General features: G+C 40.9%; 2 protein-coding genes across 2 annotated transcripts; both read right to left on the reverse strand.

Annotated features, from left to right (window-relative positions):
- Positions 1 to 10,822: 10,822 nt before the first annotated feature.
- On the reverse strand, positions 10,823 to 111,036 carry TNNI3K (TNNI3 interacting kinase). Its single transcript, XM_075710823.1, has 25 exons — positions 110,997 to 111,036; positions 110,268 to 110,376; positions 105,024 to 105,109; positions 103,383 to 103,480; positions 99,757 to 99,867; positions 88,115 to 88,213; positions 86,486 to 86,624; positions 78,602 to 78,746; positions 78,406 to 78,510; positions 77,649 to 77,743; positions 76,849 to 76,998; positions 74,653 to 74,739; positions 73,349 to 73,405; positions 72,216 to 72,308; positions 72,073 to 72,130; positions 71,763 to 71,957; positions 71,306 to 71,410; positions 48,992 to 49,044; positions 47,507 to 47,559; positions 46,168 to 46,300; positions 40,399 to 40,508; positions 25,424 to 25,483; positions 23,628 to 23,797; positions 16,149 to 16,228; positions 10,823 to 10,899 (listed from the first exon to the last, which is right to left on the reverse strand). Exons 1-25 carry the CDS (start codon positions 111,034 to 111,036, stop codon positions 10,823 to 10,825), a joined length of 2,508 nt encoding a protein of 835 aa, XP_075566938.1.
- A 12,995-nt stretch (positions 111,037 to 124,031) lies between these two features.
- Positions 124,032 to 128,718, reverse strand: FPGT (fucose-1-phosphate guanylyltransferase). The gene is made up of 4 exons (XM_075710824.1): positions 128,640 to 128,718; positions 128,266 to 128,433; positions 126,322 to 126,414; positions 124,032 to 125,476 (listed from the first exon to the last, which is right to left on the reverse strand). Exons 1-4 carry the CDS (start codon positions 128,716 to 128,718, stop codon positions 124,032 to 124,034), a joined length of 1,785 nt encoding a protein of 594 aa, XP_075566939.1.
- Positions 128,719 to 144,179: the final 15,461 nt, after the last annotated feature.

The following is a 144,179-nucleotide window of genomic DNA, read 5'->3' on the forward strand; positions in this document are numbered from 1 at the left end:
TTGAGGAAAACACAACCTGTGCTCCCGATCCTGCGACCAATCGCCCCAGTGCCCTGAAGTCCCTCTTCATTGCCTTAGGACTTCTCTCTGTAATCTCATCACTGCCCACCTGTACAACCAGCAGCGGGTAATAATCGGAGGGCCTCACGAGGTCGGGGAGTTTCCTCGTAACGTCCCTAACCTGGGCCCCAGGGAGGCAGCAGACTTCCCTGTGGGATGGGTCCGGGCGGCAGATCGGGCCCTCAGTTGCCCGCCGGAGGGAATCGCCCACCACAATTACCCTCCTTTTTTTCTTAACAGGGGCAGTCGTAATCCGTGGGGGTGACTGACTGGCCCTCAGCAACCCCCTGGCTGGACCTTCCCCTTCACCTCCCTCCCGGCTTGCCTGGCCCTCAACCTCCAGAGCCCCATATCTGTTGTGTAAGGGCAGCTGGGAAGGTGAGGGAGGCCGGGAGGGGATTCGCCTGCCTCCCCGGGCAGGGACCTGTTTCCATTCCCCCCGGTCTCTTGGATCCCCTCCTTCTGCTTGCCGGTCAGAGGGCAGGGGATCCTCCGCTGCTTGTGGGGCCTCCGCCTGCTGCCCTGGCCCCAGGGACGGCAGGGTGCGGCTCCACCGGTCTATCTCCCTCTCGCACTCCCTGATGCTCCTCAGCCTTTCCACCTCCTCCTTCAGCTCTGCCGCCAGGCTGAGCAGATCATCCACCTGCTCACACCGAAGACATTTGCCGTCCCCGCTGCCGTCTGGCACAAGCGACAGGCTCAGGCACTCCCTGCAGCCGGCGACCTGGACGGCCGCGTGTTTGGGCGGGAGCTCCCTCTGGGTCGCCGCATTCCTTTTGGCGGCGGCTTTCGGGCGGGCGGTGACCATCGCTGCCAGGTGTTCTCCTGGGAGGACGGTGACCACTGCCTGGGTTCCCCTTTGGAACTTGGAGGGGGGACACTCAGCCTTCCACACGCTCCCTGACACGCGCAAACTGACGCGCCACGTCCTGGTCGCTCGCGCTCCCTGGGGGCTGCTTTTATAGGTGGGGGGGTTTGGCCGCCGTCACTCCTGGCCCCGCCCACGCTGCGTCAGAGCTGCCGCACGTCAGCAGCTCGCCCTTTCCCGCTCTGGGAGGGGGGCTGGACTGCCCGTTCCCGCCCTTCGCGCTTTTGTTTTGCCGCCTCAGCAAGGGTGTTCCGGCACGAGCGTCCGCTCCGGAGCCCTTCGCCTCGGTGACTGCGCCCAAGTGGGCAGTTACACCGGTTTTAAACTGCCGCCGTCACTCCTGGCCCCGCCCACGCCGCGTCAGAGCTGCCGCACGTCAGCAGCTCGCCCCTTCCCGCTCTTTCCCGCTCTGGGAGGGGGGCTGGGCTGCCCGCTCCTCAGCCTGGCGCTAGTGGCAGCGGGTGAGCCTCGGCAGCACCCGCTGGCTCTGACGCTCCAGGTCAACGGCAGCACTCGGCTTCTCTGGTTACTCTGGCAGCTGCCTGTAGGAAATCTGTTAGAGCGTCATCTCAGTAGCTCAAAGCTTAGCACGTTTTCTGTAAAGCTAATGTTTTTCTTGTTTCGTAGGATGTTGTAAACCCAGACGAGGTTGTCGTGTCCCCGGTACAGCTCCAGGATGGGGAAGAAACTCTCCTCTAAGCTTTTTCTGCAGCTCCTTCAGTGCTGTGTCCTGCAACAGTTACACAAATCACTGTGGATTTTTGCCAGTTGGGATGTTCACTCCTTTATTTTACTCCACGAGTACCACAACCATCTGTCACATTTTACTAGCGCAGCTTCTCCGTGTGCAGCAGACAAATGAAATAAGCCTGTACATGCCATCCCAGGAAACAGCACTCCTTCGTAGTTACGAAGACAATAATTGCAAGGATTGTTCCACAGCTGTCAAGCTTATTTTTCCCAAAACACGGAGAAATATTGGACTGGCTGAACCTCTGCTCCTCCCCCAGGCACCACTTGCTTGGTCTACTGTTCAGGCAATGTGTGGTCTGGTGGGAGGAAACAACCTGCTGTGCTCTCTCCTCTCCTACCACAACCTTAATTCTCTCTCTGGAAACTCTCTTCTCAGCCTGTCCTTTCTTCTTCTGGCTCCTTGACTGTCTGCAGCTGCTTGAGCTGCCTTGTGCACCTTCTGCTTTCCTCTGCAGCAGACCTGCCCCCTGAGTGAATCAAGTCCAGCGCTGAAGGACCGGAAGGGCAGAGTGGCAGTGGGGAGCAGCAAGGCCAGTGGAAGGGTTGTGGGAAACTGGACACAAGCTCCACTCTGCTGGCAGAGGCAGGCTGGACAAAGAGTGTCCTCCAGGCCTGTTTGTCTCCTGGAGTCTTCTCTGGCTGCTGTTCTAGAGATGGGGTCTAGTTGCACAGGCAGTTGCCCAACCAGGCAGCAAAAAGCAGTAATTCTGGAGTGCAGCAGTAGTGCAAGATGGTAAAATAAGTCAAAACCAATGGGAGATGATTTGGGGCGAGACAGCCTTTGCCCAGTTTGAGAAAGGGTAGCTTGGGAAAGACATTGCTCCTTGCTCCTTTCAGTGGTACAAAACTTCTCATTTTCTGAAGAATAGGAACCTGCCATGGTTGTACAAAACACCAGTGCAGCAGCACAGACTGCTGGGGGTGCCTGCCCAGGGACAGATCTGGCAGCACCGAATTCAATGAGGGCATTGCCGTTAAATTCCCAGGGGGCTGGAATTGACCCTGTGTTATTCCCCTGGTGTAATTACAGAATCCATGGGAAGCAATTACCCATTTTACATGAACAGCTGAGTATTCTTCTTCCTGTGTGTGCATATTTTACATAAGAAATTTACCACCTATTTCTGAATTTTTGTGTGTTGTTGTCAAGCTTATAGCTATTTCATACACACACCTTCAGCTCCCTGCTAGGCAGGTGAAGGAAGGAGGGAGAGTAGGCAGGGAAGGGAGAACTTGTCAGAGTTGAAATCTGGTCATGCATTAACATTTTTGCTTAAATTAGTTATGCCAGATGCCAGAAAAGCAGCACTGGAAACATAGTCAGAGCACAGGTGTGTGATGAGAAGCAGCACAGCAAGTTTTCTTCTCATCACCATGCTGATGTCCCTTCATTGCTTGGGAGAGATAGCATCTTTAATAATAACCCTGTAAAACAGCCTTAACACTAACACAGTTCTCAATAAAACTAATGTTTTGATTATTTCTTAATAGCACCAGATGGAGCTTTCTTGGCAGAAGGAACAAGAACACTTGATGTGCAGAAGACAGCAGAACAAGTGGTACAAGAAGGGCAGATGGTAGGGGAGAGACAAGCACTTGAGAAGGAAGATTTTGTTGCTGAGGGAGGAGATGCTTGCACCGAAGAGTCAGGAGAAGAAACGGCATGGGTGGGAGATTTGCTACCCAAGGAAGACACAGTGGGTAGGCTGCAGGCGGAGGGTCAGCTTGCAGTGGAGGAACCTGCACCTGAGGAGAGGGAGGAGGAGGAGGAGGAGGACGAGGAGAAGGAGCAGCTTCTGCTGGCTGGTGGGAGGGAGGGCTGAGGGTAGATATGCTGTATATATTTCTGTAGGTATATATTTCTGTTGGTATATATTTCTGTATATATTACAGTTGAATACACCTGGTATGTGAAGTGTTCAGAATTTAAATTCATGCCAAGGACCTTCTCCAGTGGTCTGGTTTTTTTGTATACGTATGCACACCTGCACATTTACTTAGGTCTGTAACAAAACCTGTACCAGCCTATGTAGTTCCTTGAATTTTTGCAAATGATTTCATTGTAAGAATAATACTCGCCAATCAAGTAGGGCCTGGTCTTTGTTATTTATCTCTGCTCTCTAACTGAATGACTAATGTTGAGTATTTATGCCACTAAAACTGTATCTTGCAGATACCCAGGCAAAGCAAATGCCTGTGTCTTGAGAGCATGACAGTACCAAAGCCATTTGCAAATGCACGTTCATACACATGGGTTGCGATTCAAATGTTATAGATGAACAAAGGCAGAGGGAGGAGTGCAGGGAATTGCCTTAGCAGGGATTCCCTGGAAGGGTCAGGATTAAAACTAAGGCTGTACTTGGGCAGATCATGAACGACACCGGCTGATTTAGCTGCTTTACTGAGCACAGAATGAAAATGCGAGAGGTAAGAGGTTTGATTCTTTTGTCGTAGGCAAGTGCTGGAGTGATCTGCAGACCATCTCAAAATACTCTTAAATAATACTCTTGCTTTGCAAATCGAGAGCACCAGGAGTGGGGTGCCCACTCCAGCACTGGCTCTGTGTCATGCTAAGGGAGCTGCAGCTGTGCAGGACCCCCAAGCAGCCCTGTTCTGCCCGAGGGACAGGTTGCCTCTGGACTATGGCCCTGACCGAGTGCTTCCTTTTGAGGGGCTGCTCTAACGCATGTGCTGAGCAATGGGAGGGCAACGCAGAGGTGGGACGGCTGAGCACGCCGGGCAGCCCTGCGACTGGGGCCGCCCGGGGGACAGGTAGTCCTCACGGCTGGCAGCAGTCTCTGAAGCAGGTTTCTCCTCTTGGTGCAGCTTCTCGCCAGCCTCCACTCCCAACACTGCAGCCAGGAGGGAGGGTTCTTTCCTTGTGGGTAGAAGCTTCTTTTAAAGAATTCCGGCAATCAGAGCATGCTGAGATGATTAAGTGGCGGTATGAGTTGGCAGCAGCGGCAGATGACTTAACTAGATCCACTTCAGCCTTTTAGAAAAGAAGGCAACTGTTGGTAACCAAGAGGCACCTGAACTCCCAAGGCACTCTTGGGCTGCAGAAGACCCGGGGCATCAGGGAAGTCCCAGACGAACAATACAGTAGTGATTGTAAGGAACTGGAAAGCTGACAATTCATTATTTAAAAGAGTTAAAATATTTATAAATGGCACTTGTGTGTATGATTTTAACAATCGGGGAAATGAATCCTTTGGTTAGGAACATGCCGACTCATACAAGTTCTTGTATTGCTCTAAAAAAACCCACACTTCAAATACTCTGGTTTTATATACTGACAGGAAAAAAAAAAAAGATTTCCCAAAAACACTCCATAATTTCTGAGCTTATATCATATTGATGAGATCACCTGCTTTCTCTCACGCTTCTTGCCAACAGCTATATTTACAGGACAGATACAGGCGAGGTTTGATCTGTGGTAAGGAAACAGCCTTTACCCCATCCTGACTGCTCACCCCCCACGAGATACCGGACGGTTTCCTCCCGCTTGCATACTCACCTTTTCCCTCACTTGTTTTGCACACTGGCAGTGCCGCAGGCAGCTGGTTGGTACAACACGGCCGTGGTTGCTGTGTCCCACATTTGTGCCTGGGGCAATGCATTACTCCTCATGTGTCTGGCTCCTTTAAGGCAACTGATTTCTAAAATGGTCAGAGGACTTGAACCAGGTGGGGAATTAAGTTAATATGGCAATTTCAGCTTCAGAGAGCTGCTCTACTACTGTTGGTGTGGCTGTTAAAGATGTACCATTTGCATACTTTCAAAACATGGGTATGCCAGTAATCTGAGCAGGTTGAATTTTGGTAAGAACCAAAACCATCAAAATGGACAATTTTATGGTTTTGGAAATGCTACTCATGGTAATTTCTGCTCTCCTAGCCATTGCTAATTAGTAATTAACTTCAGAGTGAAAAGATGTAGGTAGCACTTAGAGAAAAACAAGATGTGCACCAAAAAAAAAAAAAGGAGACTGATTATTAAACTGAACATATGTGAGAAAAGCAAATTATCTAACAGTGTTGCTGCCGGCAAAACTCATTTTTGGCTCATCACAAAGGCTTTTTTTAACTCCCTAAGCTGTCAGGTATTCTCAGGAGCTTGTCACTGGATGCTGATGCTTGTGCATCAAATGTATCATTACTGGCTTACACAGCTGAAATCATACCTTGTGACATTTCACAGGCTAAATAGAAGCATTTCACCAGTTGCAAAAAAAATGCCAACTGTGTGCTATGGACATGGTATGAGAAAGACTGTTTGAAGTCCAGCTCCTGGAACCCGCTACCAAGCCTCTGGCATTGCTAGCAGGGATGTAAGATGGTGATCTTCACAGCTGTTGCCTGGAAAGTTTGCAGCAGGGAGCACCTTGCAGGTGGTGCATGCATCTGTCTTAAACAAGTGCTCATGCCACAAGGTGCGTTTCTCTGGCTGGGCATTTTCTGTAGTGTTTTGCGGGTTCAGCTGTACAAATCAAGCGCGACCGACCCCTCTGCCTGCCTGGAGGGGCTGTGCCAGCCGAGCCTCCCAGGTGGTCCCGCCGTGCCGCCCGGGAAGCTGGCACGGACCACCCTGCAAGGAAAACACCTCCAGCCCCGTGGGCTGCCCCCAGGCCAGGTCTCTGCTGGCACAGCCTTGCTGCACTCCAGGTTGAGGTGCAAGCACTTGTTTGGTTGGACATCAGTTTATTTTAGTCTAGATCATCTATTACTGATATGTTAAACAATTCATAATATTGCCACAGCTACCAGGCACTGGCTGGTCTTAAAAGCAGGGTAAGAATCCTTGGAGTGTCTCATTCTTCATAAATATTTCAGTGTGCTGGGCTCCTTGGGCTTCTCTGGGAACGGTACAAACTAGTTTCATTCCCGCAAACAACTTTAGAGGATGTTCTATCCAGTAATTTACATTTTTCAGAGTTTTCATTTGTATTAAAAACTGACCACTCCTATGAAACACACTTTCCCCCTAAGCCTGATGTTTCTTCTATAGAGACCAATTAACTAAGACATTGTTTTCTTCAAGGAGACAGTAATTTTAATTAGTAGTAAAGTTATCTGCAAGCAGTTGGCCTTGTAAAGAGCTTTCTAAACTATAAAATTTTTGCCTTCAAAAGCTTTCTGATTTTTTAAAACTGTTTCCACGTGTCCACTTCTGACACTTTCCAAGGAAGTGCTCAGAGATCATAGCAAGCAGCTCTGGTATAAGCGAGTACATAGAGCTGTTCATGCAAATGAAGCCTACTTTCCTTGCTCTATTTTCTGTTTTCTAATCCAGTTTAGTTTCTGGTTTTCAAGTACAGCTACTGTGTTAATGAAGAGTCATCACATGATTGTTTTAAGCAGGGGAAAAAGACATAGTGCAGAGGTATTTGTAAGAAAAAATTCCTGTTGAAAAGGAAACTTAATGCTGGAGCTGGTTTTTCAGATATGACAACTGATCCTTTCTGCCCTGTTAGTGTCTCATACACTGGCCAGTGCAAAAATCAAGGAATGAGATCTAATCTCTGTCCACCCCTCCCTTCTTCAGTTTATTCCCTGCCTGTGCTTTGGTAGCTCTACCCTATGAAACATCTGGTCAATTAGATAGTCAGGTAGGGAATTTTCATCAGCATCCCAACTGCACCTTCTCCCATCTGCTCTGCGCGTCTTTTCTCAAAGCATGCCAATTTCCAGTGTTGCTTTTAGAAAGAATACGACGTATCTCCTCCAGTTGCAAAGAAACCTGGATGTTGTTTTCTTGCGGTTTGCAGTGTGGACATTGGATTGTTACAGTGGAAGGACAACAGAATGGCTGAGTTCAGTGTGTGTTGGCAACGTCATGTTTGACCTGGAGGGTGTTAGCACCAACGTCAGAACTGTTTGTTGGCAATGAACTGGAATTTGTTCAGGGGACACCTCCTTTTTTCCCCCCAGTGACTTATCCAAGTGGGCAAAATACTAATTTCAGTGTGTTTTACGCTCTTTTTCTGCTTTCAGGAACGAAAAATGGGAAATGATCAAGGAGGATGTTTTTAACCTGAACAAATTCTGGCTGTTTGCATTTTGACCTGCAGATGTGCCTGCCCCTCAGCTCGGATGCTGCAGGGTTAGTGGACTCCTTGTGCAGGGGCATCTCCTGTCTCATTGGCTAATCCTGTTTCAAGCCATAAGCTCTACAAATTCTATAGCTATAATGGGAAATATTCCTGCCAAACAACCATTTGCAAAATAACAAAGCTAATCATTGGTTTGAAAAGTTATCATGATGATTGATGATCTCCTTTGATCCACGGGTAAGACTGAATCTTCCCCTTGCTTGTTTTTATTAAAGCTCTTAGTGATTTGACATAGCATTGCCCATGTCGTGACACTGACTTATTGCTAAAGCTTTGCAAAGATGGGGTGGAGAATTCTCTATGGATTTTTCCAGAGGCATGCTCAAAGCAAATGCTCATCATGTCTGAAAGTCATGACAGTATCCAGGGAAGTACAACAGGCAGTCAGCAGCTCCCTTCCAGTGGTAAGCAGTGTTTAGTCCCCTGAAGCACTGGTCTGCAGCCGGGGTGCTGCGCTGACGCTTTCTTTTTTTGCTGCACTGAATTCCTCAGTTTCACAACATTTAGGCGTTAACCTGAGAGGGCTATCTGGTCACAAAAAGCGCTCTCAGCCTCAGGGAGGAAGAGGCTGCCATGGTGTGTGTTGGTGGGATTCAGAGGTAATGACAATATTTTGTGAACATGAGTGTCAGGGCTTTCTGAGTTCTGCCATGAACAGGAAGAAGCATGAGTCAGAAAGAAAGAGCTGAAAGCAAAAGGAGTGCCTTGCAAGACCCCCTACATGAAACTCAACGTAAAAATATGTTTCTGTCAGTAGGTTGGAAGAGGTGGCTCTCTGCCTTAGCGTGCAGACCACAGCGAGGGCGCAGAGGCTGGCGCTGGACCAGGGGAGCTGGTGCTGACAGCCGTCAGTCCTTCCTAGCCAGGTGCTGAGGCAGCCTGCTCTTCTGCTCCTGCCCGCGCGGAGCGGGATGGGGTGCTCACTAAGCGGCCGCTCGCAGCGATGGGATGGTTTTCCCAGTTGTACTTCTTATGGGGGTTAGGGGATTTCATACAAAGTCCGACAAGTCCTCTAGTGAGCTGCATCCCAGAGCTTTCTGTGTATTTCTTCTAACATTTACATTAGCTCAGCAGGCTGTTGGTGTAAATGGGACTGCAACTGAAACACGAACCAAACAGAAGAGAAAGTAACTGCTGGGCAGTACCAGGGGCTGACAGCAGATCTGCAACACTTGACGTACAACTTTATTTCCCTTTCTCCCCCATTGAATTTTTCTGAAAGTGAAACAAAAGAAATGAAAAAACACCTGTAAACCTTGCTAAGTGAAATCTTCCCCATTTTTATTGCTTCAGGATTGTGAAATTCATGACATGGATGGAAGATATGAGCCGGTAGAGCGCATTACACACTTATAGTTCATGTGTGTTGCACTGCACGACGCCTCATCACAGACCTTCAGGGATCATAATTGTAAGAAACCAGCATCCTGAATAACATCCACAGAGCAACACTCAGCAATTGTGAACACTGATTTCTACTCAGCCAATAAGACAGTTGTGTCTTTGAATTCAGATAAGGAATAATATTACAGCAGGATCGCTTGCAGCTAAATTTTGCTAATTTGAAAAAGGACCCCAGAAAATAATAGCATAATTAACTCAGTAATTGCTTCTAGAAGAAGAGTTCAAGTTCTCCTACCCTACCGTTTTTTTTCTGTTGTTTGGGTTTTTTTTTTTGGTGGCTTTTTTTTTTTTTTTTTTAATTTCCAGTGATCAGAGTTGCTGTTGCAAAGCCGGTCGTGGCACTCCTCATCTAGCTCAGCATGCGCTAGATGGCACTCTGCTGCAGTTTTGCTTCAAGTCAAAAATGCAACTTTGCGCTGTGTTAAGATTATCATATTTGTGACACATTTTTGCATATTTTCCTTCTGGTTTAAAGTTTGTTTTGGAGTACCTGTGTTGCTTTTTGTAAGCAAATGTCTGAATGAAAGCTTACACTCTTTGGGAAAAACACTCAAACCAAAACAAGAAAGCAGATAAGAAAACACAAATGTCTGGAAGAGTACAGCTAAGATGGCCACCCAAATATCTCTTTATTCTCAGCAAGCAGGAAAGCATCCAAAGATCAGGGTTCTGAAGAGCTGCAGCCACGGGGCTGCTGTGCTGGGGACCTGCGTGAACCCATGATGATGAAAATGAGACATAGGACGTGCCTGGGACTGCGAGGAACTCAAAAAAGAAACTAGATCTGGTTCAGAAGCTGGGAGCAGGAACAACTTTGCCTCCACAGTGACCTGGATGGTGGTGAGGAGTGACAGGCTGCTCCTCTTCTTGATGCTAGCAGCTCCCTGGCACCTACCAGTCAGGGAGGGGCTGATAGCTCCATGCTGAAAGGAGGTTGTAGTGAGGTGGGTGGTGGTCTCTTCTCCCATGTGGTTAAGATAGGATGAGAGGAAATGGGCTCAAGCTGCACCAGGGGAGGTTTAGGTTGGAAATTAGGAAAAATTTCTTCACGGAAAGGGTTGTCAAGCATTGGAACAGGCTGCCCAGAGAGGTGGTGGAGTCACCATCCCTGGAAGTGTTCAAAAAACGGGTAGATGTGGCACTTTGGGATATGGTTTAGTCTAGTCTACCCTTGATTGGTTTAGTGTGGACTTGGTAGTGTAGGTTAATGGTTGGACTGGATGATCTTAAAGGTCTTTTCCAACCTAAACGATTCTATGATTCTATGCATTAGTGTAGTCCAAGGTAACAACAACTTGCCCTGAAGCTCTGAAATGATAACAGATGCATTTTTACTTTCATCTTTTCAAATTATTAATGCTCAAGATGAAAGTGCAGCATTCCTTGTGGACATTCACTTCGTTAAAGAATAGATGCACACCACCAAAAAAGACCCAAGCCTCAAGCAGATTAGCAGAGAAAGATGCTAGAGCAGAACTTATGACAGGGACACTTGCCATCAACAAATAAGCTTTTCAGTTTAGGGATCTTCAGTGTAACACATGATGCCTAGGAGTTAGGCTGATATGGTGAGAACTGTTGCTGCCGGTTGATGGTGAGTCTCTGCAGGCGGATGGTTCGTGCTGTCAGCTGCTTTCTTCAAAGCTGCCACTGCTGCTGCAGGAATGAAACCTCATGGTGCTCATGGGATCCGACACGTAGCCTGCAAGATGCAGAGAGAAGTTCATGTGTGGGTCAATGTAACAGCAGTTCTCCCCCACATTTCCCTGCAGTGACAATGTCAACAAAATAATGCGCATATCATTTTGAGATAAATGGGCACAGATCATGCTGATACCTTTTTGCTGTCTGCAAATCTCCATTCAATATCATCTGCTGAGGAAAAATTTAGATAGGAAGTAAACAGACCCTGTCATTCATGCAACGAATTCTCAATAATCAAGCACAAAGAGTCTTTGGGGACTGACATAAAAACATGAATCTCAATGTTTTAATAACACAGTGGAAGTCTGCCATTAAAGAACACTTTTTGCCCTTTCAACTAGAGCTTCAGAGGGATCAAAATGAGCATTTTGGTAAGTGTTTTTAAAATATTTTAATTCTTGACACTACAAAACAGAAAGCAACTGCTCTTGCCAGCACTGCATTGCCAATGAGCTGCTCCAACAATGCCAAAGAAATCGTTTCTCCCTTTACATGGTGTCATTGGTCAGCTGGTCCCACGTTTCTTATTTTACTGTACTAACATGAAAAATCCAGTGGAGCCAACTCAAATTGCTTGATAACTAGGCACTATACAGAGATACTCAGATGCTCGGGAAACAAGAGAGCAGAGAAACTAGAACACGAAAACTTTCTGGGGTGCAGGGTGGGGTGGGAGAAGGGTTAGAAAACATTGCTAAGGCTCCTGTGTGCCAAATTCCTATTGCCAAACATAACAGACACACAGATGCACAAAATTAAGACTCTGGTGATTACAACAGTACTGACCACGGCATCCCTAAGCTGTAATCCCTAAGCTGTAATCCACAAGCAACCTTGGTTTATCTCCTAATCATGACACACTATGCTTTGGAAGCTGGCAGCAAAGCTTTCCTTAAGGGAATCTCACTCATATCTTAAATATGCTGGGCCTCAATGCTGCAACTGTTCTGGCACATGCTGAACATGCCCTGTGAGGTGAAGGCAGCGTGTGTCATTGCTGAAGCCAGAGCCATGGTGCGTCACTACGTATGTGAGAGGCAACGGTCTGCAATGGGGCACGTGACAAGAGGAGGACATCCTTTTGAGAACCTCTCCAGCTGTGGTGACAATACTTTGCACTGTGCCATGGTACACTGATCACGCTGGGTGGGAGACTGTCCACATGCTCCACCATCGCTTCCATCTGCCTTACTGCTGCTACAGAGTGGAGAACCTTCGCTTTGATAAATGCTTTCATGTTTCCAGCCCCCTTGACCATATCCTATGTTTCTTTCTTTTCCTTGTAGTGCCTGTGAGTTTCATACCAGCCAGGATTAAGGCCACGAGGATGCTTGGCTTGCCTCACTCCCAGGGGCCCCTTCTTGCCTGCCAGTGATGCGTCTCTTCTCAGATGGATGGTGCCCTTTCCAAGTGCCAAGAGAGATGATGCTATGCTACGCCACGCCACAGCCTGGGCTTGCACTGTCGCGTAACTACTCGGTGAGTGCATGCACTTCTGTGTGTTGCAGGACAGCGGCTGTGCTGCAAGCCTTGCCAGGGCCGCCTTTGCAGTTGGGAAACTTTTGTGACTGGTGCAGCAGCATCGTGAGCTTGTCTGCCAGCGTCTGAGAGCTGGAGTGAGCAAGGAGAAGCCAAAGTCAAAGTTAAACTCCATGTTTACACCTATCTTAAATTTTAGAGGATATAGTTTTCTTTGGGCATTGTGTATCACCTTGTGTAATTTCACTGCTTTCAACGCACTGTTTAACTCACAATTTGTGAAACTTTCCATGAAGAGCAGGTCCTTTGCTTTCACTGAAGAAGTCAGGGCTGTGTTTATTGGTAGAGTTCCTATTTTCAAATACACTCAATGAAGAAAATTGTTCAGTCAGAAAGGCTCTTGCAGGAATGGGAGCAGGGTGTTTTGGGGGCTTTTATTGAGAAAGGAAAACAGTGAATGTATTCTTTATTGTTTATAGACTGCAAGTGCAAATGAGGATAATGGAAAACATTAGGCAAAAAGCAAATAGAAAGAAAAAAGATCAAAATGGACATGAATGGAGAGAGACAGCAGTGAAATTGGTTTATGTGGCATAAATAAAGAGTGCAAATATTTGCAATCATTAGACCAAGCACTCTAATAAAAAAGGGCTCAGGGCTTTCTATCTTCTGGTGTGCTGCTATGCATTGCAATGGCTTGATCACTCTACTTGGATCTTGAAGCATGGGATGCAGTCAGAGCAAGGGGTGGCTGGGCTGCAAAGTGCTGTGGTGGGCCTCCAGAGCAGCTGGGTTTGGTGCTTTGTAACAAGGGATGGTGATTCTGCTGTTCTTCGAGATACATATCCCAGTGATGCTGCAGGACCTAACTTTCAGTTGCATAAGCCTGCTGAAATGAAGTATGTGGCAAGGAGTAGCTTTTCCAGTCCTGTTGCGTCTAGCAGCCAGGATCTTCACTTTCCTCTGTACCATCCTGGCTTTTTCCATTGTTATCTGAGTTAGTGCAAGGCTCAGCTTGGCCAGCTCTTGGCTGTGATCAAGCTGTGCTGCACCATGGTCCTGGTATCCTGACCAGCAGTGTGGAGGTCTGGCTGGGGCCACCTCCCTTCCCACTCATATGCTTTGTTTCCCTTCTGTGGAAACAATAATTCAAGGAACAGGTATATTTGAAAATAAAGCTTGAGGTCTCGTGAGTGGAGTCTGAAATCACTCCTTAATCCCACAGTTTAAATGCAGCCATGGAGAGTCTCTTCTCCACCAGCCCTTTATTCCCTTGTGTGCCTTTTTAATACAGACTTGAGAAACCCTCTCCAGTCTTGCCTGGATGGTCTTACTCCAGGAGTTCAGTAAACATTTCTTCCTCCTTGAGTTTTCCAGTTGCCAGGTACCTGATGAAAGCTGTGCCCTGAGGAACTGCTCTCTGCAGCTGTGGAATCCACATATGACAAATAATTACAAAGTTTTTGTTCTTTTTTCAGTTTCAAAGGTCATTACTTCACTACTTGTTATGACAACAACACTGCTGTTAGTGTTGTATTCAGTAAATATTTACATGACCCGGTTTTCTCTTTTTCTTGCCCAATGTGCTCAGTTCAGAGGAGAGGAGGGAGTGCAAGAGTCATGCTGAGGCCAGTAAAAAGCAGCAAAGATGATGAGTTGATGAGCTTCTGATATATGCTTCAGGCAGAATAAACCACTGGATTCTCCTGGTGACAAAACAGGTTGGAAAGTGGCAGGAAAGGGAGCAGGTGCCAGGAGAGGAGTGAGAAGACTCCAGGGCAGGGGACAGCAGCAAACTCTGAATGAAGATTGGATTGTAAAGTCAATGGGTCCACTCAACACAGTTGCCATTTGAACATACAGAGAAACGTATGTAAGCATAAAGCATACAGAAACCCCATATGTTTTCCTTGTACCTACTCAGCAGGTGTGCCTCAGAAAGGCAGAGATTTTATGCAGCACAGGACAACTCTGCTCACAGCAAACGCAGAGACACCTTCCTGCTGGGCACTCCTGGGTGGCAGTGACCGTGGTATACATGTGTCCTTAGAAGTCTATGTTGTCCATCAAAGCCCAGCCCCTCTCCTTGGTACTGAGGATGTCACTGTCATTCTCTGCCATGTCAGCCTCATGGCTCCTGCCATTTTTGTTTGCCTCCTTTGTCCATCACATACCAATGTCTGATATGAGTATTGACGAAAATAACTTCTAGGCAGCTTTCAGAACAGAGGTGGCTGGCACGGGCAGTGCCAAAGTCTCATTCTCTGCCTGGCCTGTGGTGCTGTTGTAAGAGAGAATCGCAGTATTGTTTTGCATCTGGGTGCACTGCAGGGTGTACTGTAGTGGTCTGGTATGGTGATCCCTCTAGCAACCGTTTCAGAAGACACCTTCTTTGCATTGCTCTGTCTCCAGCGCTCCCTAGACTTTCACACCTGTCCAGGGGGTGACAAGATCCAGAATACCTGCATGGCTCCGGGCAGATGGTGGAAGCATGGTCTGTGGTGCTGTCGTCAGGCAAAGTTAACTGCGGATGCTGTGCTGACGTTTGCTCAGCAAACACAGCAGCCACAGAGGACAGGCCCTGGCCATGTGTCAGCACTGAAATGGGGCAGTGATGTCCTGTTGACATGGCCCTGGAGCAGCTTAGGACATTCAGGTAAACAGATCAGCTGGTGCTGGTGAAAGGAGCAGCACCGTGGGACAGCAGCTGGAGGCTTTCCGAAATCATGCACTCAGTAGGTGTAGTCCCACTTCAGTACTGCTGCACAGAAAGTTGCTGGGATGGGCTGTACTGTTGTTTCATACCTGAGCATAAAACACGTTCTACCCTGATGGCATGTACTGAAAGCGGTTTCACACCAGTGGCAGGTCTTTCTAGGACACAGCAGCTGAGCCTAGTGTGAACGAAGATTGGCACGAAGGTGAGATTAAGAGTCTGACCTTCAGATCCACACCAAGAAAGAAAGATTTACCCAAGATGTCTGAATCCAGTCTGCTTGATACCACCCTAATGCCATGTTCTTTATTTTAAGGTTTTATTTATACATTATGCTGCTGGGTTAAAAAGTGCTCTGAGCTGATAATGGTTCTATGCATGGGAAACCATAAAGAACCAGGAAGTGAGTTTGTGAGACGTTTAGAAAGGGTGGGCGGGAAACAGAGTCCCAAGAAGCTACCTGCAAGACAAGACCGGAGCAAAGGCTGTTTAGCAAGAGAGGTTTACTGGGGATGATTGCAAACACAGGGGCTAGGAAATGCTGGAAAGCTGTGTGGCAATGCATGAATACACACTGAAATGTGGTAGGACAGAAAGCCAGGAAGGCAAGAGGAAGAAGCAGTCAGGGCATCTCTGTTCTGGAGGGGAGCAGAATGATGGGATGCCCTTGAAGAGAGCAGTGCGAATGGTGAAAAGGATATGTTGTGTCATTTTATGCTCCCGTGGTACTCCAGAAATAGGACTGTCTTGTCCACTTTTTGCAGAAGCAGCCTTGAGGATATAATGCTACATCTTCTCCTTATTTGCAGATCCATGCATGTAGACAGAAAGGACCATCCCAGCCCTGAAGTGCTTGGGGCGCACATACAGTGCAAGCAACCATGAGCTGCAAGGAGCACAGGGTGAGACCTCGCCAGCTCTGGCTGACCATAACCAGCAGCCTCCACTGTATGTTAGTTTTCTCATGAGACTTTTTGGTACCTCAGGAGACTGTAGCTCTGCACCAGTTAACCACACCAAGATGCTCAGAGGAGTATCCTCCATTAACTCACCGTTTTTGTCGATTGGTGGGTACTGGAAGTTTCTTCTCATGTCATCCAAAGACAGACCCTGAGAAGGGTGTTGCCCAGTGCTGCAAATTAGATAGGAGGTGTCAGTTTAGCTAAGACTGATAAAGTCACATCTCCAGACCAACAGAACTTTTTCTGCAGAGTTGGAAGGAAAGACAGTAACATGAAATACATCAGCCTGATGCTCAGCCACTGGCATTTGCAGTAAACAAAAAGCAAGAAAAAGTTATGAAGGAAGAACATGAATCACATGCATGCTCACATTTCATCCATTCTCAGAGCAACTTCCCTCAAATATACTGTTTGGGACTTCACAATTGCTTGTACATTGCTATTTTAGAAGCAATTCTAGGCATCAATCCAGGATCATTGTAATGTATTTTATGCATCACTGCTAACAGATTCCTGCAAATAAGTTTCTCTGGTAAGTAAGATAGCTGAATTATCTTCCAGTCATTGATGAAAACCATTGTCCTGCCAACAGGTTGTTTATCCCTCATCCTAAGGAGCTATCACATAGAGCACTGTCCTCTACCAGCTCTTCTCAGATTACAGACAGACAGAAACCAAGTGCACACAAAAAAAAGAAGCCCAAACCATTGTCATTTAGCCTTTAGTTCATTTATTTCCAAGGAGCTGCTGAAAGAATAAAGCAAAGGATAATGGTTACAGTGACACAGCCGATGGCACAGGGAAGCAGAGTAATGCACAGAGGTGCCTCAGAACAGTTTAGATACGATGGAGAGCACACATCTATCTGACCATATCTGATACTTGATTGGGGGACTAAAGAAGACTTACAGGATTTATGTGTGCCATGAAAATAACATGAGTATTGTGCTTTAGAAAGAGGCTCTTTCATTTGGCCTCCCTTCACTGAGCATGCTCATGTAAACCTTGAGAAGCTTTTTAATTGAAAATATCGTCAGCCACGGATCTTGGGCTTTGACACTTTTCGCGGTGCAGGCAGAAGGCACAGTACTGAACAGAACTTTATATCAACTTAATTAGATGCTGTGGTTATTATTTATCTCACAATATATAAAAAAAACCAAAGGTCTGTCACCACTAGACTATCTAAACTCAACAGTGTATTCATGGCTTCTGGCTTCTACTGAGGAGTCACTAAGATATTCTTTCTGGTGATCTCTTTGCACAGTTTTGACAGGACAATAGGATTAGGTTTGCCAAATTCCACTAACTGCAAAGTAATGTGACATCACCTTCACTTGCTCTTCAAATATTTTCACTGGCAAAAATGATCAATCTAGCTTTTCAACCTATAAAATGTGAAGTCATGAAATGGAAAGGGTGACTCAGTGAATTGCCCAAGTGGCAGAACATGAAATGTTGACACCAGCTGGCAATGGCAGGACACAGGCTGGTTGTTTCAGGTTTCCTTGGGGCTTGTCTGCTTTTCTACCTGGAACACAACTACTACTCTACCACTGATGCAAGTGCTGGGAGGCTCAGGAGAGGTCCTGCGGCTCTAGCTTTCCCAGATATCTTTAAGATACATCTTTAAGAAGGATGGACGGACGTGGGTTCCCTGTAGTGACACTGCTTGTCGATGCCTGGAGTGGCACTGTGTCCTTCAGGAGGAGGCTGGGCAGCTGCCTGGCAGGCTGGAGGTAGAGTTTAACGGGATCCGGTGTACCCTGAAGGAGCAGGGAAAGCTCATCCCAACTCGGCCACTACCTCAGGAATACTGTTTCTACCCACCTTTTCACTATCCTGTCCTTCTGCATGCTGCTTCTGACTTCCCTCTCGCTAGACCATTCACCTCCTTCCCCACTCTGCTCCCTGCCATCCCAAAGATCTGTCCCTCCTCTGTGCCACACAGGTCCTCCACCACCCACCCACCCAGCCAGCCGCTCGCCCTGCTGCCAGCACAGCCGCCTTCTCCCCTGACCCCTCGCCTGTGTGCCTGGGAATGGAAAGCCCTTTGAGGGCTGACCCACAATGGGATAGAACGTGTATACATTTACTGTATCACTTGCATTATTGAAGCTCATTCATAATTAAGGACAAGAAGCCCTTCTTTGGGCAGAGGAAAACAAGGAGGTCTATTTTGGGAAAACACTGTCCAGTCAGAGGCTGAAGCAAAAAGCCAGTGAATGACTGGCTGGCAAATCTGCATCTGAAAGGACTGCAGAAAGCTATTGCAGCATCCGCAGGCTGTGGGAAGAGCCAGGAGGTCTCCAGGGGAAGAAATAAAACATACACTTTGCTTGAATTCTTAGCGCAGCATTCACAGAGTAACTCCTGACATGTTAGACAAGAGAGATGGGCCTGAGGCCAGCCACGCTGCAGAACGGGAGGATGGCAGCGCCGGCTGTGCCAGGGACACCTGCCTGGAGCTACAGAGGAACCACAGTGGTGGTCTGTCCTATGCGAGGATTTCCTCAGAAAGGAGAAACTCTTAAGGGAGTTATTTGGCCTCTTTGCCTTTGGAACAGCTAAGAGCAAAAACAGCAGACAGGAATCCTCTGGTTTTGTAAACATAATAAGGTGGAGAGAATTGCTGCTGCTGATCAGCAGTTGGGAGGAGAACTATAATACAAATCTGTGATAAATAACACATCCCACTCTGCCATGACCCTGACTTTAGGAGAAGGCAGAAAATCTTGAAATCTCATTATTATCAGAACAGCTAACTGAACCTCATTCACTCGGTCACTTTGCTATATGGTTTTTTTTTTTTAATTTCTTGTCAGTTGGGTAAGGGTTTATGTTAACTAACCAGAAGAGCTGAAACCATCTTCAGTAAATTGTTTAGCAGCCTAGCTAGGTATTAAGACTGGAAGGGGAAGAAATAGCTGCTTGGAAAGAACCTGAAAAAAGCTTGGAAAGAGTGGATTTTCCCTTGACAACAAATTTAAAACTTTTGTCTAAGGGATAACTCGGCTTTTCTCTTCTTGTGCTCCGTTCTGTGAGAAAAGGTGGTTTGTAAGGGACCGGGAACTTGTCATCAGTCCAAGAGGACAGCTGCCCGGCAGAAAGTACACTAGCGTGAAAGGTGGAGAGAAACCACATGGGTGACAGTGTCTGCTGCGAGTGCCTGCGGGACTGTTGTTTAGCCTGGAGAAAGAGAGCTGTTAGCAGGGGAGAAGAGAAGGACGTCTTTCAGCTAGAGGAAATAAGCCCATCAAAATGCCTTGATTTTCTGCAGCTGCTTCCTGAACAGACCAAGTCTCCCTTGCAAATCTGCCCATGCATGTATGCACATCAGTGAGAACTGATCCACACGTGACACAAAAGCTTCTTGGTTCAGCAATGGCAGTGCTGCTTTCGTAGGCTTTGCACCTAAGCCTCAGAGCTGGAGCACAGCAGAGCTCTGCAATCCTGCCTGTTGCTAATTACAGACCAGCACCTGGCGACAGAGATCTGAGCGTGTCAGTCTCTGCAGGATGAGACCCAACACGGGATTGATCCCAGGGAGGAACCGTCTCTCCTGCTGGCCTGGAGAGATGGCACCTAGCTCAGGACGGTGCCTTTCCAGGGCATACCTGTGGCACTGCTCGCGGTTCCAGGCTGAGCTGTGAAATCCCACCCAGCTGGATGCAGCTTCGCAGCCCCTGCAGCGCTGCCCTGGGGCCCTCTCCTGCACGCAGGACAGGAGCTGGTGTGCACTGGAGTAGGGGAACTGAGCTGCCTGCGTGGTGGAGGTCTGCGCAATGCAGCCAAGCCAGGGCACCTACAGCAAGCGCTGCTCAGCAAGACGTTACTTCTGCGTGCAGGACAGGTGTGCACAGAGCTCCCGACGGCAGCACGTGGAGGTATGTCCAGCTGGTGAGCCAGGCTCTGCCTGCACGCACCCAACAACTGTTTCACAGCAGACAGAGCAACATGTTTCCTGCATGATTCCTCTATTCCACACAGACAGGGAATTCTTTCAGAATATTACAGCATACCATGCTATGCAGACATGTATTTGCTATTTGAGGCAGCCTGTAGTATAGGTGAAAGACCAGCCCTTGCCAAGCCTGTCAGACATGTTAATAATATCACTGTGCAAAGATACAAAGAAAGGACACCCCTAATGTTTCTGACTTGGGTTAATTGAGAGCTATTTAAACAAGAAAAAAAGACTATTCTTTTGCAGATGTTGTCATCGAACTCTGTGGGAAATGCTAAAGGTGTAAAGAAGTAGAAAATCAACAGTTAAAGCTTCTATACAGTGATGAGTTGACATGTTAAGCTGTCCTGTCAGACAGACAATTAAACTGCATTGCTATTGCATCCAATTCATTAGGAGACTCCTGCATCCTGCCATGCTGGAGAGTGATCTGCTAAACAGACGCTAAAGTTACAGGACAAGAAACAAACAAATAACTTCAGTGCCATGGCTGTTTAACTCCATGAACGGTACACGGAGATTTCACCAGATGAATTGTTTCTGCCGTGGTGTGGAGTTGCATGCTGTAGTGTTTCACAGGACATGAAGTTGTTGGAGCAGATGGAAACTGGAGGCAGCCCAGGAAATATAGTCCATCTGGGAAAAAACCAGTGTGACCCCTTCCCTCTGAAAATGCCTAGGCTTACAAAAATGAAACCCTAAGAAACAACTGTCATTAAGAAGTGAAGTCATTAATCATCTCAGTGTGTTATATAATTGAAAAACTACAGAAACTGTGGAAACCATTCCCTTTTAGTCATGTGTTGTGCCTCTGGGTGAATCTTTCTGGGTTCTATTTACAGATTTGAATGTTATTAGTTTGTATGGCAGAGCATTTGATAAAAGAATCCGCCTTTAAATAACCACTGGGGTTACAGAGGAGCCCATTTTGGTTGGCTAATGAGCCTCTGTGCTGCACTGGCAACACTGAATTACAGGACAAGGGGGCACTTGCAGGTGCCCCTTCTCTCTCTCTCACGTCTACACTAACCTAGATATGTCACTTTCTTATTCCTTTCATGCGAATCTATTACACTCAACAGCAAAATCTGGTCCTTTACAGAAAATAAAATTCTAGCTGACATTGCCTTCATCCTGACCTCAGTGCCCACCTCCATGTCCTGCTCCAGCAGCATGTGACAAAAGCAATGCAATTTATAGGGTATCACATTTTGCCAGATGAATGTTTCGGGTCTGATTTATATTTTCATGTAAAAGATTTCAGTATCTGTCTGCAGGCGTTTGCCTTCTGCCTCTCCATACAAGCCCCCGAACAGGCAAAGGATTGATTCATTTTGCTCCTCTATTCCAAGCTCCCCATTTTAGCTGATTGTATTTCTGACTCTCCACATCCCAGTTAACAGGAACGTACCACGAGGGCAGGGCTTGCTCTGCTATTACTGTTTCTGACTGCTAAGTGGTGCTAAAGGGTAAAGTTTAGACTAAGTGCACCACTCTTCCGGCAGAGATTAAGAGCATCATTTCATTTTCACAGTACTCGCACCACCCATGGGATAGAGATGGGAGACTGCTAAATTTGTCCTGAAACCCATGTCTCCCAGGTGGTAGGGTAGACTGCCTCAGATATTAACTTAGTGGTACAATAACATAGAGAACCCACGTGTGACTTTGCCTTAAAAAAAATATTGGGAGGTTTTCTTATCCTTTTATGGTCATAAATTGAATGATATATAATTTTTAGGATGTAGTCCTGTAGGAGCAGCCCCAGCAGTGCTGACTCCCACAAGTCTCTGCGAGGCTGAGATCCTTTTCCTCTTCCTTAAGGAAAAGGGACTTGGCATTTGTATCTCCTGCCTCTGTACCTGCTGGGACAGTCTGGTTTCTGTCTGTCTGTCCCTGCTCTTCTTGGCATGGACACCTCCACAGACAGCAGCCTGGGATTTGTGATGAGCTCAGGTGATAGCACCAGTCTGGCAGTGCTCTCTCCTGGTACTGCAACACCATCTTCCAGTAGCACAGCCCACTTCATTCATTTAATCATATCACAATTTGAGATCAAGATGAAAAAAACGAAAACTAAAATCCAGTCCTGAGAAACACAACATCAAAAAATGGCACCTCTTCAATTACTTTGCTTTTCTACCATAGCTGCTCTCGGGGATCACTAGTCTTTCCCCATGTTTTATCTTCATCACAGGCTCTTATGATCAGGGAACTGGGTGTTCTTCCTGCCTGTAAAACTCCCTCTCATTAAATAAACTCCAGTAATACTAAGAATCTAACAGAGGTGAGGGCACGTTAGAAAACAGTTTTCAGAGACTTGGTCAGACACAAGCTATGCACTCCATAAAAGGCACATATACCTATAAATGTAACAGGAAACAAACTTTCTTGTACATAATAATCATAATGGCTTTTCAGTGTGACTTTTCTTCCCAAATTTGCTTATTTCTAGGATTTTCATCTGGGTTTTCCCAAGTGTGCCCTATTCCTCCTGATCAGAAGGACATGTCTGCCTTGTATTTTGGCAGAGATAACAAGCTATGCTTGTGATACGAGTCAGCAAATACACTTATCACATTTCTGCAGGGCTTAGATTTCTGCTGAGAGGTGAGCTCACGGGATAACTCTGGCCCCTTACGAGGACTAGCAAACCCTGCCCTCCTATTTTGGTGTGACACACTAACACAGCCTTCTCTATTTTTCAGACAATATGTAGAGGTTACACTGCCTCCAGTATAGCAAACTGTTCTGTCAACCACAAAAAAGCTCCTTCAGGAGTCAGCTCGCCTAAATGGCATTACTTCACGGAAGTAACTATATGAGCAGCTCTCCAAAATGTGAACAGTGCCCAGTTCATAGTGAACAGTGAACTGTGAAGGAGGCTTATAAGGCTCTGTGCTACAGTGCCACCCGATGCCTCCAGCCACATCATTTGGGACTGAAATGTTGCCCATGGTCTAACCTGAGTTTTCCATCTTGTCACTGATGCCACACAGTGGAATATTTTTTTCTTTTTTTTTTCCCCAAAGAAAAATGTGTCTTTTAGCTTTTCTTTGGTGAAATTTTTCAAATTGAAACCACATTGTTATATAAAACACTGGACTTCCCAGACCTGCTGGCAGGTAGTGAAGGTATATCCATCTAATGACCACTCGTCTCCATCCCCTTGGATGGGCAGTCATCGGTCTTTTGTTTCATGTGATAAAGCAGTGGTATTGTGTGTAGAGCCTGTACACGGCAGGACTTGATTTTCTACTGTTTTTATGTTACTCATAGTGAAAAATGCAAATGCTTAGCTGTTGTCTTGGCAGCAGGATGGCTTCCACAGCATTCAGATAACCCAAACACCCTGTGCTACAGCAGTTACAGGAGAAGATGAGGCTGCAGAAGTGCTTTCCCTGGCTGGCCCTGGCAGTGGATCAGCCCTGGGGTGTGCTTCTACCACTGACTTCCCATGCAGCCCCATCCCCTAGTTGAGCACAATCCCTGCTTCAGGGAATTCCTGTTTTAGGCATGTGAGCCACACAGTCTTGGGGAGGACTCTTTCTATCCCTTTCAGAGTAAGTGCTCTCCTTGGCCCTGCGATGACTGGTACGTACCTCTGTGACCAGACAGCATAAGCTCGCGCATTCAAGGCATATTCCAATTCAAACCGACTACGTAGCGCTGCAACGTGACTACGGCCAGGACCTCCTCGTGCAACGAGACAGTCCGAAGATGAGGAGGGAGACAGAGAACCACTGCTGTTGCTGGAGGCTGGAGACATTAACTGGATTTAAAAAAAAAAAAAAAAGGCACCGCTATTACATATTTACAAGTCTTTCCTCAGCTCTTTCTTGTAAGTTGTGTGTCCCACATTTCCTTTGTAGTTTGGTTGAAAAAAGCAGTGCCTCCTGACTTTAATCAACTGAGGAGAACTGGATGCTGCCTGCCAAATAAAGCGGTCAATTCATCGTCACCTGGGGTTTTCAAGCTGGGTTGGATGGCTTTCCAGAAGACATGTTTAATTCAGCCATGAGTTATTTGGCTTGAGAGCATCCGCTGTCCAATGGGGAGACATCACTGCCTCCCTGGCAGGAGCCACTGGCTGAGACTTTCCCATCTGTACTAGAAAGGTGGCAGTGCTGCCTGATCACAGCAGTCCTAAGTGTCCCAGGACAGGAATTCAGACTGACAGGGCAATGTAAATGCAGGGCTAGCACATCAATATATGTGTTTATACATACGGACCAACCATACCACACAGGTACCTGCAGCAGCAGGGACCTCGACTTGCTGGCACAAAAGGTCCCTGCCCTCCTGATTTCAGAGATAAAAGGAGCAGAAATTATTTGCTGAGAGAGGAGAAGAAAAAAGAGAGGAAACAGAGGGAGGTGGTGAGAGAAAACTCTCCATCCTTCATCAGCTGCAATACTTAACTTACTAGAGATCTTGTTCCTTAGAACTCCTCTCAAAGAAGGCTTTGCCCTGGACACAGTGGAACTTAGGTCGAACTCCCCATCTAAATAATGCTTTATTTTTTTCTTTTTGTATATAAGCTCTTGCCCCACATTTCTTCCTGCATGCACTGCTGCCTATGTATTATAGAAGTCAGGTCTCCCATGAGATGACACAGTTTATTGTGATATAGTGCTTCACTTTTTTTTTTTTTTTTTACACTTAAAAGCTTCCACCTACGTATAGAGCAACCAGCTGCAGTCAGAGCATGAAGCAATGTAATAGATTATGGCTGTCTTTTCTGACCCTGAAGCTCAAGAGCAGCGATCCATTTTAAAAGGAGGTTGGTTTTTTGTTTTTTTTAAACTCTTACATGCATACACACAAACAAACACACAGAGAAAATATAATTTCACAAATTGCAGCCCTGAATCATTTACTTTCTGTTTGACCACTTCTTACACCAGGCTGAAGGCTGATACATCCATCTGTGTCATAGCCACAGTCCAAAGCTGGAATTGCCTTTGAATTTATCCTTCTTATGTTTTCTCTTTTTGCCTTTCTCCCAGGGGTCTTGGCCAGTTTGTCTTTTCTTCTTTTTAAATCAAACCATCTTGAATGGGATGAATGGGAGTAAAAAATTCTGCCCAGGACTACTGTGAAGTGCATCCCCCCCAGCACTGGTCACACTCTCTCTTCAGTGTACCTCTCCAAGTAGCTCCTGACAGTCGCAGCAATAGCTGGTCCCTGCCTCTTCCTCCTGGCACCCATATAAACCACTATTGACAATGTGCCTTAAAAATACAGTGTGCTGGCTAGCAACAGGATGAAGCAGCTCAAGCAGCTTGCAGGCTCCAAAGCCACCACTTTCGTCGGCTGCTGCTGCTGCTCTCCCCACTTGTACTCCCAACCACGCAGCACACGCACAGACACTCTGCAGTGGAAATAAGGTCCTTACCTCAATATTGCACAGACATTCTTCTAATTTTGTGACTACTTCTGAAAACTCTGGTCTCCCCTGTGAACACAATAGAAAAAGCAGAGCTGTGTTAAAAATAGGAAGGGGACATATCTTCTGTGATTAAACTGACTCATAGATACGTGATAAATCACAGCTCCCCTCCAATTCCCTTTCTCTGAATTTCATGGCATCGCTTTCAGTCTGCTTGGGAACCTGATGGGAACCGCAAATTCAGTACTAAGCTATGAAACTAAAAGGAGTGTGTATAACAACTTTAACTGCGTTATTCTTCTCTTTTACTGTAACAATTAGATTTGAGATAATAATTACTAGATCATAAGATTACAAAAATACTAACAATAAATTCTTGGCTCTGCTTATATATTAGGTATTCTTCCTCTTTGCCTATAAACAAGACTTTGAACACAGCAACAGATGTGAAGAGCAGCGGACAAGCTCCTGACCTATACTGCACTTATGGTCACCCTCTTCCTTCCCTTGTTGGTGTACTTGCATCACTCCACTTGCACTGTCTCCACAGCTGCTCCCCACCGCCTGCCTGGCCCACTCCTGGACAAATGTCTCCATCTCCATCCACATGTGCTTTATGTGGCACAAGAGCTTGTGGAGTCCATCGTAGGGACAAGATCAGGCAACTGAGGGGAATGACAAATATACCTCCTTGTTATTGCCGATCAATACCCTGTTCCAGTTTACAGCACAGTCTTCCCAGGGAAGTTCAGGCTTAACTGAAGTTCAGGCATTGCATACAATGGAGTCTGACAGAGGAAGACTGGGAATATCTTGATTAAGTAACTGGTAAACAAGCTCCTCTTTCCCACCACCACATCTTCCTCAACAAAATTGCCTGCAAAAGGTAGGCATAATTTAAAAGCCTTAGGACAAAGCCCTGCAGCCCTCACATCTATGAGCAATAGCAGAGGGATAACATGCACAAATTAAGACTTTGGGTTTTAGCCCTTTGTGAGAAAGTACAGGAACTAAATGGGTGTTAAATGCTTTTCTTTCTCAAAAGGGCAGTGTCCTCGCTGATGTGTGCTCCTTGTGGTAGTGGCTTAAGGCAGTGAGCCAGTCCACATCCTCCTCCTGCCTCTGGCCACCAGCCCTCCCCCGGAGCAGCAGGATTGCTCCCCCTGCGTGTCCCTGCAGGTCAGCTGCAGCGTGCTGGCTGACAGAGGAGCTGTGATGGGCTGCTCTGCAGAGAGCTGGGGTGCAGACCTTGGCCAATATCTCCTGACTTCTCCGACCAGCCTTTCTACGAGGGTGACAAGCTGTGGCAGAGGGACAGGATTTCTCCAGTGACATTTGACAGTCCCCTGGGTGCTTCCTTCCTCAGCCAGTCTTTAAAGTCTTCTGCTCTTCTGACTACTTCAATCATTCTGCCAAATGATGCCAACTGCCACACTGACATACTCCACTTGAAAAAAACCTTTGGAAAAAAACTGTTCCTACAAGAATCTCAGGCTCCAATAAGCACTGCTATGGGTAACTTATGCCTAACTTAACTTATTTCTCACTCTTACTCCTCCGATTCCCCCATCCCACCGGGGCAGGGGGAGCGAGTGAGCAGCTGCGTGGTGCTTAGTTGCTGGCTGGTGTTAAACCACAGCATGAACACAAGAGTCCTTCACAGGGACAAGGAGTCCTCAGAGTTGGCTCTTTAGCTGGGTGAAGGCTGGTGGGAAGAAGGGAGATCCCATCCGATGACTGGACAGAAACTTGATTGTGAGGTGATTTCAGTGGTTCCTTTTATAAAGGATCTTGTTCTAAAGCAGTATATGACCACATAAGAGTATCCCTGAGCTCTAGTCTATGAAGTGTTCAAGAAATACTGCATTTATTGCATGTGATAAGCTCTATCACCTTCAATGGAACTTGATCAGAGCCCATTGGATTCACCCATTGGAGACAATGGAAGAACTGACTGTAGCATTAGAGTTGTACTTAATAAAACTAAAACAATGTTTATTTTCTTTACGGAACTAAGCCCCAGGTACTATGGCAAATACTTTGACTCTAATTAAAGGTTACAAATTAAAATAGCTAATGAAAAAAGCTGCTTAAGAGACACTGTCTAATTTTCTAGTCATCAGTTTGCCTTTGGAAACAACTACTGTCAAAAGTTTCTGGAAAACAGATGTTCAAGTACCTGATAAATAGCAACAGTGACATGACACATGGGAACTAATTTTCAGTTGGGATGAACCTTGAATGAAATTAAAGACAAATAAAAGGATACATTTTCAAATTTGGAGGCATTTCATAGACATCCAGAAAAACCCATACAGGTATTTTCTGCCTGATTTGTTTTTCTTTTTTATTTATTTATTTTTTAAACTGAGCAAGCCTCTTGGAGAATTATGACCTGTGAACACTCATTGAGCCCCAAAATTCACCATTTCCCGCTAACAAATAATTTCTCTTTTAAGTAAATGTCTTTGTTTATGCATCTACAGTGAGACGCTGTAAAATGGATATTGATATGATGATGCTTTTTAGCTTTTAGGTATTTTGCTCATTCTGCTTGTTATGGTGTTTCAGGAATAGCATTCAGTCCCTCCTCTTGAGTGGTATGCTCAGGAGACATCACTGTGTCAAGGATTATTATATATACTAGATAACTAAGTGAGACAGTTTGAAAGAATTTCTCGTTAATCTCTGCAGTGAATTTACAGCAGTACTGTAGATTTGTATTGACCATTTTAGTATAGGCTGTTGACTGCACAGCAAACCTTGCAAATGCTGACGAGAGGGTGATAACACTGCTTTATTTTTTGCTGCGCAGTGGCCCGGCCCTCATGAAACCATTCCAAGGCCCTCACAAGTAACTCAAAACCTTTGTTACTAAGAACGGTAGCAAAACACCTTTAATAAACCTCATTTTAATAAGTTTTGCCTGCATCCTGTGCAAACTTCAAGCTATCCACTGGATGACTGAGCTATCAATTGCCTTATAATTCTATCATGCAGCTCTAAAACATTAGCAAGATTAAGTGATGTTGGAGTGATACTGATGAGTAACAAAGTGCGTTAGGATTCTGAAAAGATGGTTTCTTTTTATTGGGGCTAAATGAGCTGTGGAAATGCTAACAAGGTACAGTGACTATATCCATTACATAGTGCTTGCTTAAGTCAACAATTTAATATGGCATCTTACTGATAAATTTAAACAGAATGTGAGTTACATGCTGATGATTATTAGCAGCTACTTTATAGTTATATGGAAAACAAACCAACCCCCCCATCCCACCATTACCTCATAAAGTACAAAGACAAGAGCATATTCAAGAATCTAGGAAACACTAATAACAATAAATGAACTACTGGTGAAATAAACTAGCTATGCCCTGCACCGCAAATACATTTTATCTGCAATTTTCTCACCTATATATTATGTACATAACCAGTAAGGAATACAGTAAGGGGGCAAAGCTCACTGCAGTCAATCAGTTGCCCAAAGTCAGATAAACCTCCCTCTTCCCCTGTCTTGGTAGAGCACATGAGCATGTGCTTCAGATCACTAAACCAGGTAAGAAAGCTCTCAAGTATCCAGGACAAGGACAGGTTTAGGCACGTGATAACCTGTCTTTCTAAGCTAGGCTAACTAGAAAAGGGACTCCAGGGCACAAATCCAGGACTCTCTTTCCAGCAGTAAATTCAAAGTCAGAGTATCTGGTTCAGTAATATGAAGCTGTAACACCAGAAAATTAGGTTCCAAAATCCACTCCCATTCATCAGAAATGAAACTTCCACACTGTTCAACGAAGACCTCAAATGCCAGAATAGCACCAGAAAACAAACCAACCAACCAACCAACCAACCAAAGTTTCCAAACCCAAAGCCTAACCCTGCAATGTGTTTCCTAAACAGTTAACCCACTTTGTGGAACATTTTCTAAGCAAACTGAATTTCCAGTCTCTAGTTTATATTTCTTGACTTTTCAGACAGTTTAGACCCATGTGCAAGAATACCTGTGCAATTGCTGCAGCGGCATATGCAAAGATGGCATTGTAGAGCACACAGGGTCCCTTGCCTGGCTGTCACACAGAAGCATATAAAGGACCTACCCATCTCCGTAGTTCTCTGTGTGAGAAAAGCTTCAGAGAGATGGCATTCATCTGGCTGCTTTCTATTTTCCATCACCAAGGAACACTGTCAAAGCCCAGAAGTTATGAACAAACCCATCATTCTTATGCTCTACAAATGCCAGAACTGTAACACTGTCAATAAGACAGCCCTGACTCATCTGAGCCAGCATAGGTGCCCACACACTCCAATATCTGCATCTGCATTTTCATGAACAAATACAGAGATCTGCATATAATCCATACAGTCAGGAGATACAGCTGGGATGTAGCATCAGAAAAGTGCTGGTTATCAACTCCACTTTGGAAGATTTGACCAATATAAGGACAGAGATATAAAGACTAGTTAGGGGAGGGTCACTGTTGTCCCTCTACCATGGATGGTCTCAAGCACTGTTAAATCCTGCTGTGGCCCTAAAGTCTACCAGTCTGAGGATGACAGTGTTTTTGCAATCTTGCTTTAGTTAGTTCACATTCCCTTTAGTGCAGAAATATCAACAGACTGCAAAAGCCAACATAAACCAATCTTTCTTTAACCACCATTTTATAATCTCAGAAGGGAACACTTGTGTATTTTATTTTCTTTAATGCTGTTGCTATTGAGTTAATTGGAATAATCAGACGGACTTCTCCAAACATTAAAAACCAGTCACAATTGCAGCATGTGAGAAAGGTGCCGTAGCTACTTCAATAACTGCTTGTTAAATCAGACTCCTATCCTGCAGACATTGCTCCAAAAGACAGTAATTACAGCAGATGCAACACACATTTTTGAAATTCACTGTATAGTTACTTTTGATCCTAAAGAAGAGTTTATTAATTGTAACACATATCTGAGGTTTGATTTTATCAGCATTAATCAGAGACCCACATGAAAATTCCCAGTGTATCAGCTGGGGAAAAAGTATTAATTGTGTTTACTATTTTAAGCCTCTGAAAATTAAATTCAGTATCATATAGGGGGAAAATTGAAATAATAGGAAGACCCATAAAGAGTTTAGACAGCCCATTTTAGGACTAGTAGTGATGTAGCTGATGAGAATGGGCCACTCTGGGCAAGCTGTGCATGTGAAATGCATACATCATTGGCTTGTACCCTGCCTGGCTTTAAGTGTTGTTGCTTTCTCACTTCCCTAAGCAATGAAAAATGCATCCCAAAACAACAACAATGATAATAGGAAGCAATGTAGTAATTTTGAAATATAATAGAACATATACCTTATCGCTCTCTACAACTACCTGAAAGGAGGTTGTAGTGAGGTGGGTGTTGGTCTCTTCTGCGAAGTAGCTAGCGATAGGACGAGAGGAAATGGGCTCAAGCTGCGCCAGGGGAGGTTTAGGCTGGAAATTAGGAAAAATTTCTTTACGGAAAGGGTGGTCAAGCATTGGAACAGGCTGCCCAGAGAGGTGGTGGAGTCACCATCCCTGGAAGTGTTCAAAAAACAGGTAGATGTGGCACTTTGGGACATGGTTTAGTCTATTCTACCCTTGATTGGTTTAGGTGGGCTTGGTAGTGTAGGTTAATGGTTGGACTGGATGATCTTAAAGGTCTTTTCCAACCTAGACGATTCTATGATTCTATGATTCTATGATTCTATGATTCTATATGGCTTTCAGTTTTTCAAACGAGTATGTCATGTCATGGCATAGCAAAAAAAAAAAAAATCTAATCATTAGATGCACAGGAGAATTACATGATGCTTCTGATAAATGATTGAGTGCCTGGATGAAGCAGGAGGCTTCATGGAGGAGGGCTGGGTCCCTACAATTCAATCCAGGCAAGATGGAGGTTATGGCAGGGAGCTGGGTGATGCAGCCGGGCAGACTGAAAGAACTGCACACTGACGGAGAGGTTGCAGCTCAGCATGAAGAGAGGGAGCCACCGGGGAACAGCATTAGCTCCTGCACTGCTCCCTCATGGACAGTGGCAAACAGCATTTTCACCATCTGAGGCTGGCAAAGGAGCGTGTGTGTGAACTTTGTCAGTGCTACCCCTTCTCACCTTCCCACACTGCAGGATCCTCTCCACTGGACTGTCCTTATGATTGCTTGGAGTCTTGCCATGTACTCCTGAAGTCTCATCCTGGGACCAGGCTACACCATTATCAATCACAGCTGTTGGTAGGTTTTGGGGGGAAATGCAAGGAGCTGGCGTAACCTCTGGAGCTGTTAATGCTTTGACACATGGTTCTCTGAGAGACCCTCCGCATGCTCGTGCACTTATGTCCCCCATTCCCCAGTCCACAGCTGGAATGGCCCTGCTGTGGAGAGGGGTCCTGTAATTGACCCCTCATCTGTCTGAGCAGACACTGAAACAGAGGGCACCAGACTGTGACTTCTGCAAAGCACAGCTGTCCCCAGGCCTTTGGGAAAGATTTACAGCTGACTATATTTGTTCTGTTTTAGTACCCAAAATATATTTGCCACTGGATATTTAGAGAACCGTCAACATAGTATGAGTAGTCCTTGAATAGAGCAATATTAATTAAAGGAACAGACACCTTCCTAGGATTTCAGAAACTAAAAAGCAACGAGTAATTTTTTTTTCCCCCAATAATCCAAAAAAACCAGGTTCTTTGCATTGTAACAAGTGAAAAACATGGTTTGCCAGCTCCAAAGATCATAAATATGATCTTGTTAGGATTAAAGCTACAATAGGAAACAGAGATCAAGAGCCAGAATATTTCTACAACTTGTAATCATGTTTCTGTTTCTCTTTTACAGCTGCTCCTGTAAAAACTAATGCCTTAAGGATCCCTTATGGGATGCTTACGACAAGTCAGAGGTGTTTCATATGTTCTGTGCCCCAGACAAAAGGAGAAATTCCAGGAAATGGGAAGACCCTGCAGGATGAAGAAAAAGGGCTGGACTCCTGGCAGTGGTGGTTTCCCTGCTTGGAGCTCAGTGCGACTGCCTGGTCAGTGCATTGGCCATCTGAGCCACTGGTGAATATTCAGCACTGGTTTTAATGTGACACCCCAGGCAGTGTACGTAGCTGTCACTGTCACATCTTTTAGCTTTTTGAGGTGGCTGCAGTGTTTTCTTTCCTCAAATCTCATGTAACACTTCACACTTGTCACCTACATTTCCCTCTCCTGCTGAAGTGCAGGAACACTTGTTCCTGTCTGTGCTGACCCTCATTTCTGTACAGCTGCCAAAAGCCATCCTTGAACATACTCTCATCTTACAGCTTAAAATTTTGCCTGCAGCCATACCGCTGCCTGCAGTCAAATCACCTAAGGCTGAGATCTCAATGTGAGCTCTCAGGCTCAGAAAGGTTAGGCATAGTCCGTGCTTGGACAAAGATTGCTGGAAAGCAAAACAAAACATGACAGCCCATCTTGGAGCCCAATGGTTCTTTTCTTAGCTTCTTTTAAGTCTTCCTATTGCTTGGGTTAATCATGGCTTTGCATTTGTTATTGCTGCCCATGCAGCCTTTGACCCCTGAGGCTTGCTCCCTCTCTCCCTGCAGACTGCAGGACCTGTTCTGAGTCTTCAAAAGGCACAGTATTTTATCTTTTATCTTCTACACTGTCTTCTGTGAATGAGCTCTGTCTTCTGTGGATGTGGCTTCTCTGTCTTTGGTTAGACCAGTTCTACTAAGCCATGCATTTGTAATCAAAACTATCATCTTTACAAGATAGTGAAGAAATTTTCTGGTGGAGCGATTCTTCAAAACAGCAGAGAAATTCTGGTCCACTGTTATGGCATCTACAATGCTAACAGCCTTGCCAGGAGGCAGAGATACATTAGTGATAAACTCAGCTCAGCATAAATGTGAAGCTTGGGAAAGTCTACATGGCCTGAATTACATGTGAACAAACTTGTCCTCACATGCAGTTACTCAGAAAGCATCATCATCTGAAGAAAGCCTGAGGGCTTATCATCAGGTGATTAACTGTAGGGACTAACAGGATCTCTGCATTGCTGCAGACTAGCCTGCAGAGCTGCCACTGCTCTGCATCTAACAGGTTGCTCTGCCAAATCTTACCCAGTGTTGCAAGATGTTATGTGTGTATTGTACTACCTGTGAGATGATATGGCAGAAGACTTTAATTGATATTATTATCCTCTCTCAATTTCCAGCCACTGTAGAGTGCAAGAAAACTACCAGAGTATTTTCAAATTTATATTTTCCTAACAGTATGCTTATGTATGTGATTTTGTCTTTTACACTTATTTGTTACAGGAGTTGTTGGTCTCTCTTGTCTTGGCCTTCCTTACCTGGAACTTGAACAAGGTAGAGCAAATGAACGCGCATCAGAAAAATCCAGATGCATCCCAGTGTGAAGAGAAGCCAAGAAATTATCTCACTGTGGGATCCTGTAACCACTGCTTAGATCAGGAGAATGAAATAGTAGTCTTGTTGGGTCTGACAAAGAATTGTGCCACTTTCTACAGGAACATAGGCCTCATGCAATGCAAAGGCAAATAGAAAGTCCACATGCCTACAGACATCACTTAGGAGCATTCAGAGGGACACTGATCACAAGACGAATGGCTCATTCTCATGCCTCAAGCGCAGGTTGATGGAGTTGCACTCTCAAGAGCTTTACAGAAATGTGCCTGTGAACAGTGAAGCAGAGGACCTGAAAGAGTATTTCTGTGGAGCTGTTACTAACTCAAGCAGTCTGGGCCAGTAGGAAGATTTACAGACTACAGCACTGCATGACCTTTCAAGGATTGATAAAGGTGGATTTTCTTTTAGAAGAGAACAGAGGGGACTGTAAAGTGAGAATCAGAATGAAATTCAAAATCCAGAAGGAAAAATAGAGTTTGATTTTCCATTGTCATGCATTTAATGAGGACATATCTGAGTAAATCAGTTGCCATAAGCAAAATTCAGGGACATGTTATATCTCCTGTATGCTGGTATATGTGGCTATAAAAAAACGAAGTACTGATGACCAGGTCCAAGCAGGAGATTGTCATGGTTTCCTAGCCTTGCAGTCAGTTTAAAAGTAAAACTTGTGGAGGATAGTAATGGACTAATATGAGGTAGGGACAGGAAAGTAGTGTATTTGGTTTGACTGAAAAGCAGAGGAATGGTACAAACCTCAAGGTTTTCCTACACTATCATTCAGAAAGCTGATGAATATTTTTAATCAGCAACAAAGTTATCTTTAAAATCCCACTCACTCAAATTACTCACACATGCACAGTACTCCAGAGTGACAGTATGCCACTGAGGACAGTGGCATCTGAATAACTTTAACACTAGAAGGATTATCTTTAGAATAATACAATATTATCACAGCATTCTGCAATACTCTCTGTGGGAGGGATCATGAAGGGGATCCTCTGCCTTCTTAAGAACAAAAGCAAGAAACATGCCCTTTTTTTGTAACTGGGATGATGGAGTAGATCAGAAACTTCTGCCAGAGAGATGCAAAATTTTTTTAAAGTGTTTTTAAAAGGAACTTAGATAATACACTGAACCACATTACTTTGAATCAGAAGACAGTTTAAAAATCAAGGTTTTATGTTTGGGAAATCCATTTCTGCTAGAGAAAAGTATCTGGTTTGCATCACTATCTCAGAAGCAAGACTTTCTTCCATTCCACATCCCTCTTCCTGTCATCCTCCTTAGTTCTTCTCTTGTGCTCCCCAGACAGAAGGCTTCTGTCTTCTCTGAGCAAATCCCCCCTGAAAGTTCCCTTCTCAAGAAAATCGTACCAATGTTAAACCATTCTTAAAAGTTTGTATCTTTCTACCACATAAAAAGAAGAGAGCTAGACAGGCTGTTCTTGCAGCCTTTTTACTGCATTGCATGTTTTTTTCTGAGTGCCACAGAAAACTGACTGTCGTCTGTTATCCTTCAGCACTCCCAGACTACCCATTCTGTTTTCACAGAGCAGCACAACAGCATCCAGCCCACGACCACCACTTCCTTGGGACCACCACCACCAGCTCTTTCATCTTGGCTCTCCAGTCTATGTGCAGGCCAGAGGAAGAGGACAGGGCGTCCCTCCCTCCCGGAGCTACATCAGCAGAGGCAGAGGGGAAACGTGCCTAGTGCTGTACCCTGCCTGAGTCACCAGTGGCCACTCATCTGCAACGAGAGCTGTGCTTCCAAAAGCACTTATGCTGCAGTACCTTGTCAAAAACATCCTTAACATTTACAATGAAATTTTTTTAAAAAGAACGTAAATGCCTTGTTCCATCCAGCCTCAAACTAGAGGTATTTTACAAATCTGGTGCTTGTAAGACCAAGTCCTTTCAATCAGATTATGCTCCCAAATATTTTTTTTTTTTATGATGAGACACAGCCCTTTCTGAAAATGTTGCTCTTGATGTCATTCCCCTTCTTTCCAAAGACCATACTAGGTTGGTCCAATCCATCACTCCAAGACTGTGGGCTGGTGCAAGTAGGAAAAACTTACAGAGAAAAAAACACAACCCAACCCCCAAATACAGATGCCAAAGGAGCTATATGGAAGATAGAACAGCACCTGCTCTGACATAGTTTATCTGTCCTCCATTCAGGCCATCTCATGGAATAAACTTTATTATTTGATTTAAATAACTACATCAAGCAAATATTTAGCCAAAGCTTTCTCATGAGCTTGAATCTTCATAGGTTTCCCTATGCAGTACCTTTGTCCAGGACTGTTGGAGAACACCTAATATTCTCACAGTCATAGTGAGAACCATTATGAGCTAGCAGAATCATGATGCATCCTTACACAGTCCTCTATACATTGGGCAGCAATGGGATTAAAATGCTGCATTCCTGTACCTGCCTCACCCCCAGTCCTGGCTCCTGGTGATGTTGGTGTCTCTGTATTGCAGGAAAGGCTTTAAAATTAAATCAGTTAATTTTATTGGGCATTATAAAATGTGGCCGTAACACAAGAATGTTGTCTCCATAGTGCTCTAAGGTGATAATGTCTTACCCTTCCTGGGTTAAGATGTTAGCTAAATAGTTGATGTTATGCTGCAACTAGGAAGGCTTTTTTGCACTACCTAGATAAGCATCCCAAACAGTTATTTAATTGGTATACTCCTCCTCCTCCTCCTTGTGCTAAATTCCATTTTGTTGTTTAGCAGACATTGGGAATGACACTTTTAGCAGAATATGTGAAATACTTGCAAAGGAGAAAGTTCAAAAGTGTTTAACAATTGAAGCATGGCAGTCTCCACCAAAACCAGAAGACAGCTTAAAACTTCACAGGCAAAAACGTTTCATTGCAAGCCACTGCCAGTATCTCTGGTGCAATGGAATCAAAGGAATGTGGTGTGCAAAAGATGTTACCAGTGTTCAGATCACAATATGGTGATCAATGTGGACTGCCAGTAAAAGGCAAAAATGTTTCTTTGCTACTAAGAAACAGTCTTACCTGCAAACACAGTAACCATGGTAAGTTCCAGAAAACTACAGGGAAAAAAACCATAAAGGTGGAGAAAGACAAGAACAAAAATCAGTAGCAGAATAACAGAAGAGTACTTAAAGACAAAGAGCTACCCTTATCAGCTGAGGTCAAGAGAAGATGAATGACAAAAAATGGTAGCTTTTATGTGCCTGAGCTAGCAAAGGGGATGGGTATTACAGCTGGCTCCTATGAGACAGGATCACAGGAAAAGCAACTGCAAAACATTGGCATCAAACCCAAAATGGTTGCTTGTGAAACTAGAAGACACAAGAGTTCAGAAACAATAATGGGAAAGGTAAATGGTTTCCATTCAGGATCTTCCTGGAAATCAAAACTCGATGAGATAAGATGAAGCCAAATGGAAAAGTAAAATGAAAATAAGGGGAGAGTACTTGTTGAATATAAAGTTTAATTTGCATCCATGGTTAGAATCCAGTGAGGTGGACTGTCCTGTTGTGAACAGCTGGAATAGAAAAATCAGTCACCAGTGCAAGGAATTGCTGAATGAAATCCTGAGAAAACTGACAGCGGCTTTGGAAATACAGCTGATGAAAGCAGAATGAAAAATAAAGCAGATATCTTGTGCAACCACCAATAAGCACATTAATACTCATGAAGAAAAAGAGATTTGCTCCAAAAGCATTGCTCTGCATGTTGTGACAAGCAGCCATCAGCTGGGAGCAAGACCACAGAAAGTGCAGTTGTTACAGCAAATAATGTTAGATGCTAGAAAATTGTCAGAAGTCTGCAGTGTCTCGGTAGTGGATGTTTATCATCCTTCCCATAATATTTCCGACATAAGGAGGACTAAGGGTCCGAAGGCAGAAGTCCTATTCTTCAGGTCTCACTAATGAGACAGGAGTGGTAAAGAACTCAGAAGAAAAAATTCTAGCATTGAACTGGGTAGAGAGCAAGGACTAGTTTTTGAAAATACAGCAACAATACTTCAGCCAAAGCCAGGCATGCAAAATCCAGAGAAAAAATGTAACTGGTAGAAATGTCAAGGATTTGGGAAGCACATGAAAACATTCACAGGGAGGCCTGCCTGTTCTGAATCTTTTAATTCACCTGCTGTGGCCCAGGTTTCTGCAAAGAATGGTGCAATTTCAACACAAATGATCACTGTTCCCTGTTAGTGTCGTCAAGTTTAAACTTGAGTATTCTGGTTAACTGGCAGTTAACTAGAAGTAAAAAGAAGAAACCGATATTGCAGACAACCTGAGCAGGACTGATAACACTGGAGAAGATAGAACAAAACTAGAGAAAAGAGGAAATACAATGCCACTTAATTAAAATGAGTTGAAGTTGAAAACATTATTTTTCAGACACACAAATAATCTCAAATACCAAAACAGAAAATACGCTACAAATTTTGGATAATGTGAAGAGCAAAACATGCCAAGACTATAAAAAAAGTGCCAAGTTACACCTAGTACAGCTAGTATCCAGTCCTACAGAAAATGGAAATACAGTACTGGGCAGTGATACCAGTCTTCAAATTAACAGCAATGTGCATACAGAAGACATGCAGGATTTGCAAGATTTTAAAACCAATCAGCCTTATCAAGACAGCCATGAACTGGAAGAATATGAAGAGGCTTTGTTACCAGAATTAGGAGATGGTAGTTTTGAGGCAGCAAGTGAGGTGCCTTTAATTCCTTGCAGAATAAATGAAGCTGGAAACTCCACTACAAAAGCTATATGTTGTACCCACCATCTGTGAAATACACTAGTGCATCACCTTTGGAGGCAAAAGAAAGTGAGGAAAAAACCCATCATGACAGTGCTATTTTTCTTTCTTCAAATCTACAGACAAACTGCCTCAGCTTTTCTGAAAGTTATTAGCATCATTGTGGTGGGAAATTTCAACAATTCCAAAAACATAAAATAGCTTTTGATTGAAGTATCAAAAAAAAAAAAAAAAAGGTAATTCAGCTCAAGTAATTTTACTCAATTAATTGAATAGTGGTTTTGGTAATGGGAATACTCAGACAGGAACCACATCTGGTTGTGTCAGAGCCAAACAGAACAACATAGAATATAATTGAGAGGAAGATAAACCAGGAAAAGTTCACTGACCGGAGCAGCCAGTGGAGTTTATGACCTGGAACATAGAGCATAAATTTAATTTAGTGTAAAAATTTACATTTACATCTCTCAAAACCATGTCTGCCCTCTGTAATGTACAAGTTGCATTACTTGAAACATTTTTGTTCTTGGCTTATTACTGTTTGCTTGGAAGTACAAAATCTTTTTTTATACCTGCATCTATTAAATTCTGTCTTAAATTCACATTGCTCAGTAAGTTTTCTGGTCTTCTTTCCCTCATAAAGCACAGGTGCCTGCTAAGTTCCTGGCAGGGACTGACTTTTGGCTCTCTCCAGGACAGGTGCCCTTCCATTCACAGCCTGGTAGACTGCTTTCAAGATCCCTGGGGTGGCAATCCCATAACCACTCACTGCATGCTCTCCAAACAGTTAGCTAGAGCTGCTGCTTGGAAACTAAATTTTAATGCAGAAGGAGTTCTGAGCAGATCCAAAATATTCTTAACTCTTTATTTCCTTAACTTCCAAACTTGTGGGTCTGAAAATGTATCACTAAAAGATCACCTTATAAGGACTAGTCTTGTGGACCAGGCAAGGTGTCCTCATTGGTCTTATCTACCCTGCATTTGACAGGAGAAGAATATATTGCTTTAAAAGCAAGAAACACAGCAATAAGTAAATATATTTAGTGGTTTGTCATGGAACGCAAATACAGAAGATCAGTATACAGAGTTTATCTTCTAGCAGCTTAAGAAAAAACCCACAAAACAGTGAGAAGTTTGGGTATTATGAACTGAGAGCAGCTGCCATGAAGACAGAGGCCCAAGACTGATCCCTGTTTCTCTCAGAAACAAGATTTCTCATAACTTCTGACTGTGTGTCCTATGCCCAACTGTTCTCAGAACAGGGACTGCAGCAATGTGCCAGAAATGCCAGGGAGAGGACTTCTGACTGTCTTCAGGTCATTCTGTCTTCTACACATCTCCTGTGCTTGTATCCTATTAGTGTATCAGGGAATAGCCTCAGGACATGGCATAAAAGCAGTCAGAAGTTTATACGCTGCCAGGGTAACTTGGCTCCTCTTTGCGATGGCATGGATTTTATTTTTCACATGGAAAAAGTCAAGAATTCCTAGAAACTACCCACAAAAGTCTGAGAGCAGCAAGTATTTTTCTACTCACTCAATAATAACTTGTCATAATCAAAGTTACATAGTTACTTAAAGTTTAATTGAATGGCTAAATGTCAATTTACTTTCCACCGCAATTCACCAACTCTTCTGTATTTCTTGACATACACCACTGTCTGTCTCAGGGCTTTCTGCAATGACACTTGCCTCGCAAAATGGGGCTTTTGGGGAAGCCATGTGAAGTCAGACAGGTGGTTGCCAAAGCAGAAATACCTGTTTTCCTGCTGCCTTTCTGGCTGCGCGAGGCGGGGGCACTCACCTCGGGACAGGCGTTCCAGCCCCTCATCAGCAGGGCGGAGATGGGCTTGGGGATGGAGTACCCGATGGGTGGGCGGATGTGGTGGTACGCCATGTCCGCCGCCGCTGCTGCTGCAAGCGAACAGCCGGACAGAAACCCATTAGCACCCAGCAATGGCACATGTTCCCAGGAAAACACAACCTCTTTCCTACTGAAGTACACCCCGGCAGATACAGAAACGCTGAACCATCAAACCTGTAGATAGAGGCTTGTAGCTTAAAAGAGGCCTTCCAATCCATACTGCTTGTAAATATAGTTAAGGCAGTCCATAATGCTGAACAGAAACACATTGTTGTTAAGACTGAGCAGGGGTGAAGACAACCTAACCTATCTTAAACCCTAAAAAAAAAAGAAAAAAAAAAAAAAAAGAAAAGGTCTTTGGGGGAAAAATGAGTTAACTTTCAACTCACTTTTTAAAAAATGTATTATCTTCATTATTAAGACAGGGTGACAAGTATGCTCCAGTGGCAGATAAATTGGTAACAGGCTCAGGTCTCTTAAAATAACCCATGGCTAGTTCTGTTACAGTCTAAGACAAAAATTAATTCTAAGTGTTTCTTTAGTAAAAATCTAGTGAGTGCCTTTTTATAAGTGCAAGCCACTACTGACTGCGATGAAATTGCCAAAATGTTTTCCTAATTAGGTTTACATGTTTAGTGAATCCAAATACATGGTTAATCCCTCTCATTCCTTTTGAGCAAATTTTTTTCAAGTCAAAACAAATGTATTTTGAACTCATATCAAAAGCTAAGTAAAATCCTTCATTTGCCTGACACTTTAAAATGATGTTATCAGAATATAGGGGATATGCAGGGAACTGTAAAATTGCAACCATGAGATTGTAACAAGAATGGTCTGATTTTTTTTAACCATATCCCATTCTCATCACAGTATTCATCATCAGAATAGATTAATTTCAGCCATTGTCTGTCCTCATTGCAGCTTTTGTCTGCATAATGATGTTTCAGAATGTTAATATCACATAAATCCTGTGACATTTTAACTATATGTAGACAGAAGGGGCAAACACTGTTTGTCTAATTTTGATTCTACTCTAACAAGGTTTTGAAGGCATGACTCAGGTACTACCAGATTCATCTTTTGCCTAGCAGGCACTATGAAAAGAGGGCAAATGCAAATCAGATTAAGATAGTAATGAAAAATGCTCCTTTTTTTTCTGCCAAAGGTAAGGTAAATGATATATTAGCTATTGACAAAATCTTGTCTTACCAAAGTTATAGGATTTATTCCACCAGTTTAATGGTGTCAGGATTATAAAAAGAAAGGGAGAAACACACTGTGTACCTCTGCATACTTCTAGAATACTTTACAAAGTTTGTTTGTGTCACTATTTTTTGGGCTCTTCTTTCACTGTCAGTAGGCTTTTTCTTCAGCTAAAAAAATCTATCTGTTAAAAAGTACCTCAGAACTGTTGAATTAAATGACAAGGATCTATTATTCTCAAAAGTGAGCAAAACAAAAAATAGTTGGGTTGTTCCCCAAAACTGTGAACTTAATGATGCTTTCCAGCTCTACAATGTGATATCCTTGAACATCTGAGTATTTTCTGATTTGACCGTTTGGTCAGATCCTGCCTTTCTTCTGGGTCAGAGCAACTATAAGTCATGAGAGAAATCAATGGCAACCTACCTACAAAATGTTATTTCAATTTGTTCTTTTTTATGGATCAGAGGAACAACTGTAGTAACTGCAAAATGTTAATCAACATCTCCTACATTGGATACCTGTATGTTTATAATCATAACATGCCATTTCCTTGTGCAAATGTCATCTTTGCATAATTTTTGCTATGTGCGATGCAATGGTTCAGTTTCTGAATCTAGTTTCCCACCTGTAATTTCCAGACATCTATATTCCTGTGTTTCCCCACAAAATGCTACCCAAAGCTTACATGCTGACAGTTTTACAGGTGTGAATTGAATGCCATCTGTGGATAACTGCCAAGGAAGAGGGTCTTCAGGTATCAGAGGGTGTCCTTTTGCCCCCCAGGCCTCCCAAAATGTCTTTTAAATGGAAGATTGTACACCAGGTAACTGCCAACATCTACTTCCACAGGAAGACTGTGCCTAGAGCACAGAAGGATGCCTTTGCAGTCATGCCTTGTGCAAGCACATGAGAGATATACATAATGCACAAATAGAGAACTGAGCCACAGTTCTCAGGAAAACAGGATGGGATCGACTTGGGAACCATTCATGAGTTTCTAACTTGATGACAGACCCAGTCATCTCAACTCCAGCTCAAGCAAGTGGGCAACAAACACATCAGTGCATCTGCTGAAGAACCTGCATCCCAGCCACACAATCCCCAAAGGAAAACAGTGACAACAAAGACAAAGCTCAAATGCATCATCCACCTGCACTGATCTGCAAAACCACTCTCTATTTGCTTCTGTAAGCACAATCCTGCTGAGGTGATACAGTGTTTGTGAAATACAGCTCTTGTACACTTCTGTGCACATATATTTGTGCTCCATGCTCACACAGTCTCAGCCTGCTTGTGAATCCCAGCTGTTTCCTAAACTGGCTACAAACCTGAACAGCACTTGTAGTGTAGCCTGTGCCTTAATAATATAATGATCTGATAATGACACAATTAATTATCAACTGGTTGCCTAATTGCTATATTTGAAGTATATGCAAGCTCTCAGACTATGAAACCCTCAGCAAAGTAGTAATCTCTATATTTAATAAATATTAAGGTTTGCATTCACCAGTTACTTCTCAGAACCATCATTCTTTATGTTTTTTTCACCTTATCTATTTTACAGGTGACTGTTGAGCACATTAATATATTTCCTTACTAACCAGAAGACATGCTGCAGGCTTTGGTCCCATAGGACTGCGTAATGTGGGCCTCAACAAGCATCAGGTTTGACTAAATGGTGAAGCAATTTAATTGGGGAATGTACCTGTTTTAATTTATCATACAGAACTTCTATTAAGTAGTGACTTGGATTCAATATCTATAAAAAATGTTTATTCATATTCATCAAATAGAAATCTGATGAATGGATATCTTATTCAGTATAGAGCATACCCTTATATAATTGGTTACTGTACCAGATTCAGTAGAGAACATGGAATTGCTTTTGATGGGGTGACTACTTTTATTTCAATGGTGTCATCTAGTTGTCATTATAATAAAATTTTATAATCATATATTCTTTTAAACAGCTAATTATTTCAATGAACTTCACCAGAATGGCTTCCTGAACCTTTAAGCCTGCACAAAGGTAACTATAAACCAGAAAAAAAGTCAGTGATGCATAATTAGAGTTAGTGTTCTGCAGATAACATACAAAATTTACATAAAGAAAATCCCTCACCTTGAAATACATACTTTGAGAAAAATATGGGATTTGTATTTAACCGAATAGGTGTTATCTGAACATATATCTTAAATATGGGACTTCTATATAGACTGTAAAATATACAATGCCCTCAAAGCTGCTTTTTGGAGAATATATATATAAATCAGATGTGCACATTCAGTATCTTTTTTTGTGTGTAAATGTATCTTTCACAAGCAGAACAGTTTGAGGTACCACAGAGACTAGGAACTAGTTGTAAACCATGACTGTTGCATCTGAAAAATCACCTGCTTTGTGACCTTGTACAAAGTCTCACTTCTCCTTATCCATGGAAGGGGGAAAATTACACTTAAGTAGGCCACTGAGAGGACCAAAATTAGGTGCTAGGTGGGCTCACTTTAAGGAGAAGAGACCTAGATCAAACCTGAGCATTTTGGGAAAACTGTATCCCCACGTTTGTGGGCACCAACATGGTCTTTGGAAAGTGTGTTTAATAATAGGATTAAAACAAACCGTTGGTGATCTGGAGATAAGGAAGGACTCATCACTACAGTGGAGCACAAGGAAAGAGCCCTTCCCTAGGCCCCCCCCCTAGAAAATGCTTCTCTTTAAAGCTGCAGAAACAAAAAGCCAACAAGCCCACGGAAGTCAGGATAAAGGGACCTTATCATTCACTTAATGCAATACATTTTAAAAAATGGGGGGAGAGGGAGAGAGAAACACTACTCCTATACCTTTTTTAAATGCCTTTTATTTAATTTATGATGCTCCTAGTGAGCTTTAACTCCTCTCAAGTCTTCTAGTCCTGTCTAGACCATAATTTGAACATAGTAAAATGATTAATTCAGAATTAACTGAGATAAATGTTAGAAATGGTAACATTATAGAAGGCTTTGATAATATGGATGATGGTGTACTAGAACTGCACCTAGGAATGTATGGTTTGATCTTCATTTAAATGGCCATGAAACAAGGACCAGTGGAAAACAAACACTAAGAGGATTCAGAACTGCAACTCAGGTTCACAGCTAAAGGTATTTTATTTCTAGAACCTGAAGTGGAATTGAGTCAGATGTTTGGCTTCTGCCTCACTTTAGCAGTTAGAAACAGAGATATGAAAACCAGCGAATACAGTGTAGAAGGTCATATACAAATCTTGCACACTAATTGCCAGTGATATTTTGTGACAGCTGCCTTTTGCATGCGATAGGCTGACCTTCTGAACATCACAAAGGCATCCAGAGGAGTTTAATGGAGAGTAGAAAAGTGAATATTTAATGATTCACCCAACAGAAGCAAAAAAACAAAGAAAGGAATCAGTAAATAAAACTTGCATGTATCAAAAATGACTTTGAAAAGGTAAGAGCAATGCCCTAATGAGAAAAATACATTAGATTTCATTTAGTATTTGAGTAATTTATAAAGCAGTTGACCTGATAAGGGACTAGCATATTGATAGGCACCTAAGAAACAGAATTAGACATACAGATATACACAGACACATAGATATATGAGCACCAGAGGACTATACATTGTTACCAATATTTATATTCTGCTTGAGCATAAACATTTGCATGAATTAAGAGAAATTCACCTTTTTCAAGATCAAAATGCTGCCTTAGGCCATGCTTTCTCCAAACATCAAAAAACCTATTTGAAATCCATCTGACAAACTTTGCACATCTCTTCCCCCAGCAACTGTTCTCTTTGTACCCTAAACCCAGTTAAAACACACCAAAAGATCCTCCGTGTTTCACAGCTGTTTCGGCTGCTGGAGTGAAATGTCTCAGTAAGGTTCCTCCAGGCTTTCTCCTGTGTGGAGAGAGCTGCACAACAGCATGGCCACAGATCCACCTCTGGCCAGCCACAGGACAGACTGTAGCGGGTGGTGTTGATGGCATGGGGGGTGTCCAAAACCTCTCTCACTACCCATGCTGGCTTTTACCACACCCTGTGGCACTCTCAACCTCCAACAATTCCTGGCAGACATCAAGGGGTCAAAATCTCAGGGAGTGTGAAGTGTCGTCCTGGAAATGTTGATTTGCTGTTGCTACCCCACCACTGTTGGCAGGTGCTTTCTTAAGCTACATGAGCATACGCTCAAGGAGGAGATGTATCAAGGAATGGCTTTACAATCCCAACACCAATGTGAGAGACAAAAGGCCTACAATTAGCGTGACTTGATCATAATCCTAGAACTGGATAAGGAATTTTAAGTTATGTAGATCTGTAGTGAGTAATATATGTGATTATAGCAGGATAGTTCTAAGCTTTTCACTTAATGCATAATCTTAGCACTTAATAACAAACTTCAGTAAAATATTACTTAATATCATACAGTGTAGCTACTTCTCTAGTTCTGAGAAATTTAAATATTAATTCAGTGAGCATCTTACCTGGTTTCAGGTGAGCAAATGGAATTTCACCTGTTAACAGCTCCCAGAGACACAAAGCATAGCTGAAAACATCGGCTTTTATGGTGTACCTTGTACACTGGGTGAACACCTCAGGGGCCATCCAGCGTAGGTTCTGCACATGAGGAAACATCAATAATACGTTAACAGTGCTTACTTCCTCATATATGCATCTTTTCCTGTATTTCTATGTTTGTTTTCCTTTCTTTTCTTATTTACTTGCCTCCTCTGCTCCATAAAATAACTGGTAAATTTGCTAGGAAAAAAATTCACCTGGCTTGCGAAATCTAGGCAGCATATTATTGCACATTATATGTAACAGCATTAGTATTGTAGCTGTCTCAACCCCATAAAGCCAGGCTGATCAGGCTTTAAACATGAAAGTAGTGCTAGAATAAAAGCAGAACACCCAGCCTCAAAGTCTGGAGATGACATCATAAGGTCCGAGCATGCTGTATAATACCCATTAACTACTACTCCAGCTGGCAGATGGAAAAACTGATGACAGCTGTATTGGGTTGGTGCCTTCTCTCTTGGGATCTCACTGCTTTGTGCAGAAGCCCAATTCTGCAGCTGCAACCAGCCTCTCACTGGAGTGATGAATTCAGGGTGTTTTTTCAGATTCCTTGAACCTCAGTAACTTAATCTACATTCTTTACAAGACAGCCCTTCTCACTGAGACGTCATCCAACCCCAGCAGGAGCCAAGTCTGCAGCAGCACTACGCGCTCCTCACACAGTGAGTGCATATTACAATTTGTTAAAAAGATGATTGCCAAACCCTGGTTTTAGCATCACCCATCCTATTCCACAATTAGTCGTTATGATGATGCAAAATTTCATGACCATGGAGTGACACACAGAATGCATCTGGACTAAAACTTATGAAGACAACAATACTGTCTTGTAAAGCTGACTTTCTGTGAGCAATAGGCTTGTAATGGAGAAAAGAACTCTGAAAGAAAATCAGTGTTGAACAACTAACTCCCTATTAGAAATAGGAACCACCTGCCAACAACGTGTGTATGTGAGTGGGGAAGGGTGGATTAAAAAAATGACACTTTACTAAGGATTTTGGGGGCAATAGAGCTCCAAAGACAACCTTATAAAACATTATTTTCTGTTGCAGATATTATATATTCACTCATCTCTGCTACTAAAGAGGCTTAAATTTAACTCCCCCCAAAACAATCATTAAGACAGTTAAAATACTATACCAGTTCATCTTTAAAAAAAAAAAAAATTTTGAATGTCATTTTCTCCTAACGTGAGTTTGCCTGTATGTTTTATACTAATTATGTGGAACAAAACAAGAAACAAACCCCAGGTTGTTTTGTCATGTTGTCTTCATCCAGGGATTGCAAAAATCTAGATTCTGAAACAAACAGAACAAAAAAAAAAAAAAATAATGTCAAGCCAATAGAGATACCCACCTTATTATACAAAAGTCTTGGTACAAAGTGTTGGGTGTGGTGGTGGGGTTGTTTTTTGTGGGTTTTTTTTTTTTTTTAAATAACTCTGGGGTTTTGAGAGTCCAGGAGAACTGTGATAGCTGTTTTTCAACAAGGACGTGTACAGACAATGAGGCTTCTGAAACCTGCATGCCAAATTCAGCACTGGCATAAATCTACAAAGCTCCATCAACATTAATAGAGTTTACAGGAGCTGAGGATCCAGCTCAGAATTTGTGACCTCATGGTTATTTGTACTGATTAATATAACTGTATCTAGATTTACAACGAACAGTCACTGAGCCCTGCATTAAAATGCAATCCCACAGAAGCCTGTCAGTCTTATTTAGTGTCAAAAAAGCAGCCCACCTAAAAATGGCAAGATCTTGCGTGAATATAGTGAAGGTGGTATATACTACATTTTGTGAGACATAAGTAAGTCCCCAAGCAGGACGTAGATGCCTTTGACATATCAGAAAAATACACTTAAGTGTGCATCTGTATGAGTAAGAGTATTGTCAGCAACGCCCAGACAAGTAGCTACTCCCATGTGGTCCAAGCCTTGTGCTATCTCCTTGCTTCAGCAGGCTGGATAACAGCAGGTCTGGGTCAGCACTGGGTCCCTCACAGATACGGTCATGCTGCCATCACCCTCCTCCTATGTTAAGACGATGTTCGTGCATCTCTATTGAGCACATCTGTGGTCATATTGCACAGTGACAATGGCCACGTCTTAAGTCGAGTGGTTCCTGAGGAGTTAGGTCAAACCCAGCTCCCTGAACTCCACCCTTGCACCAACAAGAATGCATTCCCATGGAGCTTGACTGATAAACACCAAGACAATGCATGAAATATGGACTCATAAAGTATATCCTTGTCTAATTTTGAGCACAAAGTTACTAAGGTCCATAGCTGAAATAACGAGCTACATTCTCCTCTTTTAACTGAAAGAAACCTGTCCCATTGCCATGGGGCTTGGTTGCCAACAGACAGACTTGCACAATAACACCATCCTCAGATCTTGAGCACTTGCCATGAAAGAGGAGGGCGCATCTTCTATTACAGGCATTTTCACTCAACTTCTTCCTCTAACCTACCGCTAGAACTTCCTCAAACTGAGATGCATCCACCTCACTATCATCTGGGCTTCCTTCTCAGATAAACAGTGGGGTACTCCACAGCACCTGCTAAATTAGATGAGACAAAAACCAGGGGTATTCTCATTCCTAAAAGCCTTTTGTGTCCTCTCATAATAACAAAATGAAGGGTAACCTCCTCAGCATTTTCTTAATCAGCAGATGTTTAGTTTTAGAGAATTTGAGGTTAATTTATAAACGTTTCATAAAAACTCCTTACCTCCAAAATCAGCAACAACTGCATGACCATCCTCATACAGGAGAATATTGTGACTGGGGAAAAATATATTATTATAGGTAATTGTTTAATAGTGTCTTAAAGATGGTAAAAATTTTACAGTTTTTGGTTCATAGCTAAACTCTTGAGGAGTTCAAATCACCTGTTTAAGCAGATAAATGTCTATAGATAAACCACTTTTAGCTACATCTCAAATTTATTGTTATAAAGTACACATTAACTCTGAGAAGGCAAATGCAATAGCTTCATAAATGAGAATGGCAGCTTCTAATCAATACTAGAGCAAAACAATTTCTGTAATTAGTTACAGATCAAGTATAATAGCTTTATTCAATATGTACACTAAATCGCAGTGATGAAGTGAAAAAGATGATGTTTGAATATAAACACGGTGACAGCCTTTAAATAAAATTACATGGACTGATTCTTTTCTCTTTTAAGGCTTGCATAAGTGTAAATTCACAGTGGTAATTCCTAATTTATGTCTATATACAGAAGGGAAGGAACAGATCTGAAGAGTCCGTATAGAATGGATCACTAGAAGCCGTAAGAAATCCATTAAGCTGGGGAAAAAAAAATGATGACACAATGGTAAGTCCTATTCAATTTAGTAACCACACTTAAAAACACATATGTTACTTTCATGAGTTGAAGTACTTTATTTCTTAAAACATCTCCATTTGTTTATGAAAAGAAGACACGTCATTCATCCTGTAGCTTATCTCAGCGTGTAGGTTGAAAGCTTCTCTTTGCTTGCACGAATGGAGATTTGTCAGTTTTCTAGAGATAAGGTTTCAGTCCTACCCTCCATTCGTGTTGCAGTTCTACAGTGTCCCTTTTATAACGTCTTTGAGAGCTAGCAGAGTACAACTGATGATGTGTGCTAAGTTACTTTGGACCTGAACTGAGTCTCAGGTAAAGTGCCAGATTTCTGTCTGCTTAATACATCAGGAGCACTTACTGATTTTTTACTGTTTCACCTTATTTTCCGTGAAATGTATATTCCTTGTCATTGTTTGATAGGCATAATCACAAGAATAAAGTATTGTTCATTATTGGACATCAAAAAAACCCACATTTTGCCTCTATCTTTAAAAATTACACTTGCAAAAATTACAGTGCATTTTCACTGTGGTAGTGGAACCTCTTGGTGGCATCTCCTTCCAAAGCTCCCTAGGCAAACTGGTCCATACAGTGAAATTAGCATCCCTGGAGACTGTTGGTTGCAACTATGAACAAGGAAGTATTTGGGGTGATGGCTAGTGCCCTGTAGAGAGTGGAGCCTGCGCTGCTCAGGACTGTGGTCGGGGCTGTGGTTTAACCAAGCAGGATTTTGCAGACAGGAACACTGTACAGCCCAACGCTTCTGGGAAATGCTGGAGTTACTGTGCGAGGGCTGCAGAGCTGACCTGTGTCTCTTCCCTACCTCTGCTCACCCCAACTCCAGGTGCTACAGCTAGAACTGCCTGTGCACCGTGGAAAATGCCCTGGATTTCAGGTGCACTGCTGCCTGCTTGAGGCTCACATTCACATCACTGAATTGCAGACAGCAAGAAATCCCAGGAAAATTTGATATTCATGTTAGACATATACGTTAGATTTTTAATTCAATATAAAATCTTCACCTTTGCCCCAGACAGTTTCTGGAGTTAGGAATAAAGGAATAAATGCAGGAAAATTCTTGTTTGCTCAGCGCATGTATGGGGCAACCGCTGTCAGGACATCTAGAGATCAGAGAAATCATTTATCAAAGATAGTTACATGTACTGACACCCTATTAAAGTGTTTTGATTTCTGTGAAATCTTTGAAACCATAGCAACTGCAGGCCTCAGTGAATGTAAAGGATTGGATAACCAGAACTTTACCTTAGATTGTCAGCAGAGATATTTGGAGGCTTAAAGTTAAATCTACTGGATTTGTTCTAAAACTACTAGAACCAAAGAGGTGAATTATGAGATTTGTGTGGTGGTTTAAACCCATTTATTGAAGGTAATGTGAAGAAAATTTAGCTTTCTTTACATATTATTTGTTCAAAGACAGTGAGGGATATGGATAATGTCTGGGAGGAAATCTAACCCCACGTATTCATCCTTTCTATTAATTAGAGGATTTAAAAAAATAAGCTTCCAAGTATGAACACAACTACAGAAAGATTTCTACCTAATACTATAAATATTTCTTATCCATTTTATGAAAGTGTTCACCTTGTGAGCAGGTAGGCAGGAGAACTGCAAACCAAACCAAACCAAAATAGTGTATTTTGGCTATCGCTCTCTACGACTACCTGAAAGGAGGTTGTAGCGAGGTGGGTGTTGGTCTCTTCTCCCAAGTAGTTAGCAATAGGACAAGAAGAAATGGCCTCATGCTGTGTCAGGGGAGGTTTAGATTGGATATTAGGAAAAATTTCTTCACTGAAAGAGTAGTCAAGCATTGGAACAGGCTGCCCAGAGAGGTGGTGGAGTCACCATCCCTGGAAGAGTTCAAAAAACGGGTAGACGTGGCACTTTGGGACATGGTTTAGTGGGCATGGTGGTGGTGGGTTGATGGTTGGACTGATGATCTTAGAGATCCTTTCCAATCTTAATGATTCCTAGTTTTTACTTTCAATAAAAAAGAATCCAGCCACCAAGACAGGAAACATGAAATTATGACTCTACCCTTAATTGGATTAGTGGTGGACTTGGTAATGTTAGGTTAATGGTTGGACTGGATGATCTTAAAGGTCTTTTCCAACCTAAATGATTCTATGATTCTATTTCTATTTCTAACACTGAAACTGTGAAAAGGAAGCTATTCAGATTAGATAAGAACCAAATGGGCATTTATTGCACATTTTCACCTTGATAGTTTCAACTAAGAGAAAAAAATAACACACTTGGAAAACAATGAATTCTCTTTAGGGGGCACTTTATTCTTGGGCTTGGACTGAACAGATAAAAGACTAGATGATACAAGTGAGAAAAGTATCAACTCCTGATTTCTGGAGATTTAGAGTAGATCAAATGTAAGTGAACAGGACAAAAGTTCCCAGCCTTGCAAGCACAATATCTTCTCTGGACGGATGCTCAACCTGAACTAATTAGCCTTCCTCAGAGGCACGGATAAGTCTTCTGGGCAGACTGCCATGACAACATACCAATTTTTTTAGCTCAGGATTGGTATTCTCATGCAGGAGTATAGGTATATGTTTGTTACAGCTGTATCAGCTCACCTGCAACTAGCTCAGGAATTTTTCACATGGAGTTGGCATTTGGAAATGCCTTCTGTTGACTTTGAAATTAATGTTTGAAACAATATGTGCTGATAGAAAACAAAATATTGAGCGTGAGTCTCCATAAACTTTACTGCTTCAGCAGAATGGAAACAAGAAGAAATTCTGGCTGTGTAGGAACTTATGGTGGGAAAACCCCATCCCTATGTATTTGGCATTTCCAGGGAGACTTCAGTTCAATTAATTTATCAGAGGACTTGGAACCTGGATGAACGGGTCTCTGTCTATACATATATCGACAGTTGGAGAATATCAGCTTATAAAGCTGTGGCACTCTTCCAACCCATGCAGTGGGGAAGCGGGTATACAAGCTGTGCTCCAAGGTGGCTGGCATTTACAATGAGTACCCAACTTATGTTTTAGATGAGGAGAGAAGAATTTCTTCCTTGGAGCGATATATAGAACTTAAAACAAGGGCTTCTCTAAAGTCACTGCAATTATTGCACCTTGATTGAAACTCATGGCTCAAGAGCCTCACTTCTCCAGCATCACCTGGTAGTTGGATGGCCATTGCCTACAGAAAGCTCTCTCTGGATTTCCGAGGTTGAGACCCCCATTGAAAGAAAGGGCTCTGGAGGAAGCGAGTGTGCCAGCATATGTAGCACAAATATCAGCTCCATCAAAGGAGGAAAAACAGAGTTGGGTTGAATTTTATGCACATTTAAGAGCAGAGTTTCTGAGACCCTGCAGACTGCATTCAAGTTAGAAACAGTGTTGTAAAGATGCCCATATGTACAGTCCATAGCGTGCACCGGGGACATTTTGGATTATCTGCCTGTCCAGGCACTGCTGAAGTCTCCGTTCTCTGAGAATTTAATTTTCTTTTCATTTGATAATGATGTTGTCTAACCCTAAAAGAAGACAACACTGTATTCTCCCTGAAGCTATCAACATACTACAGATACTTAAGCAAGTGACTTCCAAGCTCTTGGTTCTGTCTCCCTGATGAGTGTTGTATAGGAAAAGATTTAGAGCTATAGGGCAGCTGGAAATTACTTCCCTCCAAAAAGGACATGATAAAACTCTTGTTCAGAGACATCTCATTCCTTAATAGCTACTAAAAGGATGCTGCCAAGAGAACCCAAATAGCTGTAATCTCTTGTCTCTTCCATACCCCATAGTTTGAGAGTAAACAAATAGCCATCAAATTAAGCACACAACATCAGTCTGTAACAAATTAAACTTAACCTTTCCAGCTCTGCCTCAGCATTTTGTTATTATTTTGCAATTTCATTAAGAAAAAAAACCCCAAACTGAAAAACATAGAAAGGAGTTTTCATTTCTTAAGTAAGCAGCAATTGATAACTGAAATTTACAGAAGAGTTTCAAAGTGAATGTCTAATTACAGGGAGGTTTTTATATCATCTTTATCTCTGTAGTATACCTCATCTCTCACTATTTCAGTTTCTAAGAGAAATGTGGGGGAATTGCACAGATGATTTTCTATAACCAAGTGACAGAACAGACAACACTCTGCTCCTTGCTGCATCATTTTTTAAGATCACATTTACAGGAGAAGGCGGACCCAGTTCTACACTGCTTTTCACAGGAGGAACAACAAACACTGACCTTCACACACCTCTGGCCAGCTGCAGGGCTCACCCTCAGCCATAACCCCCTGCAGCGAATGGCAGAGGTGCGATCGCTCCCTCCTCTTCCCTGCCACAGCCTTGCAGCTGCCACGAGTGTATAGGACCGTTCTGCCTTTGCCTTGAGGCTCCCGAAGCGCTGGGCTGGGCAGCCCCCAGCTGTGCTGGAGTGCTGCCGTTGGCTTTCTAGAGCTAGCCAAGTGGCTTAAAGGCATTTAGCTCACAAGCAAACTCCTTTCAAAAGCTCTGTAAAGTCACGAAGAAAGCCAATCGTAAAAATAGATACGTATATAAAGAAAAGTAATCAAGAGCTGAGAACTGAGTGCTTAGGAGCTCTGCAGTACTTTCATTGAGGACTTGTGTAATTTCAAATGCTTCTTTCTTCCTCTCCAAGTGGTGAGACATTCAGCTAAAGCATCATGATTCAGTGCACACCGGGTTAAAGCAGTGGTTCCTCTGAACTCACGAATCCTCAGCCACCAGTACCTGTCCCACGCACTCCCAACTCCATCTGGTTGTGGGGAGTGAGCTGCGGCACTGGGAGGAGCACACAGAGCTGCTGGCTCTGTCCCTCCACCCACCTGGCCTGTCCCCTGGCAGCATTTTCCCTCTTCTTGTCTCTGTGAGGAGTGCCACAGACAGCTGGACAAAACATGGCTGCTGGCTGGGTTGGGTTGAAGCCGATGCCTGAGGCTGAGGACTGAAATAACCTCCTGCCACCTGGCAGTGGCTATGCTTTGTCCTTGTTCGCACAGACAGCCAGAGCTGCCTGGGCAGCCAGGAAGTGCCAGGGGGAAGGTGTTCCCACACAGGGGGGATACATCAGACAGAATCTGACTTAGCCCTCCAGAATCATAGAATCATAGAATCATAGAATCATTTAGGTTGGAAAAGACCTTTAAGATCATCCAGTCCAACCATTAACCTAACATTATCAAGTCCACCACTAATCCAATTAAGGGTAGAGTCATAATTTCATGTTTCCTGTCTTGGTGGCTGGATTCTTTTTTATTGAAAGTAAAAACTAGGAATCATTAAGATTGGAAAGGATCTCTAAGATCATCAGTCCAACCATCAACCCACCACCACCATGCCCACTAAACCATGTCCCAAAGTGCCACGTCTACCCGTTTTTTGAACTCTTCCAGGGATGGTGACTCCACCACCTCTCTGGGCAGCCTGTTCCAATGCTTGACTACTCTTTCAGTGAAGAAATTTTTCCTAATATCCAATCTAAACCTCCCCTGACACAGCATGAGGCCATTTCTTCTTGTCCTATTGCTAACTACTTGGGAGAACAGACCAACACCCACCTCACTACAGCGTCCTTTCAGGTAGTTGTAGAGAGCAATAAGGTCTCCCCTCAGCCTTCTCTTCTTTAGGCTAAACAATCCCAGTTCCCTCAGCCGCTCCTCATAAGACTTGTGCTCCAGACCCTTCACCAGCTTCGTTGCCCTTCTCTGGACACGCTCCAGCACCTCAATGTCCTTCTTGTAGTGAGGGGCCCAAAACTGGACACAGTATTCCAGGTGCAGCCTCACCAGTGCCGAGTACAGGGGGACAATCACCTCCCTGCTCCTGCTGGCCACACTATTCCTGATACAAGCCAGGATGCTGTTGGCCTTCTTGGCCACCTGGGCACACTGCTGGCTCATGTTCAGCCGGCTGTCAACCAGCATCCCCAGATCCTTTTCGGCCAGGCAGCTTTCCAGCCACTCTTCCCCAAGCCTGTAAGGTTACATGGGGTTGTTGTGACCCAAGTGCAGGACCTGTCACTTGACCTTGTTAAACCTCATACAATTGGCCTTGGCCCATCAATCCAGCCTGTCCAGATCCCTCTGCAGGGCCATCCTACCCTCGAGCAGATCAACACTCCCACCCAGCTTGGTGTCATCTGCAAACTTACTGAGGGCGCACTCAAAAAGGAGTCTCAGGAGGGCAAGGGGACAGATAGGGTTTGATTCAGTTCATTTGGGGTGGTGCGAAGCTGCACCGCTTGCACCTACAAGCATTGTACCTCACTGCTGGAGATGATGCCAGGCTGACGGGACAGGGAGGCAGCATGTGCATTTTCTCACAATGCATTCAAGAGGCTGCAACAGCACAACTGGCTTTCTGTGTGCTCACCAGTGTGTATGCATTGGTTTCCAAGGTGGTTAATACATGGGAAAGGAGCTGGGCACCTCTGAAGTGCAATAATGTGTGTTGCTCTAGTTTGAGCAAAGAAGTCTAAAGAGTCTGACTGGGTGGAGCAGACTGCAGAACAGGCATCCTGTGCCATTATTCCAGATGCTTTTATGTGCCACTCACCGGGGAAAAGAAAATTTGCTAAGCACTAGTTTCCTGAAAAGTTAAGAAAAGGAACACTAAAATACACAAACATGATTGGCCAAAGTGGGAATTCTGGTTTTGATTTTAGCTGAGGGAGTATTTGTATTGATAATCTTTGCACTGACTACTCTTCGCTTCAACAAGTAATGAAGTTCCCACCGCCGCTCATCCTGCTCTCTCCTCCACAATCTTGCCCCACTCGAGAAGCCTGAACACTAATGAGATCTGGAAGCGAGGACTGTGTCTTTGAGAGCAGCCACATCTTGCTTCGGCCACATGTCTATTAGCTTAGGGAGCATTTTGACTTTTGAAGGTCAGCAGTAGGGCAGGGTAATTCTTGGCAGTGTTTCTGCTTGTTTTTGAGTTCAGATCTAAGGAGCAAATTGCAGCCCATTCGCTGCTTTCCCAAATGAGCCTGGAGGGGCTTGTTTGCCAATGAGCCTGGAGGGGCTTGTTTGACAAGAGTCTGAATCCTCTGGCAAAACAGCTTGATGTAGCACTTAATAGCTAACACACAACTTTATTTGGAAGGTTCAGATAGCTTCTTTTGGTGGTAGAAGTGTTAAGAAACAGCTACCTCATTGGTATTCCTATTTCAGCAGTTTGTAGCTAAGTAGCAAATGTCAATCTGGGCTGAGCTGTGATTTTACCAAAGGCCAGCCACATGAACAGAGGTTAAAAAAAAAAATCTACCACTTCTTATTTCTACTCCTGGCCTGCCTGTGATATACATAAGTATACCTGTTTGTCATGATGCTGGCATAGTCGATGTTAATATATAACTTCAGAACCACAGAATTATTAATAATTTTAATTAGTCAAATGCAACTAACTAGTATTAATTATTTACTCAGATTCAGGGTTTTTCTCCAGAATAAACTCACCAAGAAAAATGACAGAAGCCAATTTACAATGTGACATTTAAAACAAGACTGGATGAGGATTGCAGAAAAAGACAACTGGGAACAAATACACAATGGCCTTTAGGGACTACAGCATTGATCTGATCTGAACTCCCACATAACACAGGACATTCGACAACTCTAAATTGTTGCTTCAGTGTAAGAATTGTGGCTGAACTGGATCATACATTTTGGGAAAAGGCGACATGTTCCTCATTGGTGAGACAGTTACTTTACTCTGATGTTGAAGGAGCCAAAAGGTTGTTTGACTGTACTGGCATAATTTTCTAAATGGTTACGACATAACCCACACTACTAAAATGTAGCCCTCTTTGGAAGGCTTTTAGCTTGCATGTGCCCAGCACATGCATTAAATTTGTAACTCATAACAAATCTGCAACTGACATGTGACCACATTGATCTACAAACCAGAATTCTTCTAATTGACCATGGTTGGAAGGTCTAAAAACCTCATGCAGAATACATACACAGTCTTTCAGGTAATTCTCTACTTACACCTATTTTATAAATACTCCAGACGTTTTGTCATCTTCTCAAACCCCCTTAGCTCAACACAACTACCTAAGAAGAACACAACAGCACAAGAATGACAAGAAGCTCAAGGACTTCTTGCTGATTTTCTGCTACCCACTCCAATTTATCCATAAGATGCATATGCATAAGTGTTAGAATTATTAACAAAAGGACACTGGGATGGAGGCATTTGCAGAAATTTGATAATATACAAACAGAGATTAGGTTAATGTACCAAGAAAAATTAAGCCTCAAAGGTCTTGGAAATAAACTCATTTAGTAGAGCAGGTTGGGAAATAAGCCCATGTATTTCCGGAAATTTTCAAGATTGCAACTTTTGATTTTTTTCCTGAATTAAGATGGAAAGCAGACATTTCATAATGTGCTGTGCAAAGAAAATGACATTTTTTTCCCTGTAACTAACTAAATAACCTGACTGAAATGTTCCACTCTGAATTTATCCTCTAAGCTAGCCTACATTATAAATTATGATAAATCCTAGGAGCCTACATTCTTCAACTATGAAACAACTTCATGCAAAAAGGAAATTTTTTATAATTCCCAGGGATAACTTCCATGAACTTCATGCCTTACTGAAAACAAAACCAAACCGTAACTTCTCTGATAGAAAATACTTCGGATGGGAAGTTTCCAGTTAGCCCTACCAAGGTTTATATGCAGACTGGTCACTAGAGGGGGGGTGCAATGCACAGTTTGTAAGCATGTCACATTATCTCTGAATTTTCTTTCATTGTGGGTCTCTGTGATATGGATCAATTATACCCTTTGGCAACACTTGTTTTAGCTTAAATGCACATGTTAATTCTGGAGAGATAATTCAAATTATATTTACTTTGCCAAAAGTATAGAGAAAAAGAGCAAACAGTTACAAAGCATGGGAAATTTTGGGGTAGATAATACTTTCTTTTTGCCAACTTATAACACTATAAATTAAGATAGGTTTGTATGTTTCTTGTGCTTGCCAATATGTTGTGGAACTAAACCATTTGGGAGTAATAGGCTTTACCAGGTATTCATCCTTCTTTTAATATTATTTTATTTTTTATGTGCCCAATCCTTAATGTACCAAAAAAGGAGTAAGACAGAAAAAAAGGAGACATCCCCTTTCCCCTCTCACAGTCTTTTAATACGCAATGAATGGCAGTGAGCATTAAATCAAATCAATTTCTTTGACATTCTTGGCTACATCTCTCAAAGACAGACACGTTCCCTGGTCATTTAGGAAACACTACTGGTTTTGCGAGCACTGTGACACTGCAAATATGGCTTAGTGAATCTTCAAAACCTTATTCTTGAAAATATATGTTTCTCCTAATACCAGTCCCCATCTCATGGCTTTTGACTGGACTGTGGAACTTGAAATCAAAGCTGTTGGCAGCAGTCCTTCCTCTTTTGTGGTACTTCTTTAAGGAGGGATAGAGAAGCAAATGATTGAAGCTCTGTCAATCAAAATGACCAAAATTGAATCTAGTCCAAAATGTCTTCTCTTCTGTGTTTTGTAAGGGGCTTGGTCTAATCTACTGGTAGGTTTTGCCATATGAAATGAAATATTCTGCCAGAGACAAGGTGTGAAGCCAGCTTTGTATACTATTACTAGAATTCATATACGCATTTCATTTTGAAGTCAGTCCACCTTTGGGGAAGGTTTTGGACTAGATGATCTTGGAGGTCCTTCCCAGCTTAACTATTCTATGATTTTATTAACCATAGCTTTCCAGTGGCCTCCCTTTAATCTCTCAGTATGCAAGCACCTCTTTATGTAATAAACTACATAGGGATTCACTAAGGGAATTCATTAATTCCCCAAGCATTGCATAAACACCTATATGCGTAGTTGACACATATGGGCTTTTACTTCTGTGGATCTATAAATGCCTTTTGAATGCACTTATTTCCTGCTCCTCTTCTTCTTCATACTAATTGAATATACAAAACAGCGTGTCATTTTACTACAATGCCCACACATTTGACAGCATATACTTAGCAGAACTGAAGTGTTCCCTCCCCATATACAAATAAATTTTAGCTACTCATGCTCAGAACAGGCTATAGAAAGACTCTTCTTTTTATGCCAGTGTAGCAAATATAAGCAGTTTTGCAGAAGGTAGCTAACTAACAACAAAGAACTATCTTCTCTCTCTTGGTTCTGCAGGCTGGAAATACCAGGCCTGTGATTTCAGAGGTCTTTCTCAGAACCGAGGATGCATTCAGTGTAACAGAATCTTGGTGTAGTCTGTGCGCTACTGCTTGAGATATTCCATAGCCATAGATTCTTATGCACCATAAAGACAGACAGTTGCACTCCTGGGACTGCAGTATTTTCACATTGCCATCCACCTGAACTACAGGACCTTCACTTGGGAAAACTCCTGGTGTGACTCATGTTCACAAGGTTTGATGGAGTTGTTTATAATTTGGAAAGCTGAACAGAAACATGTAACATTTATTTAATATAACAAAATTGAGGTCACTAAGGAGTTAGGAACATAAGCCATACTCACAACACTATGTGACTTCAAATTGGAATTAGGTTTTACAGTGGCTAAAAACTAAGGTGAGCACCTACACTGTCATCACTAGGACAAAAAATGCAAAGCTTGTCTAAAGAGAGAGAACACAGCAGTTTTGGAAGGCACCTACTTTACATTAAGAGAATAAAAGTCCTATGATAATCCAAAAGAAGGTGAAGAGGACAGTCAATAGATGTTGGTAGATCTAGGGCACTTGCAACTTTTAAAGTGAAGGCAAGCTATGAAAAGATCATTAGATTATCTGCTACTTAAAGTCTTGAATATGTAGTGGTGTTCCAGCTGAAATGTATGCACTAGTCAGATAAAGTTATGGCCCACATTATACATACCAGACTCTGAAATGGTTGGTTCTAAGAGCAGAGGACTGGGTTTGTTGTCTCACATAATGTCTCACAGTGCTAAGCTGAGTGATGACTAAAATGATTCTTTTTGGTTTTATTATCTGCAGAGCAGGAGGAACAAGAGACTAAGCATGGTGCTTGAAAAATACCCCCCATATGAAAAAAAATTATGAGCTTGCTTTCTTGGCTGTGTAGGAACAGACTATTTTGAATCTAAGTTTGTTTTCCAGTCTTCAGAAATATTTCAGGTTCGTGTCTTCAACATGACACTCTCAATTGAAGGTTTTTTAGAAAAGAAGCTGAACTGTAAGATATGAGGGTTTAGGAAACCATAGTTTGAGGTCAGTAAATTGCAGAAAATAAGGGTAATAGTTTTCAAGTAAGGATAGCTACTAGTTAGACTAAAAGGTGATATGATTCGCTTCACTCTATTTACAGCTTCTGAGATCCTTTATTCTTAACCTTGCAGTGGATCATTGCAACATCAGTGCGAAATTATAAATGGTTGTATCCTGCAATGGGCATTGATTCCAGGGGATATTACTCTATACAAACTTCTGATGTGAGCCATAGTACTTATTGATTTCATCAGTGTCCAAATTACTTTTCTTGTAATATTGACTTTTTTTTCCCCAAGATCATATACATGTGAGCAGAACAGTCTTCACATTAAAGAATCTGGCTTTCAAAACAGTTAAAAACATTTCTGTGCTGCCCTTCCAAACCCTGAGCAGTGTTTCTGAATCACATGTTACCAGACTGTGTGTAGCAGAGAAAACAGGCTAAATAAATCATAAGCCAGTACCTGTCCTTTGACTCATGTACAGGAGTCCCATCGAGCTCCCTGCAAACTGAGGTTTTCAACACCTCTCCTAACTGTGGTGCTTGTTCAGGTGTAGAAATACAGATTTAATAGTTTAACACAACACATCCTGACTTAAAACCCTTGCTATGATTCCCTGCTCTCTCTTCTGTTTATAGAAATACAAAAAAACATTGTAATTTCTCAAAATGCTGAGATAGGGCCTGGGCTGAGTGATGATGTCTCAGCTGCATTCAGGACTCAAGACAGAGGATGTTACTGAACTGGGGATGCCCTGGCGGGGTGGCTTAAGAGGGCCCATGGAGGGAAGCCCATGGCGAGTGCGTGTCTCAGCCTGCTGTAGAGCAGCGCCTCTCCGGGCAGATGCAGACAGATGTTATTTTCCCTTTGGAAGGTGTGCTGGTGCTGGGGCTGTGTGTGTGTCGGTACAATGCTGTGTTCAGTACACTCTGCCCTGTCAGCAAACCACTTGGCTCGGATGCAGTGCTACGGGCATTCTTCATTTCCAGCAACCTCAACACAGAGACAGAGAAAGTCATGCCTGTTTACACCTGCGGGGAGGCATGTCTGATGCATTTCCAAAGCAGCTCTTCACTTTCCTACCATCCATAACAGGGTCATATTTTCCTCTGGTCGGGACACTGTCACTTGACCTTCACTCTCTTCCTTTCCCTCCTGCCTGCTCCCCTGTGTGATCCTGGGATCATACACTAGCCAGAAACACAGAGGCAGCTTCTCCTTTGTTTGGCTGTAGGGAATGGGATTCCCCCCCTGTATCCCTTTCTACTCTTCTGACTGCTTCACTAATTTTTGTTCCAGGTAGACACGTGACTGTGGCCACTGGAAGGCAGTGTTTTAACGGGTGGCTACATACCCCTTTTCACATAGGGAGACACAGCAAAAGGAAGAGGAGTCTGTGGTTGACATGAAGATGCAGGTACTTCACGGTTGGGTTTTTGTGTGTTTGTTTTTGTTTTAAGAGGAAACACTCCAGAGAAAACCTCCTAACACGAAGGATGCCCCAGCCGGCACTCTCATTCGCGCTGTCCTGAAGCTGGGGAGCTCTCTCAAATCTCGATGCGACACAAGGCAGCAGCCTCTCGCCTGGGCCCCTGGCCAGGTGCAGCTCATGAGAAGGGTGATTCCCAGGGAAAACCGGTGGCACCAAGAACAGCAGAGAGCAGGAGAATCCTGGTGCTGCCAGATCAGTCCCACTGAGTAGGGACCTGAAGTCAAAGGTATGTACAAGGGATGCTTTCCTCAGCTGTGCTCTCCCCTGCTCCAAAACCAGGCATCCCCAACAATTCCTTCATTGGGCAAGAAGACACAGGACTGTCTTATGCACTGGGAAGAAGGCACTGGCATGGCCTGATCAGGCTGCTTGGCTGGAGGGTTCCCCAGGACTGGCAGGGTGCAAGGGACGAAGGTGGGTCTTATAAACGGCCTGAAGACAGTCTGACAACCGATTTCCTCAGACGACAGAGGCTGAAGCACGCTGGTTTTGGTGGGACGTGTGCCTTTCTGAATTTGTGATTTTAAAACAACCATTACAAAGGCAGAGGCAGGCAGTACTCTATCAGTCACCACTAAAAGAAGTAAACGTATGCTCAGTGAAGAGGGACCGTGGTTATAGTTCAGGATGTACAGGAGAGCTAACATTTATTTCTGGGCTCTCTAAAAGGGCTCAATAAAATCCATTTGTTCTGACAGAACAGTAACAGTAGATCAAAATTCATTATTATGCTAGAAGGACGTCTGGAGATGTAAGCTTTTCTTTCAAACTTTGAAAAAGCTTTATGGATCTCAGTTTCCTGGGAGAGACTTTGTAGTAAGTACATAAAATGGAAAATGGAAGGCAAACTTGTGAAGAACAGATACCAGGAATTAACAAAACTGAAGCTTTGTTTTTCTTTGTTTGTTTCTATGTTTGATCAAGATAAAGAACAGCCAGCAGCCAAGTGAAAAAAGAACTCAGTGTGTGTGTTCTAAACAAAACATTACATTTACCCCAATTTGGAAAGATCAACTCAAGTATGTCAAGATTTTGTGAAGCCAGTAACACTGAGGTAGTGATGCAGCACAACGCAGCACAAATTGGGATTATTTAGAAGGCACCTGTGACATTCAAATCAGCAGGGAAAGACCTACATGCTTAAGAAGAGTTAAAATATCTTTAAATGTGGGGGGTTAGGAGAGTGAGAGCCACCCAACAGAGCCCCTGCTGCAAGCACTTTTTTGCACATAGGCTGCTCTGAGCAGGATCAGCTCTGCACAGATATGTGGTTCCTCATATCCTGCACAGTGTGACTGCACTAGTCTTTTATCTGAACACATCCACAGCTTAGGAATCAGCTGTACTCTTCCATGTAGCTCAGAAATAGGCTGAAGTGTGGTGAGTATCATTCTTTCTAGGAGAAAAAGAAAATCCTGAGTTCTTACACAGTAGTTAATTTGTTTTGCAAACCAGTGTGATACTATCACAGAATGGAAATATGTATTGCTGCAGGGACAAGACATCCGCCATAGATGCTAGCAAGCAGAAAAGCTGCAAAGAGCTGGAATAACATGTCCCCACTTCCACACTTAACTAGGTCTAGTTGGATATCTAGCTAAAACAGCAAAACACTGTTCAATTACTGTCACACTTGCTAGAGAAAAGAGGAGGTTCTGTACCTGGTACAGAAACTTGATGAGAGAGGAAACCTTTAAAAATAACTGGAAAAGTGAGCTATTGCCACATTTACAATCTTTTACAGCTCTATAAAAGTTGGATAGAATCAAGCTTAGGGACAAAGACAAAATACTTGCTATTTAAGTGTTTCCTAGTGAAAGATATGTACTATATCCAAGATGCAGTGCAAGAATATAGATAATGACCATGCAGCCAAAGTATCTTTTGCCTATTGCAAAATGTCATTTAGCAGGAAAAGTGTATATAAAATCTATTGAAAATTGATTTACTGATTCAAGGAAGCTATTGCAATTGATTTAATTTTCAGCAAAGAACATACAAGAGGAAGCAGAAAAACACCAGTTGTGTGCAACAAATAAAAAGCAAGGCTTTTAGAAATTAGCATCACAAACACAGATTTTCAAACAAACTGGGAATATGGTGAAAGATTCACAAAATGCTTTAGCCAGGTCAAAAGCTTCCAGTAATTCTGAGGATCAATATTTTCATACACCAGTCACTATGCCTTCACAGCACATGGCTTTTGAAGGGCTGAGCAAATTACAACATAAAAGCATATGAATGTGGACACAACAGTGCTTACATAGTATTTATCAAAATGTTGACTGACCCAAGTAAATTCAGGATCATGAAAAGTATATGAAAAAAAGAAATAAAAAAGTTGGCAATGGCTTACATGATGAAAGGAAAATGAAAGTAATATTGATGGTCTCAACAAAAAAGCATAACTTGCCCATATTAGAGCTGTAGATATGAGCAAGAACAGTCAAGCAAGGAACACAAATTTCACCAGATAACAGTTTTTAGGACAGAAAAAATTTAAGTTCTCCCAACCAGGACTCTCACAAATCACTGTCTTCAAGATTTCTAGCTTCACCTAAACCCAAACCTTGGGATGATAAATTTAATCATAAAAGTGTAGTGGGTTCATACAATGTAGCCATGACTCTTTTAGTTTATATTTAATCTGATTTTAGCTCCCATATATACTTTCCATCAAAATATTTAAGTGATTTGAGTATGACATGTGGAATTGTTTTGAGACCCCCACCAGATGGCAAATGAAAATATTAATCAAATGCAAGGCTGAATTAGAGAGACTCTTGAAGGCTGTACCCTGGGTTGAATGTAGGCACATGAATCATACAAAACTACAGTCTTTTCTGTGGTCTTGGTTCAAATTCGACCTCTCAGTAGGGACAAAAATTATCACCATTTCTCAATGTGAATAAAATGTATTGAGCCCTAGCTTCAACTTCAATCTGCTTGAGGATTGTATAGACCTTGAATAAACCCAACTTGATGATACACATAGTATGGGTTGACAGTTTTTGTGGAGAAGCCGAGAAATCAGTAAAGAGACCCTTTCTATGCATGACGTGCATAAGTCTTTCTGACAAAACAATGCCAAAATGCCCATCTTGGTGCTGAGTGTATGCACATATCTGAAATCAGGAGGTAGTCTCTGGAAGGGTTTTGTTAGTCTGGTACCACCAGTGAACACTACAGTTACTAATTTTTCTTTTCTAAACTAAAAATATAATCCACAGAAATAAGGTACATCTCAAAAACACTATTATTGCCACAGTGGCACTTGGAAATTTGAAAACGCCAGATGAGAAAGGAAATCTTAAGCCTCTGTTTTGAGAAATACAGCAAGATAAATCTGATCTGATCTGAGCTGACAGAAGGTTCATAATGAGTTCAGCAGAATCAGAAATTAATTGTCTTCTGTTAAGGCCATACACAGTTTGACATGTTGAGACCAAGCATCATTCTCTTTATGAAACCACAGAAGGGAAAAAATGAGAAAGAATCAGAAGTGTGTAATCATCCTGGCTTTTACAAAAGCAAGTACTTCTGCAGTCTTGCCAGATGCAAGGGCTTCTCCCTCTCAGGGCAAGAGACAGGCAAAGCACATTCAGTGTGTGTCCCTTTCCCAGAGAACACGGCCATGAAAAGCTCCTTCTACCTTTAACACACTGTGGATTTAATGAAAGGCAACTGCTATTTTAAGATTTCATAAGGGATTTTATAACAAAGAGGAGTTGCAGACACCATCCTCATTACCACCAGGCTTCCATCCTCTCTTTCATCTTTCTCACTAAGCCAGCTCTCAAAAACTTTTACAGATAGTTAGAGCCATCAAATGAAGGTTAGTAGCTCAAAGGCTTGGTCCAACCATGTTCAGCTGTTATGGCTTAAATTAAATTGTTACTAAAATGGCCTCTTTTTTATTAAAGTGCTATAATCATTGTGGCTACAATCTCTCATCACAGTATAAGTAGTAATAAGCTGATACGTGTCACCATTGTTGATAGCTATCAGAACTTCTCTTTCCAGAACTGGAAAGCAAAATAAAACTCCCAATTATTCTCAAAATGGAAGGATAACCCTTTTTCCAGGGTAGAGACATGAAAGATTCATTTTCTTCTCTGTTCTGTCAAGCCATATTGGAGATTTATTTAATACATTATGTGCATTGCATTAGATTTCAGAACTCACAAAGAGGGTTACAAGCTATGTGAAAATTTAAGGTAAAAAATTTAAGGCTCCTGTGAAGCCACTGGCAAAACTTAACACAAGAGGGTCAGAATTTCACTCTTGGTCTTTCTCTTCAGTTGTTGTAAAGATTTTCATCTAGTAATTGTGCCTGTGGGCTGACTGGGACTCATGCTGAAAACACGACTTCTGCTCTCACACTAAAAAGTTTCAGAAGTTAAGCTACTCTCAGCACCACACATCAACCACACTGATGTCTTTATAGCAAATTATCATTTGACCCTCACAAATATGATCTGGTAAAAGTTCTGTGAGGCAATGATGTGCTTTTTGGCTCTCTAGTGAGATACTGTTTTGGGTTTTCTTTTGTGGAAAACATTATTTAAAACCCTTCAGTGCAGAACTATTTTTCTAACAGCCAGTAGTGACAAGGCAGAAAGCTGAACCGTAAGGTTTGGATCTTTGCTGTCCTAAAACAGTTACACAGACTGCAGCATTCAGACATGGGGCTCTTGGGTTGCACCACAACTGAGACAAGAACTTCAGTTTCAAAAGAAAGCACCTTCCTCTGAGGTCCACAGTTTGGTGGCCCAAAAGGAACCTGTGAAGGGATGCAGGTATGTGAAGGAGACTCAGTGAGGAAGTGGAGGATGTGTGAAGTCAGAGCCGGTGGGGTGAGGAGAAGGGAACTTTGACTCTAAGGGGGAGAACAGGTGGTGGACATGGATGGTATGCAATGGAGAAATGAGGCAAGTACAGTCATGGAAAAAAAAAATGAGGTAGTAAGAAGACATTCTTACATTCTTCCAGCCCGTCTTTTTTGTAGGTTGAGATCCAGGTTGCTTTCTGCACAGGAAATCATAGCGAATCCACCTTATACTTTAAAAACTGGACACTCACTAATAAGGTCTGGCCTAAACAGCTTTTTTCTGTAACGTTTCCAAAAGCCTCTAGGACTGGTGGAGCCATGTTGCTGTTATCAACAGCTATTTTTTTTTCTTTTGAGAAATAAAAGTTAATGTAGAAAATCTCTGCCCAGTGCCAAGCTTTTGCTCACAATTTAATGTACTGAAAGTTTGTAATACAAGCAGTTTCTCTTTGCTCTTAATCCAGACCTTGTTGTACAAGATGGGCTAAGGTCCGTTTGCCAAAAGAGTAAAGGTATCTAGTTAGAAACTGTTAGCAATCCTGACTTGAGCCAAAACTGAAGAACTGAATGTCCATTTCAGTACTCTGGACTTATAGGGGATGCTTTGTAGAAGTAGAAGAGATGACAGTCAAAGGCAGAAAGCTGCTTGTTCAAAGCAGTGCACAGCTATGCTGTATGAGGGGAAAGCCCAACCACCCCCAGTTTGAATGATGTGCCTTTTGCATTAAAGGGCTAGCAGAACTAAGAATCATCTTTTGCCTTTAGCAAAAGGAAGCATTTTCATCTAAAACCTCACAATCCAATATAGTTAGGTATTTCACCACCCTTCACTGAAATATGCACACCCTGAGACTATTTTCATAGCTAGAAAAGCAAGAACAGATTTTCTCTGCATATACCATGGACTCAGTGCTTCCACTCAGGTATCACCAAAGAAACTGAATGAGTGCACTGACCTGCACTAGGTTTTAGCTCTTAGAAGTGATCCAATCAGAGATGCTTTTATCTGTAACAAATGGGCCAAACAAACCAAGAAAGGGATTATGGGAAAATATTTAAAGTAAAAAAGATGAAACAAACAAGGAAAAGGAAAAGAAGTAGTGAAAGAAAGCGACAAGGTGTTATTTGAAAACACGGTGCTATGCTGAAAATAAACAGAATTCTCAAAAGGAAAATTAAAAAAAAAAAGAAACACATTAAACAAGTACTTGTATCCATCCTTCCAGGACAGTGGAAGAAAGTATTTGCCTGTGTGGGAAATCCAGTCAACAAGGACAGAAACCAATGAATTAAGTGTTCAGCATTTCATCATTTCACTTATTAAAGAATTAGAGAGTCTTCATAATGACAAGATGTCAGGACCGCGCATGCTCTGCATTGAGCAAAAATAGTGAGACTGGGAGACAAAGCTGAAGAAGCCTTAGTTGTCGTTATCAAAAGCTGACTTAATTCAAGATATACTGCTAAAGACTAGAAAACACCAGTATAAGGCACCAGTAACAGACCAGGAAATTAGAGACCAGACACCTCACTGCCATTGTGGGGGGAGCACTCGCAGTTGTAAGGGGATGGAGAGGTTCAACATCGGCCGCAGGGAAGCACTGCCTGGTCAGGAGCAGCCGATGGCTGCAGGGGGGGAACCCCTGCCCCACCCATCCCTGGGGTTCTCTGCGGCTGCTGCTCCCAGGCAGGTGAGGTGCCGCAGAGTGCAGGACATGGTGCTTTTGGGGAGCGCTTGCTGCCCACCTCGGCTCTGCAGGCGAAGGTGAGAGCTGAGATGTCTCTGCCTGCCCGATCACACTGGGGAGAGCCCTAACGCTGCTCAGGAGGAGGAGGATACCCACGGGATCAGCACTGCGCTGACAGCTTGTGCTGCAGCAGCCATCACTCACAAACGTAGTCAAGAATACACAGTTTGTGCTTTCCCTTCTAAGTTTTCCCTGAATCCCGAATCGCTCAGAACTGGTTACTGCAAAGCTTTGCAGTCAAATCACTTGATAATGAATTGTAATTAGTTCAAAATGTATTAGAATAGAATTCGAACTGTGCTTAAGAGTTTGACTGTCTTAATGTCTCCTGCTAATTAATGGAACTGTTGGAATAAGTGATTTTAATGCACTGTTTCATTTTGCACTGACTCAGAACATTTTATGGAGCTTACTATTATTGAATAAAAAGTGGAGAACAGACATTTCTTGTCAACAACATATGAAGATGAAACATTCCATTTTTCATTTTTATTTTTTGAGATTTATTTGGTAAGTAGAATTATATTTTAAAAACTTGGAATTTGAATTAGAATTTAAAAATTAAGAACTTAGGAAGAATAGAAAAAATAATTTAAAATGTCAAAATGAAGCATTTCAAAGGCCTCTGAAATGTGGATTCAGGCTTTCTTAGGCTAAAAGAATTTTGACAAGTGACATGGTTTTTGAAAGTATTTAGTCAATCCAAAGTGCATTTAAAATACTCTTTGACAGAAAAAAATTATGGAGCTCTGCTGCAGTAAAATTGCAGAATATGGCTTATATTAATATACTTAGATTAACAATCCATATAGTCAATATACACGGATGAATATATCAAGTCAGCAATATTCTTCTAAACATCATACATTCAGAACCCTGAACTGGGCATAGTCTCACAATCAGTTTTCTTCTTTGCCTAGCAAATGGAAATACCCAGCTCCTTTTTCCAAAAGAATAAATGTTTTTCATCGGGAATCTTTCACTGCAGTTATCAGCGTCACTAGGAAATGAAAACTTACAGCAAGATGCAGGAAAATGTCATTTATTATATCACTACAACTCTATAGGCCTGGTCACTTGAGATATAAACAAAACAAACATTTCTGTAATTTTTTTAAAAACAAGTGGTTAAGCTAGTGGGAAATGAAGAGGTGTATGTCTGACACTGAAGAAAACCCATTTTGTAACTCAATTCATCCTACTTTTTTAGAATTCTTTCTGTGGCAGCTTTCTTGTCACAGTGCTCATACATACGAAGGAGCTGTTTCGAAGCAAACTACTGTGGCTAAAAGGTGCAACAGCTATTCAGCACTAACTTTCTTCACCTCGTTGCTCTTCTTTAAATACACTTTTAGATACACAGGTTATTTTGGTTAGTCCCCTTCCAAAGCAGAAGTCAGTGCAGAATGGCTAGTCTGAGAGATTTCTGATGTAGATATGACACAAAAAAATTCCACTCAGTAGAGAAGATGTTTCCTGCTTCTAACAAAGAGTGAACACTGGTGGGCCAGATGTGAGAGAATACTGGGTTTTAGCAGTTGCATCCTTTATTGACAATTACAGTTCAGCAAATGTGACTCAGCGGTTTGTATAAAAACTCTGATTTTTTTCAATCCAGTTTCATTTCCAGAAGGAAATCTGGATAACCGAATCATGTAGACTCTCTCCTACTTCTTTGCCAGTGGCACTATCAGCTGACACCCAGGCTGGGATTTACCTACCATACCTCTGTGAGTGTCAACATTAGGCACTTAGTCTAAACCAGATGACTGCTCCTCTCCTTGTAACAAGAACAGGCTCATCCAAAGTTCCTCCCTTTTCAGGACAGGCACCTAAAACAAATGGGAGGGATTGCCCTTCTGGAAGTCTTTTCACATTTCTGCATTGATCTTAGGGGGACTAGTGACTACTTTGAATTAGGCACTTAATTTTTAGAGGGCCAAAAGTAGGTGAAATGAATTAACTAATGTTTTGGATTAAAAAAAAATACTGGGGAAATATACTATATCGCATAAATTGTAAAAAGGCTATCCCACTGTACTAATGTATGCAAATAGGGTATAAATATTTTGTAAATTTCAGATAAGATATCTGTCAGTGAAATTATTATAAGCGGGAAGTTGACCAGTGTCTGTCAAGTCATTCAACTAAAATGTATTAAAGCCTCCAGTGAATGTGAAAGCATTGTGCCCCAATTCCCCAGTCCAACTGATGCAAGCAGACCTTCCTCCAAGCTCCATCAGTGTTAATGAGATCCTGCACAGTTACAAGGGTCTGCAAATACAGGTGAGACTGTAGACCATCGCTGTTGCTTTGAGGCTTCATATTCCCTGAATTTTTAGGATAAAGAAAGAAACTTACCTGTTCAAATCACGATGTATAATTGGTTGTGTAAGATTGTGGAGGTACTCCATGCCTTTGGCAACATCTACAGCAATGATTAATTTAGACTGCAGATCAAGAGTTCTATATTTTGAAAAAAAAAAAAGATACTCAAAGTTAATAAACAGACAAGAATTATGTGTAAATTATTTTTATTTGTAAATCATGGAACCTTTGAAATTGTTTTAAATACAAAATAATGTTACATAAACTATGTAATGTAAATGTATACACTGTAAAATAATGACTAAATAACAACTTTGTGATTACTTGTTAATTTCCCTTGTACACCCCACAGCCTGAATCAAAGCTAAAATTTTTTGAGTATGTTCCTTTCTCTTGTTTTATACTGAAATGAATAACATTTACATCAGCATAGGTTTACTAGTCTTCTGAATTCTGTGTCACAAGCCCAAGCAGAGAACAAGCAGAATACCTCTTTTGTTCATGAAGCAGGGAGAAGAGCGATCCTCCAGAAATATACTGAGTTACTATAGCAAACTGACTTGGGTCATCTAAGCAAGCTCCCACAAACTGAATGACACATGGATGATTCAGTCGGCAGAGAATGGAAACTTCACGGCAGAACATGTCCACATCAGATTTGGAGCAGTAGGTATTGGCTCGATAGCTTAGAATTTACACAAGAGAAAATAGTAAGGCAAAAGTATAATAAAATATGGGTTTTTTTAATTCTTCAAACTAGGTCATTAACCAAACAAGATGGAAAAGTCCGATAAACTTACCGTTTAATTGCAACAATTTTATTTCTGCATCGTCCCTTGTATACTTTTCCAAAAGACCCTAAAGTGGTTTAAAATAAATAAGCACAAAGATATTTATTATGAACATCAGACATTTAAAACAGTTGCATTCTTATTTCTGGTACCTGAGCCGATAATCTCATGGAACTCTATTTCAGAGAGCTGAAGATGGAAATGTGATGGCAAACCAGCACGTAGGAGAAGAACATCTGCCTTTTCTGCAAAAGAAAACACTTAGCCTATTTGTAAAATGCAGGGTCATGGGGAAGGACAGAATATAAGCATTTAACTTTGCAAAACCGTTGCACAGTAAAAGCAGATTTTCCTCCTGTAAATTGGTTGACTGGTAATCCTATTCCCTTTTCTTTCGGTAACACCAGTAAACCCCAATAACAGACAAATACTTGCAATGCTACAGTTGCTTTGGGCTTTCTTGGCTTTAAAATCTTATCAGTGATGAACACTGTCCCATAAGCATATTCTGCCTGTATGATGTCATGGTTGTGTAAAATTCTTTATACGGAGAATTAGTTCCCTTTTTTCTGTATAGCTAGTGCTCATTACTGATGCAGGGGATGTTATACCAGATCTGACTGACTCTTTAGTGACATGTGGAATCTAAATTTTGCAACTTAACTTGGTTAGCAAACTTCTCTACCTTGTTGATATTTTTGGTTTATTACTATAAAGTTTATCAGAATATTTCTAAATGGAACATTTCAATGATGCTATGTAAAGGATGCAAGGATATGATTATATCCAGAGTGAATATTTGGAGTGGAAAACTGAAAGCACCATGAAAAATGAAATATTTTAAAGTACAAATATTCATCTGAATATTTTATCTGTATGTGTTTCAGATTAACACAAATTATTTTTGGACAGAATTTTTCTTGTAAAGATAATTCAGGCATTTTATAGTGGAATTCAATATGATATTTGTTTGCATTCATGGATATGTGTGTATTTCATTAATACTAATTCACAATCACATCCTTTTCTCCATAGAAATAAAATTAAATAAATTTTTTAAAGTAAATAAAAATAAGATAAATACAGGAATTATCATGATGCTGAGCAACAAAGCTAAGTATATTGTTTCCTAAAATTATCCTAGGATGCTGCTTATACACGTTATTAAATTTCTGAACAATGAAAATTCCAGGAATAATGAATCTTGCGTAGTATGTTCAGGCTGACAACCACCTTGGGTAAAAAGACCATAAAACTTTGAGTTTTCCCTTGCCATTGAGAATACCTTTAGTCATGCTTTTAATCTTTCCTAGAGGGGATGGAACTGACACATAGGAACCATCTGAAATAAAAGAACAGAATGAATTTTATGGAGTGCAAAGCCAGTATAAGCATCTGTACTGATAAATTAATGAGTCAATGATTGCTTAAAGGATGAAAAATAAAGGGGTGAAAATACACATAAGCACATAAACACATATGATTGTGACGTTATATTGCTGTGTTCTTGAAAGGAATTTGTATATAGCTTCACTAAACGCTGTAGAATGATACTGACTTTCACTGGTGCTGAAGAAGGCCAGCGTAGCCTTTTATATCAGCTGATTCTGTAAAGGAACTCAGATCAGATTCACAAATTCTGACAACTGGGCTGCAAGCATATTGCACTGTTTAGTTCACTGACTAGATTTTCCAAAAGACCTCAGTTTTCTCCATGTACCAAAAATTTCATTTCTTGTTTTTCTGATTAAGTGGGGGCTGAGTTCTTTGAACAATCAGCATTAAAAAAATCTGTCTGGGTGTGTTAATTGCTTGCCAAAATATATTTCGAATACATGCATAAACTTAGTCTGCTAAAGATTTATATACACTTCAGATATACTAAACCTAAATCTGGAACAGGTCAAACTACTCTGCAGAGCTGGAAATGTCGGAAGCAGATTGATCCTGCTGCTGACTGTAGAGTTCCTCCTGTTTCCATGCCAGGAGGAGTCAATGACCTAGGCAAACCATAACGTATAACACATTCACCCTCTCTGTAGGCAGCGTTCGCAACACACTGCAAAATGTTCTGTTTATCAACTGCTTGTGTTAACATTTGTCTTGCCACTTTAGTTGTCAATACAAATGAGTATTTTTGTAGAAAAAAGGGTAATTAATTTTTCCCAAGGGGGAATTAGGTATCCAAAGATGTTAAAAATACAAAGGGGACTGAGTATAGAAATATACCGAATGTCAGTAATCAAAGAAACATCAAAGCTAAACGACACAAAGAGAATGGCTAAACAAGGTATTAAGGATGTAAAAAGGTATGAGTAATGATTACTAGGGATTGATCTTCATTGCACAGCTTTTAGCTTTTCTTTCTAGTGAGTAATACAAAGTGACAACTCTATTTTAAGACAGAGGAAGAATTTTGACATAAAAAGAGGGTACCTGGAAAATGGGGATTCTCATGACACTAATTTTCTTTGTGCCAGACAGAATTGATCCAAAGCTCCCTGACATCCGTGGAACATTCCCAGACACTTCAGTGGTCTTTGGATCAGACCCTTCAGTTAGAGAATAAAGTGATTTCTCAGACCATACCTCCTCCAGGTTGTGAGTATTCATTACAGGGTGATTCATCTTGAGGTCTCTTATAATGCTTCAGAAGGGTCACAATGGCATCATGACCTAAGAAAGAAAGAGGAAATATAAGGATTTGCAGGTAAACACAATAGTCATCTTTTTTTTTTTTTTAATTGATTTATACAAAATCAGGGGATATTAAAAAAAGATGTACAATGTACCTATAAAACATGTAAACAAAGATACAGTGGTGCTAATCTGAAACATACTGACTCTGATTCTTAACTACAGAGATATAGGAAAATAGCTGCCAATAAAAATGAGCATGTTATTTCCATGAGTCCACCTAATCCAAAGATGTGATATATAGCGATAGAAAAAACCTTGCTACAGAAATCCTGAAATGGAATTTGATAATAGTCTTCAATAGGCCTTACAGGGACAACCAGCACCTGAAAATATTTCAGTTCTCATGTCCTAATCTGGACAAAATTTGTACACTATATTGCTGTAGACAGTTGCTATACTAATCATTCTCCTTTGCAAGGAACCAGAAAAGAGCAGTGTATGCGCAGCGTGCTCACTCTCGCAGATGTTAGATGCACAAAGTTCTGCTTGGCAACATTCAAAATTCTTTTCTAAACCCTTTTTCAAGATGAGTTTTCCCTCAGTAACTTCATACAGAATATTTTGCCAATATCAGGTTTTTGAAAGGCCTTGGAAGTCCATAGTTTTACTATATTACAGTCATTCTCATAATAAATAGTACCACGATGCTTTTGGAGGAGGGGGGAATGTCCCAGAATCTTCCAACTTTAACTTATATTTTACCCCATCCCCTAGAAAACATATGGGAAAGAAGAGCATTTTTGAGTTCTTGCTTTGTGCTCACTGTATATAGCTGGGCTCAGCCCTGCTTATTTGTACACTCAGGTTGATAGGAAATGTTCCCGTTTGCTGCTTACAAAGATGAGAGCAGGCAAGAAGAGGAAGAAAAGATACACATTTGTACTGAGGTCATGATGCTCAGATCACGTACCAAATGCTACCTGTCATTTCCCGCTTCTTAAGTTGCAAAGTTTGTTGGCATTTCTTTAAGGATATTTTTCACTAATACCCCAATGAGTACAACCTTTTTGGCTTATAATAAGCCAGGAAAAGACCAGTAAGCCCACAAGTTACAGAAAGGTCATTTGCTAGATCTTCTAGAGCCCCGCCAAAAACTCACAACTCCAACTCTCAATGGTGCTAGAGGAAACAGACGAGGCAGAGGCTTTTTTGCTGACTCATCTTATCCTGTTATCAGAAGCTACCTTCTACAGGAAAGAAGTCCTGCTGACTCACTAGGCTGCCAGGGACATGAGCTCACACCAAAGAGTGTCGGCATAATGCAACAATTCTCTAAAACGCAGGAATTTAAAACAAGGACGGGTTTTTACAGATAGCAGCTTTCTGGACATCCAAACTCAGAGAATGCTTGAATTAAATGCTTGAAGTTTCATCACTTAAATTAACATAAATGTTAACCCAAAGAAGTTGATCGCTTCTTTATCAAAGCAATGAAGACTACTTAAATAGCCTTCCACAGTCCATAGGGGTGGAATGGCAATGCCAGGAAGAATAAACTGAAGGGAATCCCACATAAAAACTGCACTGTCAAACACTGATGAAATCCATAAATGGATGTGAACATAAAACATATTTTCAGGAAGAAATAAAGCTTTTTATTTGCATGGAGTCAAAAACAGGACAGAAAAATGACACATTGCTGTACATACAGGACAGTATAATAGGAACCATGGAAAATGCCTTGCTTTGATCCATATTTGCAAGAATTTAAGATTACTGACTCTGATTCGTTGTTCCTTGTAATGCCTCCTTCAGTAATAAAATTAAAACTCCTCATGCACATACCAGAGGGAGAAATAGCCTTTTCTGAACATGTTGTATGTCTCCTGTTCTAGCAGCACATAAATACTCCTGTCCTTGAGTTTGTGTTGAATTAAACTGATGTTTAACAGAGTATCTGAGAAGATAAAGCAAAGGGCTGTTTTTTATAACCCTACATGCCAGGAACTGGAAAGCAGATGGTGAGAGCTCTTAGTCTACAGGGACTGAGCAGTTATTTTGTCCTGTTCTCTCCTTCTTGTACTGTTCTCTCCTTCCTGTACTGTTCTTATGGATTTTGTAGCGGAAACTAAAAAATTGAAGTACCTTTCTCATAAGCCCACATCAAACAGGTCTGCTCATCCTTTTCTCCACTGGACCTGCTGGGATCACAAGCTACCAGATTCATATCAGCTCCATTATCCAGTAAAAACTGTACAAGTCGAATATGACCATGGTAGCAAGCACAGTGTAATCCTAGAATATCAGAGAAGCATGGTAAGCACAACCGTCAGAACATCATGATAGGACTTGCAGCAACAACTATAAAGCACAAATTGATTTCCTTGATAAAGGAATATATTATCAAAAAAATACCTAGGGCAATAGGTGAAAATAAAATACTGATGTTGCAAGAACCATTCAATTGCCTGCTATACAACATGTCAGCATTTACTCTACCACCTGCAAATCACATTTAAAAACTTGTACGTGAGGAAAAGCAAGTAGAAACAAAGAAGGCTCTTTTTTTTGCTGCCTGTAGTAAGGACATGGAGGTGTGCAGTCCTTCAGACACTATACCCTATATGCCCAGACCTTAGCAGAATAATACTTGGGCCCAATTCTTAAAACTGCTTAGAAGCCTAACTATGGGAGAATCAGTTTACATCAGGTTTTGTTATTCATATACAAGCTAACAAGCCTGACACATCCTCACTGAACTCTTACCACTTCTATGCCTGCCTGCAAACATATTTCAAAAGGGTTGAGAACTGTCTGAAAGGTAATTGGATGCTGATCATTGAATTATCATGGGAATTACCCTGGAAATCCTGATTATATATATGGCTCCCACACTTTTTGGTGCTGGTGTATGCACTCATACACAATAAGGATAATGATGTTACCTGTATGCCCATCTCTTCCCTGGTGATTGATGCTTACAACATTCTGATCAAGAAGAAATTTTACAAGTTCTATGTTCTTTCCATAGGTGCAAGCACTGCAAAAATAAAGGGAAAAGTGAATGTTATAGCCCATGAAAGGACAAATACTTTGGGTAGCCAAAAATTTAAGAAGAATTACACAGAGATAAAAATGTAGTGATAGAATAAAGGATCTTTAGAAATGTGCAAATGCTTGATTAATCCACAAAAGCATGTTCATTTCTGTCATTTCAGAAAAATTCTAATTATTCTTGTATAAATTAATTTTGCATAGCTATGCAAAATGATACAGTCTGTTTTGCAAAGTGCCTCTAAAAGAACACGTTACAAACTTACAGCATCATGACCAGACTGTGTTCTGACACCTCATTTCTAATTTAGAATATCTAGACTCCAGCAGGTTTCTAGCTAGAACAGGCTCTAAACTCTGCTTCCAAGCTGGACAGAAAGATAAACTGTTATTCATACAGATGTTGATGAACCCGATACCTTTCCTACCTGTCTCACTCTTGCTTGCTCTCTCTCTCCCATTCACTGTCTCGTTCTACCTCTTCATGTCCTCTCCTGTATCTCAAGATACAAAATTAACACCCATGTTGAGCTCACTGCTTTCTTTGTTCCTCATCTGGCTCTTGGCGAGACATTTGTTATCTTGGGTGTTGTATTGCATGCATGTATAGGTGGAATTCTGTTGATAATGGCATTTTAAACATCTCACCTGTGGAAAGCTGTTTCACTGAATATATTTTCTTTAGTGAGACTTTCTGTTCCCGAGAGCTGAATTATTTCCTTGACAACTTCAAACTTTCCATTGTAACACGCACTGAAGATGAAGTCAGTAAAGAGCTGTTAACACCACCAGCTTTCTAATTAGGCCCAAACCATGTAAAACAGAGCTTCTCCACATGACTCACAGATGCAAAGGTGTGTCTCCATAGATATTCACCACATGGGGTTGAACTTCGAAGCTGCTCTGGAGTAAGAACTTTACAATTTCATGGTGTCCAAATCGACAGCAGAAGTGCAGAGGAACGTGATCTTCGTTGTCCTGAGCATTCACTGCCATTTGACCCAGAAAGACACCAAAGTGTTTTATACTTAACATAGCTTGTTTTGGATATTTACTAATGCTTTATGTGTTGTGCATATACATTATGAAACCTCCTGCTAAAATATTTATGGTCCTATTTCTTTAAAATTGAAATTTGTGTGAGCTTTCATATATCAAAACTACATCACTCAGTGTCATCTGTAGTACACTGTTAAGACAATTTTTTGGACTTAGCGTATAATTGCTTTCGTCCAGTGGCAGATGCATTGAATGTTTTGACGTAGCTTTCCATGAAGGAATCACAAGTTATAAATGACCCTTAGAAAGAGCAATTGCTGTCAGTATATTACAATGTGAAGCAAAATTAAGATACATAGTTACTAGGTGTAAGAAAGCAATCCACTGAATTATTCTAAATGCGTGAAACAATAGTTACTAATTACAAATACTAGGAAGAAACATACTTCACTGTTGCTCTTAGGAAAGGAAAATCCAGTTGGTTTTAAGGTTTATGTTAGCTTCCTTGAGTAGCAGGATCAAGGATTCTTGATAGGGTTATACAGTGACAAAAAAGAAATTAAAAAAACAAAGGAGACACAATAAGGATATATTTTTCATAGTCACTATTAAAATAAAAATGCATAAAAATCAAGAAAGGCAGAGGACAATTCATTCAAATGTCTGGATTACCAATATTTTCATTTTGCTCAGTGTCTCTTTTCACCTGCAAGGAAGATTACGTATGCACTTCACATATTTAAGAGGATGGGAGTATTCTTTGACAGAACATGAAACTATATAAAAGAATGGGCAAAACTTTTATCTCTATTGGTTCAATATAATTTCACATGGGAAACAAACAATGCGTGATACAAAGGTCTTGTTCTGTTTAAGAGATTTGCCCTTCCAGTGCTTTATATCACAAAATCATGCATTGTGTATGTTGCATATAAATTATAAAAATATATCCAATAAAATTATTTTTTTCTAAATTTCTGAAGACCAATTCCTGTATCCTTCTACCTGCAAAAACAGTTGCTTTAATCAACACACAACAGTGTAAGATTAAAAGCAAAAGAAAACTGAAACTAATTCATCCTAAATACCTCTCAAATAAGCATATATGCATGAAGGCTTTGAATTTGATATGATTTCTTAAATTCCTGACTAGCTCATATTCTCAGACATTTTGAGTGAAATAGGAGGGTTGTTGTAGGATAGACAATATTAGCAAGCAATGAGGGAATTTTAAAAAATTCATTGACTCAATTGTCCTTCAGTAAGACCAAGATTCTTTCTTGAAGATTTGTGTCCCAGTTCAGCAAAGCACTTGGAAACCTAACAGTAAGTGATCTGTTAGATAAAAATGTTGTTTCATTTAGCATGCAGAAGCAGATTCACATTTCTGAAACCATCTAGTTTTGATGGCTGTTGTTTTAGTGTGGCAAATGCTAATACTACACACTTTTTATCGTGAACTTCTATTTAAAAATGATTCTGTAATAGGACAACATAAACCCAACAATTCTTGAGAACAGTTATTCAAGTGAACAGTGTGAGACTATGGCTGCATGTGTACTAATAACATAAATATGACTGGGAACATTCGTGGCATTGAGGCCAAGATCACAGAACTGCTGGTATCTACCTGTAGTATCAAACTGTTTTAAGGACAGTTGCATGCAACCTGTCTACTGGGGAGCCATCCCTTGAAGATCCTTGACCCACAGATGGGAATTGTTTGAGACTGCCAGTTATCCTGGACCACATCCAGAACAGGGAGGCTTCTCTCTGTTTACAGGATAGGCAGTTGCATTCCAGCACCTGGGAACCTTCTTAGGCATGCCTGAAATGGGTATGGATATACCTTATATGTCTCTATCTATCTAGTAGGAAGCAAGGAAGAGATTGGACAAGGCTCTAGGCAGAGTTCTCCATTGGTGCAGAGACATACAAATACTGTTTTCATCACCCCAAAAAGATCTTTACTCCATTTTAAAAGAGAGCATGTATTTCTTAGTGTATTTCTTTCTGTGTTTAAAGATAGAACAACCATAAGTGGTTGATACCTTAACTGATAGAATTGACAAATCCAGTCTACTTTGTATGACATTTAGGTCTCAATTCAGTCTGGTACCAGATCTTTGAGACAGTTAACAAGAAATTAATAGACTACTAAGGAATAATCTGTCCATTAGAGGTGTCCAAACTTGTGCTGCGCAGGCTTTTAAGCACAACTTTGACAAACGTTTCTCAGGAAAAATTCTTTCCTATAGCTGAGTCTCCTTGGGACAAAGGGTAAAACACACATATGCTAAGGTTCTGTCTTCTTTTGATTTTCTTTGAGTATAAGGCACAATGAATATTAAAATAAATCCCCATTTTAAAACCTTTCTGAAGTAATGCTGAATGCTCACAGAAATGGACAGTCCTTTAAAATGAGCTGGACTTACAACTTCACTGATGTCTAGTGACAGATAGTTCCAAAGATGAATTATGTTTCAGGCCAAAAAAAAAAAGAAAAAAAAGGAATTCCTGTAACTTATATTAAGCTTGTGGCCTGCAAATTTCATTAACTGCCCCCACTAACCTTTCTAGCAGTCTTATATTAAAAGGAGTAAAGAAAACTGGTTTATTTCTCTATTCTAAAATAATTCTTCACTTTATGGATTCATGTGACATGTTAGCCTTTATTTTTATTATGATGTGATACCAGACACACATTCATTCTGAAGTGCAATAAATAAGAGGGGAATAAATGTCAAAGTTTTATCATAATAAATGTCAGCATTTTAGACTATGTACCCACAGAATGGCCTGAAGGACATCAGGGGTCTCAGGGCCATGAGGTTCTACAACACAAGGTGTAAGATGGAGCAAGGAAGGAAACGTATACCTTCTCCTTTGTTTATGCAGTTGGAAATGATGTCAAATACTTGCAAGCCACTTCCCTTGCCTCTGGAAGGATATATAACTACAACATGGGATGATGGTTTTTGTTTTAACTGATAACTTTCTGATTTCTAAATGAGACAAAACAGGTAAACTGGAATATTGTCTTAATAAGAAGGAGAATTTCAGAGTCAAACCAAAATAAAATCAGTCAAAAACACTTTAAAAGAGAGTTATGACAAAAAGGTACATAATGTTTTATGTACATATTGATTCAAGAATTACTAAAGAAGAGTACAGGGGAGTTCTTCAAATTGAGATTTTAAAGTATTTTTATATTAAATTGAGTACAACTGTCATGGCAGTCAGAGACTAAAAATTCAGGTTGCCTTACAAGTAAACAGTAAAAATGAGCAAATGTTAAGTTCTTGTCTGAAACAAAATGGAGTACTGCAGAAATTATTCTTAGGACTGAGATATTACATAGGTAGAAAGTAACAGGTAAAACCATTTCAGTAAGTAAAAGGATGAAAAAAAGACAGTGCAAGTCTGTTTTAAAAAAATAAGGGAAATTTCCTAAGTCCCAATGACTGATACCTGTTTAATATTCAGAGAAGCATGACGGAATGTGCCTGGATTATTAATAACAAACTCTGGTTTTAAATTTGAAGTTGATTGTATTTGGCAGAGGTGACAGTGATTTTCAAAGATACTTCAAAAAAGAGGAGCTGCAACTCTAGGCAGCTCAGTAGTCCTGAAAGCAGACAATTTTTATTAAAAGATCATAGGAGTTATAAAGACAAAGAATATATTTTATATCACATGGTCCGTGAAAGAAATCTCCAGGATCACCAGTTTGAAGAAAAATAAAAAATAGCATTTAGTTCATGTGAAGCAAAGGAAGTGTTTCCTGGTCACCAACTAGTTCTCTAAATGTTTAGATATTCTGTTTCTTAGCTACCCCATCAGGCTATAAAACAGTTTTTAAAACATGAATTATTTGTTTAATTTCAAAAGGAACAGTTTTTGAACTCATGCAAACATCTACATTAGAAGTCCTACTTCTACATTCAGGCATTTGAGAAGCAATAATTTCCAGGTCCTCCCTGATTTCAAAGAAATGGAACATAAGAAAGAGTGGAACGTACTCATAATTCTAAATTACCATTTTTTTTTTAAAAAACTCCACCCTTCATTTGCCCATTTCTTTTTCTGGTGGAGTGTTGGGATACCAGCAGAAATGTGGTCATACAATCAGGCCAGCTGATAACACAATGGGCAAAAACCACAGCTCCTTATTTTCAGTAATCAAGTTTATCTTCCTTCATGTAAGTGGCAGATGAGACTAAGAAAAAAATAATAATTAGATGACTTGGACTTTGGTTCAGAAATCAGCCCTCCTGAGACCCAAAGATGTACTCTTCTGATTACCTAAAGGGCTCCGCAGCTCTACACAACACATCTCAAGGTCAAGACCATACCCAGCCCACTGCTAAAACCAGTGAGTCATCTGTATCTAACATGTGTTGCTGAATATTCATTCTTAGAAACTATATAGAGAAAAGTCAGGTGTGGACGTGAGTATAGTGAAGCTACAAGAAAAGCAAGAAGGAGGCAAAAGTTCAGTCCAATGAAATGAGGAAAGAGAATGGCTGTTTAGGAATACTGATGATTTCTCATTGTAATCAACTTCCTTTTCTACTTTAAGAAAAAAACCCTTCTTTTTGTTTTATTTATTACAATTATCCTAGAAAAAATCTACCAGATTACAAGAATGAATCAAATATTATGAAGTGATACTTTGTATCCCAATTATTGCTACATTCTACTATTTGGATATTCTAAAATATAAAACTGAATTTCCTGACAGAATAAATAATGCAAGTTGGTAGCAATCGTATTGACCCAGTAATGCAAAAAAATCTCTAGGAGTTTGGAAGGCATGAAAAGAGAAAGAAGGAAACAGAAGTTGTTAAAAATAAAAACAGAAATGAGAAATTCCATACTAAATCAGTTTAAAAAAATCTCAAGATAGTTAAGGCACTTTAAATGATAGCAGCTTGTAATGGCATACTGGTCTTTGAGATATATTAATGATCTCAAAATTAATTTGGAGCATAAAGGAATCAGATCAATACCTCAAGAAATGTGCTTGAAAGACCTCATGGGATTTCTGAAAATACACAGAATTTACTTAGTCCTTCCCTATAGTGTTTATGTTAGAACACATTATGAAATTAACATCTGGAGAACGACTGTACTTGTAACATATTGGTTTTATATACATGCATATGTTAAAATATGAACACTTGTGATGATATATACACAGGTAGTTTATTTCTTTTATATGTTTTTCTTATATATTGTCCTTGGGTTGAAGAAAAAAGTTGGCTATTGTTAGGCTGCAAATGTTGCTATATTTCAGCAGTATTCTGACCTTTTCACTCTGATTCTGTGGTCACTGTGTTTCTTCAGTTGCCATGGCCCCAGAGCTGATCAACGAGTCAGTCAGGTTATTTTAAAAGAAATAGTTCAAGTTTATGACACCAGTTACTGGTCTGCACAGAATACTGCCAAAGTTTCCTCAGGTTATTTCACCAATTACTTTCATTCCTAGGCATTTAAGAGTTGCTCCTCTGCTGTTATATTTATACCAAGTTTCAAAGTGTGCTACTTTGTGAGTAAAAGACTTCCCGCTTCCAGTCGCCTTTTTCTTTTTCCAGTGCTGAAGATACTGATTTAAAGAAAAGAATTGGAAACCATGTCCCAGATTCTTTTCCTTTTGGAATAAACTACCTAACTGATAGTGAACCTCCCACTGCCTTGTTATGGTGAGTGAACATCTCTTCTTTTCCCCCTCTTCATTACAATTATATCAGTTCACTGCACACACATCGAGACTGAAACATCAAGAGCTCACTATTGAAAAAAGTACTCAGAAATCTGAGTCATGCTGTTTCCCGCCACACCTTTTTCACTGTGCAAACGGGATGTGTGTACTGTAGGCAAGACTCACAGAGAATATGGTAAATTTATACTTTAGAATCTAGCAAAGAAGAGGAAATAGGGGAGAAACACAGTCTTTGTGCCAGTAGCAGAATAGGAACAGAGGTACATGAATGCTGCTGCATTTGGCACTACTGGGTATACTGAGCAAGGAATAAGCCTCATGGGCTCTTGTCAGTGCTTTAACAATTGTTAAGAAATGACATCACTTTACAGACGCAGAACCGAAGACTGTGGGCTTGAGAACACGGAACTTGTGCAAAATGGCCACTCAACTCTCATCTCCTGAAGTCAACTAACAGGTGTCAATGGGGTATTGGACCAGGTGAGGTTAGGAAATAACTGAGCCTGGCAATTTAACATGTTTTTCAAATGTGGCTGTGCAGCATCCCTTTTTAACCTTCCCTGTTATGCTCTGTTGTTTTTCATTCATGAATAGCTGTGTGCATAGACTGGAATCAGACATCAAATAGGAGGCTAGATTGAGAAGCAGCAACTGAAGAATTTCGATAACTTCTTGTTCTTTCTATAACATGCAGGATTCTTGCACCGAATGCTTTTTTTGTTTGTTTCTTGTTTTTCCAGTTCTGCTTTTCCAACATGAAATTGTGACATCCCTAGGCAAAATCCTAACCCCATTGACATTAATGGAAGTTTTGCCATAGACTTCAAGGGGACCAAGATTTTACCTTGTATATTGTGGATATAAGTTAACAAGAGTAATGATGTAGTTCAAAGATGTATTAAAGAGCAGTACTTTTACAAGTAATATACTGTTCCTTTTAAAAATAAAATGATTTCTCTTATTCTGAGGATAAGAAATTAATTTCCAAATAATCTTAATGTTGTTTAGTATGTAAGAACCTCTGCATTAATATTCATAATATGCATAAAATTTGACCTCTAAGTTTTAACATTTAGAATACTTTTTAGGATGTGGCCACAAGCAAGTATGCACATGCCTGTGATGCATGTGTCACAGCAATGGAAAAGTAAGGCTGGAGTGTGGTATATTTTGTGCCTTCTACATGGCTGAAACAGCATAAGGAGAGGGAACAAAAGACCAAGCATAAGAATTCAGCAGTCCTACTAGCTGCACGCTAATATTAATTACAATGGAAAATATTTCCAAGTTGTGGCACATGCAAAATAAACAGCACTGAACTGTAATGTTATAGTCTCACTGGCATCAGTGTGAGATCACCTGTAAAAAGAATGCACAGATTCCTAACACTCACAGAATACCAAAAGCATGCTAATAGACTTTTGTATCTGTCCAATCCATTACGTCTCTCACACACACACTTTCTCTTATAGAAAACATCCCACAATGAAGTGTATGAAGCTTGTGTAGCATAATACAGCATGTGCTAAGAAGATTCCATTTTCCGTGGAATTGTTTGTGAACCATTTACAATTTCTCATCTGAATTATTTTAAATTACTTGCTGTACAATTTTGACTTAAAATCCTTCATCTGTATCTCATTCACTAGGAGTTGCATTGAAGTAATTTTGATTGGAGATACGTACCACACAGCCGTGTGTTCTCTGATTGGATGAGTGTCTCAATAGTAAGCTACCTCTGTATATTAATCTTAATTTTGTTTTCTGCTGCTCTTTGTCACCTCTAACTTATTAATGGAAACAGACTGCGTGTGAGATGACAAACCAAGCATACTTAAGAAGCGAATAAAACTCTCAAACTGCTATTCTTTTTTTTCAGTTGCCCCAAAATGATACACAAACACACAGAGACCATGTGTTAGGAAGCTAAATTCAAGATTAAAGGCCTGACTCTGTCTATAAAATACAATGTTAAAGTTGATTTTTTAAAACGTCTTTTCTTACCATCAGCTTTGCTTCCCTCTTCCACCAAGAGCTTTGTAATATTGAGAAAGCCTTTGGCAGAAGCCAAATGGAGAGGCCTGTCTCCAACTTCACCACTTGCATTCACATCAGCTCCAAACTTCAGTAAGAGGTGGGTTACCTAAATATTTCATCAAGGCTAATTAAAAAATCACATGAAAATAAATATTTTGACAAAATCAGGTAGAATATTGCATTAGGGAATACTATAAGTGGGCATCTCTTTAAAGTTAAACCAGGGAGAAGAGATTCAATAGAAAACTAATTTTTAAGTTACATATCTATAAAAATACTAAAATTCTCAAAAGCAAGTGCTCATTCATTCTCTAAAATGTTATGTATGGTAAAGGGCTAGACATAAGACATATGTATTTGTTTAACTGACCAGTCAGCATAATAAAGCAAATGCCCTCAAAGTCCACAAATGTCAGAGCCTTAGCTTCCTTTCTGATCAGTGTCTCTTATCACAAGAGCACCATATAAGCTTTTAGCATAATTTCAGAAGACTGTGACGGTTTGTTCAGAAGTAGCTTATGGCAAATAAGCAAACTAATATCTCAGCCGAACATGCAAGGAGTTTTGTGATGTTACTGGATGATGAGGCACGTATATATGAAAAGAAGGATCTCAGGAACACATCCATGGTTCACACCCTTGCTGTCACTGAGCCACAGAAGTAGAGCATTTTCAATCATCTGTGAATCTGGACTCTGTTCTTTCAAAAGCTTTTCCTACAACAACTCCTCAATGCACTCAAAGTAACATGTCACTGAAATGAAAAATGCACTCTACCTAGAGGTCATCCTTTGAAACTTGAAAATATCCCAGAATACATGCTTTTAGCCAAAGAAAGGTATAGGGAATGACTTGCTTAAGCCAAAATAGACCCATTATTACATTTCACATAAAAGGGCTATTCAGGGCAAATGACTGGACTGCTAGATTAACCATATGTCAGTTATACTTTAGTAAAAGAAGGAGAATTTGGAGGTTCAATGCCAGCTTTGGTCAGAACTTCAGATTATGTTTCAATAAGTTTGTGATCTGTGTGAATGAAACAAAGACAGCTGGACTTGTCATGTGCACAGTACCTCATGGAAAATCCTGCTCTCTAAATGATCATTTTTTCTGTTAACTTAAAAGTTGCCACAATTTAGTTTGTGAATTCCAAGGAAAACCAATAGAATTGCCATTTAATTATTACTGAGAAGTGACGTTCATTTCCTTGGAGAGGCTTAGGATAGTATACTCACATTCCTTATGCACTCTCTGAAATGTGGAATGAATAAGCATCAAATGAAATACACCTCCGGGTCCATGCCTGTTTATAGGTTATCAAAGCTAGCTAGACAATTATTCGTTTCAAGAGGTCTAGAGGGGAAGATACGAATTTTTGCTGGGGTCTAGCACAGAGGATTAAAATGTAGAAATTTCCTGATGATAGTCAGACTCTTAGAGCAACTAGAAATTGACTTAGAAGTGTAACTTCAGTATATGAGGCCTTTTCATGGCAGGACCCTCTGGAATGTAAAGCAAAAATATCTAACACTAAACCTATAGTTGCCTCCGTGTTCCACTTCTCAGCTTTCTGAAATTCCCCCATTTAGTTACCTGTTCATGGCCATAATATGCAGCAATATGCAATGGGGTGAAAAAAACTGCATCCTGAACATTCACATAAGCTCCATGCTGCAAAAGAATATCAACAGCCTAGAAGGAAACAAACAGAAAATTCCAATTAGAAGCACTATATATATATGTGGTCAGCTAGTAAAACATGATTTCAAAACCTTACATCGCCAGTTTAAAAAAAAAACAAAAAACCCCAAACAAGCAAGCTATAAAGGTGAACTGCATATAACATGTAAAAGTGATTAACTTACAGTAATTCAACTGTATGTCACTGAAGCTTTATAAATAAGCCCAAACATGTGTTTGCCAGTAAAAAGACTGACTTATGAAGTAAGAGGCAGAGCAATGAGTGTTTGGAGTTTCTCAGAATAACCTTTAATTTCTTTTAACCGTTATGAACAAAGACCAGTAAACATATCAGAGTTTTTAGAAGTAAAAAAAAAAACCAAACCCAAAACCTAAAAAGATAGATCCTTTTAAATGTAAATGTGTGAAGATAAATCCTCAAGCATAATTCCCTTATTGTGTAAGGTCTTTGTATTTTAGAAGATAAGAGTCCTTTGGCTTCAATAAATAACCCTAAGTGTTTTCTGTTTCCTTTCAAATTTCCAGTTTTTTGGTCTTTCAGAAGGCCAATGTTTTCCTGGATAGCTGTGAATTATCAAACATTGGTTTTCTGAATAACTGCCAAAATAGAAGTCTGAATGAAACCACTTTGGATTACAGATTGAAGCCTAAGGGCTGCTATTTTTTTGAAGCACAAGGGAGTCTTTAGGCATGCTATGGGGCTTGTGCTGTGGATTATTTGCATACTTCTACATATCATTTCGATGAAGGTTGATTTTTGAGTCTAATGGTGATGAAAGATGCTGGACTGTGAATCACCCACAGTACAGTGAACAACTAGGAAACAACTCCCTGGCAATCGGAAGAAAGTACAAGGAAGGGGAAATGGCCAGCTTCTATGCTACACTATTCATACCTGTACCTCCACATTGAGACTTCCACTGACGATGCCAATTAATGCTAGCTGCAATGATGCACATTTCTGTCAACTGCTATCTAAGCTGAGACCACCAAATCATTTCACACATGCAGCAATGGGGCCAGTCATTTAAATCCATGTCATTCTCAAGTACTCAGAGAATGAAAACCTGTTACCAAGCAACATTCAGTGTACAGGGATTATTTTGTTACACAATTTAAATTGGAATACTTTTTTTCCATGGGACTGACTGAATACATTTTGTGTGTAAGGTCAATTCCCTGACATTCAAGTGTGTCTATTTCCCATTAGTTTTAACCATTTCACTATGGTATCAGCTGTAAGCCTCCCCTGAAAGCAGCACTGCAGGGCCATTTCTGTCTCTTCAGAATCCAAGGGCTTCAACAGGTCCAGCACATTATAGGAGGCACCTAAGCATTGCAAGGACTAAGCCCCTCTATTGAAGACAGGCTGGAGGAGGCAAGGATTGCTGGGTTCCTATGGAATTATTCTTCAGCACCTGTCTGAGTACAAATGATGGGGAATGTTGGCCCTTTGTGTCTGATATTATCTTCCAGAAGCTAGAAGTATCCTGGGAACATACTAGGCAGGGACAGAAGCAATTCTGGTGTGAAAGGAATAAGCAGTGATCATCGCTTGTGAGTTAGATGACAAACAAGCCCCACAAATGTTGGTGCTTGTCTTTGGCTGCTGTGGTGGTGCTCCAGAGACACGTGAGTTCTGAACGTGTTGCAAGGGAGAAGGTGGGAGCTGGCAGGAGTGAGAAGATTCCTGAATGAAGGCAGTCCTGGGGATGAACAGCATCCCCAGCAGCCATAGCCAGGCTCTGCAGATGACACAGAATCACATAACCATTGAGGTTGGAAGGGAGCTCTGGAGATTGCCCAGTCCAATGCCCCTACATAAAGCAGCATTTCCTAGAGGAGGTATCTCAGGGTCATGTCCAGTCAGGTTTTGAATATTGTCCAATCTCTAAGGATGAACACTCCACAACCTCCCTGGAAACCTGTTCCAGTGTTTGAGGACTCTTAGAGTAAAAAAGCCTTTTCTTCTGTTTAAATGGCATTTTCTGGATTTTAGTTTGTGCCCATTGCCATCTATCCTGTCACCGGGCACTTCTGAGAACAGTCTGGCCCTCTCTTCTTTACTCTCTGCCTCAGGTACTTGTACACTTTGATAAGATCCCCCCAGAGTCTTCTCTGCTCCAGGCTGAACAATCCCAGCTCTGTCAACTTCTCCTTGTATGTCAGATGCTCCAATCCATGAATCGTCTTCATAGTCCTTTGTTGGACTCACTCCAGTATGTCCGTGTCTCTCTTCTCTGGGAGCCTAGCACTGGACTCAGTACTCCAGGTGCCATCTCACCAGTACTGAACAGAGGGGATAATAACCTCCCTCAACCTGCTGGCAGCACTCTTCCTAACGCAGCCCAGGATGTCTTTTACTGCAAGGGCATATTGCTAGTTCATATTCAACTTGTCGTTGACCAGAACTCCTAGGTCCATTTCTGCAAAGCTGCCTTCCAGCTGGTCAGCCCCCAGGGAGAGTAAAGGTCACATTTGAAAGAAATAGAGACAATGAATCATAGAATGATTTAGGTTGGAAGGGTCCTTTAGAAGTTTCTAGTTCACCCTCCTGATCAAAGCAAAGACTAATTTCAAAGATCAGGTTGCTCAGGGCCTTGTCCAGTAGAATTTTGATTATTTCCAAGGGCGGAGGTTCTGCATCCTCTCTGGAAAGCTTTCAGTGCTGCACCACTCTCATCGTGATGTTCCTGCCCAGAATTTCCCTTGCTCAATCTCACGTGCGTTGACATCCTTTTGCTGTGCATGTTTTTGCTATGGATCTTGAAGAAGAGTTTGACTCCATTAAAAAAGTCATATGAAAGATCCTCTGAGATCTTTAGAGAAGTTGCCTACTCTTATATCAGCTGAAGAACAGCTCAGTAATAGCCTTAACACATGCATTTATTGGGGGAGCATTAATGTGTTCAGGTAGCAAATAAAGAACACGTGCAGTTACTTGTTGGTTAATACAACTGACTCCCTCCATTGTACATCCCATATCCAGACAATTTTCAGTATACTAGTAGCTTGGTGGATGAGAGATGGGGAACACAGAGCCAGTTAGCCTGTGATTTATGGCTTGGTGACTTTTGAGTGATTCATCTTAGACATTTTTCAGCAAACTACTATCATAAGACTGAAGTTGTAACTGTTGGCTCTGAAAAGAGATGTATGGATTTGCAGCTTTTACAAGAATGTGGTGGAAGCTTCTTTGGATCAATTTGATTTTAATTTAGGCATGCAACTATGAGGCTATAACACACTCAGGGATGTGACCACAACTCCAGTTCTCCTTAATCTCTTTGGAAGCTGGAATTCAAAATGTAGATTCATCTACAAGCTTCAAGGTATATCTTCAAGATGAAGAAACTGTGTTGAGCAATGTGGCTCCACCTCTGATGATAACCTTAAAATTAGATTAATTTTGACACATTTTTCCAGGCTATAGAAATGGCAACCATGCTAGCTACTTTGTGACTTCCTGTTAAAAAGAATTTTGTGAGTCATATTAAGCAAACTCCACTCAACTGTAAATGATGAGGGGGGTACAGAGACGATCTTGATAGTTTCACAAACGACCTATCTTTCTCAGAAAGAAGAACAGAATCTTAGAAAACACTGGAAGTTTTCATCGGCATTACAAGTAGGTGGGTATGCTGGAGTGATGTGCAAGGATAAAATTACTTCAGAAATTAATGGGAAAATTTCTGATACAAAAAGAGCTTTAAATTCTCATAGAAAGACCAAAAAAAGGACTTTTATCCTCAGGAGACAGACTATGACTAAAGGTGCAGCTCATAACCTACAGGAAATATTGAAGCTGCAGACAAAGCACCTCTTGCTGACTTTATTTAATGTGCAAGGGGTCAACAGAACTGAAAACTGCAATGGTCAGTTAAGGTGTGTAGTCAGTGTCACAACTCAAAGGGAAGGGAAGGGAAGGGAAGGGAAGGGAAGGGAAGGGAAGGGAAGGGAAGGGAAGGGAAGGGAAGGGAAGGGAAGGGAAGGGAAAAGGAGAGGAGAGGAGAGGAGAGGAGAGGAGAGGAGAGGAGAGGAGAGGAGAGGAGAGGAGAGGAGAGGAGAGGAGAGGAGAGGAGAGGAGAGGAGAGGAGAGGAGAGGAGAGGAGAGGAGAGGAGAGGAGAGGAGAGGAGAGGAGAGGAAAGATCTTTAACCTCTCAATGCCTCGATGTGACTGGGTACAGTCAGCACAGATTTACCAAGGGTAAGTCTTGCCTGACCAACCTGATTGTCCTCCATGATAAAATGACTGGATTTTTGAGTGAAGGGAGAACAGTGGATGCAAATTACTTTGACTTCAGCATGGTTTTCAACACTGTCTCCCAAATAGTCTTGTAGCAAAGCTGAGATCTTATGGTCTGGATGGGTGCAAAACTAGGTGGGTGAAAAAGTGGTTAGATGATGGGTCTTGGAGGGTAGCAATTAAAAAGTTGCCTCGAGTCTAATACCAAGTCATGTACCACAGGGGTCTATACTGGGACCTGTTCTGTTTAATACCTTTAGCAATGATCCTGGAGGCAGCAATGGAGTACACTCTCATCATGTTAGCAGAGGACATCAAATTATGTCCTCAGCACACTTGAGGGTGGGGCTGCCATCCAGAGCGACCCAGACAGGCTGGAGGAAGCAACCAACATGACCCATATGAAGTTCAACAATGACAATCAAAAAATCCCCTACTGTGACAGCACAGGCTGTGGAGTGCCTAGCTATGGAGCAGCTCTGTTGGAAAGGACCTCAGGACCCTGGTGGACAGCAGGCTGAACTTGACCCAGCTGCATGGCCTGGCCGCAAAGGCAGCCAGCAGCTTCCTGGGCTGGGTTCACAGTGGCACAGCCCAGAGAATGAGGGAAACAACTGCTCCCCTTTTCCTTGCATAACCAATTTTTAATTCAAAATGATACTTTGAACACTTTGAACAATACTCTTACCTTGTAATTTTTCTTAAAATTCTCTTATGAAAGGTTTATTCAGAAGCTTTTTGAACATTCAAGTCAATTATGTTCACTTCAAAGACAATTAATTAAGCTACTCTGAAGTAACCTGGAGTAGCTTAAGTAACCTGAAGTAACTCCAGCTACTCTGGAGTCAACAAAACAAAACATAAGACAGACTGCATTAGGACTTTGTCTTTTGCACAAGGGCAAGGGGTAAGAAATCCTCTAAGAGAATAAAATCAATGATTATTGACTTTTTAACAGGTAAAATTTAAATGAGAAGACAACTTCAACAATTAAGGCCTTTGCACCAGCGCTAGCCTCTGTACAGCCTTACACTAAAATGTCTAAAGAATCTATCATGATTTTCAGAGTTCCTTTATTAATTAAGCTATTAAAATAAAAATATGATTAGTGGCAAACATCTGCCTAATTCCCTCCAATTTAGCAAATGTAGATATGATCAGCCACATCCTGCAAAGTGTCTTTGCTTGAATTATTACAACTTCTAACTCTCTGTGTATCTGTAAGAATTTTAGAACAAACTCTGTTAGACTGAATTAAGAAACTGCTAAAGGGGGTTCTCAGTGTTTTAAACACAACTTGCTGATGAATGTACAATTAATTGTCTTTCTTAGGAAAAAGTCTACTGAAATATTTCATATATGTTCTTCTGTAAGACACGAGGACAGACATCAGAGCAGCAACAAGCTTTTGCATGTTCAAAAGAACAGATCTTAGCTGTTCCAATCAGACAAAACAGAGGTCGCAGATAAATCATTAATGAAAGATGCAGGCACTAGTGTCTTAAAATATAATGCTCTCCCTAGGATTGCCTTTGCTACAGGGTAGCCAAAGAATAGGAATTTTTTTATATTTTGCCGATATTGGTAGATGCTAGACACAGAATAGTTTAAATGGTTTTGTGCAATATTACTAAAAGATAACTGTTCTGGGCAAAGAGATCACTGTGAATTTAACAATACCATAGTTTTAAAATGTCACATATACTTTGACTTCTTCTAGATTAAAAATGGGTCATACATAAATTTTCTGCACAGGACATTTTTAGGGAGAAAGCACAGCTGGAGAAAAGTGTTGTCAAAGTTTGCCACTGTTTTCAGACAAGTTTGCATCATCAGGTTAAGGTAAGTTCCTTTACTGAACCACAACTCAATGCTTTTTCACCTGTGTTTGCCAAACACCTTGTGCCCCAATTCATGGGTTGTAAAAGGCTTCCTTTGCTTCATTCAATCTGGACAGTTTGTTGGTAGATATTAAAAATAACTATTGAATTCAAAACTTGTGAGTTCCAGTTCTCTTTATCACTGGTTGGATCCTCAGACAGGCAAATGTGGAGGATCTTTGATTCCCCATTATCTTGCAGCTTGTGTAGTCACATGTACTGATACCGTGTGAATACCATTTCTGCATTCCTGGTTCTAAAATGATTCTGAAAAGGTCTGAAAAATTCGTGTCAGATAAAACAAAGGGCTGGGAAGATGCAGCATTAGCATAAAAGGTAGGGAATGAGAGAAGAAAATGTGGACTTTGTGAACCATTTAAATAGGCTCACATAAATTTATTTTTTCAAGTCTTCTTAAATCATTTGAACGTACTCTTATTACTAGTAAAATTCCCGTGAAGACAGGAGGTGACAAACATGCTGATGTAACATATGACTTGTAAATGAAAAGGGATTTATTACTGTAGAAAATCTATCAGATGGGACTAACTCCTTTTTCCCCAATAGGTGCTTGCTACAAACACATTCACACTTCAGATTCTCAGGTTTGCAGGTTGCAAAAATTAAGTAGCACTGGTTCATCCTGCCTGCAACCCTCAGACCAGTTCACACATCTGCAGATGTTGTAATCTCGGAATGACAACTTTAATTTACAAAGTGGAATAGGCAATGATACTGGTTTTCCAACGTGGTAATACTGGACAACACATAAATGTGTATGAGGCACATGCATTATTTATTTAGCAATGACCTTCCTGGGCTGGAAACATTTAATGTTTTCAAAATAGCAGACTTAATGAGAGATTTATTAAACTTATTTGGTGATGTTTCTAATACGGTCATCAGCTTATTTTATAATTTTTCATTAATTTTCCATTCTTCCCATTGAGAACTGCAATTTCCATTAATAGATAAAATAAGCAAACAGCATAGTTTTGGTGAAGTAAAATATGGCACTAAATCATAGAGCAGATGAAATATTTATACACCACACTGGCTCAAATGAGTTGGAACATCCCATTGATGCTGATGGCTTTCAGTATCCTAATTTCAGAGAACTGATCACTCTAGTGGTTTCAGGTGTGGCGATGAAGTGAAAGACATAGACTGGCTCTTCAGGAAAATGGGGAACAAAGCAACTTTTCCCCCAGTTCTCTCTCTATTTCTCTTAAATATAGTCAGTCCTCTTCTGCAGTAAAAGACTGTTTTGCATAGATTGGTGTGTATACCTCTTCTATTTATTTATTTAATGGTATAAATAATTATTTATCTTATTGGAATTCAGAACATGACCAAAAATCTATTTTCTCTTTCTTAAATTCATTTTATTTTTTAGAGGGGGTTGAAAAAATTATCCCATATTTCCATGAATATTAATGAAATTGTGTATTTAATCTAGCAGAGAGAATTCTCAGCTGACTGAAAATTTCAAAGCTATATAAAGAAGGAAAGAAAAAGCCTTCATTTGGACTATAAATCTTCAGTCCCTGGACCAGCAGATGAACCAAATGAGTTACATAGAGTTCCACTCCATTTATGGAGAATACTTGTGATAAAGATCTGATCATTCCCAAGGAAGAAATACGGGGCTTTTCAAAACCACCCACAATAAGTTATTTCTTATCAAGTTAATGGTCTTATCCTTGCCAGATTCTGAGCACCCTTATATTTCAGTCACCTCAGTAGGAGCTAAAGACATGAGACAAATAGCAGTCCTTCTTTTGACATTTGCAGGACAGGGAGCAGACATTTTTAAAATTACTTGAAACCCCAATGCAGAGAAGAGTACTTTGTATTTCCCACAGAGGAAACATTAAAAACATACTCCATAAAAGTGAAAAAGATCATTAAAGTGTTAACTCTGGTTAATATCTCCATTACAATTTTTGCACGGAGCAATTAGATATGGTAGTTCCTTATCTGTTTTTTAGTAATAGGATACACAAGGAAGGCTTTCCATTAAGCTACTAAAAAGACCTGTATGTGTACTTGAAGGGAACGTCACGATGCCCTGTGAGCTCAGGGATGTAATGCTACAATGCAAACACCTCCATCCCCGCTTGCTTTCAGCCTCACTTGTGTGCAGACACACTGAGGAGCCTCATTCTTCCACCTGGAGAGCTGACCTTCAGAATATAAATGGTTAGCTTGCCCTGCTAGCATGCTTCCTCACTCACCAGCTTAAACAGATGCTAAGGATTGATTTGTCCCCTGATCACTGTTGGAGTTGCTGACTGAAACACTGAAGGCTAACAGCTTTTTAATTGAGTTCCTTGGTGTGACCACCCGTAAATTGCTTTAACCTTTTTCAGCTTAACCTTCTTCACACACAGACTCTCTAGGTAATGTAAGGTTGTCACCAACTGTGTATTTATGCATCCTGTCTTTAACAAAAAGCGCAAACACACCTGTCAGATTTAAATAATTTTCAAACCAGTTTGAAGGTTGCAATGTAAAGCTAAATTCACCAGTATCCTTGGTTGCCCCTGATGGCCCACAAGCCTGGGAAAGGTCCCCAGCAGGCAAAGTATACATACACACACAAATACACACACACAGACATATACATATAGGCTATAGGGTGAAACAGCATAATGTATATTTCCATTAGAAATGGGGGGAACTTTTACATTGACACAGCCCCCTCATGGGACTTACCATGTAGTCATTACACTAACCAGTGCTAAAACCGTTGCTCCAGTAAATCTCTGCTTCCTTCACGCTCACAATTAGGCAGCCTTTTCCAGCCAAGCTATAGTAGAAAATTTACTAGGGGTATACAGTTCTTACTAGCACTTGCAAAAGTGCTGGTATGCAAGCTGTTCAGAGCTGGATTTGCAAAGCGTGGCTTGTTTCTCCCAGTTACTACTTTATGGTTGGCATTATTTGCACCAGTGACCATAGACTCCAAAGAACTCTGAGCCCTGCAATGACTACTGTGATGTTAGGTACTGTCTCTATCTATGTATATGTGCACTTAACACACAAGGTGAAGTACTCAAAGGTATTAAGTGCAAAAATATGCAAAGGGTGCCCGGTGCAATTTTCAAAATCTTCAAAGTAATTCAGATATGTAATTAAATTAATTGGAAATTAAAATCCTGACTGCAAATTCCAGTAGTGATCTATCAGCATCTTTGAAAGCCTAAATGAAATAGAAAATCTGGCGTATTGTTACTGACTCAGAGATCTGATAATTTCTTCAGACTAAACAGAAAAAATAAGTCAAAGAAAATCTAAACTGCCTAAATGAAGAAGTATCACTTTCCCTTAGCTGAACTTGAGTGGCTAGCCTCATAGTTTCTCAGACCAGTGTCCTGGTTTTGGCTGGGATAGAGTTAATTTTCTTCCTAGTAGCTGGCATAGTGCTGTGTTTTGGATTTAGTATGAGAATAACGTTGATAATGCACTGATGTTTTAGTTGTTGCTAAGTACTGCTTAGTAGTCAAGGACTTTTTCAGCTTCCCACGCTCTGCCAGGTGCACAAGAAACTGGGAGGGCCACAGCCAGGACAGTTGATCCAAACTGACCAAAGGGGTATTCTATACCATATGATGTCATGCTCAGTATATAAACTGGGGGGAGTTGGCTGAGAGGCTGCAATCACTGCTCGGGAACTGGCTGGTTATCAGTCAGTGGGTGGTGAGCAATTGTATTGTGCATCACTTATTTTGGTTTTTTTTAAATTATTATTATTATTATCCCTTCCTTTTCTGTCCTATTAAACTGTCTTTATCTCAACCCATGAATTTAACTTTTTTTTTCTGATTCTCTCCCCCATCCCACTGAGGAAGGAGAGAGTGAGTGAATGGCTGTGTGGTGTTTAGCTGCCTGCTGGGTTAAACCACAACAACCAGGTATTTAAATGTTGGCAGATTTCTTGAGATAGTACAGAAAATTTCTAAAGAGTTATTGTTTCCCCAACAAAACTGTCTGTCTGAAAAGATATGTATTTTCTCTCTTTCAATATATAATTATGCAATTATTTCTATATGCATATGTGTAGTAAATAGTGTGTGTGTGTATAAGCTGGTTGACTGAAAATGTAGCAGAAAAGATGGCCTTCTTTACATCAATAAGGTCAGTGACTGCTGTAACTTGGGAGTTCATAAGGCATGTATTCTTTCTTGCTATGTACATACATAGAGGTTCTTTTCTTCTGTTGAAAACCACACACATGCTTTGTTCATCCAGCCAAATTCTTATACTTGAAGTGAATTTATGAGTCTAAGATGCACAACCAAATTCACAGATTAAAGGCAGGTATTAATATAATCTATATGTCCTCCTTCATACTTAGTTATTTTTTTCTTGTATTTCTTGCTGATTATCTCTTTAAAGAATTCTAATGTTTCTGTCTCCATAAATTAGTCCAGCACTCTGTATAAGTTAACACTTTTACTCAAGCAGAGGGCAAAATCTTTGCTTGCTTAATGGACCCAAAGGAGATAAAAAGTGAAGTAGCTGAATTCATGAGTACGTTTATAGTCATAACCCCTTCATTACCAAGGTAATTTTGCACACCCAGTACTTTAAGAGATTAAAAAAAAAAAAAAAATTACGCTGAGTGAGCTGTTGCCAGGGTGACAGAAATCAGATGATGTGTGAAATGACTGAACTGAGGTGGTAAATGATAAGAAAACAGATTCATGACTGACAGCATGTGTAGAAAGGGAAAGGCCTGATTATAGGCATCTAGGGAATCTCACCCCTCTCTTCCTTCCTCTGCTCCCCATAGTGGCAAGTCTCCAACCCACAGGAGACTTATCAATATGTATGTTTGAGATTCACACTATAAATGACTTATCCTGACAACATTTTCCTCTGTACTAATCTGAAGTATAAAATAACTTGAAACTGAGAACCTCTGTCCCTCTCTGAAGTGAAAATCACAGAGCTGTGAAGCAGAGCCTGTGACACCTAGAAGAGGGAATAAAACTCTTTTACCGTGCTTCCTTCACACTCAGAAAGACAGTATTTGGAAGCCTCACTCCATATCCAGGTTCAGAAATCCTAATGTGTACGAGTGAGTGTGTTTCATCATGTATCTATTGGTTAACACTTCTGATATTTAGAAAACAATGCCATTTATTGCCAAGACTTTAAAGACATTTATATAAAGGTAAGAGATGTACAAACAGATCTATGTCCTTTGTACATGTTTGTTCAATGTAAAAATATATGCACAGATACAGTTTTCCCACAAGGTACAAAAATATTAAATAAAATTTAGCTGTACTAAGCCAATTCTGAGTTTTGTTTTGAACGGCATGAATCTAAAATAAAATGACCTGCTAATATTAGCACTCACTCATATAATTTCCTTTATAGAAAAGGAGAAACCTACCTTATGATGACCGGCGATTGTGGCAATGTGAAGGGCTGTCAAAGCTCCATACCCAACTTGCTGAATGTCAGCTCCACCATGCAGCAGCGCTGTTAACAGTTCTGCATTGTCCTAAAAGGTATGCATTTAAAACATATTATTTCTGGGACACAGCTCTAACAATTGCAGGGAGGGAGCCAAAGAGAGCTGTGTATGTCTGGGCCTCCCCAGCTATTGCACTGCTGCGTTTCAAGAAAAGGGACTGACCATGACCCCAGAAGCACAAGAGTGCAAGGAAAGGAGGGGAGGGAAGACTTGTCCTGGGCATCAGAAGTCTCTCTTTTGCTATACTAAAGCCTGTATCTTTAAAAAACAGTCTCTATTCTGATTTTATGATGTCTTTAAAGATGTCTCAGTTTCCAAGCCATTCTTAAGTGCTCACACAAACTGTTTAAATATCAAAACATTACAGTACCTAACATAGAAGAAGGGCACCTGAGGAGTTCCCAGGATAAATTTATAGCATGTATGCCAAATTCTGAACTAGGAGCTATTTTTTCATATTGTTTCACTTCTTTCCTTTCATGCACACCTTTTTTTCTATGACTTCTTCCAGGTATAACAACAGCAAATGGCACTATCAAATGATAGTAATAAAAAAACCCTTGAGAAACACATTAAGAGTCATAATGCCCAGGGACTATGACTGTTAATAAATTCTCCTTTACAAATAGTGAAATTAAATACAGAGAAGTTAAATGATTTGTTTGGGGCAGTGGCAGAACTGGCAGGAGAAACTAGGCCATCTTTCTCACCGTCACTTTTTCTAACTGCACCCACTAGAGCTATAATAATTTTTGCTTCCTGGGGTCTGCCTTCCATCATCATCCAGCCCAGAAATCAGCCTTCTCCAATTAATTTTCATTTTTTTCCTAAGAAGAAATGCACACAACTCAGGGGCAAAAGAAATGCTAAAAGCACCAAACTTCCTAATTGTTCTCTACCTCTTTGAAGCAGACACTAAAAGAAGGGTAAGAATTAATCAATGTCAGAGAAGCAGCAGTTAAAATGTGTCTGTGAAAGCACATTTGTTCATACTGAAATGGCTTTCCTATTTCCAGGAAATATTAGGAATTTCTCTTTGATAACAATGGACAGTAAAACTTTATATCACTTTTCCTACCAAATAGTTTTAGATCATGAAGCGTGGTACTTGGTTGCATAATGGGTTGGACATTACGCAGCCTGGGAAGACAGGCTGAATTTGAATTATCTAGAAATGTTCTGTTCTAATTAGTGACTCAGTCCAGTTTTCCTAGTTCTGTTTCACTGTTTTGAAATGCCACAAAATATTCAGATTATAGATAAGAAGTAGTCAAGGAATTTCACAAGAAGTTGCCCTGTCTTAATATACATTGCTTTATTGTTTCTGAGGTATCTTTAGGCTCCTTTATATTTTACTTAGAAAAGAACTATAATACAACAAAAGCTGTCACTGGGTAAATAATGGTAAATCTTATAGTCTTAAAATGTCACTTATAGGAGAAATGTTATATTGAATTTTATTTTAGATCCCAAAATTCATACTAGTTTGCCTATCTTTGTGCAACCTGAAAAAGATAGTGGATATTGTATCACATCATTTGAGTGATTAAATAAGTTGCTGATACAGTTTTTTGCCTAAGTGGATGCAAGAGATTTATCAACTTTACAGTACAGGGAAAACAGACAAAACAAGATTTGATAAAAAAATGAAAACTATTCCCAAGTAATGAAAACATCCTAGAAATATGTTACAAAAGTCTTTTTAAACAAAGGAATTTTTATTTTCAACTAAATGATTAATTGGAAACCACTGAGATTGACATTAAAGAAAGGCAGAGAAATTCTTTCTAAGGGAATTGGCTAATTATGCAACATTGCACATGGGGGAAAGTTTCTTTTATGATTGCTGTAAACCATCACTTCATCCCATGAGGTATAAGATTTGATTATTGTCATCATTCTATAGCTTGCATAGTTAATTGGTACCAGTGGTTGTAAAATTAAACTAACATAAGAAATCCAAGACATAATGCAAGATATAGCAAGTGCTCATATTATAGTAACCGGGAGAGGAAGGTATCTTACAGTGCAAATATACAGAGTTAAGCCATGGAGATGCAGAGCATAAGGCATCCATGGCATCCACAGCACATAACTTTTAGGTATCTGGCTCCATGATTGAGTCTTCAGCCTGTTTAATGACGACCTCTCTATACACACCTGGGGCAAGTTCAGAGTTCCAGTAATGGGACTGATGAAATCCAGCATTTGGAGCAGGAGATTGGCTTAAGCTTGTCCATAGCAAACATTGGAAATAGGGGTGTGTCTTTCTTCCCACCTTCAGACAAAATTACAAAAGCTGCTCCTTGCATCTCTTCTTTCTTTCTACTCCTACCCCCCTCTAGGGGTAGCTAAAACATTGCTACATTGGTGGTTCAGTGTCTTCCTCACAGAAATAATAATTTTGTCTATATGCCACGTGTCCTAGGCACTACTGTCATTACTTAACCTACGTTAAGCTTTTCCTTCACTCTCCCTGTTCTAATGATGCTCCCATTCATGTCCACGGGAAAGCTGATTGCATGGTCACTCCAGGACAGCCATAGCTTGCTGATTGGCAATATGAGTTTGAATTCTCTCCAGAAGAGACTTTGGTCCTCTCTCTGAACAAATATTCTAATTATCAGATTATTACCTAGTAGAAGGCAAACCATCTCCTCTTCCACAGGGAGCTTTTGGAGGAGAATGACTGTGACTGTGATGCTTCCTGCTGCATTTGGAATTGGGTATTTGGATTAAACACCATCTACCACATCTGTGTCCTCTTGCAACACAGTGAGGAACACCACTTATGGATCAAGAGTGGCACACAGGTGCCCACCTACTTAACCTTCTGTCAGCTTTGACAATACAGCAAATCAGAATGGTATCTGCCGTGAGAGCTTTGCAGAAGAAATAGAGGCTGTTATGACCTTGTGGCACCTATGGGACATATAAGGGTTGAACACTGCCGTCTAGAATATAAACTCCTAAATTTGATCTGAGTTCCCTCTAAAAAGCTAAGTGCTTTTGGGGCTAGTCTATACATGGATTAAGTTTCTAAGATGGTTCATCTCAAAATAAGAATCATAACAATTCTTTAGGAAAATGCTGTCTTTGTTCACTTTATTCCTTGCTACTGTTATTGTTGAGTCTTAAAAGATAAATATAATAGTGAATAAAATTAATATTGAAGCCGATTGTAGAACTTGAGGAGGAACAATGAAGAAGAAGCCAAAAAGAGAGAATTTGTAAAATAAAGTCCTTTGAGATTGTTTCTATTAATAACTATAACAATAAAAAGAACACTCTTCTATCTTGAGTTGCATTGCATGATTTAATCAATATTTCCAAAGCAATATCATATTCTCGAGGATGATATTGGAAAAGCACATGCTGATTTCCTGTGCATGCGCTCTTTATAAGTCATTTTCCTATGCATCGTAAATGTGAAATTCATATTTTCACCAGAAGTAGCAACTAGAGAGTTCAACTAGATAGTTCAGACAAATAAGCTCCTCAGTTCTGATTTCTGTTCATCAATTCTATTCAAAATAATTTACCTTATAAGCTGCCAAGTGCAGAGCTGTAAATCCATTTCTTGTTAATCTGGACGGGCGCAGTCCTTTTAGCATAAGAGTTCTAATATGTGATTTGTTACCTTTAGAAAGAAAATTGGAAAACAAAGTAATTTACAGAAAAGAATGTGCAGATGAATCATGAAACTTCTGCGTGAGTTTGAAAGCAAATAGAAATAGGTAGCTTATCTGCTGACCTGAGGCAAGTCATAAAATATATCTTGTGAAACCTCAAAATGGAATTAGGCACCGTCTCCTTATCCACTGGGACAGCTGCAGATCTGACCATGTACTGGCTCACCGTTTGTTCACACTTTAATAAGGATTTGTTAAGGATAGTTGAATTTCTAAAGAAGCAAACTCCTCTTTTAACATCCAGACCATGCTGCAAAGAACTCCATAAACTATCAGATGCTTCCAGAATCTCTGGTTTCTCAGGCACTTAACTCCTTTGCCCTTTCAAAACAGAAGCACTGCTCCCCCTCTCTACTCAATGTTGTTACAAGGGCAATCATTTTGAGGGATGTTAATAAATGTCAGCATGGGCAAGCAGCTTAACTCTTACCTTTCTGATGTGCAGTGATGATCTCAAAAATGTATCTGCCTTCTGAATACTTATGACAGTAATCAAAGACAATGTCAGATCTAATAGCTTCTCCCCTCCTTCAAGTGTTCATGTACCGTACCTAATTAATTAACATTGTATGTTTTCTTAAACTTCCTCTCAGCAATCCCACCAATTGTTTTAATGTTACCGGGTACTGATGTCATCTTTGGGTATGATCTTGCACTCTCTGAAATTAAGAGTAAAGATCCACTCGGTTTTCAGCAGGGCAGGATCAGGTCCTCCTTCGTGATAGCGTATAGCTAAGATTGAGCAAATTGTTTATGCATGAAATGGTAGGGTAAAATTTGCTTTGCCTTTCTTGGCCAATTTCTGCTGAAAATTGTATAACAAGTATAAAGTGTGTGCATGAACTAATGACTCACTATGTCGATAACAGAGCAACAATGTGGATCAGAGTGGAAAATTCCACCATTATTGTGTTTTTTATGAACATCCCAGAAGACATCTTGCACTCTTTTCTTGCGTATGCTGATTTGCTATCTGCAAAAATCCTATCAGCTGATGTTTTTCACTGAAGCATTTGAGTTCTTCTTTTAATCACCATGAAATAAAATACAGGTATTTTCATTATAGCAGAAATATAGATGTTATATATATGGCAAAGTATTGCTAAAACTAGCTCCCTAGCCTGAAGTCTGTACCATGTACAGAATGCAGAAATGTAGAGCAATACTAGATGAGTATGGATTGATTAACTAATGCATATAGCAAGTAATTTTGAATTAGTTGAACACCTGTAGTAAAACATGCTACATTATCAACCAAAACTTTTTTTTTTTAATTAAAGAATCAGCTATAATGGGGTTCATTGTAACTTGATTCAACCCCCTTGGCAATAGAGTTTATAGTAATGTTTATAGATGCTTATCCAACTGTCAACAAGGACAACACAGAAAGAAATTCACTGAAAATATAATCTTCCTGACAGTTATCAGACAGAACAAATCAGTATCCATGTAAATAAAATGTTTAAAGAACATCATATTTCAAATACATACCCCCACATATGCAACATAAATGAAGAAGAGAGAGCCCATTTTCTGTGCGGTAATTTAAATTGACTTTGCAGAAGGCTTCATCAGAACTGAAAAAGGAGATTTTACACATGATTACTATTTTCATCCTTTAGCACAGTTTCTTTCATTTGGAAAAAATTTAGAAGAGAAATCTCAATATAATTTTTTTTTTTTTGAGACACAGGGCTAAATTTATACCAGTTTACACTCTGTAAATCTAGAAATGCTTTACTGATATCAAGTGAGTAGTCCAGATTTATTGTTTTCTGAACAATCCTGCTATCCAGTCACAGTATATACATTTTAAATTAGAGAAAAAAAAAGAGGGAAGACTCTTTAGAAATATAAATAATCCATAAAAACCCAGTTTCTTTATTGATGCAAAAATAACTAAGAAATATTTTAAGAATCTATGTATTTGTTCTAAAATGATGAGCAGGACATGCACAGAACTAGAGGCAAACAAGTCAAGTTGAAAGAATAACCAGAAAAAGTCTTTCAGAACATAAGTTTATGTTCCCCAAATGAGATCATAGAAACACTATACAATCAATACATGGAAACATATGAAAACACGACAGAAGCACATACACAGAAGGAAGGTAACCAAAGCTCAGACAAAAATTGGCAATGATTAAAAGAAAAATGATTCTAACACATTTTGAGGAATGAAGTAGTCTTTCTAAAAGTTACATTTCTGGCTGAGGAGGTCCTAAGAAGATCTGTGATCTGGCTGAGGAGGTCCTAAGAAGATCTGTGATCTGTCTGAGATCTGAGAGGACAGGACAGGAAGGGCTGGAGCAAGGCAGGGGAGCAGCCATGCCAGGACAGGACTCTCACCTTTGCTCAAAACACCCATTACTGACAGTTACTTTAAGGCATCAGAAGGAACATGGACCCCGTAAAGCTCAGCAGACTGATATAATTTTATAGCACTGTTTTTCTGCTTTGGTTTATTGCACTGGAATGTGATATGTTAAAACAGAATTTAAAAATAATTTATAGATCCTCATTTTGACTTCCCATTAACTTGTATTTCTGGTTTTGATATAAACAATTGAAATATTGCAGTTTGTACTCACATCCTGCTGAGGAAAGGCATGTTTGCACTTAAAATTCTCAGACAACTAAATGTCGCTTACATATTTTGACAATGACAAAATGAAGCTCAATTTAATGTTTAATTGTCTTCCACATTTTTGGTACAGTGTTACACCTTTATATAGCTTAATGATTTCATGGCGCTTTCTAGGCCACACAAGGATGAAATGAATAATTGAAATGAAGTGATCGTTATTAATACTTTTCTAACATAATAACTCTTAAATAGGATCCATACCAAGTCTGACTCATTAAAAAAGACACTCAGCATTTGTATTTGACGCTCTGTTCTTTTAGCAAAAAAAAAACCCCAACATACATAAATATGTTACAACCTATGCAATTTTATAATTAATTTATTTCCATTCTCCTTTTCCTGTCATACAATGCCTATCAAAGCTCAAAAATAAAGTACTTCATAAAATAAAGCTAGAAAAGCTGGCAGTACAGGGAATGGATAGTAACCTAAAGATGCTTCTAGAAACACAAACAGTATCTTTGTATAAGATTGCGGACAATGCTACTGAACAACTTTATTCCACGTAGTTAATGCCCATTATATTATAAGAGAGCAGTAACCTCTCCACAGCTAGAGCTATACCCGCCTCTGGTTCTAAGTCCTATCTAAATATGCATTATATCTTTACTTGAAAAACTCCTGAATGCCTGAAGTGTCACATGTGTGTTTTAAACAGTGAAGAGATCTTCTCAAAAATGTGAAGGAAAATGATGACTCTTTCTTACAGATTGTTAAATTATTACTATACTTGAACATTTTAGGTTTTGTCATCGAGTCTCATGGGTTTCCTTTAGCACAGACTGACTTGTTACTGCTGTGTCAAACATTTGAAGTAATTACAATTGTTGAAAATTAAATACACATAGCAATTAATATTTTTGTGGAGAATGCTGATTTTGGTCTGTCAATAGAAGTTTAGGGTTTCTTCCATTCAGTATCAGCATAACAATGATCATGGTTGAGCAGAACACTTAGATTTGTATATCTATGAATCCATCCTGAGTGAGTAGCACTGTTAAACATATTTAACATGGTTACAATTGAAAATAAGGTTTTAATCCTTCTCTCTTTTTTTAAAATATAAACCTATGCAAAGTTCCCCTTAGCAAGATGACCTCTGTTAAGCAAGGTGACACTTAGGTGTTTTCAAGAAATATTTCAATAATTTATTCTTTAAATAGAATTTAAAATGCAGACAAAGCCAGAGACTTGTCTTTACTTCTGTTCTCTTAGTTAAGTCTATCCTAAAAGATATTCTGCTTGTTCAATGTCTGTTATCATTCTAAACTAGGAATAAAATCTGTGTTTTCATATTCTTTTTCATGAAGTGTGACAAAATTAATGTGGAAATGTTAAACCTCCACATTTTTCTGGGTTTTATTTTGAAAGAAACCATTTTAACTTCCAGAATTTGAAAGTGACTTTTCCAGTTTAGTGGAGTGGTTTGAGAGCCATCAGATTGCAAAGTGACACATTATAACACACAGAAACTGTAGTTTGGGCTCTGAGGGTGTTCTTCAGAGGGTAGGCTTCAGGACAGGATCTCGCCCGTGCTGAGGCATCCAGTGCCATGACCATTGCAATGACTTAGGGACTGGGCAGAATGAGGAGCACCCACACTGCAGTACAGGAGGAGTGCATCTCCAGGAATGTCTGCTCATGGAAGAAAACGGTGGTGTGAATTACAGATGTATAAAGTATTGTGCTAGTAAGTAAATAATTTAGTGATTCTAACTCAAATTAAATGAATTGTAATTAAATATTCAATATGCAAAATTTAAATATTTTCCCTGTGAGACATTTTGACTTTTTTTTTCTCATAAAAACTAGCTTTTTGGAAAACACTTTTCCTATCAGAAAGACCACTCTGATGGAAACTCCTGACTGCCAGCTGTCAATACTGAGTGTTTTATAATGTTCAGGAACAGTGCATGATTTGAAAAGGATATGGGCCTGATCAAAATAGAGCATAACACTTATTTATAAATGCAAAAATTGGACTTATTTTGCCAAAACTCTGTGCCTCAGTGAGATTATTTCTTACATCAGTCTAGATTTTCATATGCTTTCCTTAGAAGATGGGTATTGTGTTAAGGAAGCTAATTTTTTTAATGTCCTAAATGTAAACTGCTTCTGTATGGAACATTTTTTTTTTACACATTATAGTCACTTTTACCTTTGTTTGGTGACATCCATTCATCTACCACTTCCACTTTACTAATGCGGAAAATGTTTTGCTCAGTAAAGATAAATCTCATTCTTCAAATATGTTTTATCTTTGTGCAATTCTTCTCTGACATACTGTGATTAATGGTACTGATATAAGGCTCATCTATTCTACAGGTTTTCCTTCAGGGGCAATTGAAGGAAAAATAAATTCCAGGTTCTGGGAAACAAGTCCTTTTAGTTAACTTGTCTTTGCTGTAACATGTTGGGTATGCATGGATATACGCACTGTACCTATCGATGCACTGCGGTGACTGCATGGTGGAATGGATTGCTTTGTTTAAAGGATGAATTCTGCAAGTCTCAAAATCACAGAATGTTTTTGTGCTGTAAAGTCATGTCTCCTGCTTCAATTTTTGTCTTTAGAATTACATTAAAAATGCATATTACTAGCACTTAATGTGTGGTTAAGATCCAGGTTTTACCATTTTAGCTATATAGTTAAATTTTCCTCTTCTTCCAGTTTGAAAAATAATAATAAAAACTTTTAGTTTGTTTCCTTAATAATATTCAATTTTAATATCATTGGAGTTCTTATAAACTGGCAAACTGTTAATGTTTTTGTGGGAAAATATCGCAAGGAAAGCCTATTAATTCTTCTGCTACTTCAGAGATGAGAAGTCTTCTGAAAATAGCCACTGCTACTGTAGAAAAGTTTTTCATATAGTCAAGACTGACTTTTTTTCCACAGGCCATATTTGGGTTTTAGATACTCACAAAATCTGACTGATTTCATTACTCATGGATGAAGGCAGCTTTTGGAACTGAAATCACTGGCTGATTCCTTAAGCCTGACTGAAAAGAAAGCCTTTCCAATGCAATGGAACCAGTATCATTAATTCCCACTCCTTCCATAGAAAAAAGAAGTGCTCTTCAAAGAAGAATTTGTCTGACATCTTAACAAGACTTACATGGGGCGGTAGGATACACTGATAAGCTGAACTGCCACAGGTCTGCTAACCTTAAAGTTAATTGTTTCTTTTTTTTTTTTATGCCTAATGCAGGAATTAAGCACGTTCACCATACGCTCAATTGTCTTGCTTAACTAAAACAAAGAGTATTCTGGCTCTAATTTGTTAAGATAATTAGTTTTACTACTAAACAGGCTTAAAATGAGGCGAGTACTGAAGTACCATACTGGATCATGGCCAAAGTGTTCAGCATATTGCAGTGAAAGCCCAATGTCATCTTTCACTTAACAGGCTCAAACAGTGATAATTATGCTAGCTGAAAGTGAGCATGACGAATAATTTATATGAACAGTTTGGCTTTTTTGAAGATGTGATTTATTCCTGATTAGAATCCCCTATTTTTTCAAGTGGTTTTGATGTCTGCAATCATTTACCTGATCTTTTTCTTAATTTATTCACAGTCAATGAGCTGGGTGTTTTCTCTATTTGAGCTTTTCAGATAATGAACATGTAAGTATGTTACTTGGTTGGGTGAACTTGGTTGTTAGCATGTGCTGTCCTGAGAAAGTGATTACAATCGTGAATTTGAAATTCACTTTCAGAAGATAATCTGCTTTTGTGTTTGTTTACAATTTGTTACTTCAGCAATATTCCTGTCTGAAGAAACACATTAGCAAAACTGAAAAGTACGCAACAAAATTAGACATCCCATTAAAGCTAATTAATTTACAAAAGTATATAGGTGTTTGTTATAAAATATTGGCATTAGTAATTAACAGCTGCTAATTTTGGTACTATGCTGTGGGACTCTGGCCCAGAACTGTAATGACATATTCCCAAAAATAGACATTAGAGAGCATGCATTCCATATGTGAGAAACTCCTTCCATAAGAAGCCATGTGAAACTGAATACTGTTTAATAGCAAATACTCCTTTGAAAGAAATTCATAGGTTTCCAAAACATTTTACCTAAAAACATGCTTCAGCTCCGCCAGCTCCTTTTCTTTGATTTGTAGGTCATCTTCTAATCGTTCTATGATTATAGCATACGATTCACTAACTTTCTTCTTCCATTCATCTAACAACAAAAAACTCTGATTCATAAACCACTTCAAAACATATAAAACCCAGGAACTCAAATGATGTCCAAAGCACTTGATTTTTAAACATTCAATTATACAGTTTCATATATTTTTCTATTAAGTATGAAAGTTTAAAATATTACAGCTATTAAAGCATTGTTGCTGCAACCAATAACACATATATATTGATTTCATAGACAACTAATACATATGAATCCTTATCAGAAATATTTTTAACTTGAACAAGAGTAAACTTAAACCTTAGGTTGCATTTTTTAGCTCTTATTTCCTAAATTTTACCATAGACACACAGCATAAAAATGTTGGAAATTTAAAGGTTTTTTCTAATGAAGTATGAGCTAAATCAACATAATAATCTAAGTTAATATGATCTTATACGACTGCACAAAGAAATCTAGCTTACTAGCTTTTTGTCTTCTTTTACAGACTATATATGTGATTTGGGTTAAGCCATTATTCTTGTAAACCAAGAACAATACAATACCTTATCCTTGAACTCAAGAGTAAATTAGCAATGAGTTATTTCCTGAAATATCATTTGCTTCTTGTAGATGGATGTATGGTATATTGCATTTAAAAAAGCAACATTAATTACCAGTGCAGGTTTGGGTTGGTCTAGATTTATAATTTCCCATTTGTCCAATATATCTTCTTTGTTTCAGCAAAGTTCTTGCAGTAATATGATTCCTTGTTCAAGAGCAGTGACAGTCCTCCTGAAAAATGCTTTTGATAGTCTCTGGCTAAAAATAAACCCTGTGCCAAATGGAATGCCATGCAACAATGATACGGAGCAAAACAGTCTGTGCTGTCAACTGTAAAAAAAAAAAATAAAGGTACCTAATCAGCTTGCTTAAAAATCTACTGTCTATTTCAACAGAAACATTTGCTTTCATCTGTTGAATACCTAAAACTGGTGGGAAGCAGGTAATTTGGCAGCTTGCTACCAATTCTGTAGAGAAAAAGGAATTTAAGCAGCTGAATCCCAAACATACTTTCAGGATCCCCAATGAGTGCTGGGGGTCCCCAGTTTGGAGAGGCCAGAGATGATCTCAACTCCTAACATTAAAATGTATCCTAACAGGAGGGGTGGCTTTGGAGCATCTGGGTATTTTAGTTACAAAGTGCAAATTGTGTCGTATCAGAGAGTACTGACTTTTCACAGTTTGGTAATATTTGTACCTGTTGTCATGCCAGGGAAGTGTCACCGAATTAGACTAGGAAATGAGCTGGCTGTCAGCAGTTCAGTACGTTTACTTTGTGTTCTTCTGGGGGCACGTACAGAACCACCATAGAAACTCACCCTCCTCGCACCAACGGGCAGCAGCAACGCAGCTGGCTAAACCGGCGATCAGACTGCTAATGCAGGACGTGCCCTGGAGGAAGCTGGGCTGGTCACTGCTTACAGACTTCGAAAGAAGGGAGGAGACTTTTGAGGTCATTTTGCTGCTGCTCCTGCTCTAGGTAGACTTTCTCCAGAAACGAATGAGGACACAATCAAGGTGCTTTGTTCGTATTCCAAACAGACCATGTAGAAGACAGCTGAGGACCAGGATCTACGTAGATATGTAGCTAAATCCTGTGCTCAGTCTAATTTGTCCTGTTTGTTAGTATTTTATCTTGGACCCAGTGTCACAGTAATGTAATAAAAACCCCATGATCTGGCTAGCTGGAAGGGTGAACTGAGCACACCGGGCTCTGTGTGTGCACATATATGCAAACAAACCATGACAGAATTAATCTAGACTGTCTGCACAGATGCATTCCTGTAAAAGCCTGTGCCTAAGAACTGTGAAAGATTGGGTAACAGCAAAATAACACTGCTTTTCACTTGCACAAACTGAACCTCCTCAGTTATCTGGTTAGCACAGATCTGCTCATCTGTTGTCTACCCTTTTCATATCTATTTCCTTGTGTTTTCTATCAAATGGAACTACTTTACACATATTGTCCTAGCCAATTATGGGATTCATGCTGGTTTCTGTATGTGTCTCTTTTCCTCCTTTTATTGTTTTTTTATTTATTTATTGGGTATACACATATAAGTATATACACTTTTTTTTTTAAAATATAGATATATATATTTGAAGTGCGTTGATTGACCTTGACAGCTGTTCTGTGTATAAGTTCTTAGTTTTCTCAGTTAAGGATTTCAGGCAAGAAGATATGTAAATATAATACACATATAAAACCTTCAACACGCTGCAGCCCATTGTAAACAAACTTGCACTCCTATGATAGTTCCTGACACAGCATGAGCTCACCCATTTATTTGCACTGATTTACACATAAAACCAAGGATGTATTTCAGAAGACTTTGAACTGCTTTGATAATATGCCCTGTGATATTCAACCAAATATTTGCAAAAAGGCACCAGCCTCGTAACTGATCCTCCACAGCTAGTTGCCAAGCAACTGGAAGAGCTGGAAAAGCAGCAGGGAGACGGGTATCTCCCCTCCCACTGTTTTTATTAGCTTAGTGCTGTTTGTTTTTCTTCGAATGTCTAAAATGCAGCTGTGGCTGTGCAGCCAAAGAGAAGTGTTTTGGCCATCTCTCCCATCCGCTAGGGAGTACTGGGGTAAAAAGGCAGGCGCCAGGACTCCTTTGCTTCAGCACACATCCCCCTCGACAGCCTGGACTATGCCAGGAAACTCAGCGGTGGATGCATTTTGTCTTTTCATAGCAGTGGAGCTTTCTGAACATTTTCTGATCCATTCATGCAGCAGAGTGTTCGTCATATTAGGATTTTTACCTTTGATTGTCAAATAAGCTAGATCAGCCTTTTTCTTCATAGCCCATGCTTTTAGTAGCTGCTCTGAAAGAAGGGCCTGCAGCTGGACTAGCCAGAGGTTTCCACCTCTGACACAGGGTGTCTCAGTGGCTGTCGTGGCCGCCATGGCAGTGCAGTGCTTGTGCAAGTATTTCCACTCCTGCAGCATTTACGCAGCCTCTGCTGCAGATGTTGGCGAACACAGTTCTATCAGTTCTTGGGCACCTGAGACTCAGCCTTCTCCTTTGCGCCACGCACGTGCATGCAGCACTGCATTATGCCCTCTGCTCCACGACTCCTGCACCAGCTGCATGGCAGCGGAGCAGGAAGGAAGCTGCAGCGGCGCCTGTCGCCGGGACACAGAAGATACCAGGAGTGCTCTGTGGTGCCATTGCCTGCCCGCAGCAAACTTTGTCTGCAGCCGCTGCTGTGAAGGCAGCTCAGGTTCATTGACGAGAGCTGCGAGCACCTACCGGCCACTGCAGAGACCAGCTGGCAGGCAGCCACCTCCTGGGACAGTACATCTTGTGTGGATTGTTCACACAGCACCTCCAAAGGCAGGAGATACCTGTTTGATTTTTCACTTTTCCACTATTGTGTCACACAACACACCTGCAGAGGGTGGAAGCAAGGACAGGTAGCCTGGGTGGAATACAGAGAAAATTGTCCGAGCAGCCAGGGATCTGGTTAGGAAAGCTAAAGCCCTGATAGAATGAAATCTGGCCAGGGACATCAAGGGCAACAAGAAAAGCTTCTGTAGGTATTTTGGTGATAAAAGGAAGACTAGGAAAAATGGGGGCCCTCTCTGGAAGGAAACAGGAGACCTGGTTACCCAGGATATGGAGAAGGCTGAGGTACTCAACAACTTTTTTGCCTCAGTCTTCACCGGCAAATGCTCTAGCCACACCGCCCAAGTCGCAGGAGGCAAAGACAGGGACTGGGAGAATGAAGAACTGTCCACTGTAGGAGACGATCAGGTTAGAGACCATGTAAGGAACCTGAACATGCACAAGTCCATGGTACCTGATGAGATGCATCTGTAAGTCCTGAGGGAACCGGCAGGTGAAGTTGCTAAGCCACTATCCATCATATTTGTGAAGTCATGGCAGTCCGGTGAAGTTCCCACTGACTAGAAAAGGGGAAACATAACCCCCATTTTTAAAAAGGGAAAAAAGGAAGACCCAGGGAACTACAGACCAGTCAGTCTCACCTTTGTGCCTGGCAAGATCATAGAGCAGATCCTCCTGGAACCAATGCTAAGGCACATAGAAAATAAGGAGGTGACTGGTGACAGCCAACATGGCTTCACTAAGGGCAAATTGTGCCTGACAAATTTGGTGGCCTTCTATGATGGGGTTACAGTGTTGGTGGATAAGGGAAGAGCAACTGACATCATCTACCTGGACTTGTGCAAAGCATTTGACACTGTCCCGCATGACATCCTTGTCTCTAAATTGGAGAGACATGGATTTGATGGATGGACCACTCAGTGGATAAAGAATTGGCTGGATGGTCACACTCAAAGACTTGCAGTCAATGGCTTGATGTCCAAGTGGAGACCAGTGACAAATGGTGTTCCTCAGGGGTTGGTATTGGGACCAGCGCTGTTTAACACCTTTGTCAGTGACAGTGGGATTGAGTGCACCCTCAGCAAGTTTGCTGATGACACCAAGCTGTGTGGTGCGGTCGACATGCTGGAGAGAAGGAATGCCATCCAGAGGCACCTTGACAGGCTTCAGGGTGTTCAACATGGCCAAGTGCAAGGTCCTGCACATGGGTTGGGGCAATGGATACAGGCTGGGAGGAGAATGGATTGAGAGCAGCCCTGAGGAGAAGGACTTGGGGGTGTTGGCTGATGAGAAGCTCAACATGACCCAGCAATGTGTGCCTCCAGCCGAGAAAGCCAACCGTATCCTGGGCTGCATCAAAAGAAGCATGACCAGCAGGTCGAGGGAGGTGATTCTACCCCTCTGCTCCACTCTCGTGTGTACCCACTGGGGTACTGCATGTGGATCTGGGGCCTCCAACATAAAAAGGACACGGACCTGTTGGAGCGACTCCAGAGGAGGGCCATGAAGATGATCAGAGGGCTGGAGCACCTCTTCTATGAAGAAAGACTGAAAGAGTTGGGGTTGTTCAGCCTGGAAAAGAGAAGGCTCTGGCAAGACCTTATAGCAGCCTTCCAGTACCTGAAGGGGGCCTACAAGAAAGCTGGAGAGGGACTTTTTACAAGGCGTGTAGTGATAGGACAAGGGGTGATGGCTTTAAACTGAAAGAGGGTAGATTTAGATTAGATGTAAGGAAGAAATTCTTTGCTGTGAGGGTGGTGAGGCACTGGAACATGTTGCCCAGAGAAGTTGTGGATGCCCTATCCCTGGAAGTGTTCAAGGCCAGGTTGGATGGGGCTTTGAGCAGCCTGGTCTAGTGGAAGGTGTCTGGGCTGTCCCTTCCAACCCAAACCATTCTATGATTCTATGATCTGAGTAAAAGCACTTCAGTTTTCACTGGAGTGATAATAAAAACGGTAATAACATTGTCCTTTTTTGTAAAAGTCTTGAGATTTATGAAAGAAACCCTTACAGTCAAGGGCCTAAAAATGTAACCCTCTCCCCTCCGAGACCCTGAACATACCAGGATGGACCTTGTGGCTTGATTTCTGCATGCTTCTCTGCCCTCACCGGGCTTATCCCCATGGAGCAGCTAAGGCTGATACCAACGCTGCCTGCTCAGCCTGGGCTAGCTGGAGGGGGAGCCAGGGTACCGCGGGGGAGCTGACGGTACCCTGACTGTGGTGGGGGGACTCGCCATGGCAGTGGCTCAGCTGCTCCGTACACGTTAGGGCTTCAGAAGGGCTTGGCTTCAGCCTGCTGTCACTTAGGGGCTTGGATGCGCAGTACAATCCAAACTGGAAGTTTGTCAGTTTAGGTAAAAATCATGGGATAGCCTAAAACATGCGATAGCTCCTTGGCCCAGGGAGGCCCCCCATTTTCTGGCTGGTTTTGGTGCTGCAGGTCCCGCTGTCTCTGGGGGAAAATCCCAGTGTTGTTGTCAGCGCCCAGCAAGGGGCTGTGCCAGCCCCACGTGCCACGGGCAGCGCCAGCCCCACATGCCATGGGCAGCGCCTCTGTCCCGCTCCCTCAGCTGGCGTGGCGCTGCCTGCGGGGAGGAAAGGAGGGAAAAGGCTTTCAACAGCAGCTAAAGGAGAGGCGAGGAGATGCGAGGCGAAGCAAGGAGCATAGAGGTGAGGTGAAGAGCGGCGAGGTGAGGTGTGCTGAGGCGAGGCACAGGAGCACTGAGGTGAGGTGCTGTAAGCTGAGGAGAGGTGCCGTGGGCGGAGGCGAGGCGAGGCACAGAGCAGTGAGGTGAGATGTGTGGTGGGATGACATGAGGCGAGCCACAGAGCAGTGAGGCAAGGAGTGGGGAGACGAGGTGAGGTGAGAAGGGGCGTGTTGAGGTGGTGTGAGGCAAGGTGCAGCGCAGCGAGGCACAGTGATGGAAGAGGTGCTGAGTGGTGTGGTACGGCACGGTGAGGCGAGGCACTGTGAGGTGAGGCACGGTGACAGGAGGAGAGGTGAGGCTCCCATACTGTGACAGCAACCAGAGGTGGGATCCAGCAGCTTTAAGGGCAGTTACAAGCTTAGCGGAAAATCTCTTGAAGAAGTGGGATACTCCAGCAGAGGTGAGGTGAGGGGTGATGACTTGCAGCAGGGAGTGAAATGCCAGGAAAACAAGAAAATCTGGAATTGACAAAATAGGTTCTCGCACTCCTTGTAGCGTTAAGAACAAGACTTTTCTTCCATTCAGACTAAGCAAACTATGACAGAAACAGGACCAGGACAGACTCCAAAGCCCAAGAAATGTTCTGTTCAGTTCTGCACAGAAAATGCATTTTAATACAACAGCTTTATAAAGTAAGAGCATTACATTTCCGTGACAAGATAGAGATAAAATTATTTGCTTTAAAATAAGTAAATGCCTTGCGTATTGTTTATATTCTAGTACCATCTACTTCATGGAAATACATCAAAAAGAAGTCATCAGTTTCTATACCATATTTTTATTCGCTCTTTGCAAACATTTTTGTGGGTGAAGATTCGTTCAGATGGACACTCAGGGAAGACCACTGGAAACTACAGCACAGGAGGATAATTCGGTCAGTCAGCAAAGTCAATACAACAGCTTTGTTCACCATGAAAGCAACTTTCAGGTGAATTCTTGAAGCATTCACATCATAGACTATGTGAAGCAGTTGCAGAATAATTGAAACTAGGGGGAAAAAAAAGGAAAAAAATTAATAATAATTGCAGAGCCTGTTTGCAGACCGTTTGTGAACAGAGAAGAAAGGGATAACTTCACTGACTACTATTTTAGGCCAGTTCTAATTAACATCTATAAAAGTAGCACTAAAATGTCAAGAGCAACGTTTTTTGGTGAGTAAAGTTGTCAGATGTAATGTTTACAGAATAATGAGCTGTACAAATTTCTTTGATTAATTTTTTAGAAATTTTATTGCAGTTTTGTTTGGAATGTGCAGCTGCAATGCCCAACATTACAAGAGAAATGTGAAAAATTCTTTTCCCATTTCTGGTTTTAAATGTCCTTTACCAGGAGCCTTTACAGGATTGAGTCTTTTGGAATGATCTTTCTTTCAAACTAATTAGAACATGTCCATATCGATCATTTACTTTGAGAGGCTGTAAGTTGCTGCTATACATTTCAGTATCATTCTGGTGACATTCAGGTATGTCACAGAAAATGAAAAGGATGTTAAAAGAAAATGCATTTTTATGAAAATAAAGTGCAAGGAACTCTGTAGCCCATATAATGAAACAGGTGTTTACAACGGCTTCTCTGTGGCAGTGGATTAAAAGAAGTGTACAGAAGAATAGTACTGCTATTTTTGTTCTCACAATACTACGGTGGCATTTGCACAGGGATTAATCTTCCACATGTGCAGAGAGGAGAAAACAAAGCTGTTCCATTAGAGATTTAGGAACAAGAAGAGGCTGGAACCGCTGGGCTCCGGTACAGACAAACTCCTTGTCCAAGTCAAGAACGTTTCTATGCAGATCCAAATGATTGTTGGAGATCACGAAAGAACGTCAGTTCCCCAAATCCTTCTGGCACAGATATCTTTCAGCTGCTCATGTTTATTTCAGCTGCCTTCCCTTGTGCTCTTTTTTAAGTACCCAATTTCTCAGATTTCAATTTCCTGCCTAAAAGGTTACTGAAATAATCCTCCTCTCTCAAATTTCATAATGTAATATATACAGTATGGCTAAATCTCTGTTCATTATAGCATGCTTTCAAAGCATTCAGGGAAATCATTAAGATGATGTTCATTATGAGCCCTATTATTGCACTACACAGCAAAACTAATTAAATAAATAAAGCTGACATGAATAAAATCATTAAACACTCATCTTGGTTTTATTTGAGACTGTACTAGCCCGAGTTGCATTTCAGGATAGATGGAGCCAGGCAATGATCTAGAAGCCTGGACAAAAACTGCATCCATCTAGGAAACTCAATAAGCCTTAATCAAAATAAAACTCCAAATTTCAGTAGATGCCTCCTGCTCTTAGAAGGGCCTACCTGACTGTCATCTTCAGCATTGAATCCTTTATTACTCACACTGGAGAACATCATGGGCCAGGATGCCATGATGGTCTTGTTTTCAGAATCTGATACTAAACCCCAGCAACCTCATAATTACTATTATCTCGCTGTTAAATTTTACTGTGTGGCCTTACACAGGTCTCTCAACTTCATTGGGACAAGTTTATCTAGGTTGCATAAGTGTATTGTTGTCATCTACCTTAACAGCAGATTGTGAAAAATAAAGATTAGCTAAAGTTTGTAAAATGCAATACAAATAAAAGATACACATTTTGTGTACATCAAACTTAGCTTATTACAGCCAGGAAGTGTCCAGTCTGAAGTCCTTTTGATTTTAATAAGATTTGATCATACTACAAGATAGCCTTTGTTGTAAGGACTAGAATTTGTTATAGCTAAAAAATGCGCACTTCATAAATAGCTGCAATACATACATCAAAGAGTTATCTCATGCCTAAAGACAGACATTATTTTTCAAATGTGTCATCAAGGATACATACAAACACTTGCTTATCTGCCATCTCCTCTCTCTTTCTTTTGACAGAAATATCATGTTAACTCAAAAATGACATTACATCCACTACAGACTAACTGTTCTCCTTGCAACTACTTCTGTGCTCTACAGCTCCAGTGCTTTCTTTGCCTACTGATCCTCTGCTCGCCCAACACCCAACGGAACTCAACAAGCTGCACAGCAGTAGATTAGTGAAGGTTTGGCAGGTGTATGCAGGGTTATAACACTTGCTGTCAGGATACTCAACGAGAGCTCTGCAGCTCATGTTCTTCTTCATTTCAGAGATTTTTATCCCTGGTGGACTCCAGAAACCTTTACTCCATCAACATGCTTGCCAGAGGCAAAATCCTGGCCCCTGTTTAAATCAAAACTCCTAGAGACTTCAGTCAAATAGGGTATTCATTCCAGGTTTTCAGATTTTATTCTGAAGCTGATACAGGAAAATCAACAAAACTAGCTACTTCCTCTAGCTTGACAGGGTAAAGCCATGTTTCAGCATTTAAAACTCACTAAAAAACCTGCAGAAAAATATGCCTCATGGCTACCAAATCCTGTCAACAGAATTCATCAAAGTCCAATGGATGTGTATTTTAATTTTTAAATTCCACCAGCCCTTGACAGATGGATGCCTGGATTCCCAATACCATTATCAGTCTTCGTGCACTAACATTCTCTATGGCATGGTCCATTTTCTCTGAATATTTCCATAAACTTTCTAATCTTGTTCTTCACAATGATAATTTTATTGATAGTAAGAAAGACCACGAAGGATTGTGGATGCATTAGAAGTGTAATGGGCAAACATGTGCTTCCTCTGGCCCAATGGAAGTTAGTGGAAGCTTATGTATAAAAGTGTTTATTCCTAAGTGTGGAGTCCAAGAATGAATTTACATAATACATGTGTGAACATGCACACACACAACCCTATATGATATAAAAACATATGGGAAAATAATTAATAGAGCTCTGCAGTAAATAAAATAGAATTTTAATGTTAATAAAATATTACATTAAACTTGAAAATGAAAAATATTATAAATCCAGATATTTCAATACCCGTGGAATAAATTCATTAAGCCTGCTGACAATACCTATGGCTAATACTGACCAAAATCTGCTTTCTAAAATTTGAGACAAAATATTTAGTGTAAAAGGAAAGCATGAAGTGGCATAAAGACTTAAACCAGTCTAATGTTTCTTACCTAGTAAATCAAATCTACTCTTATTCCATTACAACAGATTTTTTTTTTTTATTAAGTTGTTTGCCTCAAGATCTAAATGTTTTTATTTCCTAACAGGGCAATTCATTGACATACTGCTAAGAACTGTTAAATGAGACTGGATATTACATGCCTCACAGGTTTGCAAAAAAAGGTACCTTAGGCTTTTATTCAAAGGTTAAGAAAATATTTCTAGTTCCTCACTGAAGTGTTTCACCACAAGCTGTTCAACTCAGTCACATATTTTAAGAGCTACAAATGAAGCAGCGTCTGACCGCACATTTGGTGTGTTTAAAGGCAGACACCATTTGTTTAAGCAATAGCTTCACGAGGCTGTGCTCTACAAACTGCGCAGCGGAAGAGAAGCTCATGACCAGGAAAAAAATTCATGTTTTGAGGTATGCCAACATCCAGCTCTTTTGTGCACTGCCTATAGTACAGCCATGCTCTCTGGGGCCGTGGCCAAAGAATACTTTCAGCAAATCTTCACAGGAGTTTTCCTCATTTAGATCCTTGACAGCAGGACTAAGCACAGTGAAAGTGTTACTGCCCTTGGTGAGAAAGACACAACTGAGCTTCCCAGCAGTTATCGGTGAATTGTGTAATCTGGGGTTTTTATGAGTACTCACTGTTTGCAAGTGCCAGGCTTCTCTGTGGACCCTAACGAGCACCCACCAGGCTCACACCACTTCCACAAGAGTGAGCCCAGGTTTACGGTCAGACCTGCAGGCTGTCGAGGTTAAGGGGTTACCAGTGGAGTACTGCCCTGTCAAACACCATTTCATAGTAACTTGGATCATTGTGACACAGAGGCTAGGTTAAGGCCTGACAGTAATGGATATCACATCCATAATGTGTATACATTATGGTATATAAGAATACTTTCTGCAGGGGTGTGAGCCGTTACTTCTTACCCACACTGGTTGCAGCTGGGGCAGTGCATCTGAGCAGCCCAGGGCAGGACAGCAGTGCACCAGGAAGGGAAAACTGAGAGAGAAATAGTCTAACAAGTACCTCTTAGCTCTCCTTGTGCACTTGGTGGACTGACAAAGCCTGAGGCAGCCTGTTGACCCAGGTGCCAGGCATGGTAGTCTAAGACTACAACTAGGATTCCACTCCTGTTCTTTTTTTTTTTTTTTTCTTGGAAGAATACCGCTTCCAAGACCATAGCAGCTGCTATTTGATCAAGTCTACCCCAACACTTTCTAAAAGCCACTCAGTCAGTATGCTTTTTCATTCTTTTTTTCCATTACTTATGTGTCAGAAGCAAATCCATTTTCTATTTATATCCAGATTGCTTTCAGTAATGAAATCAATACATGGTACTTAGGGAATTTAGAATAAATGCAATTGTAACAGTTACAGTGAATAATCATGTTAAAGGAATGCAACTTCATTTTACTGATACCAAACATCCAGAAAGCTTGTCTAGCAGTAAAGCAATGATCAGGGAAGTCTTTTCAGAACAAAGTTTGATCTCCAATTGAAGATGTAAAGTCTATGTCAAACATTTGTTTTTCCCAAAACATTTAGTATACTCTAACAACAGATGAATAGATTATGCAAATAGGATGATATACAAACCACAATTTCATGCTCTATGTTCTATGACTGTTTTTACTTTGTGACTTTACGCATTTGTCTTGGAACTTAATGTTCTCAAATCTACCACTGTTTCCATTGTTAAACTAATATTTTATAATGACTTTTAAAACCTCTGTTTGCTCAGAAATTCTCCTTATTCCTTTGAAGTCAACCTCAGCCATTCCCAACCTCCATGTCTGGCTCCTTTGTATTTCTTCTTGCTTGGAATTGATCCTCAGGAAAAAATACTGTGTCTTTTGAAAGGTGTCTTTATCAATGAGGAAGAAACTTGGTGAAGGTTAAACCAGCTTGGGTAATATTAATGAGATATTACACTACTCTCTTGTAGGCGGCATTAGAAAGATGCCATTAGGGAATTCAGTCAGCAGGGAGATAAACACTGCTATAATGCAACATTAAATAAAACATGAAAACCCATAGGTAAATGCAAGAGAAAAGATGCACTGTGTTTGCAGACAAATTACATTGATATAATATGCAGCACATTCTTAAAAATAGCATGAAATGGAAAAACTAAAAATGCAGTCATTCTAGAAACAAAATTAAAAATAAATGATTTGAGGGATCTGAATATAACCTTAGTGTGAACAAGCTTTTTTCCACCTTGTAGTGGAAAGTATATACTGATTGTTTATGTAATGTGCTCTTAAAAACAGAGAGGATCACAGAACTGGATTGGCTTGCACGCTCTCCCTGCTCAGCATCTTTGTGGTGCCACAGCCTAAGACACTAAGTGGTAGACAGAGCACTGGCATGACCTGGCATGACACTTCCTATAATTTTAAAAAAAGGGGGGCGGGGAAGAGGGGACAGAGAAGAGTACATTTAAAGTTGTACACATAAAAAAAGGCGCTTTCCTTTTTGATCAGGCCTGAACAGAAAGTACAAAAAGCATACTTATCTATTTGGAGCTGGATCTTTGGTACCTAAACTAGGAACAAAAGGACGTCTTTACTAGCAAAGGGTGGAGAAGGGCAAGAGTATTGTGTGTTTCTCTGAAGATGTGTATGTGGTACCACTCACAATAGTTAACCCCTCAGTTGTTTACTCCACTGGTCTGCATGAGGATTAAGCATCAGTCCAAGGACTCTGACAGTTCAGTTTAAAGAAATATGAAATGTAGGTTTGCATGTGGCACATATCAGTAAATCTGCGGTTAACAAAAAGTTGGTAGCTACCCAATCAAACCACCAGCTTCCAAACAACTAACAGTAAAAGAAAAAAAAAAAAAAAATCAGTATGTCTTGACCGCAATAATACTAAGTCACATATTACTGGGGTTTTGATGCCAATATTATTAGTCACAAGGGAAATAATGATATCTCATGCAAATCTTTTTCCTCTGATGAAAACCAAGAAAGTATAAAAAACCTACAAAATAAAAAAAACAAAGAAAATGATTAATGCTTAAGACAAGATGTCTTGATTTAAAAAGTACTTTTAATGAATTTATCTCTACCTATTTGAAACACTACTGTAAAAAGACAGCATGAAAAGAGAGAAACGTAAGTTATTGCTATATCATTCAATGTTGCTGGAGCTAATTCTACTTTGAAAAATTTTTAAAGCCGTTTTCTGTCAAATTTCTAATTAATTTATTCTGTATCATATTCTTACTGACAAAGACTATGAAACATTAATAATGCGCACCCCAAGAAAAGTCACCAATTAGTGTTTTCAGAGATGTTAAATATTTCATTACTTCTTTCATCAAAAGAATAGTTTATCTGCATTTGCTGCATTATTAGTGTTATGCTACAACAGCGTTGTTAATGCAATTCCATTCCTACTTCAATGAAATCAGAGAAAAGATCTGTGTACTTTTTTCTCATGATCTTTACAAGCTGGGAAGTAATCAATCATCCGCAAATGAAAACAGGAAACCTGTTTGCGTACTGTTCCTTCTACAAATCAGACTTCTCTTTTTGTCTCTGTAGACAGATTTTGTCATAAATTTGCTTCCTAAACTTCAACATGTCTTCTACGTCCTTGTAGGTGAGCATTTCTTCAACAGACAAGAGCTTAAAGCCATTCAATTTAAAAGCTGACATGTGCTGCACAGAATGTAACATTTTTAATGACATTTTAACCGATTCACTTAAAGTAGAACAAACAGGGAAAATCCTAGCAGTCCACAACCCCAAATGCGTGTTTGAGAAGAGCTGGTCTGAAACCTTTACACCCCAGAGGTCCAAGCATTCTAGTAAGCTGACTCCAAAAAACTGGAGTGAATGTGTATCTGACAACAATTTCACACTCTTTTTCAAGTTGTCTTCTACACTAAACACCATACTTACATACTTTACTCGATCATTAATTTTTATACTTAATGAACTCAGAAAACAGTTTGAAGGTATGTCTACTTTCAAATTTATGTACGATCCACTAATAATGCTGTTCTTCCCTACTGAGACTTCAGGTCCAATTCTAGAGTATTCAATAATGGATCCAGGTCCTATAAAACATCCAGGCTCAAGTATGCTTTGAATGATACTTGCTGATTGATCCAAGGTCTCAGCTTTGTCAGGAAAGATGCTAAAAGCCACAGACAGTAAGTTGAGCTCAAATTTCAGTTTGCTATCAGATGTAAAATGAAACAAATACTCTTGAGTAGTTCCAGTGTGATAGAACTTAGAGTTGTTTAAGACTATAACATTAAGCGTAGTTCCTTTCAGAAGAGAGCATAGCTTCTGCCGTACTTCTACTAACTGTGCTTCCTCTTTTGTGACATTACTGGTACTTTTTGTGTAATCTTGAGTGGCTCCAGGTCCCAGGGCCTGGAGGAAGTCACCATATGCATCTATTTCACAGCAAAGAGTGCCCATCTGCTTATAAAATGTCAGTAATTGTTTCGCAGTGCTGTGATCCATGTAAAATATACTGTCTGTATACACACACTCCGAGCCTATTTCTGAGTCACTGTGGTCTCCAGAAGAACTTAGCTGAGAACAATTCCCTCTCACGAACACTGCACCACACTGGCGCATTGTCTCAATATCAGGCTTGTGCAGGAAACGGTGGCAAGATGTGTATTCAAGTCCTCCTTTTCCCGAAAAATGGGATGGATCTAAAACAAATACTCCATGGGTGGTCCCAACTGTCAAATCTGAAGGGTGAGCTAATGCGGTAAATCCAGGTTTATCAAATGTGACGGTTTCTGTAACTCCAGTGCTGTAAAGTTCTATGTCATCCGAACATGTAATGAGAATTCCTGGTTTCATGTGACTGGGGAAGTCAATGTACATGGCAAGCTTCAGTTCCAACATCTGGTAAATGGGATCGCCAAAAGGCAAAGCTGTGAAAATCTTTCCCAGTGCACTTGCATTTGGTAAACGTTGACTGTAACCACCTTGAAGAAAAAGACATTTTTAATTATACAGAGGCACTGTATGAAAGTAAGCAAAACCTAAACCTATAGAGCTATTTTACATATACACAAAGGTATAACCTGCCCTTGGTCATATACTAAGTATTCCCCAAAAAATGACAGATGTAAAAAAATTGCCAATCATTCTTCTTCAAACATTTCTCAAAGCAGATCTGACCTTATGTCCAAAGTTTAGCATGCCTTAAATAGCTTATATTAAAATTGTGGTTCATTTTATTACCTTTAGTTTGCTTCAGAGCTGGAATACACACCACTTGTCTATAACTAATGTGAAGAAAGCAAATGACACCTGCCTTGTGCTTGAAAAAAAAGAAGGACCCCCACACCCCTGCTGGGAATTGTAAGTCAGAGGTAAGTCAAATAAGCAGTGTTTTGGTCAGGTGACTTGTTATTACCTGGTTTCTTTCTCCTCTGCAAACCCGATGCACCTTTTGAAAGTGTTCTGACTGGTTGGATAAGGCGGCAAGTATTCAATCTGCCTGCAGTTACAAGGACCCCTAGGTCCCCTACAGAGAGGGCCATGCTCCTTAAATGAGTATTTCAAGGCAGGAACTTAATTCAGATACTCTGAATTACACTTCTTTCTCCACTGTTTGATCGAACAACTTTGGTAGTGAGAAGAAATGCTTAAGTGACAGTAATATCTGCTATCAATCTAAATTCAAATGATCAGATCAGACACATTTGGAATTACTTTTCTGAGGGAACTGTATTTCAGAACTCTGACTCTGCCACCATATTATTTGTAGGAAAAAAAAAAAAAAAGGGGTAAAACTTCAGAGTATGAAATGTAAAATAGAATATACCAGAATGAATTAGCAGCACAATAAAAGAAGTCCATTTATCACCATACAGATCTTCCAAGCATCGAAGAACATGAAGTGTTGATCCACCATTTCCTAAAGAAAAAATATTTTAGTATCTGCTGAAAAGAGCACCAATATCTATATCTATGTGAAGCATACTGGGATCTGGCGCTGTGGCAGGGTGATCAGGAGGCACGTTTTAAATGCGGTCTTCTGCTGTAGAAAATGTCATTTATTTTTAAAAAAGTCCTTATACCTGCAGAGATGTTCTTTTAAACAGACTGTCAATGGATGCACAGATATCTGAAATTTCCTAAACCAGTTCTGACCGAACAGTCTTTCTACTGTATCATAGTTGATATAATCATGCAAAGAAGATGATGGACAGTCACTTTGGAAGCCTTCCACATTCAGAGGGGAGGGCATCTTGAGTAGACAGCTCTTGGGAAAATACCATGTTTTTGCCTCCCAGTGATTCTTTGAACGGCCACAGCATTTGAAGCATTTCACGACTTCAACAGGCCATCACTTAACCATGAAAACTAGCTTGAGTAGGAAACAAGTCACACAAAAGTTCACTACTGACTTGAAGCAAGTGTTCAAAAGTACTTCTGACATTTACAATACGGAAATGAGGAAAAATGTTTGGGACACGAGGAAATGGTTTGGGATACTTTTATGTGCTCCTACAACTTACAATAGCTGGATTTCTGAAAATTAATCTCTGCCTATTCTACACTGCAGATACTGAGATTAGTTACTTTCTACACCAAAGTGAACAGGTATTAAGAATTATAGGGTGATATTATGGACAGTCAGACTACTTTCTTCTAGGTTTTTGCTGTGTGTTGAGTAATATATTAAAACATATTTGAATTGTTTAAATTTAAACAATCAGGTTAAGGTAAGAAGTATGAATTTATAAAAAACATGAGTTAGTATTATTCTGTATTCCATATGATACACTCAGAAGAGCCACATAGCATCACCAGCACGCACTCATTCAAAAGCACCCGTGATCATAGAATCATAGAATCGTTTAGTTGGAAAAGACCTTTAAGATCATCCAGTCCAACCATTAACCTACACTACCAAGTCCACACTAAACCAATCAAGGGTAGACTAGACTAAACCATGTCCCAAAGTGCCACATCTACCTGTTTTTTGAACACTTCCAGGGATGGTGACTCCACCACCTCTCTGGGCAGCCTGTTCCAATTCTTGACCACCCTTTCCATAAAGAAATTTTTCCTAATTTCCAACCTAAACCTCCCCTGGTGCAGCTTAATGTGATGGAGTCCCAGACAGTACAATGGGAAGTGTAACGGCTAAAATTAACTTACATTAAGTCCGAAAAAGCCGCCAACCCATGATGCACAACTGAATCAGAACTACACGATATTTAATGGCATTAGAGCCTACATTTCTGGTTTAATTAATACTTTGGACTTCAGCAGCATTTCGGGTCCCTTTCATTGCAGGGGCCAGCTGTCGTAGCATGTAAGCACAAAGCTAGCTTCCACCTGACCAAAAATGAGTATCATTATGTAGGTGTCTTATATGAGTACAAAAGTATGAAACGAATACACAATATATCAAGTGAGCGTAACTCATGCAATCACACCGCGAGGCGCTGCGCCTGCTCCCCGTGCGGTGTGCCAGTACCCCCGCTGCAGCTCCACCAGCCGCTCCACGTCCCTGTCCGCCGCACGCCGTGACCCTTCCTTCTTTTTAGGTCTACACCAAACCCTGCTCGACCTCGAGCAGGAACTGAAGTCAGGGCAGCCCTCGGTCGGCGGGACAGGAGAGGCCCGGCCAGCGTCGTGGAGCCCCTTCTGTCCCTCCGAAGCCGAAACCATCTGCCTGCAGAGCCGACACGGGCTTGTCCTGACGAAGCGCCGATCCCCGCGAGAGCAAGGGGAAAGCCGACCACCGGGTGCCCACCGATTTTCGGTCCAGGTGGATCCACAAAAACGTGGTACCGAACCCCCAGCGGAAGCTCCTTCCTGCTCAGCTTCTCGGCCAGCTGCTGTCGGTAGGCGAGGGCCTGCTCCGCGTCGGCGGCCGTCACCGCCACGACGTCCCAGAACTCGCCGGGGCGGGCGGCCTTCCCTGTCGGGAGAGCGGCATCCGCGTCAGGCGGGAACAGCCGGCCCCGCCGCAGCGCCGCGCCAGAGCCCGAGGCCTGACAGGGCACACCCGGCCCACGGGACCCCCGCGGCCCGGCCGCAGGCCGAGCGCTCCGCGGCCCCGCGCCGAACGCGGCCGGGCTGGGCCGGGCCCCCGCCGCCTCCCCGCCCGCCCCGGGGCCGCCCCACCTCTGAGCGCCGCGAACCGCGCCAGCCGCCGCCCCGTGGCCTCCCGCCGCGCCGCGCTCCGCTCGCCCGCCGCCGGCATGGCCGCGCCACAGCGCTGCTGCCGCCGCCGCAGCCGCCGTGAGCCGGACCCGCAGCGCCCGACCCGGAAGAGCCGGGCCGGGAGCCGGGGCGGGGCCCGGCGGGGCGGGCAGGGGCCGCCTCAGGCGCCGCGGGGCGGCCGGCGCTTGGGTCGGCCCCGCGGCGCCGGAGCGGAGCTCAGCCCTCAGGTGGCGCCCGGGGCAGGGCTGGACGGAGGAGGGCTGTGCCGCCTGCCCGGCTCCGGAGCGGGCGGGGAACTCGCCGCGGGCCGCGGGGAGGGGGCGAGTGCTAGCCCGGGCAGCGGGCCCCCTCGCCGGGGCCCCCTCGCCTGGGCCTGCCCGTCGGCGTAGGGAGGGGGCCGCTGCTGCGCCTCTCCCGGGCTTCGGCTTCCCTGCGAAGCGATGCCTTGCCCGGCTCTCTGTCAGGTCTGGTGGGGAAAGGGCTATGGCGGGATGGGCTGGATGAAGGCCTTCTCTGCGCTGCCACCGCCTTCCGTTCGTTTTTTTTTTTTTTTTTCTTTTTTCCCCCTTTTTTTGGATAGTACCTGTTCACTAAGTTCTTGGGTCTTTTTGTTCAGAAGGAAAACGCACTGCCTCCACCAGCCTTCCTCGCTGGAGCTCTGTGCGTCCCTGCCGGCGTGCTCTGCTGCTAAACCCTGTACCTTCATGTGCGCTTTGTCTGCTGTGGCCCTTGGGCTGTTTAATGCAAACGAGGATTTTTAAGGAAGAAAAGGTCTTTCCCATTCTTTTTAGTTACACAACTTGCAGAAAATGCGTTTACACATACAGGCTCAAATTTGGAAATACTTTGCTGCCTCCAAATACAGGTCCCATTTTGCGCTCAGAATCTGAAGGGTTGGGTTGATGCCTTTAGGCTGAGCGTTTGTAGAAGCAGATGATTGATTTGAAGTTCAGGATGCATTTCTGTGGCAATCTCAGGAGGGAGTAGGATGAGTTAGGTTGCTGGTTTGGTAATCTAATTAGGAATGGAATCCTAATTGCACATGAACTAGTCCGCTTAAGTCTTCCTTGCCCATATCTGACCTGTTTGCATTTCCCGTGGCACTCCCCAGCCACACCTGGGGTACGCTTACTGAGCTGAGCAGGGTTTGGATTTGACGAATGGATCCTACAAGGACTTACTGCAGGCTCTTGCATTGTGTGTAATTACCTGATACCTACTGGCAGTATTCACACAGCTGAAGGTTTTACCTGCTGCAGTTCTTTGCCCTGGATATTGTGATTTTTGATCTGTAGACTTCATCTGTCTTCCTGAATTTAGAATCTGCTGAGGCCACAGATACCAAATACAAATAGATGAAAATGACAGGAGGGTTTGTCTTGATAAAATCTCATTATGCATAAATCTTACAATAAAATGTAGCTGTAAAAGCACTAGAGGAGGTACTGAAAAAAAGAAATTAGGAAGTTAAAAAGTTACAAAAACCCCATAGTTTTTCATGATTGTAAACCGCTGACAGAGAAGATTAAAGAAAAAAGATGAGTACTTCACTGCTGCTCTATCAGTTTGAGACTTTTCTGTGATGTGTATGATAACAGCCTTAATCAGAGTAATGTACACCACAAAGATCTGATTGATCCTTCCTTATGTTCCCAACTTAGTCTAGTAAGGAACAAAGTCTACTTTGTTGAAACTGTACTTTTGCTCTTTTGCATTGAGTTTTCGTTGTTGACAACAACTCTATTGACCTCAATGAGAAAAAGTTCCTGGATCCTAAGTCCAGCTTTAAAGATTTAAGGTCTAGTTACATCAGGTGAAGATTCACTGCTTTCTAGAGGTTGTTTTTTTTAATACTGTTTTCCCCTTTCTTACCTTCTGGCAAGTGTAGCATCAGTAATGAATCCTATCAATTGACTGTGTTTCATGAACCCAATTAAAAACTGCATCACCCCAATTACATTAAAAAGTGCTCTAGACATTAAGCAAACATTTTCTATTTTAAGTCAGAAGAATGAGTGATTCTTAACAAAGCTGGGAACCCTCACATATTAACCAGCATGTCTTCCTATGTCCCATTCCTTTTAAGTAATTTATTTGCCAAGGGAGAATTCCCAGTTTTCTGAATTGGAAAAAAGGAATTGAAGTTGGGAAATCTTTTTATTGTGTTATGGTAGATTCCCCTTTATTGATTGTGCTCTTCTTAATCTACCCCTGACTCATGGGTCTTAAGACATGGTATATAATAAATACAGTTTGGCAGAGGTGTCTTTTATAGCTCATATATTTTGCTCAATAGTGATGCAGTTTTCACAGTGCGATTAAAAATACATGCTAATTTACAAGTCATTTAGGAAACTACTACTGATACAAAGTGATTAATGGTTTACTGACAATAATACTAATTTCTTTTTAACTGCAGCAAGCCTTTGAAGCTATAATTGGGACCCTAATGCTTACAATGAAATATCGCTGCAGTTCAACAGAATTTTTGTTTTGAACTTCTTGTCATTAGTCAGACTTCCTAATGCATACGTTTCTGTTTGCACTCTCTAAGATAATCCAAGTCTAGAATAATTATTGAATCCAACTCTTCATGGTAATAATTTATTTTAAAATTATTTCATTTGGATGGTTATTCATACTTTTAATAGTAATATTTTATAATTGCTTAACCTGATAGTTGATTCCAGGAAATAATAGATTTTCATCAATACTGCATTGCTCTGTCCCCCAAAATTTCAAATAATACATAAAGTTGGTGATTCATTAGATTCCGTGGCAGAGCCAGTAAACCACTCCAGGAAATACATTTTGTCTGAGTGATAAAAGCGGAGGTGTTGACTGTTTGTGCTTAGTAAAGAGTCCCAGGAGAGCTTTTGTAAGAGCAAAACTATTTCCACTGGTATTTAACTGAAGTGTAAATCCCCAGATTGCTTTTTTTCTATGGAAATTGTGGTTATAAAATAGCAGAAAACACATATGTTTTTGTGTGTTGCTGAAAGCTACCTCACTTTCCACCTGATCATGCTTATCCTTCAGTGTTTGGTGTAAACATCCTTAGGTACAGCTCAGGTCTGCAATCCTTGTGTCAAGCAGAGAAGATGGATTAATACACGACTCCTTGTATTTGTGTATGAACATTTGGTTAAGTAAATAAAATGTGAGTGTTGTGGAATCATGCCAGTAGTTAGCAAAGTACTTTCTGTGACCCTTTGGAACGCAATATGTCATATACAATATGTTGTTAGCACAACAGTATTTCTTACTTAAAACTCCAGTGGCACTAATTGTTTTCTACCCTGTGAGTGTATGGTATTTCCTAAGTAGTATTATAACAAATACCTGGATATTTTCATTGGTTATCTGAAATTCTCCTTCTAAGCTGAACACATAGCCTTATACGTAGTCTTTGTATTCTTCTTTTCCTGGATCTCTGAGCGATGAATCAAAGAAGAGAGCTTATTATGAAGAAGTTAATTGAATGCTGAATATCTTGTTTCTACTTCAAAGGTCTGATACTTGAATGTTGACAAAACTATTGATCAGAGTCAGTTGTGAAAAATTTGGAAGACCTGGTCGTAGTTCAGTTAAATAGGCTGTAATTAAAATTGTGGGGCATTTACAACTTCCTGCAAGTATTTTGTACATGTTTTAAATTAAATAAGTAAACAACGGGAAAAGTCTATATGACAGTTTACATATTGTAAGCCGGTAATGATTTATTGTTCCTACCGTGCGTTGAACTGCTTCATCTTTCTCTCTGTAAATGGTTAAACCAGGAAGGCATCTGCTGCTTCCCCTACCCCCAAACTTACTCAGAAGGTTTTTCGGTAGATATTTGGTATACGTTCTCCAGTTGTTGGTTTTAATCTACCATTAATCTACTATTAATCTTTCAGTTCATGGAGCAAAAGTTGAACTTTAATCTGCAGTTTCACATTTGGCCTTCTGATCTCTGTATGTGCTGGAGATAAAATGAGACAGAACAAGCCAGAAACAGGAAAATTCTGCAACACTGCTTAGAACAACCTGATCCAAAATTCCAGTCTGATGGATGATTTGCAGTAAGTCCGGGTTTTAGATGTGTGAAAAGATGGTGCTGTACTGAATGGCTCAAAGAGTGCCTGGTGTTTCATGATCTCTGAGTTTAGCATGATCATCCTGCAGTTGTGAAGGCCAGGTTCAGCCCTTGTCTAGTCAGTAAATTTACTTGTATTTATTCCAGTATTGAGCTGGCCTGTATATGATATTTTACAATCTTAGGTGTTAATAAATCACGTTTTTCTGAAGGATGAATTTTCATCATTATTTCAGATATGGCATCTTCCAGGCCCAGTATTTGGGGAAGGCATGAAGGAATTAAGTCTACAGTATCTTCATGATAATGAAATTGGAAAAATGGCTAATATGCATTCATTATCCTTCAGTCCTAATCTGATGGGCCTCACCTTGTTTGATACTCCACTGAGCCTGAAAATAGCCTGTAGACATATTGTTGTTAACGGCATTTTCTCCCTCAAAGCACTGGGTTACTGTGTAATTTCTGATGAGGAAATTGTTGGGAGATGGAAACTTCCTGACAAATAGAAATGTTTTTGCCATTGTCTTTTCCTTGACATTTCTCTTGTTGCTAGAGAGGTAAGCCAGCTTGTAGCATGCTGTTCTCTAACAGGTTCAGTTGTGGGAATGTTTTTTCTAGTTGTATGGCTCTTGTTTGATTAGAGCTTCATTAACAAAATATTTTGTTGAACTGTGTTCAATCTAATAGGACTAGGGATCCATTCCTGAAATTGTTTATTTAACATGGCTGCATACTGTTTTTCAGGTGTTGTAGTGGAACTGTATGGTATCTTGTTTCAGAATGAAACATTTATGTAGTAAGAACAACGCTTAACTGAATATATGTAGTCCACTTAGCTCACACTAAGTTCCTAATTCTTTTGTCCATATTAGCATCTGGATGAACACATAGGAGATCATCTATGACCTCTTCGTACGTATTAAACCAGTTGAGCTTCCCAGTTTGAACTTTTTGCTGAACTTGCACTGGGCTTCGGTACTGGGGTCCTTTTTCTAGGTGCAAAGAAATGGTCCTTGCCTTGCTGTGTGTGGTCAGAGCGGCCAGGCCGTGCAGCAGCCGTGGCAGCAGCCAGGGGCTGACGGGTGCCCCCGCGGCAGCAGCCTGAGGACCTCTGCTCTGAGCGGGGCTCAGTCCCGTAGGCTGCTCCGCCACTGTCTCTTGTTGTTGCCTTCAGACAGGTAAATTAAACAGGCTGGGGACGTTGCTCTGGCCCTGGGGCCAGATGGCACGTGCATAGATCTTTTAGAAATCTTATTTATTCTATGATTCTTTGAAATCTTGTTTAATGCTTCATCTCTGCTTACTTAATATGACAAGAAATACACAGATGTAGAGAGATAGAAAGCCCATGTTTTATTGCTTTCTGGGGTTTCCTTCTGACTCTGGACCATATTGTCCTATCTTTCTGTACATTTCTTTGGCTGTTTTCTCTAGAAGTCTTTTCAGCACGCCTTTTCTCATCTTGGCTAGATTTACAGCTAAACGAAGTATTTCTTGTTTACTACAAAATCATACTAATTTATTTTCCTGTATATTCAAGGCTTTTCATTGGGCCTTTTAAAACTTCCCCATTTATTCTTTGTGTGAGTCCTTTCTAAACAATTTCATTATCATTTCTGTTACTTTGTCTTTGGGGAACCCAAGTCCTTTGCCTGAAAGCAGATAGGGAAAAACTCATTCTCCTGCCTCTAAGCATTCTCTAAGCCTAGTAGTTATTGTAAAATATTTTCCATTTTCTAGGCCAGTGGGCATATGATAAATCTCTCATCAAAACTGGCTACCTGGGTACACTTAATGATAAAGCTATGTTTTTATTGCATGTGTGCATCAAAATCCATGACTTAAATACAGACGGGCTCTCACATTACTGTTTGCGCATAGGACAATATTTTTTCATCTGCTATTTGTAAATTGATCATTGCCTTGGTGACTAAGGATAGCAAAGACACCACCAAAACCATTTAAACTGTCTTTTAAAATTTCTGACCATGTTTTTGTAAATGGTCACACAATTTTACTCATGTCCCTTTTGATGTAACAAAACTAACGCTTACAGAAATAATTTCAAGGGCCTGTTAATAGTCAATCATTATGTAATCTCTATAGTTTTAAAGATGCTATTGATTTAAAAAATAATGCTTCAGAAGTAAAAAAAAAAGTATGAGAAATTCTGTGCATAGAACAGATCATGCTTTTACTTGATATAGCATAATTTGATTTTATAGGCTGTGTAAATCCACTAACATTATAAGATACAAAAATTTCTATGTTATTTGCTTTTCCCAAAGTATGGTAACATGAGATACTATTTCAAAATAAAAAATACACAATGTACACAATAAATACACAATACTGTGAGCCAGAATATTGGATCTGCACAACTCTGAACTTGGTATCTTTCATACCATACGCTTTCAAGGATGTTTTATTAGAACTATATGCATGCTGCATTAAACAAGATATTTCTTTTGTCACTGAGGATGAACTTTTGGAGTCTCAGCACTTGTTTACTAACATATTTAGTTTAATTTGTTAAAGTCAGGTGAATGGCAGAAAAAAAAGTACTGTAAATAGCATCTCTACTGCAGATACAATCATTACTGCATTTTCATTTTATCTCTTACATTGTTAAGAACTTGATTGTGTTTCATTGTGAAGATGTAAAATAACTTCATTTGCATATAAAACTGCCCATACTTCATAACTACAAGAGCAATCACTCCAGTAATAATATTAAAAAGCAGAAAGTATTTGATGTCTATTCAGTTGGATGACTTCATCAAAAAGTTTTATGTCAGGATTTTAGTGTTTTGTCAGATCCCAATGCTGAAACTATTTACAGAAGTTATCCAGACTTCATGCATTTTTACTGTTTGGTGAAGTTAATAGATGCGGTTCTGTTGGTCAAAACATTTCTTCATTCAAGCTTTTTTGATGTCGGTGTAGTGCATCCAACTCTGTAGGTGACATGGTTTATTTTGTGTGCTTTTCTCTCTAGCTTGTATGTTTAGCTGTGCTTTTACCAGGTACAACAATTCGTGCTGTTCCCCACCGTTACTTGTGTACTTCAATTGGAGTAATTTTCATGGACATGGAGGCTTTCTGCAGTTTGTTGACATTTTAACATATAGTTGTTGTCGTATTATTTTCATGAAGTAGGCTGTTTTCTTGCAGCTTTCTAGAACAAGGTTGTACCTTACACTTTTCCTTTACCATCTCTACCATCTGCTATAAGGATGTATTAATGGAACATCAAAGTAGTATTATTCTTCAAAAGGGGGAAGAGGGGGGCTAAGTGCATTTGACAGGATTTACTTCTTTTGATTCTCACAAGCTTTGGTAACCTGTAATATATTTATGCACTTTTCCTTGGAATGAAAGCATGAGCAAGTGAGGCAGCAATGCAGAAGAATGCCTGTGGAGGAGGTGAAATACACAGTTGCTCAACATCATTCAACATAGACAATAAAAGATTGGTTTTGAGGATAGATCACTCCTTCCCTCCCCAGAATAGGTGGTGGTTTAAGTGCAGTCTTAGCTTTGGTTACCCATTTTTTGCAGAACTGTAGTTTCTAGTATAGTAGAGTCAGTTTTGGGCTTGACCTTTCTGTAGTGACAGCTAAGGCCTATGGAATTTCCCCTGCATAGGTTGTTGTTCCTGTCTTTAAATGATGTTGCGTTTGCTTTATATCTCGTTAAAAGCTCTTGGGGTTATTTTTCCCAGAGGAAGACTTGCTTTTTGGGCAATCTTGTGAAAAATTCCCTGTTCACGATTGGTGCTATAATTGGATCTTTTTTGGTATTTTTTCTATTTCCTCAACTCACGTTCCTTTCCTGAGGATCATTTTTTATTTGTATTATATCTGTCAGAATTTTAATCGAGACAGACAGAGGATCATGGCGTTATTTTTCTGCCTCTTGATCCTTCTTATTTCAGTTTGTTTCAGCGATACTTTAGTCTATTTTTACTTAGTGGATAAATAAAAAAGATAAAAAAAAAAATCTGTGCCCCAGTGATAGTTTTCTTGAACTATTAAGCTTGTGAAGAGTGACAGCATCTGTATTATTTTGAAAGATCAAGTTTTTCCTCTGGGAGAGTGACATTTTCTCACTCCAGCTACATAATTAAAACCAATCTTGGAACACTAATGCTGTGGGTATGCAGAGTAGTGAGCTGCCTTTGGGGAAAGCTGATGGAGCTCTTTATTAACCACCGTGCTACGACTAGGATGTCGGTGTGGGTACCTAGAGGACCTTGCGACGTTCCTTTGGTGTCTCAGAAGCTGCGTTTGAAATGATGGGAAGGGGTTCTGCTCATGCTGTTTGATACACAGTATCTGAAGAGCCGCAGTCTTTGTTAGCAGAGGTGGGACACCTCAATAGTTCACTAACTGGCTGCAGCTCTTAAAAATGCTGGGTGTCTGCGGGGAAAAAGCCTTAAAATGGAGAAATAGTATCTCCATAATTTTCAGTTCCACTGTAGTGGGCTGCCAGATTTTGCTTGCTGTTTTGTGTAGTTCTTGAGTTATGGTAACTTCGTACACAAGCAATCCAGAAAAAAACCAGTTTGTCATTGTTATTAACTCATAATTAGTAGTGTGGAGGTTAAACCACCACTGCCGCGTGGCTGGACGATAAGCGCTGCGCAAAGTTAGTGGTGACTTTCAATGGCACTGGGCCGCCAGAGTGGTCCTGTAAGGGGGAGGCTGCTGGCAGGTGCCCCCTCAGCAGCGTGCTCCGGGGTGAGCTTGCCCCCCTCAGCAGTGTGCTCCGGGGTGAGCTCGCCTGGAGTAGCCCTCTGTGGCACGGCCGAGCGTCCACTCGCTGCTGGCTGTGGGGTGAGTAGCTTGCTGCAGAGGTGGCAGAGGAAGCCAGGCGCTTTGGCAACATCACAGCGTCCCTTCATCCCACCTGGCAGCATGCGTGGAATGGGTGGGTGGCACTGGGGAGGCCCTGGAGGACACAGCAGTGAGTCAGAAGAGCGAGCAGAAAAAGGATGGGAGGTGGGAGGGAGGAGAGCAGGAGCAGTACTGCAGGAGAGGCAGCAGGGAGAAAGCAGAGGGCACTGCGCGGCAGCAAAAATAGTGAAACCAGCAGCAGGAGACGCAGCTTGGCAGGGTGGAACAATGGCTCCATCCCCGAGTCAGCCGGGTGCAAAGCACACTGAGAGCGTGATTCATCAAATACCTTTAAGGTGGTGTGGGGTTATGAAAGGAGAAGAATGATACCTTGTTTTTATGTTTTGCTGGGAGATTATGCGTGTGCTGATGTGATTCCAAGGAGGACATGGGCTTAATTCTTGCCTGCTGTTATCTGGTGCTTGATACCAAATAACTCCAAATAGGTGCAAGGAGCATTACTGTACACTGGTAATTTTGGGTTCTTAGAACAGATAGCACGATTAAGTACGATCATTGCCACGGCGACAAAGCTTGTGCATTTTTCTGCAAATTGGACACAAAGCACGTTGTCTTATTTATCCCAGTGTAGCAGCCGAGCTGCGTTTATTACAAAGCAACAAGACTTGCAGGCTTTTCTGTCCAAGTCTCATGTTGTCATCCCAGGAGAGAAGGGAAATGGTGCTGAAGCCCTGATCATTTTCAGACAGAGACAAGTAGCTGTAATTCCTGAACACAGCTGTACTCTTAAATGAATAGCTGTTCAAAGCAGGGACCTTCAACATTTTTGTTCTTCATGCTTATGCATTTTACGGGTTTTTATTGCCACATTACATATTACCATAAAACCCTTGGTGTCTCCATAATGGCTTGAAAACTGTTTCATTATTATGTTAATATGAAGTCCTTTCCAGATAATGTTTTGTCAATCTTTTTGAAGTACTCTACATTACATTCTAAAAATGATATACTTTTTCTTTATACTTACTGAATATTAAGTGTGACTAGCAAGGGTTTCCTTGGAATTTGAAGATTTCTTCCATACAATGTTTCATTTGATTAAACTCTTTTTGTAGGAGAACAGAGCCAAAACTTTCAGGACAAAAAATATCTTTTTATAAAAAACATATTAATATTTCTCATTTCTGATACGTTAGAATCCGTCTCTACATTTAAGCAAGAAATACCTGTGTAAAATTAATTTAGAATGACTGATGCTCCTTCAGTAACAAACCCAGATTTAAATTAAACCAAAGATGAACCTTCTGCCATGTCTTTTTTAGTTTTGAGTGCCACATGCATGAGAAGAAGAGTAAGAAAATTCATGAAAATCAGAATTCTAGAATTTAACTTGTTTACATATGTTTAGCATATGGAAATACATGAGCATGAAATATGTGGAAATCCGTGTTTAACATTTTGTATGTTAAAAACCTGTCTTTAGGCAGTATGCCAGTAATATAAGGGGAATGCTACTCTAGAGCGTCCACTCAGCAGTTGTGGGCTTGGGGGAGAAGAGGCTGGGCTTTCCTGTCCCTGGGGCTGAGTGCCCCTCTCCCCATTGCCACGCCATGCCGCTTGTCCCACCCTTCCACAGGCAGAATTACACATTCACTAAAGACCATTCTTTTGAACACTTTTGGATTTGGCATTTTTAAATGGAATTGTGTTTGCCTGTTTTGTACTATGGGAAACAGAGTCGGAATCTCCAGTCTCATTTCTGATCCTTACAGGAGTTATTTGAATACTTGTTTCAGTGTGCTTTTGTATATATTTTTTTTATTCCTTATCAATATTTGTGATCTTCATTTGAATGCTTATCTATGCCTTATATAATTTCCATTTTCCATAGGTGAACTTTTCTCCCACCACATCTTTGCCGGTTGGTATAACCAGAACTGAACAGTATTTTTGATGAGAATTGACCTTAAAAGAGTTACTGTATCCAATTTAGTTTCTTTGGCACTCATTTATTACATATTATTGTTACATTTTTTCATTGATGGTGCACTGTTTCTTTTCATGATTTTATAGGTATTTTAGAAATCAATGAAGCTTATCAATAACACATCATATTATCAGGACATATCAATATTATCAGAATATTCCTGTAATGTGCGTTACTTTGCGTTTATCAACACTGAATTTCACCAGCTGCTATTTTTTCATTTGCTTACCTCTGTTAGGTTCCTCTAAAGATCCTCCAGACTGTATTATCTCATTAGTTTCATGAGACGGACTTTTTACCATTTCACAAAATGATAGTTGTTAAAGATGGTCTAGAGAGCGTGCCCTGAATTACAGGGACCATGTTTGCTAGTGTGCTGCCCTGTTAAAATGCCAGCGGAGAGCAAGGAGGCCTTTTTTTTTTTTTTTTTTTTTTTTCCTGCTCAGAAACTTTGCTGCTTTGTCCATAACGTATGGGAGCTTTTATTTCTGTTTTAGTTTCAGTCATTTTATTTGGCACTGAAATGGGTCTCACTTAATTTGCAGGATGACTGCTGGCACCTTAAAAAACCGTGTGGCTTTTATGATACACTGCCACTCCTATGTAGCCACGGATTTTAAACAAGAAAGAATATTTTCTGTTAGCATCTCACTCTTGTGCTTAAACATCCTTCAAAGAAACCCCAAGTTAATACTGCAGTTCTGCATTAGATTATATGGGATGAGGTCCTGTAATTGATTTTGGTGGGAGAATCCACTCTGTGCATGTGGTGAACCCTGGACAAGGGTGGAAGGGGCATAAATAAAGCTTTGGGTTTTTGTGACAATGAGATCGAGTAAATTTGGGACCACAGAGCAGTAAGATTTCCTCTCACTGCCTGACGATGGTGCTACAGTGCTGTGGGAGAAATTGCTCCTGTTCATGGTACATCATGGATTCAGTTCTTGTTATCACTACCATCGGTTCTTGGGCTGTATCTGTGTGAGACCGGTTATGTCTAATGCTGTTCAAGTGAGAATAAATATATAACTTGTTATACCTAAATAGGATTGTTGATTGTAAAGAGAGGGAAGGCTCAATCATGCTTAACAGAATACTGCATTTTTCATGTTAGTATCCATAAAAAGAAAGTAAACTATATGACAAGTCAAGTAGTAACTCTGGGGCAGATTCCCCTTTTCGGTAGACATGTTCACCTTACAAGAAGGCTGTGCAATTCCTAGTTTGGATGGGTCTAACTTTGACTGACATAAGCAGACCTTTCTATAGCCTATTTTTTTTGTTATTGATGGCAGCCAGTCAGCCCACCCCAGCTTGGCAGACTTCTTGCCCAAAGGGTCTGAGAAGATGCTTGTGTTTGTATTGGCACTGCATATTGTATATGAAAAAAATCCTTCATTATTCATCCACCTTGCTGAGATATGTTAAATAAGCTTTGATGAGTTTTAATATGGATTTTCTTAAATTTTCTAAAATTTCAGACTAGATATTTCTTTCACATTAAATAACCATTTCAGTATGGTGGTTCACTTAATTTCAGCTGCAACAAAAGAATTAACTCTGCTTTATTCCAATTCTGAGTCCTACCTACTTTTTATATACTGTGAAATAGTCACAAAGGTTGTTTTTACAGTAGAATTCCTTTGCCTGAACTTCCACTGTGGAGACATTACGTCAGAGATGAAGATAAATGAATTAACAGTCAAAGCACACCTTCAGTGTGTGATAGGAAAAACTTTATGTACCACATCATTAAACCAGAACAGAACACTAAGGGTGAAAAGCATTCATCTGGGAAATGAGTAAGTGCACTATTCAAAACATTTATTTCTAAGAAAAATGAACTCTGCAAACAGATGAAAGAACCATTCTGAGAATTCTGGGAAAGTCTGATAAAAACAGAGACTACATATAGGAAATTGTCACAGAATCACAGACCAGTTGAAGTTGGTAGAGGCTTCTGGACATCATCTGGTTCAACCCCACTGCTCAAGCAGGGACACCCAGAGCCTTGTCCAGACGACTTTTGAGTATCTCCAAGGATGGAGACTCTACCACCTCCCTGGTGGTACTTGGTTACCCTCACAGTGAAAAAGTGTTTCCTGATTGTCCTGGTTTCAGCTGGGATAGAGTTAATTTTCTTCCTAGTAGCAGGCACAGTGCTGTGTTTTGGATTTAGTAGGAGAAGAATGTTGATAACACACTGATGGTTTAGTTGTTGCTGAGCAGTGCTCATGCTAGTCAAGGACTTTTCAGCTTCCCATGCTCTGCCAGGTGCACAAGAAACTGGGAGGGGGCACAGCCAGAATAGTTGATCCAAACTGACCAAAGGGCTGTTTCATACCATATGACGTCATGCTCAGTATATAAACTGGGGGGGGTTGGCCGGGGAGCAGCGATCGCTGCTCGGGAACTGTCTGGGTATCGGTCGGCAGGTGGTGAGCAATTGCATTGTGCATCACTTGCTTTGTATATTATTATTATTATTATTTTATTGTTACTATTATCATTACTATTTTACTTTATTTCAATTATTAAACTGTTCTTATCTCAACCCAGGAGTTTTTCTCACTCTTACTCCTCCGATTCTCTCCCCCATCCCATCGGGGCAGGGGGAGTGAGTGAGCGGCTGCATTGTGCTTAGTTGCTGGCTGGGGCTAAACCACGACACTGATGTCCAGAGGGACTCTGTTGTGTGTCAGTGAGTGCCCATGGCCTCTGGTCCTGTCCCTGGGCACCACTGGGAAGAGCCTGGCTCTGTCCTCTGTGCACCCTCCCTGCAGGTGTTCATACACATGGGTGAGACCCCCCTGAGCCACCCCTGGAGTGCTGGGTCCAGTTTCCCAGTAGAAGAGAGATGTGGACATACTGCAGAAAGTCCAGCAAGGGGCCACCAAGATGACGAAAGGACTGGAGCATCTCTCCTATGAGGAGAGGCTGAGAGAGCTGGGACTGCTCAGCCTGGAGCAGAGCAGGCTCGGGGGGTGGCTTTGGGGTAATTTTTGTTGTACTGTTACTGCAGTGTGATTCCATTTGCTACTGCAACTGAAACAGGTTTTTTTGTGTATTTATCTATTGCAGTCATCTCTAGGTTATGTCTATGCATATATAGCGCTTTGCTGTATTAGTTGTTACTGCATGAGCTCCCAACCACTGAGCACAAGGCACATTTTTAGATGCACCATCTTTTACAATGCCTAAATAAGAACTGCTGTACCTTCTTAGTGGTATCAAGTGTAAAGAGCATTAGAAAATCCCCTTTTATGAATAGAAGAAAAAGTTTGCTTCTTTTTTAGATATAACTTTTCTGCTTTTCTGCCTTTCCAACACCTTTTTGCCCTTTACAGTTTCAAGGTAGGATGGTATTGTCCTACTCTTCTCAGTTAATGATAATTTTCACCTCAGAGAACAGAAGTAGGATTTTTTTCTTTTTAAGTTTAAAAATAACAAAATTATACCATGTAGGCCATATGGCAGAAAAAGGAGGTGAGAAAGATGAAGGGAAGTTCAGAGCAAGAGGGTTGGTAGAATTGTTGGATTTGGTCCTTTCTCTTTTCTGTAGGTGATTTATCTATAACATCACTCTGTTCCTTCTTTAAATGGGCTTATATTCTACAATTTTATTTTTATAATGACTTTCATAAAGAAAATTTCTGCCGTAATGGCGAGTGAGATTATGATTAATTTTGAACTAACAATGCTGATTATTTGAACCTGAAAAGCAAACTTCACTGAAGCGGTGGATTCAGCCTTCGTTTCTGGGAACGAAGTATTCAGTGGTAGACACAATAAAGTAACCACTTATGTAGTCTTTAAAGTTTGGTTTTTTTCTTGTCAGGTGTCTTTCCAGAGAAAGTATGCTACATTGCTTTTCATTGCTCCAAAAAGAGCAGAAAAGTCCACAGAGCATTCTTCCAAATCTTTGATAATTATGAAATATCTGACCTTACTATAAGAAAGTTTTTATTAGGACTTTGGTCTTTCTTTCCCTAGATTCATTTCACATATTTTAACAAGTACATGATGAATTACGAGAGGAGTAGGTTTATGTGTTATTCTTATGAGTTTGGTCACTGGCTTCAGTAGATCAGGCTCTAATATTTGATCAAGTGACTTAAAGGTTTTACATACCTGTTGCCTTGCTCTTAACCTGCTGTTTGTGGCATATGTGCTATAGCTGGAGTTGAAGTAAAGGGTACAGAGAAGCAAATGAACAGCAGAACTTCCCCCTGATGCACAGGGTTAATTTTGATCTATCTGTTGTGAATTATTGGAGTTTAAAACTGTCACTATTCTTTCAGCGTAGCAATGCATTTTGACACAGGTCTAGAATCAGTGTAGTGAGTTTCCATAAATAACGTAAACTGTAACTAAATGAAGCTTTGAACTCCAGAAAGGAATAACTTGGTTCTGGTTTTTGAGTAAGACATTGAGAAACGTCCTGACAGCTTGCAGCTGTTATAGGAGCAGTTGAGCAGAGGGGTGGAAGTGCGCTGAGGTATTCATCTATATTAAATTCTGTGGCAATAATGGTCTTGAGGATTTATAAATATGAATTAAATAGCCTTTTGAGA

This window comes from Pelecanus crispus, chromosome 5 (genome assembly GCF_030463565.1).
Source record: "Pelecanus crispus isolate bPelCri1 chromosome 5, bPelCri1.pri, whole genome shotgun sequence".
Taxonomy (NCBI): domain Eukaryota; kingdom Metazoa; phylum Chordata; class Aves; order Pelecaniformes; family Pelecanidae; genus Pelecanus; species Pelecanus crispus.

Excerpts from the sequence above, each read along its gene's own strand:
- TNNI3K (XM_075710823.1), bottom strand. The coding sequence starts at position 111,036 with ATGGGAAATTATAAATCTAGACCAACCCAAACCTGCACTG. Across the intron at positions 71,411-71,762 it reads CTGCTTCATGAACAAAAGAG|AACTCTTGATCTGCAGTCTA; the intron begins GTATTCTGCTTG and ends TTCAAAATATAG. Across the intron at positions 49,045-71,305 it reads ATACATCGTGATTTGAACAG|TCACAATATTCTCCTGTATG; the intron begins GTAAGTTTCTTT and ends ATTTTTCCCCAG.
- FPGT (XM_075710824.1), bottom strand. The coding sequence starts at position 128,718 with ATGCCGGCGGCGGGCGAGCGGAGCGCGGCGCGGCGGGAGGCCACGGGG. Across the intron at positions 128,434-128,639 it reads GCGGTTCGCGGCGCTCAGAG|GGAAGGCCGCCCGCCCCGGC; the intron begins GTGGGGCGGCCC and ends CTCTCCCGACAG. Across the intron at positions 125,477-126,321 it reads TGTGCTGCTAATTCATTCTG|GTGGTTACAGTCAACGTTTA; the intron begins GTATATTCTATT and ends TTTTTCTTCAAG.